Genomic DNA, 144179 nt, shown 5'->3' with positions numbered 1-144179 from the left:
AGACTCGAGGGTAGTGAGGAACAGCGCGATGTGAGTAGCTGGTAATGCTGCCGAAAGCCACCGTAGATCCTGGCCCACGTTACCACCACAGAGGGTCATGTCCAGGCCATGGTTCTGCAGTATCAGGGGTCTGTTACCACCAAAGGCCAGGTGGAGCAGCAGGTGTTCTGGACAGCCACCTGGGGCCATGGTAATGTCTGAGGGCTTTGCAGAATTTGCCCCACCCATTGCCCCACCCATCATGGGAAAGATGGCCCTGCCTCTCACCCAGGAATCACAGTAGCAGGCCCTGGTTTGTGTGGGTTGCGGGTAAGCAGCCTTAGGGTGTGAGTGCTGGAGAGCTGTCCCTGCCACTTGTGTGCTGTGCAGTGGCATGGGCAAGGAAAGATACCCCATCGAGACCCTTGCCACAAGCAGCAAACAAGAGAGCTGGCCCTGAACAAAGACCCGAGCGTAGGAGAGCTGGCCCTGCTACCTGCTGGCTGCAGTATTTGGGGATTGGGAGAGCAGGTCCTGCACCTCACCTGGGCTGCAAGGCAGAGCTGACCCTGCTAGTGTGGGTGCCAATGAGCAAGCCCCAAGAGTGGGAGAGTGGGAGAGCTGGCCCAGTCCCTGGCCAACTGCTGGTTGTGGGTGAGCTAGCTAGAACAGTGCTGGAGAGCTTCCCTGGTGGTGTGGGCTTGGGCGAGCTGGTGGGCTGACCAGCTCAGATACTACCAGGTCGAGATCTAGGCATCTGCCCCAGGTTTGAACTGCTGGAGCACATGAAGGGGCTGGACCTATAGATCTGACACCGCAGGATCTCCATGACACAGGGAGACAACAGGATGTCCCAGAGGACCCAGCATTCACAGTGTAGCAGAAGCCAGAAGCCTCAATCCAGACCAATGGCCGGTTGCACAAAATATTTGCAAGCAAAGCTGTTTGGATAAAAGAGTACACAATGTGACACACTGTGACACACTACAGCTTCCATACAAAAATTTTATTTTTAATTTTTGTGGGAAGTTGCAAGGGTGGAAGGTGGATATGAAAGGGTGGGGAGATAAGTGGGATTGGGGTGCATGATGTGAAATTCACTAAGAATCAATAAAGAGTTAAAAAAAAAAAGTCTATGATCTCACCCCCAAAGAAGATTTCTCAAACAGATGGGTATAACATGAGATTTGTTTTTGTTTCTAGTTCAAAAAAAAAATTTCAATGCTTTCCCATGCCTGGGGAGATTATAGGCCTAGAAGAAACCTGCCGTTGTTGGATTAAATGGCCGTGCGATCAAACTACCTTCTATATATTCATGTTTATGCTCATAGATTTGTGTTGCTTGCAACTCTTGTCAGAGAAGCTTCTTTTTACAGTGCGCACCGGTTTGTTCAGAAACTCATATCTAGTCAAAGTGCCAATTCAAAGCAACTGCTAGGTGCTCAGCTATGGATAAACCATCTACTTAACCTTCCCTATCCAAGGCTCAGAGAACATCCAATTCAAAGTGGAAAGGATGTAGTTGTTAGAAAGGAGGGGTGCTACGAACTGTTGACTTCTGGACATCACTTAGCTGTTACACAGATTGACTCACAGAACCTATGGCAACCCTACACAAGACCAAACCAGTCAGCAGTCATCATTCACGAGACAGGGACCCTCAAGACCCCATCCTTGGCAAAGGAGCTGTTGACAGTTAATAGCTGCCAAGAGAAGAAAATTTTCCTTTGAGAACATGATCTCTGGTAGGTTTCTCATGCCACAATGATGGTCTCATACCTATATGTATATGGGAGGTACTAATTGTACCCAGGGGGTTATTAATAATCTAAATATGAGGACAGGAAGTTGGGAAAGAGACAGGATAAAGGGGCATTTGGAGCAGTAGGAGGGATTAATGGTGGATATATATTTAATTGTATAATATGATAATATAATTGTATAAATATATGCAATTTTCTTTTCTATTAGTTATTTTGTTTATTTACATTTCAAATGTTAGCCCTCTTCCCAGTTCCCCTCAAAAAAACCTCCCATTCCACTCCCAATCTCCCTGCCTCCACGAAGGTGCTCCCCCATGCACCCACCCACTCCCACCCCACCACCCTATCATTCCCCTATGCTGCTGCATCAAGTCTTCACAGAACCCAGGCCTTCCCCTCCTGATTTTCAAAGAAATGCTATTTTCAAAGAACAATTAAAGCTATTATTAAAAATTATTGAAGACGTGAAAATAATGTTTTATTTATTTGTTTGTTTTAGTTCTTTATATATTCTAACGTTCATGAACAAAAGATGGCTTTTAAATACTCCTGGGTTGGTAGCATATGTAGATACCAAGCAGATTCAAAAGCAAATAGTTTGTAAAACAGCCTCTAAATCAACTGTCAAATAATTCCCATAATAAAATACCTCAGAATAAAGTTTTGAGTATAATGGACGGCATAAAGTACAGAGTGCCTCAGGTGCAGGTCCACTGGAATTAGTTCTGAGACTGAGATTAAACCCCGCAACACTCATGGAGGATGATAAACCCAGTCTGGCAACACCTAGCACCAACTTTGCATTCTCTGTCTCTCCGCTTCTCTGGCATCAGTCAGGAGATGTTTCAGAAATCAAGTAAGTGCTCATCACACGTTGTCCAGGAGGCAACATCCGAAGGACAGCGTTGAGGGATGTCCAGGGCTCCATCCCTGTTTGTTTGCTTGGATCACATCAGGCAGCAAACTATTCACCTGGGAATTTAAATTAAAGACAAGGACTGGTTGTGATGGCACACACCTTCAATCCTAGTGCTCAGGAGACAAAAGCAAGCAGATATCTGTGACTTGGGGACTAACCTGGTCTACACAGTGAGTTCCCAGTCAGCCATAGAGAAACTCTGTCTCAAATATACGTACAATCAAATAGAAAGAAGCATCAGTTAGGATGTAGACTTCAACAAGTTTTCCCTAATGGACAATGCCATGGTTTGAAAGTGTTTACTCAGTTTCTTGAGTTGGAAACAATTCCAAAATTCACTGACGTCAACAATATCTGAAGGTAGAGTCTTGGGTTGTTAAAGTCAGACAACAATGATGGATGCCACAGTATCTCGGGGAAAGGTGGAGGTATCCATGCTAACTCACTCTACTGAAGCCCATGATGGCCGCCATGTTGTGACATGGAAGGAAAGCCCTCATTAGAGGCTGGGGCATTGCCAGAACATGTTCCTGGACTTCCAGCCTCAGAGTTATGCAGCCTCAGGTCTCTTATGTAGCAAGAGAAAACATGCAAAGAAAAACATGAAGAGAACATTTTGCTCAAAGAATAAATATGCATTTGAATATGAAATGATAATTTACTAGAATTAAACATTTGAGGCTATAAAACAAGATTAAGCTACTTTTAAATGATTACCTTCTTATAAGTTCTTTCTATCTTTTATAGATAATTAGTGTAATTTATAGTTATAAATAGTGCAATTTATAGAATAAAAATATGGGCATTTATAGAATTTATAGAACATGGCCAGTAAATTATAAAAAAAAAAAGTGCTGCTCATTTTTTCAGTTCTGGAAATAATAGAAATTAAAACTTCAGAGATAATATTTCTTAGTTAGGGTGTCAATACTGTGAAGGGACACCATGACTAAGACAACTCTTATGGGGGACAGTGTTAACTGGGGCTGGCTTACAATTTCAGAGGTTCAGTCCATTACCATCATGGTGGGAAGCACAGCAGCGTCCAGGAAGACACTGTGCTAAAGAATGAGCTGAGAGTTCTACATCTTGATCCAAAGGCAGCAAGAAGAAATTGTGTGTCACTCTGCACATAGCTTGAGCTACAGGAGACCTCTAAGCCCACACCCAGATGATATACTTCCCTTTAACAAGGCCACACCCAGTCCAGCAAGGCCACACCCAGCCCAGCAAGGCCACACCTAATAGCAACACTCCCTATGGGCCAAGCACTCAAACACATAAGTCTATGGGGCCAGACCTGTTCAAACCACCACATACCATTTTATACAATTCATAGTTGGACTTTTTAAATCCAGCAATCTTAAATGTTAGTTAAAAATCTATAATACTGTATTTCTTTGCATATTGCTCGGAAGAATATTGATTAATATCACCACTTTGAAAATCAATCAGGACGTAAAGGTGAACCTAAACACTTTCTCTATGACCAGTGGTTTCACGCCGAAAGGTCCAGCTCATATGCAAATGGACAATCTCCACAGCAATGTTGTTTTAACAACAGAAGCAGAAGTGATCTAAATAAAACACAATATACCTTTCTGTGCACGTGTGTAATTTCTCTGGAAAATTCAGTGGGTGCCATACTGTGTATATATCATATGCCATATATGTCATGCATGCTATACTGTATATATCATAATACAGATAAAATTTCATTTTTTTCCTAGCATCCTTTCTAGATCAGCCACACCAGTAAATGCTCAAAAGGAAGCAGATGACAAGCATTCTCACTGCAGTTTAGAATATTTGTTATTCTAATGTAGGATCTAATTTTTATTTTAAATTTGACTTTGTTAATTTACGTGTTACAATATATTCCTTTAGCCAGTTATGACTCTCCTTTTTCATAGTTCCTAACTATATCCTGTATCCATTGGCGATTGGGCTTTCAGTTTTTCTCTTGTTGATATACAGGATTTGTTTTCAATTATATATATATATATATATATATATATATATATATATATATATATATACACATATATACATATATATATTAATTATATATGTTAATTATATATATATTAATTATATATGTATATATATAATTAATAACATTTCACACATAACAAATGGCATATCATGCAGACAAAACTCACATATGTGTAAAAACATAAGAACAAAGGGATAAGGGCTGATTATATAAAAGTGGGGAGCAACTAGAGCTCATGTATATTAGTCAGTGTTCGGTCGCTATGACAAAACACCTGAGGGTGTTGAGAGAGTAGATGTAGTTCTACAGGCAGGTAATCCCAGCAAGGCGGAGACCCACAGTGAACTCTGCTGTGCTCTGTCTAAATGAAGGTTTCCAAGCCCTGGGATGTCACAGGACCCTCTCAGCTACAGTTTCACTTGGGAAGACCCAGGTGTTGTGAAAGCAATCAGGCCTCTTGGGAGCTTTCGCTTTTCGAGCTGGCTAAGACTGATTTCTTCAAGCTGTAAAAACCATATTCTCCCCACTGAACTTTTTCTCCAAATCTCACACTAGGCGGACTTTGATTTTCTGGAACAATTTCGGCTGAAGAGCAGGAACGAAAATTCTGATAGGTTTCCGACCATCACTAGCATCATTTTCCAAGTTGGTCAGATTTCAAGCCCTTACTGGAGCTGCATAAGGCCCTGACCTGCAGAGCACCTTCTTACTGGTCTAGGAAGAGCAAATTATACCTTTAAAAGGTAAAGTCTACCTAGATAAATTACAGCCCGGAAACAAAACCATAAAACTTTCTCAGCTCAGTTCACAGGAGAAAAAAAATCAACCAAGTCTGGACATGAACAGACCCAATTACTAGGGGCTTCTATTTTAAGGAATGGAATACAGACAGCTGTCTTGATCTCTTCAAAGTCTCCATTGCTCCTTTACTTCTATGTGTCCCCTTTTTAATTCTAAAATGTGTTTGCTTCAAGATTAATCATCTCTAATTTTATGCAGCAGTATGTGACAGTTCATTAAGGGCTAGTCAAAGTGGCAGTTCTTGAAGTGTCATGATCCTACAGAGAGAGTGCCCCCGTTGTTAGCACTCGTTTCTTGACATACAGTGTCATCTGCTAGTCTGGCATTTGAAAAGCAGCCTAATGTGACAGTTTAGTGAGGATTCCTCAGCCAGACTTTTTGGATTTATATTTTAGCTCTGCCCTTGATGTGCAATTCTAATGAACCTAATCAATATGTGTCTCTGTTTCTCATCTATAACACTAGTATTTAAAAATTTTCAGGCATGTAAATCCATACAACTATGGACACCAGAAATACACACTAGAAAAAAAAAATACACAAATTCAACAAATGGTGCTGGTCAGACCTGATACCTGCATGTAGAAGAAAGCAAATAAATCCATTACGTATCACCCTGCATAGAGTCCTTAAGTATGGAAGAGAGACAGGAGAAGTAATAGATGTGAGAATCAACTGGCATTACCATTGGCTTTCAGAGTCTAAGGGACCATGACCCAAAGAATGCAAGTAGCCTACAGAAGCTGGAAAGGTGGAAAGGGCTCCACTCCAGAAAGGCCCACAGCCTTGTTGACTCCTTGATTAGAGTTCAGTTCTATCTCTTACATGTGTGAACTTCATAGCTCAGGACGTTAAGAATGTGTGTTGTTTCAACTACTAAATTCATGGTGATCTGTTACTGCATCAGTAAGAAATTAACATAACATGTAATCCTCATCTTGCAACCACATACAAACTGGCGTAGAGAAATTAGCGTTATTGGATGTAGACTGTTCTGCTCCTTGGCAGGTTGCTTCAGTACTTGTTTGGTAGACAGTGATGCTGGTTGTAGGATTTTGGTGGCGCCTAGCAGGAGGATGTAGATTGCTGAAATTCAGGGCTTGGAGTATGTATGTCTGCTTCCTGTCCTGTCTCTACCTCCTTGCCCTGGCCTGCGGGGTCTTCAACGTGGACCTGAGGAGAGAACCGACGAATGGGGGACAAGAGACACAAAGAATGAGAGAAAGACAGGTGGTCTGATCAAGCTCCATAAAACTTTATTTCTAGCTGGTCATATAAGCAGTGGGCAAAGAGGAAGTTCTCACAAGATTGAGTGTGGGGAGGTTGCCAAGCAGGATGCTTTATCTGGGCGACTATGTATCATCAGTCAGCTGCCTAACCACGAAGAGGTCACCTGAGTTCTAAGAAGAGGCTCTATCTGTAAGAAACCTAGCCTTAGGACTATCTCAATATGGAGTCAGTTATGTCCGATGGCCTCATATACATGGCTCATGGCACCTCCTGATCTGCCCAGATGTAAGCATGAGCCTTGAGCAGGACTCATGCTCATGTCTGCTGAGTCTTGAGCCTCTCCCTCAGGCATGATTGACCGCGATCTCTCAAACCGTCTGCCCTAAAATTGTTTTTTATTGGGTGTAACATTGCTTTACATGAACATGAAATTTCTGAAGCTCACACAGCTCATGAACCTGCCACCTGACCAGTGCAAAGGCTTGGGAGTCTCTGTTGGGAAAACCGTCTTTGCAACAAAGGCCCGAGCACCGAGAATGCACTCCAGTCTCTGAATGGAGCTGCAGTCCCAAACCGGGAAGTCTGACCAAGTGTGCACGCTCCGTTCTGTTCCAAGCCTAATCTAGTAACCCAAGGACATGGGCAAAGTGCTTTAGGTGCCCCTGCCAATGCATCCTCAAGAAGGATTTAAAGGGAAAACTTCAAAAACACGTTCTTTCTAGTTGGTCTTAGTCCCTGATCAGTCAGTCCACTTTTGGAAACGCTATGAAGAGAGGCTGGGCTCACAAGAACACAAATGGCCCCTGACAGAGCTGTGCTGTACAGCACAGCAGCAAGTGTTCAAGCTCTCCAAGCGGCTACTGTGAACAGTGAGTCCTCCCTAGTGAGTCCTCCCTAGTGAGTCCTCCCTGGTGCCCAAGTCATCTCCTTCCCTTCGCCTGCACAGTTGTTCTGGGAAGCGAAACAGAGGAAGCCACAATGCCTTCTCAGTTCTTAGTCTTACTTATATCATCACAGTATGTGATTAAAAGCTAAATACTTTCATTGCAGGTTTTTTTTTCTGCCATTGTATTCTATAACTCTTGATAGCTCAGCTTTCTTCCTCAATTCTGCTGTGATCCTGACCACAGCTAACTGTAAAAACTGGAACTGAAGTTGAGACTGACTATTTCCTACAGATCTGAACTATTAGCATGATAACGTGCTACTTTTTGTGTGTGTTCAATTGTAATTCAATTGATGGTTCATGAACTGATTAATGCCAACAACTGTTGGTAAAATGTTATACAAGGGTGTTCTAATGACTATTCCTGGTTGTCACCTTGACTACATCTGGAATGATCTACAATCCAGAATTGGAAGGTTCACCTGTGGTCCAGATCTTCAGGCTGGGAGACATAAGTTTCTGACCTGGATCTTGGCATGGAGGTCTTGAGGCATAGTGGCTATGAATCCCAAGAGACTAAGGCAAGGCGATCTCTGAGTTGAAGGTCATTCTGGGGCAAAACAAGTTCCAGATCCAGGCCTGGTGGTACACACCTTTAATCTGGGCCACACCCTCTGCTGGAGGTCTACATGAGGACATTGGAAAAGGAAGATTCCCTCATCTTTGCCGGCTGGTATTTACTTGCCAGCACATCTATTGGAATCGACTAGCCTTGTGGGACTGAGCAACTACTCTATCCTTGGACATCCCATTCACAGCTGACCATTGTTGGGGAATTGGACAACAGACAGTAAGTCATCATAATTCCCTTACTGTGCCCTGGCCCAAGCCTTTGAGCAGGAAATTCAGACCTCATTGTTTGCCACAGTCTCCTAGCCCACCTGGGGCAGGAGTCTTCAGGTGAAGGCCTATTGTTCTCTGAAGATCTGCAGCTTCCTGAGATGAGCCAGCCTCCCACTGAGCAGTCTAATGGTTTTGTGGACAAGATCCCAGCTTATTGGGGGAGGTTTCCCCCTTTAAATTCTCACCTAATCATTAAACATTGGGCCATGATTAGAAACTTCTGTCTTGATCTCATTCCTTTCTCACCGTCCTTTCCATCCACCCCCAGCTCTCCTTCCAGGTACCTGGTTCTCCGTGGCCGCTGGCGGCTACACCTTACAATATAGGGACTATGCATGAGTTCTGTGACTCTAGAGAACCCTAGCTAATACAGGGGTCTATTGGCTTCTCTGGGTAAAGAATTGGTTTAGTGCTAGAGAGATACCTTAGTGGTTAAGAGCATGCAATGCTCTTCCAGAGGTTGGGATTTGAGTCCTAGCCCCCATATGGTAGCCTATACCTGTTTAACTCCATTACCAAGGGGATCTGACGCTCTCTTCTGGACACCATGGGCACTGCATGCATGTAGTACATAGACATAACATGCAGTCAAGATACCGATACACATAAAATAAACGCACAGTCTTTTAAATCAATCAATAACAAGAATTTTCTTGAGCCATATGTTAAACATACAAATACCAACAAATGTTGATGGGAAAAAACAAACACATAAATAAAGGTCTGCGTATAATTTGCCAACACTGATAAGAAAAAATGCTTACATAATTCTAATTAGGTAGTGCCTTGTTTGGAGAGTCTCTTAAAACTGTGGATGAGATCCCAAGTTTGTAATCACTAATCAATAATAAAGAAAGTGAACATATCTAAGTAATAGAAACCTCACTGATCATTTTTATTACTATGACTCAAGAAATTATTTATAGTAATATAGTATATATATTATAATTATTAAAAAATAAAATTGGGTTGTTTTATTGTTATATATAATACGATTCTAAAAGAAAATAGGATTACAGGCTATGAAGAAATCAAGTTGGTGCTGATCAGGATGCTTCCTCCCTGGTGGGAAGCTTTTATTGTACTGGAAGGTGCTAAGTAGGCCCCTAGGGGCTGGGGAGGAGTCATCAGTAGTCCTCCCCAGCTTGTGAGCTACAATAATGTAAAATCTGTGGTTTCCTCCCCCACTCCCCCAACCTCCTGAAATAGTAACTCTATGATTCAAAATATATGTACAAAGCTTGGTCATAAGCTTTGGCTGTTCTCCAACAAACCCAATTTGAATTACTCTCCCATTTATTCTGATCCAAGTTCTTCCACATGGCTACTTACCTGGTCCTCAGCTGTGTGAGATCATCCTCCTCTCTGTGGGATCTGACTCCTCCTCTACCTGTCTCTTTCTTGGAATCCCTACTCCTATCAGATGCCCCACCTTCTATCTCTTGACTCAGCTACAGGCCAATCAGCTTTAATCAGGTGTTGCATCCAAGAGATTATCTCTACAATCATGAGCAATGTGGCAAGTTGGGACCCTGGAGACAACGGTGGCACATACATCAGGGGTTAACCAACCATCTTCTGATTGGATTTAATGCCCACTCCAAAGGAGGAAACACAGGCCTAGTATTGCAAATCTGGCCAAGAACCCACCGTTGGGGAACACATAGGCTCCATGAATGAACCTACTACTACTACTATTTTGCTAGATGGACATAATATCAAATTACCCTCTAATTTCATACCATTCCCTACACATAGGTTAGTGAGGTATTCATACCTCACCAGGAAAAAACCCTTGTTCAGTGGCTGGAGGTTAACACAATAACTCACAACTGGCCAAAGTACAGTGCAGAACCCTTATAGCTCACCCCCTCACTCCACAGTTCGTGAGCCATCACAGAAAGAGGGAGGTGGAAAGATTGTGAGAGCCAGAGGTCAAGGAGAACTGATGGAGACTGACTCTGATGCTTTGATTCAATTGGGAATCTGTGTGCCCAAACGCTAAAGGTCCTTGTCCCCAGTTGGTTTTTGATTGATCAATAAAGATGCCAACGACCACTGACTGGGCACAGGGCAGAACCCTTAGAGTTGCACGGACAAGGATGCAGAAAGGAACGGGACAGATTTGCCAAGACTCAGGGAAGAAGGATGGGATGTGATAGCACCAGGAGACAAAGCCAACCATCCACTGGCCACTTCCCCACTGGGCCTGGGATAGCAAGGGAAGGTTTAGGAGTGCCCAGCCTTTGAGGTAGCCAAGCCATTTAAAGAGAAGCTAATGTATGTATGTATGTATGTATGTATGTATGTATGTATGTATGTCTTTCATTCATGGATCCATAGACAGTTCTTGGGCAGGTGTGTGGGTGCAATCACTGGGAGCCAAAGCAGTGTAGCAAAACTCACTGCTACAGAGGACTGCAGCAAAGCTGTGTCTTCTGGACCTGGAAGGACCACTGCACTCATGATCTCACAACTGCTGTGGCCGCCTGTACAAGATCAAGTGGGCCAGCATTCCAACGTGGATGGGAGAGAAGGTTTTGACGCCTGACTTTTAACAGCTGGTAGTTCTGGGAGGAAGAGTTAATTTTCTTTAAGTGTATGAACCTTGGTAGATGGGTCATGCTCTGGTAGATGGTCCCACACACAGCAGTAGATGGTAGCATAAATGATTATAATATGCTCCAGTGTAGGGCATGTGAGGGTGGGGAGGTGGGAGTGGGTGGGTGGGGAGGTGGGAGTGGGTGGGTGGGGGAACACCCTCATAGAAGCAAGGGGGGAAGAAGGGATAAGAGTTTTCTGGGGGGGGGGGACCGAGAAAGCAGATAACATTTGAAATGTAAAAAAAAAAAAGGAAAATATTCAATAGAAAAAAGAATAAATAAATAAATAAATAAATAAATAAATAAAGTTACGCAAAGGAGTGTTGGGACATGTTAGAGGGGGGCAAGGCTAAGGGTAGATACAATCAAAATATAGTGTATGAAATTCTCAACTAGTTAATAAAAATATTTTTTCAAGGAAAAGAAGATAAAACTGGTGGGGTACTTTCATATTTAAGAAACTAATGCTGTTTTAATTTTTATTGTATTTATCTATGTATTTTATTTATATGGTAGGGCACGTGTATTACCTATGTGTGTATTAGTGTGTGTGTGTCTATGTGTGAGTGTGTGTGTGTGAGTGTGTGTGTGTGTATGTGTGTGTGTGAAGATCAGAGGAATCAGTCTCTTCTTGCCATGTGTGTCTATGTGTGTGTGTGTGTGTGTGTGTGAGAGAGAGAGAGAGAGAGAGAGAGAGAGAGAGAGAGAGAGAGTGTCTATGCAGGAGTCAGTCTCTTCTTACCATGTGAGTGTCTATGTGTGAGTGTGTGTATGTATGTGTGTATGTGTGAGTGTGTGTGTGTGTGTGTGTGTGTGTGTGTGAAGATCAGAGGATAACTTGCAGGAGTCAGTCTCTCCTTACCATGTGAGTCAGATCAAACACAGACTGTTGGGTTTGGTTGCAAGAACCTGTAGTTTGATAGGAGTAGCTGCAATTCTCAACGAGTTCTCAGGTGGCCATTGGATAATTGGTTCTAATTTTACTCTTTACATGTGAATGTCTGTGAGGTTTGTATGCACAGGTGCATGCATGTTTACCTCAAAAACCTAAAAGAGAATTGTATTGCCTAGTAGCTGTGAAAGCACATAATTAAGAACATGTTTCACATTTAAAAAACCTTCATTATTAAAACAAGATAATGTGCCATAAATGCTGAAGCTATTTCATACGCTGAAAATATCCAAAAACTTAATATTGGCAAAACAGATGCTGATAAAGACAATTATATATACACTCTCCAACTGGCACAATATTGCACTTCAAAGGCTTAGACATTCATTTCTGGAAACACCATAAATGGAGGTGGAGCTTCAGGTTTAGCTCCCAAGGAAACAAATGGCCCTTAATACAAAAAAATGCTAAAACTCTTGAGTCCTACAAACAGGCCGTGTCATATAGAAGGTAAGTTTTCAATTTGAAACTTTCTAAGTTAGTATACAAGGTAATGGGCTTATTACGGTGTTTTTATACATATACTTTAATATACTTTGTTCTTCTTCAACCCACTCCCCCAACTCACTCTATGCCCTGCTTGCTGGCTCCTTTCTGCCCATCAAATGGTCCACACCCTAATCTGTCTCCATGCCACAGTCATTCCACAACCTTCTCTTTTAACCTCTTCCCTTAAAATGACTCCCTCCCATCTCATGATCTCCTTTCTGTTTTGTGATCCACATGCACTTGTATATGCACATGTGCACATACATTTAAAACTACATTCTTCATATGAGAAAAGACATGCAGGATTTTTTTTTTTCTAAATCTGGCTTATTTGTTTAACTCAAATTATCTCAAGTTTCATCCATTTTTTAAAAAAATTATTGTTATTGAATATTTAATAATTCTAATAGTTCTTATTGTGACCCAGCCAACCTCCCCACCAATAGTTGAGACATAGTCTTATCAATTTATTTAATTAGCTTTAGCACAATTTCTGGGAGATTACCCCAGACTAGTTTACTGTGCTAGACTGGCTGTTTCCCAGCTGTGCTCCCCATGTTATTTGCTATTTGAGTCTCTCCTTGGCTGTTAGTCTGTCCTCAGGGTGCCTTCTCCCAACCATGTGCTCCTGGTTCATCCCACTTAACAGAGACCCCCTGTTCCCTCCATCTTCTTTCTCCTTTTCTCTTTCTCTCTCAAGCCTCCCAGTCAGGGAAGCAAAACCCCACCTACCTCTATTCTTGCCAGTAACTGGCTACTAGCCACTTTTATCTAAGCAGTCAGAGAATAGAAAATGAGCAAAGTTTATACAAGATCATTTGGTGTATGGGAGAAAGTGCCCATCTGGACTACAACCAGATTTATTTAGCATTTGAATACACAGCAGTTCCAGAATAACTCCCAACAAGAAAAAAATGTTTTTACTTTACTTTCTTTTCTGAGTGTTATACTTTATTCTGCATAGAGAAATTAAGAACTTTTCTCTCATTTGTCTAGTGACCGGAAGACTGGTCCTAAGTAAAGCAAGCCATGCCCTGTTTGCTATTTTTTAAAAAAAAATTACTCAACACAATTTTTTTTTAATTTTTTTATTCGATATAATTTATTTACATTTCAAATGATTTCCCTTTTCTAGCCCCCCCACTCCCCGAAAGTCCCGTAAGCCCCCTTCTCTTCCCCTGTCCTCCCACCCACCCCTTCCCACTTCCCCGTTCTGGTTTTGCCGAATACTGTTTCACTGAGTCTTTCCAGAACCAGGGGCCACTCCTCCTTTCTTCTTGTACCTCATTTGATGTGTGGATTATGTTTTGGGTAATCCAGTTTTCTAGGTTAATATCCACTTATTAGTGAGTGCATACCATGATTCACCTTTTGAGTCTGGGTTACCTCACTTAGTATGATATTCTCTAGCTCCATCCATTTGCCTAAGAATTTCATGAATTCATTGTTTCTAATGGCTGAATAGTACTCCATTGTGTAGATATACCACATTTTTTGCATCCACTCTTCTGTTGAGGGATACCTGGGTTCTTTCCAGCATCTGGCAATTATAAATAGGGCTGCTATGAACATAGTAGAGCATGTATCCTTATTACATGGTGGGGAGTCTTCTGGGTATATGCCCAGGAGTGGTATAGCAGGATCTTCTGGAAGTGAGGTGCCCAGTTTTTGGAGGAACCCCCAGACTGCTTTCCAGAGTGGTTGTACCAATTTGCAACACCACCAGCAGTGGAGGAGTGTTCCTCTTTCTCCACACCCTCTCCAACACCTGCTGTCTCCTGAATTTTTAATCTTAGCCATTCTGACTGGTGTAAGATGAAATCTTAGGGTTGTTTTGATTTGCATTTCCCTAATGACTAATGAAGTGGAGCATTTTTTAAGATGCTTCTCCGCCATCCGAAGTTCTTCAGGTGAGAATTCTTTGTTTAACTCTGTACCCCATTTTTTAATAGGGTTGTTCAGTTTTCTGGAGTCTAACTTCTTGAGTTCTTTATATATATTGGATATTAGCCCTCTATCTGATGTAGGATTGGTGAAGATCTTTTCCCAATTTGTTGGACTCAACACAATTTTTAAAATAGAAACATATTTTGATCATATTCTTCCTCTCCCTCAAGTTCTTTAAGATCCTCCCCACTCCAGAACCACTCAATTTTAAGTTCTTTCTCAAAAGCAAACAAAAACCCAATGCTTTAACAAGCCTCCATGCACAAACTAAGAAAATAGAATAAAAGACCTGAAAAGAAAAAATGAAACACCAAACTGTACACACACAATAAACAACTGAGGAGTCCATGATCTATTGGTCCACTACTCCTGAACATGAGGAGGCCTGCCCTGGATTGGTTGATATACCCAGTGACACTCCAGTGAGGGAAACTGATTTTCCCCTCTCCCAGCAGGAATAACTGACAGTTCATTTGTTAACCTTTATTCTAGTGTCTAGGTTTTCATCCATTCATTTATTTCTTTAAGTATAACAAAATATAATAGATAAAACAAAAGCCATTATATTGACATTGGGCAAAGTAAATCAACAGAAAGTAAAGAGCCCCAAGAGCAGGCACAAACATCAGAGAACCACTCATTCACAAACTCAGGAGTCCCATAAAAAGACTAAACTGAAAGCTACAGCATGTATGCAGAGGACCTGGGGCAGACCTGGCAGGCCTTGCGCTTGCTCTGTCAGCCTCTGAGTTTATAGTGATTTGAATATGTTTGGCCCAGAGAGTGGCACCATTTGGAGGTGTGGCCTTGGAGTAAGTGTGTCACTGTGAGTATGGGTTTTAAGACCTTCTTCCTAGCTGCCTGGAAGCTAGTCTTCTCCTGTTTGACTTCAGAACAGGAGGTGGCAGCTCCTGCACGGTGGCTGCCTGGACACTGCCATGCTCCCACCTTGATGATAATGGACTGAGCCTTTGAACCTGTAAGCCAGCCCCAATTAAATGTTGTCTATATAAGAGTTGCCTTGGTCATGGTGTCTGTTCACAGCAGTAAAACCCTAACTAAGACAGAAGTTGGTACCAGGAGTAGGGTATTGCTGTGATAGGCCTGATCATGTTTTTGTTCGGAAGAATGTGGATTTGGGATGTTGGATTTTGGGAGAGGTGGAATGCTTTAAGTGGGGCTTAATGGGCTATAATAGGAGGAATATGGAAGACTTTATTGCTGAATGGTTTGAACTGTGCAGACTTGACCCAAGAATTTTCAGTGGAGAAGAATTTCAGTACGTAGCATAGAGCCGTTTTTGTAGTATTTTAGTAAAGAAAGTGGCTGCTTTTTGGCCTTGTCTGAAGAGTCTGTCTGAGCCTAAGGTAAAGAGATTTACATCAATTGCTTTGAAAAAGGAAGTCTCAAAACAGCCTGGTATAAATTTGGTTGCATGGTTACTAAAGTTCATTTTTTTATGATGAGCATTTTAGTGAAAGGAAGCAAGATGAGAAAGGAAAAATATAAAATACATGATTCAGGTATTAAAGGGGCACCAGGAAGTAGAATGTAGCTGAATCCTATGTTCTAGGAGATAACAGATTAGGAGAGGATATTTAGGGCAAGATCCCACGCAGCTAAGTTTAGGTCTAGACATGGTGGTATACACCATTAATCCAGCATTCAGGAGACAGAGCCATGCAGACCTCTAAGCTCAAGGTCAGCCAAGCTTAGGCATCGAAGGAGTTGGAAAACAGAAAGTGGTCCATGTTCCAGCCCCAATAAGCAGCAGAACTTAGCAGTTTTGGCCATGTGGCTTTGGCTTTAAAGTCCAGAATAGAAGGGGCTAGTGGGACAACTGATGTTGGTTAGCTGGAGCTAAGAAATTAGTGACGATTAAGAAGAGACCAGCATCACTGAGGTGAAATCTGGAAAGTTGTTTCCTGAGAGCACAAAGAAGCCATGTTCCAGAGATAGCCGAGGTTGTACCTTATACTGCAGATGGACTTGGTAATATATAAGAATGACCCAGGTGCTATAGATTTTAAATGTATGAAGGGATTGTGGAGACTGGCTGAGGCCTGGTACTCTGGAAGGCCAGGGAAGGCCATTTGGTAAAGGTGCTGTCTTAGTTGCAGTTGATGGCCCAGGACTGAAGGGGTCATACAAAGAAGTTGAGGCTTGGCACCATGAAGAAAGCCTATAAGAGACTATTAGTGAAGCCAATTTCCAGCAGAAGACTCCAATGAATTGGAGATGCCAGTTCCATGGGATGATTACAAAGAATAGTAGCAACAATGGAGTCAACCAGAGCCTAAAGCACTATAGAGGGGACCCTTTGTCTAACAACTCAATTAGATGTAACCCAGTCCCAGTACTGGAAGCCTCATTTAGTGATGAAAGATGGCAAGCTGGGATTCTATTTGGTGATTTTTATTTACATCTGGGATACCACACTAAGGATGTTTTCTTCCTACTTCCATCCATTTGCCTGGATGGAAGTCATTTTTCATGATGTCATTTTGTTTTTGTTTTTTTGTTTTTTGGTTTTTTTTTTTTTTTTAAGCTTTGAGTAACACTCTGTGGGGCAAGTGGAACCGAGTCACCAGACAGAAAAACTGGAAAGGCTGAACAGATTAAGAAACCCCAGCAGTTCTCGTAATTGCGAGTGGTGGGTGTGTGAATGCTCCTGACCTAGTTCTTGTCCTGGAGCACATGATCACAACATCCCTCCAAGACCATGGCAACTGATCATATAGCATAGAGCCCTAGATGGACCCTGAGGGTTTGGCCAATAAGCTTCCTTTCCCAGACATACCTTCCTGCAAAAGGTATTTAATCTCTGGTCCACCGCGAGTAACTTGCATGCATCCATGTTCCCATCATGAATAAACAGTTTGGACAAGCAAGGACTGTCTTTCTCATGAAAATTCTTTCTCAAGAACTGTCATGGGAAGAGGCCTTCATTACCAAGCCCTGCCACCAAGTCTCCTACAGAAGGCCCCTCTGAGCACCTGACACTCACCCTGAGCTAAGCTGGATTCCCTCTCCACCCCCACTCCCACCCACAACCCACTACCAGGGGCTCATGTCAAGCCCACAGCCCATTCCCAACTACTTGTGGATGTCCAGGAGTTTGGGAACCACAGCCTCGGCCACAGCCTGCACCATTTCTCATCCAGGCTGGAGCCCCCATCTTAGGCTAAATTCCAACACCCCTGAGTGGGTGTTGGCATTCCAAGAGCTGGCAACGTGATAGCAGTGAGGATAGAATGTGGAAAAGCACCTCTGTGTTTCAACTCTCAGGGGTTTCACACACCAGTGGTGAGGCAGCATGGACACAACACCCCATTTTCTTTATCCATTCTTCTCTTGAAGGACATCTAGGTTATTTCCAATTTCTGGCTATTATGAATACAGCAACAATGAGTAAGATTGGTGTCCCTGTGGTAAGATGAAGCATCCTTTGGGGATGTGCCCAAAAATGGTATCGCTGGATCTTGAGGTAAATTGATTATCATGAGGAACCACCATACTGATTTCCACAGTGGCTGTACAAGTTTCCACTCCCACCAGCAGTATGCTTCTTTTACCTCACATCCATGCCCGCATGAGCTGTTACATGTTTTGTTGATCTTAGTGGAAGGTGCAAAATGAAATCTCAAAGTAGTTTTGATTTGCATTTCCCTCATGGCTAAGGATGTTGGACTTTTTAGTATTTCTCATCTGTTTGCATTTTCTCTATTGAGAATTCTTCCTTTAAATACGTACCCAATTGTTTAATTGGGTTATTTTCTTGATATCTACTTTCTTGTGATTTGTTTTTGTTTTGTATTTTGGATGAACTCTGTGGTGGTTTGAATAAAAATGTCCTCATTGGCTCATATATTTGAGTGTTTGGCCCCCAGTTAGTTAACTATTTATGAAGAATTAGAATGTGAGGCTTTATGGCATTATTGGAATGGGTGTGGCCTTGTTTGAGGTGTGTCACTGGGGGTGGACTTTGAGATTTATATCTCTATCATGAAGTGTCTGTATTTTTCTATGATAGTTTCAGAGTACCAACTTTAAAAAAAGGCCTTTTATGTATTTTGAATTGTTTGTTGTTGTTGTTGTTGTTGTTGTTGTTGTTAGGATGAGAGAAGTAGATTTAATTTCTCTCATCTACTTCTGTATATCCCATTTTCCTGAGACATATGAACTGAAGAGGCTACTAAGATCAGGCATTGTAACACTTCTAGAATTGTCCGTTCTGCTTAAGGATTGCTTAAGATAGTTAGGGTCTCCTGTGCTTCCATATGAATTTTAGGATTATTTATAACATAGTTTTGTGGAAATACCATTGGACTTTTATTGTAAATGCATTGAGTCTGTAGAGCACTTTGAATGACAACCAAGTTTTACAGCATTAATTCTGCCAACCCAGGGGCATAAAAGTTCTTCCTGTCTTCTGGCATTTCCTTCCATTTCTTTGTTTGGGATTTAAAATTTTTACATTGTAGAGGTCTTTCCCTTCCTTGGTTAAGTTTATTCTGAAGTTATTTGCTTACTTATTTGACTTTATTGTGAATAAAGGGTTTTTTGTTTTTGTTTTTTGTTTTTTTTGTTTTTTTTGTTTTTTGTCCTGACTTCTCTCTTGCCAAGTCCATTATTGCTATAAAGACAGGCTATTGACATTTTGTTTATTTTGTATCCTGCTACTTTGCTGAAAGGATTAGATTCCAGAATTTTCTGTTGGAATTGTTAGGATCCTTTCAGGATTCTATCACCTACAAATAGGGATTGCTGTGATAAAAGACCATGATCAAGACAACCTATAAAAGATGGCCTTTAATTTGGGCTAGGGTTTCTAACTTGTCATTAGAGTCCGCAGATGGCAAAATGAAGGAACAGCTAAGAAGTCACATCTTGATTTACAACCTCAAGTCAGAGCAAGACTGGGAATGGCTGAAGTCTTTTGAAACCTCAGAATCTGTTCCCAGTGGCACACCTCCTGCAACAAACCACACCTTCCAATCCTTCCCAAACAACTCTACCAACTGGGGACTAAGGAGTCACATATATGCTCCTGTGGGGGCCATCCTCATTCAAATCACCAGATGCTTGATTATCTCTCTTCCTAAACATAATTCTTACTTTACTCTTTCCTAATACTCTAGCTAAGACTTTGAATACTACAAAGAGCATTGAGAGTACACACCTTTCTCTCATTCTTGATATTAGGGGAAATGCTTTCAACTTTTCTCCATTTAGTATATGATGTTAGCTGAAGGATTGCTATATATAGGTTGTATCATGTTGTTTGTATCATGTTTGTTCTCTGAAGTGGAAACTTAAAGGTTCTTTGGTAAGTTACTTGTGTTGTGTGGCATTTTGCTGGGGCAAACACATAAAGGGACATTTGGTTGAAGCAAACATAGAAGAAAGGATGTTCTGCTAATGCAAGCATGTGAAATGACACACAATGAAGGATTCTTTGGTAATGATACACATGTACTGGTCCATCTTACACTGTGTAGTTGAGCTGCATTTGTCAGGATTCCATAGAAAGAAACACATCAAAAAACTAGTGGTGTGCCTCAGCTTCCTGCCACTTCAGCAGACTCAGGAGACCCGTGGGGGACACATGTTATAAGGACTCAAGCGACAGTGACAGAAGCAGAGCTAGGTTTGCTTATAGAGCTAGTTGTGCAACCCTTCGACTCACGTCTTCACTGATCTTCACTTTGCTGAGAGAGGCACAGCTGAGAACGTTTCCTGGCATTCCAGCTGGCCCTGACTCCTCCTGCTTACTTGGCTGAGGTTGGGGCCTGGCTGCCTCTGCTAGAGAGTGCCACCACTGCTGATCGTGTTTGCTATCCGGACTCTACTGAACCGGACTGCTAGTATACTTGTGAAGTGCTTGCAAGAGGATAGAGCTGCCACTGCTGACCTATGAACTGAACTGCTGATTTCCAGACAACACAGATGAGAGTTGCTCCAAAGAACCATTTTTAAACAGGTCCACTTCCCCCCATATCCTTTCTCTTCTACTACCTGGTGGGTGATGGGCTAGAAAGGAGATTAAAGCATCTAAGAACCATCATTAAAAGTAGACTTTGAAAAAATTAAAGTTACAGATTTTTCTATTCCTAACTTCTTTAGGACTTCTTATCATAAATAGATAACTGAATTTCATCAAAGGCCATTTTTGCTACTTGTTTTGCTTTACTTAGAATATTGTGTCTGTATCCATCAGGGAAACTGATCTGTAATTTTCTGTGTTACTATGGTTGCTGTTGGTATCCTTATCTGGCTTATGTATTAAGATAACACTAGCTTAGCAAAATGGATTTGGTAGTGTTCCTTTTATTTTATGGACCAGTTTGAGGAACATCGGTGTTAGACATTTCAAGCTGTCCAGTCCTAGGCTCAACTCTGCACATCAGAGCTTGCATTGCACCTCATTTACCTAATCTCTCTTTTTGCTTTCGAGAATAATCAGGCCTTCCGCTAGCTCTGGTAGCCAAGCTACCTTGGAACATCTGATCTGGCAGGGCTGAGTGTGTTCTAAAGAAAATACTGTGTTACTAGCTTATGAAAAAATAGACGCCAAGAAATACTAATCTTCCTTGGAATCTTCTATTGGAAGAAGGGGCTGAAGGCCTAGAGACATCCAGAGAAGTAATTTGTCTGCCAGAAAAAAAGAATGTGTCTCCTAGAGAAAAATTTACAATTTGTTAGGTGACTTAATAAGAAGGAGACTTACTGCTGACAGTGGTGCCAAGGGACCACGTTCTGGCCAGATTACTTGTTTATATTTACTTTCTATTTAAAGCCTGCTCTTATGGCAGGACCTCAGAGAGGAACTTGGGTTTCAGTGCATCTCTTTGATCACCTTTTCACTATACTTTAGTTCTTTTAATTGGCTTGACAGCAGGTGGCTGACACTGGGTTCTTGGGGTGCACGCATGACCCCATGTTCAATAACAATTTGATTACTGAAACAGTTAAGCGACTGATGAGTGGGTACCATATACAGCCCAGATACACCGGATAAAAGAATGGCTCACCTCCAGGAGACAGAGCGGAATGGTACAAGACTGAATCACGCAATGTGGACAGCCAATTTAAAATGTAGGAATTATTTAATTCTGGAGCAAATTCCATTTAATAATTTTGGACTAGAGTTAACCAGAGTAGCTAAAGCAACGGAAAATGATAGTTCTGAGGTTAGGAGCACTTGCTGAACCTCTGAGCACCTCTTCCAGAGGACCTGGGTTCAATTCTTTCCACCCACATGGTGTCTCACAACCATCTGTAACTCCAGTCCCATGGGAATCTGATATCTCTTCTGGTCTGTGAGGACACAGAGTGTATGTAGTGCATGGATGGATATGCAAACAGGTAAAACACTCATATACATAAAATATTTTAAGGCAAAAATATACTTGGGTCCACTGACAAATATATCCTGCTGCACGTGGAAAAAAATGGCCAGGGTAGCTTAGACTTGCTTATGTTGCATGAGGCAATTGGCTTGATTCTCTTACCACCAAACAACTAGTACAACAGAATTAGCCTAAGACAGAATAGGAGTCTCCACACTATGGAAAAAAATCTTATCCTATTTGTTCCTAGAAATTAGCAAACACATATTCATAAAATGCTAACATGTCGTATAGATAACTAAAAAGTCACCTCCAAAGGAGATGGAGACATAGCTCAATGGTTAAGAGTATTTGTGGCTCTTCTAGAGGACTTTGGCTCAATTACCAGAACCAACATGGCAGCTCACAACCATCTGTAACCAGTCCCAAGGGATCCAAGGCTGTGTTTTAGATATTGCAGGGACCAGGCACACGTGGTGCACAGGAATACATGCAGGTAAAACACCCACACATTGAATGACTTTTTTCAAAATTATGCCCTAAGTTTTCACTATAAATTAAGATTTGCAAGGATTAAATTCTATTTAATATTTGGGAATTAACCTATAGACAATGAAAGTAATACATTTTTTAAATCTATGGTTTTATGAGATAATATGCACATATAGAGTCATCAAAGAACTAACTTAATCTCAAAAAATATTTAATTCACAAGGCCACCCCACCTTGAGGTATGGGTGTCACAGAAACCCAGGCTACTCCACCAAGCCGCACAGGCAGCAGGCACCACCAGGATGAATAAGTATGTAATGGAGAAATGAAAAAGATATAAAAAATGGAGTGGCACAGGCACTGTGGAAAGAGGTGGGTCTGGGGATGAGACAGCAGCTAGGACCTGGCTAATTTGAGTGCTCCGCACTGCCACCTGAGACACCATATCTGAGTCCCTACTGCCACAGAGGGCCATGCCTGAGACCACGGTCCTACAGCAGCCAGGGTCTGTGTCCACCGCAGCCACTGTCCACGGGCCGTGTTGCAGCTGGGTGCCACGTTCTTGGCCTGTGCTGTCTTGGTCACTGGGAACCATGTGGCAGCCCATGACCCACGCTCCCACGGCCTGTCAAGGGCAAGCCACTTGCACGGTGAGAGCCACGACTTCAGATGCACAGCTGAGAAAGCGGGACAACCCGACCCTGTCCCAACCCCTATCCCTTGCCCACACCAAAACAAAGTAGCAGGCTAAACAGCAAACCATTGAAGAAAACTCTTTGTGATATCAAGTTGCTGAAATTCGCTTTCCACAAGGGCTGGCTTCCAGCAGGAATGCCTGAGGAGAACAACTAAGATCGATTTAAGGGGCAAGCCGCAGAGAGCTTGACCATGTTCCACAGATGCACGAATTAGACTCGCTTGTTATTTTTTTTTGTTTTTTTAATTCTAATTTGGGCAGGGGAAGGCAGACCTGGAAGAGCTGGGAAATGAGTGTGTAGAGTGCATGATGTGAAATTCCCAAAAAATCAATACAAATACTATGTTGGAAAGAAAGATGAGCAATGTGAATGAGCCTTGTAAAACCAATCCAAGGCAGATTACCACAGATTTAACAAACAGTCTCATGCACCTGAACTGACTGGCATTTTCCGGGCATCCTTGAGAATGAGAGCAGCTGCCTGACCATTCCTGACTCCCTCAAGTGCCCATCTGTAACAGAGCTCCTCACTCAAGACTCACGGAAGGGACACAATGGTCCAAAATGCTTAAAACAGAACACACACACAAAAACAACAACAGCAAAATGGTGTGGTAACTTCTAAGAAATTGCTAAAATGATTTATGCCCAATGCTTGGTCTGTCAAATGTATAATCCTGGGCAGACAAGAGTTAAGTAAATTTCTATCTGGTGGGTTGTTTTACCTTTAGTGCATATTTTCTCATTAGCCAACACCTTTCTTGTGAACAAAGTTCCATGCTGTAACTTTGTAACGATTCACCAAAAAAGATGCCTGATGCCTAGGAGTGGACTCCAACGGTATGTAAACACAGTGTTCTATTTTGTGGAAGTCCGCCATGCTGTGACTTCCTGCTGAGAGACAACCAAGGGAGCTTGCAGGCCTGATTTAAAGTTCATTAGGGATTGCAGGGCAGGTGCCCTTTATCTTGCTCCATCTCTAGAGACATTCCATTACTGGGGGGGGGAGGGGTGGGGGGGCTGGAAACTGAGATCTGGAAACAGGAAGTCTGGAATCTGCGGCTGACCCACTGTCCTTGCCTCAGGCCAGACGGAGGGCAGCTTCTGAGGCCTGGGCTTGCCTGGGCTTGCCTGGTCCTGACCTACCAATTTGAAGTCTTTCATGGAGTCAGCCTGGCCTTCTCAATGCTACAACAGCAGCCGAAGGTTTACTTAGCTATCAGAACCATGGTAGCGGCCATCACTTCACTAGTTATTAAACAGCTAATTATTACAAATATAATTATCTCTGGGCAAAGATCACTCACCTGGACTGCCTGAATCAGCCACTAAAGATAAAATCAGAAAGTTTAAAAGAGAGAGAGAAAAAAAAGAAGTTTAAAAAAAGGAATTACTGCAGAAAACAAGCAGAGCTCCTCCACAGCAGGAGAGTTGCAGAGCAGCCAGAGGAGCTGCCACAGTGTTGTCTCTGCAGAAACTGGACAGACAACTTTACCGAGAGGCTGATTAAATCCTGGGCACACTATGGCCAAGGCAATGGGGATCCACATGGTACTGACGTGTCCCCTTACAGGGTTGCTTATGGCATCTCGGGAATGTGCCTTCGCCAAGAACCTTGGCTGTTGTCAGCGGCTAGCCTCGCAGTGTTGCTGGACTTCAACCATGTCAGGTCTGCTAGCTGTTCATCAGACTAGAGGCCAACTTGCATGGACCATCCAGCCTGTGTGCACTGTTCCTGCCATTGCTACCAGGGTGGAGCTGCAGTTTTTCCCGGCTACTTTGTATATAGCTCCGTCTGTAGGGCAGTCTAAGGTGCTCTCCTTCCTGAGATGGACAAAGACTGTTTAGAAGCCATTTTTCCTCACAATTGAGAGTATGTGAACGGCACTGTCTTCCGTGTTTCTCAAGAGGGGTGCTGTGGCGGACAGCTGGGACCTACCAAGAAGGGTGGTTTGTGCCGACAGCCCTGTGCTTCCTCTCACCGATTCAGCCAGGCGCTCTCACATCCAGCTACACGGACTCCCATTTACCTCCACAGCAGTCCAGACTCAACACTACGGTCCCAATATTCCAAAGATCTGTTTTTACCGTAACACCAGCACACCCTATACACAGTGGATGGACTCAAATTCTATTAAACTGACTATTGTTGGGGTATGCTATATGAAATTGTGTCTCTGTCCTTCCTCACTTACCTAAGGCAATCTCTGATGGGCTTTAATAAAAAAAAATCTGATGGCCAATTAGCTGGGCAGGAAGTGTAAGCTGAGATTTCCTGGGAGAAAGGAGCCCGAGGAGGAGGAGGAAGAAAAAGAAAAGGAGGGGAGGAAGAAGGGGAGGAGGGAGGTCTGAAATGGACACGAGTGCAGGCCTAGAAGGCCCCTTGGCTGGATGGGGTTAGGTGGTTGGGTTATACTAGTTTGAGTCTACCAGCTAAGACCTTAGCTTTGAAATATTAAAAGGTCTCTGTTTGCTCATTTGGGAAAAAGATAGTTAAGGAATTGCCATTGTATTTGTTTCCAGCATTACCTCATATACACACAAAAATCGTAATTTTAATCTACAGTCTATGTTGTCTAGAGCCCAGTTTGATTTTGAATGGTTCACTTACAGAGACTCTTGATAAGTAAGCCTCGGTCTTTCAGGGTTATTCTCCATACTAGTCCCCTAAAGTATACAGCCTCACAAACAACACAACCCGAGCTTCGGAGCCCACTCCTGCAGCAGAACTAAGACCTGGCCGGCACGGGCAGAGGCTGCCACAGGCTTACACTGCCTGACATGACACACGCTGGGCTGTAAGGACTGCCACTCGTGCCTCATTTCTGCTTCTAGCCTGAGTACCGTGCAGAGACCACACCATGTTATTGGAATCTGTCCCGGTGCTGACAACTGTCAGAGTCTAGAATCACAGATAAAAGCCAGTTAGAAAGTCAAAGCCTAAGTTTGCTGTAACGTTGTTTTAATAAGGTGGTAACCTTAATCTTAATGTTAGAGCTAGTTAAAAGCGATTTCTTTTTTAATATAATCTGTTTTCTTATATTAAACAATAAGCAATAAAACAAGACCCCCAAAAGATGCACTGTTTACTTTGGGTTCTAATTTGCTGCTTTCAATATATCTCTCTGATATCGCTACACAAATAGCCACTGCTTGCATGAGACATGCCACAGGTGCCATTCTACCAGATCTTTTATTTGCTCCCAGTGGCAAAGTTCTAAATGTCAGAAAACGCCTCCCAGCACAGCTGTGTGTGCTTTCCCACTTCCCCTAAAGCCAGGCTAGAGCTACTCACACTGTGACTAGTCCAGGGTGTCTTTTACGAGGTGCTCATCCAGTGCGTTCTATCAGGCACGTACCACTTAAAGCATAGCATTTTAATCATATAAGCAAACAAGAGAATATTACATATTTAAGTTTTAATCTGCAGGCTATATTACTTCTTCAAGTCTGTCATCAAGCTTAGATTAAATAAATAAATGTAAGATAAATATATTTTAATTTTATTTTCATTATAAATTAAGGCATATGAAAAACTGAGACCACACAGTATATATACACACATGAAACTGAGCACAGAAAGATGCAAATAATTCATGTATTATAAGCTTTAATATATAAATTAGATGTCACTTTATCCGTTGTTCTGCATACCAGTCTAAACTTTATACCATGTATCAAAATACTAAAAAGCTAAACAACAACAAAAAAATAAAACCCATTGCAATATAACATGGGAAAATACATATTTATGGCTTTACACAATCTAAATTAATCCATTCTATACATTTTCCAAAATATAAATGGTACTTTACATGCAACAGAACATACCAGCTGGATGTCCTCATATAATTTACAGAAGATACCCTTTCAGCTAGACAGGGCACAGCAGAGGTGGAATGCAGAAAGAGTTTGCCTAACATAGTTTTAGACAAGATTAAAGAAACTTAAAAAAAAAAAAAAAAAGACAGTGTCTACTTCCAATTAGCATTTTTAAAAATGAAGTCTACTATGATTTTATATTTTCTAATTGTATCACAAACATAGAAAGACAAAACATGGAAAAGAAACGTAAAATAGGAAACCTGATTCTTTATGAATTTTAAGCAGGAGCTCTCTGCCTGTGGGTCGTAGCAAGACTGCCTTTCTGTCAGCTGCCTAAATTACTTCTGTCACTCTGGATTGTGCATCAGCAGTCAGGCGTTTCCAGGCTTCATTATGCCATTGTATAACCATAGCTGCCACAATGCAGTGCTACGAGCAGTCTGTCCTTGAGTATTTCTTTACTTGGGTATTCAGGTAACTTGAGCATGTTGATGCTTTAAAAAAAAAATAGACCACCATTAAACAGAGAATCTCTGAAATTCCTTGTTTTATCTAGCAGTAAAAACACTGCTTATAATTAACATAAAACCATTCTCTCAAATTTGCATTGAAATTGGAAAACCCTCAAGTGATGTTTAAGAAGAACTGCGGCTCCTCCCGGAATGCAAATGAGCAGATGAAAATAAATTTCTGGATTAAAAACAAGTAACAGGGTAATACACATGCAAGTGTCGATGCAACTGAGAGACACCACCATGGCGAGAACCAATTAAGTTTTAAGTTGTTTGTGCCTGTTCCCAAGTTTTCCCTACTAGATGATGACCCAAACTTGTAAGCACTAATTCATTTGTAGTTCCAAAATTCTGAGGAGAGATTATGGGTGAAGCTCTCCTTTCACTACAGAAACACAGCAGACCACAACTGTCAGGCAGGCAGGGTTCCAGCCATTCTGGACCACTGCCAGCACCAGGCCCCCTCTTATCCCATCTCCATCTCCTTCCTTTCTTTGGGTATCCCTTCAACCCTAGACCTTTTTCCTACCAGGAACCACAGCCAACAATGTGGCACAGACCTAGGTAAGTGTGCAGTACACCTCAACCCTCATCAAAGAAGCTGCTTTACACCGGAAGCCACTAGTCACAATGCAGAAGACAACTGACTGTGGGATGCCCTGTCTCCAGTGATGCATCAACAAGAAAGATGGAAAGATTCTCTGAGACAGTCTCTGCTGTGAGACTGTGACATCTAGCTTTAACAGGGAAGCAGCCTGTCATAAAAATCCCAACACTATGACTCCCTAAACAAGACCTGAACAAGAGTTGGCTTCCCGAAGAAGATGCAGGGATCTCTCAGAGCCTTAGCGCTAGATGAAGAGCTAAAGCAACAACAGCCGGGGAAGGGAGCTTGGTCCTCCCCTGGCAGGAGCTCCCTGACTGGTTCCCAATACCAACAGTCACCCTACTAACATACATAAAGTCTATACTGAAAAGACCCTGTAGGTGGTTGTAGTCTTACAAGAATTCACAGATATGTGTAATAACACTAAAGAAGGCTCTGTGGTTTTGGAAGGGAAGGAAGAATATATGGGAGGAAGAGGAGGTAGAGGAAGAGAGAAATTATGTATTTCATATTTTAATGAAGGTATTTAACAAAAAAGTTATCTTCTTAAAGATAATAACACCATAACAGAGCAATGGAATGCAACTACTGAAGGCTTTGGTTATTTCTTTTCCCTATTACAGTAAAATATACATAAATTTGACATTTTAACTATTAAAAAGGAAATAAAGCAATAACTTCTGATAATTTAAAATTAATGAAAATATTCCATAATTCATTTGAATTAAGTTAGTTTGGCTTACCATGTGCTGGAAGTTGGTAAAAGATTTGGAGTGTACGGCACAGCAGCAATTGTGAAGTTCTGCAAACCACTTCCACCCATAATATTGGCAAAGCCACCATGCGGGACCCTGGAACTAAGAGTTTATATCATCAGCTGGGTCAGGGAAGAAAATCTCAGTTTTACGGACACATTTTAAGTTCTAAGTTAGGATAAAATATACTCAACTCTAAAACAAGGCATTTCTGAGTCTGCACCTCCCAACTCATTCTTGTTTGTCTTTCATGGTCAGTTAGCAAGCCTCCCAGGAGAGACCTCTCTGTGCTTCTCAGATAAACAAACTGCTTTAACTGGCCACATGACTTGTTTACAATGTGCTGGCTGATTTTGTGTCAACTTGACTCAGCTGGTCTTTCTGGAAGGAAGAATCTTGAGACAAGGTTCCCACCATACTGGCCTGTAGGCCTGCAGAGCACTGTCCTGACTGATGAGTAATGTGGGGGTGGGGGCGGGGGGCAGCCCACCCCACCGCGGGCAGTGGCTGGAGGTACTGGGTGCTATATGAAAGCAGGCCAAGCAAGCAGTGTTCCTCTGTGGCCTCTGCAGTAGCTCTTGTCTCCAGGTTCCTGGCCTGACTTCTTTGCTGTGAAAGTGTAATTAAAGTAAACCTTTCCCCTCCGAGTTACATAAGGTCATGATGATCTGTCACAGCAGTAAGAACCCTACGACAATTGTGTGCCTCCCTATTAAACTAGGACTCTAGAACACGTCCTGTTTTACATGTGTATCACTGGGAATTCTATCCTTGGGATTAACAAAACTGCCTGACAACTAAAGCTGTTAAATGCTTGCTGAATAAGTAGACTGGTTGTTTCAAGGGGGGATGTTCTCCATAAACTCCTTGTTTGCATACTTGCTCCCTGGTTTGGAGGGTTGTAGAACCTTTAGGACAGTGGTTCTCACCTGTGGATCACTGTCTTTTGGGGGTCAAAAGACCCTTTCACAGGGGTCACCTAAGACCACTGGAAAAAACAGGTATTTACATTATGACTCATAATAGTAGCAAAGTTACAGTTTTGAAGTAGCAGCAATGAAAATAATTTTATATTAGGGTCACCACCACATGAGAGACTGTATTAAAGTGTGCAGCATTGGGAAAGGTTGGAATCACTGTTAGGAGGTAGAGCCTTGCTGAGCCAAGTGTGTCAGTGAGGGTCAGTCTTGTTATAACCTGGCCTGACTTCCTGCTGCTGTCCAAGTAATGCCGTTTGCTGCCATGAACGTCTTCCCCTCCATGATGGACCACGGCTGCCCTGGAACTGTGAGACACAATATAGCCTTTCTCCTTGCATGTTGTAATCCAATCATTTTCTTCTTTGTGAAAAATCCTGGGCACAAAGCACATTTCCTCTACTTTGCTCTTCAGTGAGAAAACAACAGTGACAAGTATTTACATTTATCTTTCCAGATATGGAGACATATGCTGTCTGAGGTTTACATGTGTGTGCTCACCTTGCACATGTGTAGACGTGACTTCAGGTAACTCCTCTATTGTTCGCTACCTTGTTTTTTTGAGACAGTGTCTCTCACTGAATCTGAAGTCCCTCACTTCCTCTACAATGGCTGCCTCTGTCCCCTGGTACTAGGATTATATGCGCACACTAGCATACCCAGCTTTTACATAATTTCTGGGGATCCCAACTCAGGTGCTCACACTTGCATAGCCAATAGTTATTACAAGCTATCTTCCTCTCCCTCAAATATAATTTTTAACTGTTGTGTAAAAAAATTAAGACCACAAGAAGGTTAAAATTCAATGCATAATGCATTAACTGAACATTTTAACCCCAGGTACACAGCTATAGAAAATATAATTACAACTTTTCAAGTTCCATACATTTTAAATTAATATTTCAAATTATTTTGAGTATGTGTCATGATTAAACAAATCCTGGGGGGAGTAAACTGCTGTGAGCAGGGGATGTTGCCCAATGGAAATGTACTTGCTTAGTAGGCAAGAATTTGAGCCCACCACAAAAAATAACAGGAAAAAAAAAAAGACTAAATCACAATGACATGCTATGGTGTCTCTAGGATAAGTTAGAATATTGACAAGTGTAATGCCCACATACTAAATGTGTACTTTACAGCATCTTTTCATTGCTATCCTGCAGAGCAGCTGGGCTTCATCCCAGCGTTCCCAGCACATTCACTCTGCTTGGTTCGTACCCACTTCCCACAGGTCCTCCCCTGTGCACCTCTCCTCCTTGCAGAGAGCCCTTGTTTCCAACAGGCCTCCTCCTTTTCATGTTACGTATAAATCCGGTTGCCTACTCTTGCTTCCATGTCCCCTCCCGTGCACTCTGCTTACTCTCGTGGCCGACAAGCACGCATGTTTATACATAAGTTTTAATCTAGATTCTACATGAGAGGAGTCATGTTATATTTTCACTCTGACTCTGATTATTTTCATTCTTTGCAGTTGAGCAAAATTTCATTTTAGACACATATACATTCATAATTTTCAAATTAATTTTTAATGGAAAATTGGGATGGGTCAAATGGGCCCAGAATTAAAAGGGTTTCCGCTGCATAAATCACAGCACGCAGGCATCTGTGAGTGCTGCTGAGCTTCCTAGCCAGGAGCACAAGGCATAGGAAACTGAAGTTCAGGATCAGTCTGGACCACAGGTACCAATGTAATTAACACACTTTAAAAACAAATGTTGATTGCAATACCCGACACAATCCTGGGAAGGATGTGAAGACGCACTGTTTGATTTCACATTTATTATAGAAATATAGTCATATAAAACACCCAGAAATACTTCCCTCCAAACATCAACTAGTTATTTTTGGAAAAGTGCAAAGAACATGCAAACAGGATGCTGAAGAGAGTGCTCACAGGCAGCCTAGCATCTAGTAGATAGTGCTCACCGGCAGCCTAGCATCTAGTAGATAGTGCTCACCGGCAGCCTAGCATGTAGTAGATAGTGCTCACCGGCAGCCTAGCATGTAGTAGATAGTGCTCACCGGCAGCCTAGCATGTAGTAGATAGTGCTCACCGGCAGCCTAGCATGTAGTAGATAGTGCTCACCGGCAGCCTAGCATGTAGTAGATAGTGCTCACCGGCAGCCTAGCATGTAGTAGATAGTGCTCACCGGCAGCCTAGCATGTAGTAGATAGTGCTCACAGGCAGCCTAGCATGTAGTAGATAGTGCTCACAGGCAGCCTAGCATGTAGTAGATAGTGCTCACAGGCAGCCTAGCATGTAGTAGATAGTGCTCACCGGCAGCCTAGCATGTAGTAGATAGTGCTCACAGGCAGCCTAGCATGTAGTAGATAGTGCTCACAGGCAGCCTAGCATCTAGTAGATAGTGCTCACCGGCAGCCTAGCATGTAGTAGATAGTCCTCACCGGCAGCCTAGCATAAGGCCCTGCTTGAGCCTCAGTACGGTATAGAACCAGGCACGGTAAACCATGCCTGAGATCCCAAGGCACCCTGAGCTCCACAGTGAGGTCCAAGGCGACCTGGTCTTCATGAGAACTTGTCTCATTACCCCACACTCCATTCCCATCTCAAAAAAGTTCAATGTGTTGGGACAGCTGGATTACTTGCTATAAAATTTCTAAATGAAGTTGGACCATTACCTAATACCATACAGAAAGATGAACTAAAAACAGATCAGAAGACTTCATTATAATTAGAACTATTAAAGATGTGGAGAAAATATAGAGAAACACCTCCTGGGATTAAGCACAGCTAAGGACAGATATCGAAAATACCTAAAGAACTTCTGCCAACACACACGACCTCACAGAGACTGTTGCTACATGCACAAGGTCTGCACAGGTCTGCCCCAGATGGGGTCCCCGTGCTGAGGGAGGGAGCAGACATGACGCCACATCCCCAACCCAGACGTTCCCTCCACAGCACTGCCACTCGCACAGGAAGCCGGAGTCTTCTCTAACGAGTCTCGCTGGCCATACAAGCCACACTCAGGTACATCCCGAACCCAGCCCAATGGAATCTGTAGGTTCTTCCTCTTATGCTGTCAGGGCTTTCATTGCTAACCATTCAGGACCTTCTGAGTATAACAGTTTCCAGTTTTGTTTTATGGATTTTCTGTGAGTGGGAATATGACTATCTTTGTTTTGTGTGTTTCTTGTGCCTTTTCTTTGGCACTTTTTTCTTTCTGTTTACTAGTTTTGTCCGATTTCAGTTATTATTACTTTTTTAATCTTATGTTCGTTCTTTCTTTTTTAGATGTCCTTATCTTTTCTAGTGAGAGAAATAAAGGGTGTGGATTTGGGCAGATATGTAGGATCTAGGAAGAACTGGGGGAAGGGAAACTATAATTAGAATACATTATTTAAAAAAAAAAACTATTTCCAAAAAAAAAAAAAAAAAAAAGATACAGTAAAAGGATGTGGCTCAGTGGTAATGATGCGCTTGGCCTAGCACACGTGAGGCCGGCCCTAGGTTCTATCTCCAGTCATTCAGGAAACAAGAATTCTGAATCTTTTTAACAAATCACAAATGCATGAGGATAACAAAACAAACAAACAAACACAAAACAAAAATCCACCACCTAAAACAAAGGCCAGCAATATATCTATTTGTAAAATTTATTAGTCTAATTATTTACACTTTTATCTATAAAATTAACAGTGACTAGGAATAAAGCTATTATTATCCGAATTATTCACTGAGGCGAAATTCTGACTGTGACTTTATTAAGACAAGATGAGACTTTATAGGTGCTGTCACCAATCCTTCCACAAGCTTGTGCCACGATGTTTCAGTATCTGAATAAACAATCTAGTTAGTGTCCTTCATATAACTGAGAGACAAGTTAAACAAACAAACAAACAAGCTGAGGAAACAACTCAGTATCGGCCTCTCTGCCTCGCACACAGGGGTCCTGAATTTAATACTCGTAAATGAATAAATAAGCATCCAAAGATCTCCCATTGCTAACATCTGAGCTGAAATTTGTCTTTAGGTGTTCCTGCATGAGGCAGCCCTGAAGCCCTATTTTTCTGTGCACCACGTACAACTGTAGTTAGGGCTTATACTTACTCAGTTTATTCTGTGCACTAGAAAACACCAAATTTCCACACCTCCACCTGCAATTGGCAATCTGTACACTGATCCTGCCCCACAGATCCACACACCTACCAGGAAGCATACTTCAACCAGAACAGACTGGTGAGATGCCCAGGCCCCAAACCCCCTAACTGCTGGGACACTACAAAAAGACCAAACCTAAGAATAATAGGAACAGAAGAGGGAGAAGATTCTCAGTTCAAAGGGCCAAAAAACATCTTCAACAAAATCATAGAAGAAAACGTCCCTAACCTAGAAAGAGAGATGGTCACAAACCTATAAAAAGCCTACAGACAGCAAGTAGATTGAACCAGAAAAGAAATCCTCCTGCCAGATAATAATCAAAACACTAAATTTATTGAACAAAGAATATTAAAAGATGCAAGGGGAAAAGACAGCGTAACAAATAAAGGCAGGCCTATCAGAATTACACCTCACTTCTCAAAAGAGACTCTAAAAGCCAAAAAGATTCTGAATAAATGTTTTGCAGACCCTGAAAGACAAACAGATGCCAGCCCAGACTATTATACCCAGCAAAGCTGGGCAGTGGTGGCGCACGCCTTTAATCCCAGCACTCTGGGAAGCAGAGGTAGGCGGATTTCTGAGTTTGACACCAGTCTAATCTACAGAGTGAGTTCCAGGACAGCCAGGGCTATACAGAGAAACCCAGTCTCGGAAAAAAAAAAAAAATCCAAAAAAACCAAATAAATAAATAAATAAATACACAAATAAACAAAAACAAAAACAAAAAACTAAAATATAGCCAGCAAACTCCCAATCACCATAGATAGAGAAACCAGGATATTCCATGACAAAACCAAATTTAAACAATATCTTTCTACTAATCCAGCCTTACAGAGGAAACTAGAAGGAAAATTCCAACACAAGGAGGATAACTACACCCGAAAAAACACAAGAAATTAATCATCTCACAGAAACCCAAATGAAGACACACACACACACACACACACAGAGAGCACCACCTACAACATCAAAATAACAGGAATTAGAAATCATTGGTCACTGATACATATCTCAAAATCAATGGACTCAATTTACCAATAAAAAGAAACGAGCTAATAAAGTGTATGTATAAACAGGATTCATCATTCTGCTGAAGACAAGAAACACACCTCAGCAACAAAGATATTTACTACCTCACAGTAAAGGGATACAAAAAGGTTTTCCAAGAAAAAAGACCCAAGAAACAGGTGGTAAGCCATTCTAATATTTAATAAAATAGACTATTAATCAACATTAATCAAAAGAGGTATGGAAGAACTTTATACTCATCAGAGCAAAAATCCACCAAGACAATGTCTCAATTTTAAAGAAAAAAAAAAAAACATCAAATTTCATGTTATACAGGGTAATAACAGCAAGCCATTTAAGATAGTCACATATAACTAAAGAAACAGTGTCATGCTTGGTGGCACATTCCTTTAATCCCATTCCATAGGAGACCACCCCATAAATGGGTCTCTAGGAGTTTGAGGCCAGCCTGGTCTACATATGAGAATGTTTCCCAAGATCTCACTTTTTATACTAGCTTATCTTACAGTTAAAACATATCTGATTTTATTTTCAATAAGGCTGTAGAAAATTTTACTATGAACTTGGGGAAAGATATTTCAGTATGATCAGAATTTTCTGTAAAGTCCAATGAGAAACAATATACACTTTTAGTTTAAAATGAAAAATACTACACATATAGTAAGGATTACGGGTCTGGAGCACAAGGCAAGCTAAGAAGGAGATCAGCTTTAAGACTTACTTGGCTGGGCTTTTCAGCAAAGAACCTGACTTAGAGTAAGTGCTACAAAGATCCCTTAGGAGAAGCAGCAAAAAAGCTCAGCCCGGGCTTGCTCTCCACTCCCCTGGCTTCTCTTCTTCAGTCACACCCGTCACCTCAGATCAAATGGAATTCTCCTCATTTTAAATCAATCAAATTCCACAGTCAAGTGGAATGGACACTGAACACTACTAAGCTTCAAACAAACAACGTAAGGGGCAACTATACAGTATTAGAGAAACTGAGTGATTTTGTTTTCCCTAACCTAAGGATCTATCACAGCCATACCACAAAGAAAATATAATTAATCATCCAGTGGTATTGAGGAATGAGCCACTTGCAGAATAATTCTAATTATGTTCTAATTTATAAATTCTGAATGTGGAAATTAAAAAACTAACAAAAATGTAGATGCGCTGGGGAGGTGGGTTAGTCGGCAAGATGCTCACTGCATAAACATGAAGACTGAAGCCCAGACACCCAGCACCTCGCAAAAGCAGGGCACAGCAGCAGTGCTGTGACCCTGACACTGTGGCAGGTCCCGACAGGCAGGCCCGAGCTCACTGCCAGCCTGTGACCTCTGGGCTCACTGAGAAAGCATGCGCAAAACCTACAGTGAAGAGCACTAGCAGAGAGCAGGCACCTCATACTGACTTCTGATTTCCACAAAGTGTACCTGACAAGTAAGTGCACACAAAACTCACAGGCAGACACTATACAGACATGTACACACACACATTTTTAAAATACATTCTTGAGAATATAAGATCTATATAAAATACTGATTAATTGCTAACAGTAATTTAACATTTTCACTTTATAAATTTAAATTATTTAAAACTCCATATGTCTAAGTCAAAAGAAAAATGATTAACAAAAATATGTAGAATTAATACCAACATATTAAAGAGTGCATAACACTCTTTTTTTTTAAATGATTAGAATAAGGAGCAAAAATTTAAATTACACAAAAAAGTGCACACAATAACAAAGTTCAAATGACCAAGCATTGTGCTGATTAATTAAAAACGTCTGAACATGGCAGCTGAGTGACATGAAACTTTAACCCCAGCATTCAGAACGCAGAGGCAGACAGAGCTCTGAGTTGGAGGCCAGCCTGGTCTACAGATCAAGTTCCTTTTTTTTGTTTGTTTGTTTTTCGAGACAGGGTTTCTCTGTGTAGCCCTGGCTGTCCTGGAACTCACTCTGTAGACCAGGCTGGCCTCAAACTCAGAAATCTGCCTGTCTCTGCCTCCCAAGTGCTGGGATTAAAGATATGCGCCACCACCGCCTGGTTATAGATCAAGTTCTTAAAATCAAACAAACGAAAAGGAGAAAAAGGAGAAGGGAAAAGGAGGAGGGAAAAGAAGGAGGAGAAGGAGGAGGAGGAGGAGGAGGAGGAGGAGGAGGAGGAGGAGGAGGAGGAGGAGGAGGAGGAGGAGGAGGAGGAGGAGGGAAACAAAACCAAAATAGTTCAATCTCCTGCATGGTCAACAGAAAAAAAACGGACTATGTTCTCACTCCTCATCAATATCAATACTGATACCTTTCTGAACTCCTAGAAATTCCAAGGTATAAAAATGAATATACTCCTTTTGTTTTCTGTAGGTGTAATGCTGGGGAGTTTCTACACACTCACTGGACAAGTCCCTGCTACCATTCAGATACATCCCCAGTCCACATAGTCTTTCCACAGGGATGCTACCCTGTATAAATACACTGCTCCAGAAGAATACATGCATTAAAATTCCTCAATTTTTATATTATATGCAAACAGGAAAACTTTACTAATAAGGGTTGAGATCTAAGAACAGGTAAGCTATTAAAACTGAATAGATCTATAAAAGGAATGCTGCTAAATTCAAAATGTTATAAAAGAACCATGGTTTGAAAATTAAAATTTACATAGAGAGTAATAATACAACTGTTAACTGGCTATCGTAAGAGACTGAGACAGAAGTGATTAGGCTGTTTATTTTGTCTGTTTTTGGCTTATCTATATAAATGATCTAGCCTTAGAAAATAAAATGCTGCTTGATTATTTTAATTAAATTATTCAAATCTCTGAACATTTCTTAGCACTCAAGCAAAAACAAATTTATCAAAGCTTTCTTCCTTATCTTCAATCTAAAATCTGATAATAGTCATGTTTTACTAATTCATGAAAACCAGATCAGAGAATGGCTTCACCTGGCTTCCTACTTTATATGGCTTTATATACCCTCCCCTGGAGGGGGCAGGGAATGAGCACATCAGTGTGGTCACCTCAGGTACTGGAGATTACCTAATGGGATCTTCACTTTCTTTCATGGTCTTCATTTTTCAAATTGCCTAAAAGTGTTGTATACTACTTGTAAAGTAGGAAAATAATGGTCTCTTTCAGAATATATGGCATATATTCACACTGTGCTGGTGGGTATTTTATTAATCTGATGCTACACGGTTGGGTCATCTGGAAAGAGGGAACTTCAATTGAGAAAATGCCTCCATCAAATTGGCCTGTAGGCAACAAGTCTGTGGGACATATTCTTGATTAGTGATTGGCATGGGCATGCACAGCCCACTGTGAGGGTTCAGGGTAGTCCTGGTTATACAGGCCAAGCAAGTCATGGAGAGCAACCCAGTAAGCAGCGTTCCTCCATGGTCTCATGGGAACCCTTGATGATAGACTGTAACCAGTAAGCCAAATCAGTCTTTTCACCCACAATCTGCTTGTTGTTAGTAGAATAATATCCTGTTTCCTTTTGAAAAAAAACCCATTACATTCATAATGAAAATAATTTAACTACATTTTCATAAACAGAAAGAAATAAATGAAATTATCTTATAAAATTTTTTGAGATATATTACATAAATATAAAAAGGCTTAAGTCAACTGTTTGCTATCATCTATTATTTTTGATGTCATATAATTGGAATTCTTAAATATATAAAAACTATGTCACACAAATACATTTTAAAAATAAGAACTAGAGAAAAATGCTATGTGCAAACAATGTGCACATGAGTATGAGTGTGTGTGTGTGTGTGTGTGTGTGTGTGTGTGTGTGTGTGTTGCTGGGTGGTTTTATGTCACTTTGACACAAGCTAAAGTCATCTGAGAACAAGGAATTTCAATTAAGAAAATGCCTTTGTTAGTTTGGGCTGTGTAGGGTACTTTCTTAGTGATTGATGTGCATCCTACCTATCCTTATAGGTGGTGCTATCCCTGTGCTGGTGGTCCTGGGTTCTATAAGAAAAGAAAATGAGCAAGCCATGGGGAGCAAGCCAATAAGCACCATCCTGTCATGGCCTCTGCATCAGCTCCTGCCTCCAGGCTCCTGCCCTGCATGAGCTCCTCCCTGACTTCCTTCAGTGATGGACCACCATGTGGACATGTAAGTCAAACAGACCCTTTCCTCCCATACTTGCTTTCTGATAATTGTAAACAGAAACCCAAACTGATAAAGATTGTGAGTGTGTGTGTGTGTGTGTCTTTACTGTTAAACCAAATAAAAAGATGAAAATATTAAAAATGCAGCTTTCTGAAATATATTAAAGATTTAGCACTACTATAAATATTTTGTCTTTAACATCTAATCACTTGTTTAATACCTAAAATATAAACAGAGTAATGACTGTTCATTTTGGTTGTTTTTCTCTGGGATTACTGTCTTGGTCATTAGAAATGAAATACAATACATTCTTTCAATTTTATCATAAAAGCACTTCTTACCTGCCAGTAACAAACTGCAAAAGAAGAACTCTCTCTTCCTGAGTAATGTCTTCCACAACTTCCCAGAACCACTACCAAGAATAACAACAATTTAGCTCACATTTCAGAGCAAATCATAGACTCATAAGAACCAGAGACCATGCAATATTCATAGAGCACATTTTATTCTCTGAAACTCATTTATCAAAGATGATTTCACAAAGGCTTTCATATGCAATATCCCCAAAGAAGAATTTATGCAAAATCTTTACTTTGTTAATGGATGTAGACTTCCATCCAATAGAGCTGAAAAGCTTACAAAATTAAATAGCAAACTTAACTTCATTCTAAGCTCCAGAGAGATTTTACCTGAATAACTGGATCTTCTCTTTCATAGCCACTTGTGTATTCTGTATTTTTTATCCAATCATTCACATCAATTTCCGGCATGCCAGAAAGCAGGAGCTCCTTTGGGGAAGAAGAAAAATATTTCATTAATCTTCCTTGGGAAAAAAAAAGCCATTACATTTAAATAGTAAACTTGCCTTAATTAGAGACTAATCCCATATAAACCTGGCTTATGTCTGTGACAGTTTCTACATGTCACCAATAATAAGGAAGAACCTGCCACAGTGACATTTCAAATATGACATGAGGGGACAAATCCACTTTGATACAATCTAAAACATAAAAAGGATGGTACCCTCTATATTTATAGTAAATCTCTGGTGCATATGCAACAAAGATTTCTATGTACACAATTTTGTAAATATTCCCTCTGGTTCAGTTTATTTTTATTTTAATATTCTTTATAAATGTGTTAAATCCCACCAGGTCATATTCTCAACATGAAAATGTCTTAACAACCTAAATATTATGCAAATGGAAAACTCATTAAGAAATAATTATTTTTTTCTTTATTTTAAAAATATGAATTCTATTTTGGAGTAATTCAGATCTTTTGAAGTCAATCTTCTCCAAGGCAATAATAATAATAATAACAACAACAACAACAACACTGTTTTCTAGTGGCTCTGTCTGCAGTGCAGGGCGTGGAACCCATGGGCCTTGCATATACCTAGGCAAGCACACAACCAGTGAGTAATACCGTTAGTCCTCCTAAATACATGTTGGTTCTTTGTCCAAGCTTATCAAACACACAAATCTATAACATATATCTAAGTTACATCAGGAAAAGCAAACTGCTCATCATCAGGTGTTCCAAGGGAAAAGGGAAAGAAAGCATGTCTGCATCTGTGAGTCAGCCCCCGTCTCACAGGTGGAAGCCCCAGTGAGGTGAGGGAATGAATGACACATTCCTTTCAACAGGGACTGAGAACACACTTCAAAGCCATGACTTACAACTGTTATTAATCTGTACCTAACTAGGGCAGCATTCTAGCAAAAGCAATACTAGGCGATGTCTGAGAACTTTGAGGAGTTTTGAAATCTATTCAGTAGGTCAGTACGAGTCTCCCTTTACCATATTTTCCATATGAAATTGGATTTTCTTTACATACTTCAGTCAAATAATGAAGTACACCTGATCATACACGGAAGCAGATATGAGAATCCAATGGTTTATTTAACCAGCCATCCCAAATCAGCAAAAACAGTGTCATCTTTCTCATTATTTTTGTTCTGTTCTTGGATTAGCTTTTATTTCTAAATGTGATTAACACAATTAACAAAGCACATTTCCATTCTAATTTAATTTCAAATAGAACAAATATCCATTGGTATAATAACCCATATAAGCAAAGGCTCTTTTGCAGGAGAGCATCCTAAGGCTAACCATGTAATTAAGAATTGTTGGTGTGCACGCCCCAGCCCTGGCCAGTCTCGGGAATGGCTGTCTCCTGGCTCTTAGCACCCCTTGGCACACCCTGCAGACTGGCTTTCTTGCTTACTAACTGGAGATAAGATTGGAGCTGCTGATTGGGCCCACAGGTAAGGGGACTTACTTCTCTGCTCCCTTCAGGTTTCTACACTGTTGTTCTGTAGTGACTAGTCCACAGAGAGTCTCCTTGACTTCTCTCTCACACAGGGCCCTTCACTACAACTCTTGTGTCTCTTTTAATAGTAGCCACAACAAAGGCTTCCTACTTCAGCCAGATTCCCTTATTTTTTGTAAACATGGCTACAATAATCCCTTTAGCCAGATCTTCTTCATTCCCTATAGACACTGCTTTAATAGTCCCCCTTTTTAAGGCTTCCTTACTTGAAACACCTGAGAAAACTCTGTTCCCTTGTAAGACCCAGACACAGATACACCAAAGAGCACCTGGATGAATTTTACATGTTTCTCACAATTCACAAGTTTAATCCTCTGCCCAGACTAAAGATAAGCTTTTAATATTAAAGTGAAGATAAGCTTTTGATAATATTATTCCACAATTAATAATTAGGAATAATAATATTACAACTGCACTCTCAAAACTTGTAACTATTTTATAACTGTCACTAATTTAATGACAAGGGGAAAATTTGTTTTGTTTTTTTGAAACAGAGTCTCACTGTGTGGACTACAGGCCTAGAACTCACAGAAGTATGATTACCTCTGGCTTCACACAAAAACTAAGGGTACCATGTGTCCACAAACCTGTCTGTGGGGTTGTTTTTTATTTTGCATACTTAATAAACATTGGTTACTATTTTATTGTCAGAGCATTACCCAGAACGGAGCTGAGTAAGGAGACTTCTGAACGCTTGTGAGAAAAACCCAAGAAACCAAGGCAAGAGTCTTGTGACCTCAGTTTCCTGTAAAACATAGAATTGTTCTGTGATTTTAAAATTGTTTACATGGAATGCTCCGCCCAGGTGTAGTGGAAAAGAGTTGAGTTTACTTCAGATTATTCATTACAACTGGACACTGTCATTTGTTCCTGTGCTTCTGTGTGCCGTGTGACCGCCCTTCTGTTGGAAGCTTTAATCACGCCCTAGCCCTCAGAGGACAACCGGTCCAACACAACATGTCCAATACCCATGGAGCTTCAGGCCGCCTCACTCTCCCAGGCACCACCACCACTACGGCAGGGACAGTTAATGACTGTTTAATTCCTATAATAACTAATGAAAAGTTACTAAGATGACAAATAACAAAAGTGAAATTCAAAATAAAATGTACATATAGCAAAAATATTATTAAATTCCAATAATTTATTTCTTGACATTTTGGGGGGGGGGGGGAATAAGACAGGGCCTAACTGTGTCACCCTAACTGGCCTTGAACTCAGAGATGTGCCTGCCTCTGCTTCCTGAGGTGTGCACTACCACACCTAGACGTCTAGTAATTAATCCTTAATACTAAAAAGAACTAAACTTTTTAAGCTACAACAAAGTATCAGGCACAGTGCCCATACCTGTAATCTCAGCTCTTGGGAGGTGACAGAAGGATGACCCAGGAGTTCAAAGTCATCCTCAGCTACACAGCAAGTCTAAGGCCAAGTTGGGCCGTGTGCAACTCTACCTCTAAATACAAATGTGAAACGACAAATGAGTGCACACACAGATGCACACATACTCTAAACACAGAGGCCACGCTCGTGGAACCAGAGTCACAGAACTGGAATGCCTAGAATCCAGAGGACCTGGTGTCTGGCTATCCCGGCATCACAGATGCAGCACTATGGGAGGACAGCCATTCGGGCACTGGCACGAGCCTTCAACGTGCCACTGTTTACATGTCTGAGGGTCACCTTTGCCACTGCTTGGGCTCTCTCTCCACAGTGACTGATGACAGGATCTTGGAGCTACTATATGCTTTCTCCGCACATAAACAAAATTGTAAAAAGTTTTCATTCTTGATGGAGCATGTCCCTGTTCTATAACTCCATGTACATAAAACATATGCACATATTTTCATGAAGAAAAACTACAGGGCAACTAGTTCAATAGCCTTGAACTATAAAGACCCCTGTCAATGTTCAAGAGTGTAAAAGACGAAAGGAAAGAGACACAATAAAATATTATCCAGTGAATTGTAACTGGTTGTGTATGCAACAATTTGTATATTAATCTTGTGTGCAACAATATGTATGATAATCACAAAAAACCTTTTTTCATTTATTTATTTCATTCATTTCATTATTACATTTATTTTCAAAATAGATAAACCTGCCAAATCCGACAAAGCAGGAAACATTCATGTATACTTGGCCAAAATCTCAAGAAAATAAGCTGGGGAAAGCCGGGGTATAGGAGAGGTATCTGAGAAGCAAGGGTCATTCTAAACAGCTAGGGGAAAAAAGCCACACTCAGGGCAGCAGCCAACAGTAGAAAAGCAAGTAAAACTCTTCCCGTGACCTGGCCGCGTGGCACTGGCAATCAACAGAACAAAAGCATAAGAATTATATGACGTCCTAGATCAAGTAGACTATTCCCAAACACTGAAGCTTACACGTTGTCAGCAGTCCACATGACTTATATTAGGACATAAAGCAAGGCTCAACAAATACACACACACACACACACAAAACTGAAATAACTTTTTGGATTCTATCTGACCACAACAGAATAAAGCTGCAAAGAAACTACAGAAAATACACAAACTCATGGACATTAAACAATGCACTACTAAATAATGAATGGATCACTAAAGTAATCAAGAAAGAAAAAAACTTCCTGAAGTTCAAAGAAAATGAACACACAGCATTTTAAAACTTACAGGATACAATAAAAGCAGTCCTGAGAGAGCTCACAGCTATAAACACCTGCACTGAGAGAAACCGTGGAGAGGTAGCTGAGGCGGCAAAGGCACCGCGTGCCAGAACACCTTAGACTCCCAGTGGATCCCAGAGCCCACATGGTAAAAGGCGAGAACTCTCACAAAGTGCTCTGCTCTCTATATGCACACACGTGCACACCATAGCGAGCAGACAGACACATAGGGATGTACATACACAAACACACACATAATTCTTAAAGTTAAAAATAAAAAAATAAAGTCCCTAATCATGGCAGAAATTATTCAAATACAAGTTTTAAAAAGAATCAATTAAGCAGGGCGGTAGTGGCACACGCCTGTAATCTCAGCACTCTGGGAGGCAGAGGCAGGCGGATTTCTGAGTTCGAGGCCAGCCTGGTCTACAGAGTTAGTTCCAGGATAGCCAGGGCTATACAGAGAAACCCTGTCTTGAAAAAAACCAAATCCAAAAAACCAAAAAAAAAAAAAAAAAAAAAAAAGAATCAATTAAACAAAGAGTTAATTCTTTGAAAATATAAACAAAATAAAGAAATCTTTAGCAAAAACTAAGGCAAGATTCAAACTGTAAAATCAAAGATGAAAATGAAGGAATTATAGCAGTTAGCAATAAAATCCAGAAAATTGTAGATGTACCTTGCAAATGTATTACACTAAATTGAATAATCTAGAAGAAATGGAGAAATTTCTAGACACTTATGACATACCAAAGTTAAAAAGTAAGATGAGATAAAAAATATAACAGATCCATAGGAAGGAACAAGATGAAAGCAATAACTAAAAATCTTTCAAGTAAAAAATGTCTACACCTAGATGGGTTCTCTACAGAATACCACCACCCTTTAAAGACCTAACACCAACCCTTCTCCAGTTACTCCATAAAGTAGGAAAGGGGGAGGCACTATTGTACTGGCTGATTTGGTGTGTCAACATGACACAGGCTGGCGTTATCACAGAGAAAGGAGCTTCAGTTGGGGAAGTGCCTCCATGAGATCCAGCTGTGGGGCATTTTCTCAATTAGTGATCAGGTGGGGAGGGTCCCTTGTGGGTAATGCCATCCCTGGGCTGGTAGTCTTGGGTTCTATAAGAGAGCAGGCTGAGCAAGCCAGGGGAAGCAAGCCAGTAAGAAACATCCCTCCATGGCCTCTGCATCAGCTCCTGCATCCTGACCTGCTTGAGTTCCAGTCCTGATGTCCTTTAGTGATGAACAGCAGTGTGGAAGTGTAAGCTCAATAAACCCTTTCCTCCCCAACTTGCTTCTTGGTCATGATGTTTGTACAATAGAAACCCCGACTAAGACATACTATCAAACTTATTTTGCAAAGCTGTATTATCCTGATATCAACAACACATAGACACAACAAAGTAAGGAAATGACAGGGGCTAGAGAGATGTCTCAGCAGATCACAGTACCTGCTGTCAGGCCTGATACCCGGAGTTCAAACACAGGAGGGGAGAAAACCAATTCTAACAATTTGTCTTCTGGCCTCTGACAGTGTGGCAAAAACCTCCTAAGAGGAACAAGGGCCCCACAGTAACATCTAATCAATTTGTGACTGGGTTTGCAGTCCATGCCTCAAGAAGGCACATTTGGTAGTAGAAACCACTCCCCAACCTGTAGCTAGGAGACAAATGACTGTGTCTGTTTTACTAAATGGATGGGAAACGCCCACCACACTTAGTGCTACTGCCAACTTCAGTCACAGAAGCTTCCTTCCACCTTCATCAACAGCTGCAGAGATCCTCGAATGAATATTACATGTCTAGCCATAAGAGGAACATCTTTGTCACCCTTCCAAAACCCAGGGAAACAAGACAAAGGGGCAGAAGGTGTGTGTATGAGCCAGAGAACAGAGTAAGCAGTGCTGTGGACTGCTTGGTTCTGGGTATGACCGAACTCTCAAACTCACGAAGAGGAATTACTGTCTGCACAAGACCTGCATATGGTTGGGCCATTCCAAACCCTCTCCTGGAGTGTGGAGGAACTCCTGGAACCAACCCCACTTCTTCCTTGGAATGTGTATGCACTTAGCAGCAGGGTGTAGCTACTGATAAAAGTGCCCAGACACCTGCAAACAGTCTTAAGAAAACTCAATGGGTCACCAAAAAAAAAAAAAAAAGTAAAAGGACCAGTTGGAAAGAGAAGGGGAAAACGGGAGTGTGAGAGGGTAAGAAAGGACGGGATACGATCAAAATGTAAAATGTACATTATGAAAATGAGAGGAAACCTACTACTATGCTATTAAGTGTTTTCTTTAACAAATAGTTAAAGCTATGATGCTATGATTCTAGAACTCAGACAGTACTTATTCTCCATGGGGACAGTGACTAGAAGAAAACAAAAGAACAGCTAGAGTGGTAGGGTTTTTATTACTTACTCTGGCTGCTGGTTTGACAGGTTTGTTAATTCACTAACATATATATATATATAAGCTTTCAAAGCCTATGAATATCAGCAAATCACCAAGCAACATTTTGTCAATTTCTGCCATTGCAATTTATTCTGTTCATATACATAGACACAAAAACTAACATTCTGTCTTGAATGTCACAAAGCTAATTTAATTGAAGTATAATACATCAAAACTCAGGTTCCAGTTATGTCCACAAACAATTCTTAACTACTTCTGGTTTGGTTTTGTTTCTGAGACACAGTTTCTCTGTGTAGCCTTTGCTGTCCTGAGGCTCTCTCTGTAAACCAGGCTGTCCTCAAACTCACAAAGATCCACCTACCCTCTGCCTCTCAACTATTTCTGTTTTTAAATGCTAATGATGACATAAAACTAAACAAAGAAAAAAAACTATGCCTAATGAAAACAATACTCTTACAACTAAAATAAGACCAAAAACACCCTTCAAAACTTAACATTCGATAAAACAGGCACAATGGACTTCAAAATTGTATTAATTAGAAAATGTTACTTCTATACTATGTTACATTTTTCCATTATCTAGAGTTGTTTTTAATTATTATTTTTTTAACAAGAAAGCAATTTGGTTTGACTTTAAAATGCCCTCCATAGACTCTGTGTTTATACATTTGGTCCCCAGACCTTTAAAACGGTCATGTTCAGCTAGAGAAAGTGTGCAGCTGGGAGCAAGCTTCAGCATTACAATAAAGCCACTACTTTCAACCCAACTTGTCACTAACTGTCTTCCTTCCTGGTCTGCCAAGAAGAGAGCAAGCATCCTTAATCTCCCTGCTCCCACAGTGAGGAGCAGCCTGAGTCTCCGTGCTCCCACAGTGAGGAGCAGCCTGAGTCTCCGAGCTCCCACAGTAAGGAGCAGCCTGAGTCTCCCTGCTTCCACAGTGAGGAGCAGCCTGAGTCTCCGTGCTCCCACAGTGAGGAGCAGCCTGAGTCTCCATGCTCCCACAGTGAGGAGCAGCCTGAGTCTCCGTGCTCCCACAGTGAGGAGCAGCCTGAGTCTCCCTGCTCCCACAGTGAGGAGCAGCCTGAGTCTCCCTGCTCCCACAGTGAGGAGCAGCCTGAGTCTCCATGCTCCCACAGTGAGGAGCAGCCTGAGTCTCCATGCTCCCACAGTGAGGAGCAGCCTGAGTCTCCGTGCTCCCACAGTGAGGAGCAGCCTGAGTCTCCGTGCTCCCACAGTGAGGAGCAGCCTGAGTCTCCCTGCTCCCACAGTGAGGAGCAGCCTGAGTCTCCCTGCTCCCACAGTGAGGAGCAGCCTGAGTCTCCCTGCTCCCACAGTGAGGAGCAGCCTGAGTCTCCCTGCTTCCACAGTAAGGAGCAGCCTGAGTCTCCATGCTCCCACAGTGAGGAGCAGCCTGAGTCTCCGTGCTCCCACAGTGAGGAGCAGCCTGAGTCTCCCTGCTCCCACAGTAAGGAGCAGCCTGAGTCTCCATGCTCCCACAGTGAGGAGCAGCCTGAGTCTCCCTGCTCCCACAGTGAGGAGCAGCCTGAGTCTCCCTGCTCCCACAGTGAGGAGCAGTCTGAGTCTCCCTGCTTCCACAGTGAGGAGCAGCCCAAGTCTCCGTGCTTCCACAGTGAGGAGCAGCCCAAGTCTCCGTGCTCCCACAGTGAGGAGCAGCCCAAGTCTCCGTGCTCCCACAGTGAGGAGCAGCCCAAGTCTCCGTGCTCCCGCAGTGAGAAGCAGCCTGAGTCTCCGTGCTCCCGCAGTGAGGAGCAGCCTGAGTCTCCATGCTCCCACAGTGAAGAGCAGCCTGAGTCTCCATGCTTCTACAGGAGGTGCAGCCCGAGTCTCCATGCTCCCACAGTGAGGAGCAGCCTGAGTCTCCCTGCTCCCACAGTGAGGAGCAGCCTGAGTCTCCATGCTCCTACAGTGAGGAGCAGCCTGAGTCTTCATGCTCCTACAGTGAGGAGCAGCCCGAGTCTCCGTGCTCCCGCAGTGAAGAGCAGCCCGAGTCTCCCTGCTCCCGCAGTGAGGAGCAGCCTGAGTCTCCCTGCTCCCGCAGTGAGGAGCAGCCCCTCTTCTATACTACGTCCCCACCAAAAGGCCCTAACTATCTACACCTTCAAACCACGATCCAATTATATACACCTTCCCTTCCTTAAGCTCCCATGTGTCAGGTATTTGTCACAGAAATAAGAAAAGTAAAATACTGTGTCGTATTAAGGTTTTAGACAGATCAAAAAGTTTGAAAATCACTTATTAATGATAAGAAAAAGGAAAAAGCTAAAAGTAGACATTAACATAAAGGTATAAATTCTGTTAGGTCACCGCAGAAGGCAGGGAAATTGAAGGGCAAAACAAAACTGGGCACTTCAACAAAGAAAGTAGACAACACAAAGCATGCATATAGAGAATTATAGAAACTATACACAACAGACACACACACACACACACACACACACACACACACACACACTAAAACAAAACCTGGAGAAGATACAGAAATACAGCAGTTCTTTAAGTACAGGCATCTTTTCCCCCATGTAAATGTAGAATACATTGGTTCTGGAAAGACATCCTCCATGTCAACGCCAATAAAACCTCTATTTCATTTTTCTCCAACCTACCCGAACATCTCACTAAGGGAACTGTTAATAAGGTTACTCAGTTTACGAGAAGTCAAACTACATATCTGCTTATAAATTTCTATGCATAATTCTAAACAATAATGCCTCATGAAAAATATCCCATTGAGTACTCCAGAATTACTAACGCGTTCATGTTTCACAGCTCTAGGGATGAACCCTGGCCTCCTGTGTGCCAAGCGTGGGCAGGCGTCCCACTACTCAGCACCCTGACCGGCACCCCCAGCACACGGACCTGTGCTCCTGCGACAACAAACACCCTCCTCCTTACCAGTTCATACTCGTCAAACAGCTGTATGAGGGAAGGCGGGATGAACATGTGGAAACCCTGTAAAAACGCATTGATCTGCGGCTGGATGGCTCTTGTCATCCGAAGTTCAGTAACGAGCTGGACATACTCCGCCTACAGAAAAGAATCATTCTGATGATTACATTTGAAATCTTGTATAGCTAAGCCAGAACGGACGCATCTGTTTCTCAAGTAAAAGACAAAGGTTTAGACATAACGTGGCACCCATGACTTCCTGCACGCCATGCATGCGGCAGGATGCGCGCTCTCCGCCTGGCTCTGCCACAGCCTCTCGGCTCTCACACACCGCCAGGATTATGGCACATGTACTCCCTATTCCCAGCTGCACCTCTGAGCTGCTGTCTCCACAGCACAGCCACGGGGGGCTTGAGGTATTCCGGCAGACATTAAAGTCATACCACTCTTCTTCCCGACTTCCTGATATCCTTCAACTTCTAGTCCTTAAGGCCTAAATGACCTGGCCTCTGGCTCCACCATTTTGCTAACAGTACCCTCCCCTTCCATTTTAACTTCCTTGGCCTCGTGGCTGATCTCCAAATGCAAACCTGCTTAGGCCTCAACGTCTTTAAACTTCCAGTTCTTTTTGACCAAAATACTTCATTAGAGTGTAGTATCTCTGAAGGCAAAAGCTTTCTTTAATAGCATATATTCCCACATGCAAAAAAAAAAAAAATAGAGCTGCTACTTTACAGTCAATAAATGTTAGGAAGCAAATGCAAACACCCACCAAAATACTCTGAATGTGGTTAATTTTATTACAGCTAAGTCAATTCTGAGTTAAAACAGCTTAAACCGGCACATTCCTTTAATCCCAGCACCTGGAGGCAGAGGCAGGGGCAGAGGGGCAGAGGGGCAGAGGGGCAGAGGGGCAGAGGGGTAGGGGGGGTAGGGGGGCGGGGGGCAGGGGGCAGGGGGCAGAGGGGCAGAGGAGCAGAGGGGCAGGGGGGCAGGGGGCAGGGGGGCAGGGGGCAGGGGGGCAGAGGCAGGGGGCAGAGGGGCAGAGGGGCAGAGGGCAGAGGGGCAGAGGGGCAGAGGGGCAGAGGGGCAGGGGGGCAGGGGGCAGGGGGGCAGGGGGGCAGGGGGGCAGGGGGCAGGGGGGCAGGGGGGCAGGGGGCAGGGGGGCAGAGGGGCAGAGGCAGGGGGCAGAGGGGCAGAGGGCAGAGGGCAGAGGGGCAGAGGCAGGTGCAGAGAGGCAGAGGCAGAGGCAGGTAGAAATCTGAGTTCTAGGCCACACTGGCCTACATAGCAGTTTCCAGGGCTACACAGTGAAGCCCTGTTCCAAAAGCCAAAATCAAAACAAAACAAACAAAAAAGCTTATTTTATTCTTTTTAATTTTTTTCTTTTTCTTTTGAAATAGGTTTCACTAAGTACCCCAGGACTTTCTTAAATCTACAATCTTCCTGCCTCAATTTTCTAAACATTAGAATTATAATGCATTTTATTTTAAACCACATTTTTCCTCATAGGAAGCAGAATCACTTAAAATTCAGCAAGTAATAAAAATGTGTTTGGTACAAAATTATATGTGCACACAAACTATCAGATGTTAGGTCATTTATGTGTTTTTTAAAAAATGCTTTTAAGTCAGATTTTTTTGCATTTAAAAATTATGATGCAAATACTATATATACTTCTCATCAACCAGAAATGATTATTCTACACACAAGATAAAGAAAGCCTGCTCTAATAATGGTTAGGTTTCTGTCAGCTTGACACAAGCCAGTCACCTTTGAAGAGGGAACCTGACTGAGAAAACATCAACATCTTCAAAGTATTATTTGATAACTATTGTTTGAGACCATATCAAATTACAAAGCATTCACGCTATAGAAGTAGTGGCTCAGTGGCCAACAGGGCTTGCTATGCAAATATGAGGACCTGATCCCAGCACACTGGTGAAAAGCTGGGCCTGTGACCAAGAAGGATCACTAGGGCCTACTCCTGTCCAGTAAGAGATGCAGTCTTAGGACGAAGGCTCCCATGCACACATACCCCACACATATGCATGGACACAGACAATACCCATGCACACATATACATGCACACAATAGGAATCTTAATGAGACGTGAAAACAGTGTGCACTGCTCCACTGAACTCTGCCTACTTCAGCTAGATTCCTCGTGTATCTAAATAGCACCGTCCCCATGCAGTCAGTGTTTAAAGTGGCTCTTGTAATTATATTATTCTTTCCTCACATTCTCTTTTCCTTCTTTTTTTGTTTTTTGTTTTTTTGTTTGTTTGTTTGTTTGTTAGGATTTGGTTTTTTGGAGACAGGGTTTCTCTGTATAGCCCTGGCTGTCCTGGAACTCATTCTGTAGACCAGGCTGGCTTCGAACTAAGAAATCCACCTGCCTCTGCCTCCCAAGTGCTGGGATTAAAGGCGTGCGGCACCACTGCCCAGCTTCTTTTTCTTCTAATATGATTTCCCACATTAATTTCTGTATCCAGACCATAATTACCAGATGATAATTTGTAAGTATCAGCTCCTTCATATGCCAATTTTTACACTAACGTCAAAAGTATTTGACTATCAATTATTTTTCAGTAGAATAATAAAATTCTAGCACTATAAACTTTGAACTGCTCTGACAGAAACTGCACCAATAAACTCCAACTGTTCTTAAATGTTTCCTTATCTCTTTATAAGGAGTACATCTCCAAACAGACTAAATAACAAAAATCAACATTTCTTGTTATTACTTCAAACACCCACTACTGCTGCAAACTAACATTCCAGCTGGGATTTATGAGCCTCTTAGTGCCTTGTGAATGCTAGTATCAATTTTAAGGCAAATGACTATTTTAAGAAGTGTTATATCTTAAAGATTTTACATATTAGCCAGGTGTGACATCACATACCTATAATGCTAACACAGAAAAGAGTTAAGGCAGGACTATCACGGTTAGTTGCAGACTAGCCTGTAGCAGTTTTAGCCTGCTAAAACTATTTAGGAAGAATTAAGAGGCATGGCCTCGTTGGAGGGAGTATGTTTCCAAGGACAGAGAATTAGTAGGCGCCACACACATACATACAAATAAAAAACTCTTGAATAGTTAACTTTTAAAATATATAATACTGATTACTGTACATATTATCATCACTTAGTTTACATTTCCAGTCAACCTTTTCAAAATGCAAATGCTTTACTTATATAATCAGCTAAACAGTAGCTAAATTACGCTAATAACCAACCCATCACAGCACTAGACTGAAACAATTCTAACTCAAGCCTTAAACGTGCTAGTTTGCTTAACGTAAGGATTTTCATCTCCTTGCAGATGACAAAGTAAGTTTTTCTAGCAAATGCTGGAATAATTTAGAGAAATTGGTATCAGGGCGATTATGAAGAATGATTAAGGCGAAAATCTGGACACTTACTTTGTTATTTTGTGTCACAAGAATACTTCCACCCCCAGGCTTTAAAGGCACCTCTTCCATAGCACCAAACACATCAGTCTCAACAGAAAAAGTCAGTTCTAGGCCCAGGTCACTAATATCATTATCTAAAATCCATTGCAAATTTTTGGCATATTCTGGATCAATAGATGCTACATCTTGGTAATTTACGGGAATACCTAAAAAGAAAATTGCAAAACCAGCAGTTACAATACAGGCACTTCTGACTTCCCTCTACCTATTCAATGGTGAAATGCTGCCCTCTGCAGATACTCTGAAAAACCACAAAATATAATCAAATTTTCACCATGTTTTAAACCGATGCTAATTTCTAAATTTAGAAGTCCATTAAATTAAGCTGCTGTTCCTTCTTCATCTTTACAATGCTGTCTTTCTTTGAAACAGCTATTTAGGAAGCTGTTATAAACTTCAGAATTGCCAATTACTTTAGGTATATGCATACAAAAATGGATGTTTTGTATAAACACACACTAAAATGGAAGTGCAAAAAACCTAAAGGTGATGTTTAAAAAATGGTTGAGCATTTTCCTCTCCCTCTAGCCCCCAGATACCTTAGGAGCACAGATGGCCTCTACTCAGAGCAGTAATTATTTCAACAAAAATGGTAAAATTGGCACTTATCCAATCCGTTCTAAAAGCTGCAAGAAAAGCAATGTAAATGTCTTCAGAAGTGAGAGCAAGCTCGTACCAAGAATGTGCTTGTAGAATGAGCGTGTGAAGTAAATATTGACCAGCTGCCTGTGATTCAAAGCTAATCCCAAGATCTGTCCAGCAAACCGGAAATAGTTCAAGTGATCAGGATTGACATAGGAGTTGCTGTTAGGCTGAAAAGTTGTTCCTATCGAAATAAATGCATAACAGTAAGATCCATATGCAGAAGAGAGAACATTCCAGCACAGGTAAATTTATTCACAGGTAACTCAGCATGGCTACGGTTACATTATGCAGACTATATCATGCAGTTCTTTGTATAATCTACAAAAATACAGGAGAATTGGAAGTATAAAAGATAATCATCAGTTCACACTTGAGAGGAAGTTATAAAATACTTCTGATTGACACCAAAGAGACCCTAGTAAATACAATAACAGACCACACACATATGCAAACATTTTTCTAGGAACTGTGGCAGCGACTGTTCAGCTATAAACCTGGCAGACACTGCCTCATTCATCAGCACATGCCCAGTACTCACCGCATGTTGCATATTGAGATATACAAACTATGAAAATAACCATTCTTAAATAATCTAATTACTGAATGTGATGCCTATTGATACCAATTAATGATTGGAAAATCTTCCCAATGGAAGCCCCTCCTATTCTTTCAAAAGGCAAATAATGAAGTTTAAACAACTACTAATGATGTGAAAGTAAAGACAGCAACCACATGATCACTCAAAACTATGTAATAGTGTGATTCCATCTTTATGAACTAAATGAAATAGACAAATTTAGAACAAAGTCAGAGTAAATAGTGATGGAGGGATCTGAATCAAAGGCACAGAGTTTCTACTCAGGCTGATGGGACAGGTCCAAAATTAGACCTGGTGACAACTGCATAGCACAGCAAAAGTACTTAATGCTAACAAACAAGGAGGAGGAGGAGGAGGAGGAGGAGGAGGAGGAGGAAGAGGAGGAGGAGGGGGGGAGAAGAAAGAAACACAATGTAACTTTCTTTACAGTCCCTGGCTCTGAGTCAGTCTGGTTTCACATGTGGAGCCCTTTGGTGTGCTTCCTAAGGGGGGTGGGGAAGTGACAGCTGTTTGTGGACTCACACAGACGTTAGTTTGTTATTTGTCTAGTTCATATGAGTCAATGACTTCCCAAAAAAACCTAGCAAAATAGTGAAATCTAAAGCCACACCTTGACTTTAACTCCCCTTCAATATTTTTCCTGGCCATTAATGTGAATTACAAATTCATTTGGAGTTCATGCTTTATATTATTCTAGAAACAAGACTTAAAGACAAACTGATAAAAATTAATGAAATAGCACCAAGAAAACTGGGCAAGAGTTAGAAAATGTGTATCTAGTTACCTCGAATACTTGCAGTTTCATACACCCTTGATTTGCTAGTACAACATTGGATTAAACTGCTGTTTACTTAGGTACAAAGTAACACATTTGGAAACTTGTTTGTGAATGAATGATTTAAATAGACCTGTGAAACACCAGTCACTCTGAATTGCCTCTCATAATGATTTCCTATCACAAGGCAAAATGATACATTCATAACCAAAAAAGACTTCAAAGACAAACATAACCATAATTCCAAAAGTTAGTCTGAGAATAACCATACTTTTACCTATTTATGTGGTAATACTTTGGTTATAGATGAACCAGCAAAGATTCTGGTGACTCTTTCTTCTCCCAGTTCTGCATATTCCTTTACTATCTACTAAGTTTCTGAGAAGCTGTTTCTTAAAAAGAACAGATTTAAAAAAAAAAAAAAAAAAAAAAACAACAACAACAACAACCAACTAAAAATAGTATCTAGGCAAAAACCTTCAGCAAAGTAACTTGAAAACTACTTAAAATACTAAAAGTCTATGTTAACCAGCCAGCTTAACGGTCAGCATTAGACCGTGGTCAGTGGCTGGTGCATGCTCTGCAGCCAGGTGCACTTCCTGCGTTGCCAGCTGACCAGAGTTCAGTGTCCAGCACTCCTGCCAGGCAGCTCACTGTTACCTGCCTGTAACTCCAGCTCCCCGGGAACTCAGTGCCTCTCCACTGGCATGAGCATACACACATATACACACACAATATACACAAAAAAAAATTTTTTTAAATGCAAATTATTTTTCAAGTAAAAAAGGTTTATTAAAATGTTTTCAAGATACAGTAAACATTATTTCAGGAGGAAAATCCTACTACATAAGAAGATATTTCGAAAATAAAATAAGAACATCTGAAATTTACTTCGCATTTCCATGTGTCAGGGAGCTGTGTTCAAGTATCAACTAACTAAATTCTTATTCTAAATCACAGATTATCATTATTGCTAACTGAGAACTCTGAAGCTAAGAAAGGTTAAAGTTTCTGGCCCAATATTCATAGAAAGAAAAGTCCAGAGCCTAGATTCCCACCTACCATCACTGCAAAAGCCAAACTTTTAACCACTAAACTATACTGTGTATTGATTTTGATCTGACAAGAAAATAATTTTACAATACTATAACCATTGGGTTTATCTAACATTCCCCACATCATGAATTCTTAAATCCTAAATTTAATCCCTTCATGACAATCAAACCTATAACAAGGAATATTTCACTGAGTTTTAAGTCACGAATACTATGAACTCCCCTGCCCTGCCACCGCTAAGAAAAGACTCACATGAACTACAGAAACAACAAACCAACACCTCAGTCTGTGTGAGTCCACAAACAGCTGTCACTCCCCGTTAGGAAGCACACCGAAGGGCTCCACATGTGAAACCAAGCTGACTCAGAGCCAGGGACTGAAAAGGAAAGAGGACTATAATACACTGGATCTAGCTTTAAGGAAACAGGTCTATGTGATTAAGCTTGGTGTTTTATTAAGACTGTCATAAAAATCACAAACCAAATTCGCCGCACAGCAAACGAGCAAAGGTTACAGGGTTGAAGCGGGCAACCCCACATCCATGAAACTACCTACTGCCGGAGTGCCCGAGACACTGCCGCACAGCTGCACACCCGCAGTCCGTGCCCTGCCCCCCCCCCGCCCCCCCAGGCCTCCCTCCCTTTCCTCCTTACACAGGCATGTGCAGCTCTTTGGTTATAAGTTATAAGTAGAAAGATAAGCTCTTCTTTCAAACACTGGGGAAATAGTATTTTCAACCCCATTTTCAAATATGTGTTATTAAGTTAAATATTTCTCAAATACACCTCCCAAAATGAGTTGTAGCCACTAGTATTTAGTTTACAATAGCAAATCATATCTTTATATAGTTTGCAAGAACCATTTACACAAGGGTTCATCATATCATATGGTGGAGTATAGGCTTCTCAGTTCCCCAATTTTGATCTTTTAAAGGGACTAAAAATAATGCCAGTAAGCTGGAACATCACAATTGATAGGCTTTGATTTTCATGATTTTACGACAGAAATGCAAATGGGGTTAGCAAAATTCTGTTTCCAAATAAAGATGTATTTAAAGTCCATCCACTACCATTTTATAAAACTAAATGTTAAGCAAAAATAACAACACAGTAGGGCAGTCAAAGACAGAAACACACAATCCTTAAAGTGAATAGATTTGAAGGTTCTCAAGAGAACTTTTCAGGCCCTGAGACAAGCATCTGAAAACTGACTGGTTAGAGGGAAGCCATGTGAGTGAGCCCAGAGTCTGACTTCAGTTTTCTCTTCTGTGACATGGGAACACCAACCTAGACATCAGGGCTACTAAAGGAAACAAAGATCAAATTCTCTGCTACAGTTTGAGGAAGATGGCAGCCACAGATGTGCTCCAGATGACACACTTACCATCCGCTGACTGGGTGAACAGTGCATAGTCAGGATTGACTATTTCATTAGACAGAATATCAAACCACTCACGCACAACACCTTGACCCTGAAGTCAGGAAAAAAAAAATTAGCAACAGAAATATACTGTATTTAGTCTTTTTACCTTAAATAATAACATTTAAATGATACTCAATTCCTTCATTCATCAGGTAATATTCAACTGTTAAAAGTCTATACCCACCATGCCTTCTTCTCCATGAAACCGCACAGCAATCCCCTGTTTTAGCTTTGCACAGTTTGCTTTTGACACAATTTCACAGCTACTCCTAAAAATAGAATCTAAATATGTAGTACTGGTTAATTTTAGTATATTAAAACTTACAATTACAATACTTCGTGGCTTATCCATCTATCAGTGTCTTTGCTACACATACCTCTGTGAACCAGGAGAATGTCGTTTTCATTCACAGGTCTGTGCACCATGTCTGAGTCTGGCTGTCCCGAGTGCAAATGTTCATAGAACCATTCACAGCGATCTTTAAATGGCTATTGCCCCCCCCCCAAAAAGCAACAGTAAAAATGATATCAGTATTTAAGCCACAATCATTAATATTCTAACTTTCGCAAAAAAGTGATCTTAGTGAAAATATTTTAACTAATGTATTTATAATTCCTGTTTTCAACAAAAACTGACAATATCAAAAAACAATATCAGATATATAACAAAATATTCTAAATTTCTTTTAAATCTTAATGTTTATATGAATACACTTTCATACCCAGAAAAATTATCCTGATTATATCATTTAATTTTTCAAAAGGTAAGACTGAGCTTGAGAAATAGCTCAGTAGTTAAGAACACAGTTCTTGCTGAGGAGCGACTAGGTCCCAGCACCCCTGCTGGGCGGCTCACAAACACCTGCTGCTCTAGCTCCAGGGGGTGCAATGCCCTCTTCTGGCTTCACAGGCACCTGGACCCACGTGCACATAACAACACACATACACTCAAGTACACACATTACTAAATATAAAACATTTTTAAACTAATCTTTTATGCATAGTTCATTCTTATTTCTTTTCTTAGGAATTTAGAAAATAGACAAAATGTGGTCCTTCAGCTTCCCTTCCTTTACTTCAAAAATAGAAAATTAACAACTCTAGAAAAGTGGAGCAAAGGCTCTACATTTTATTCATCTGCAAGGGAAAGCAAACTCAAACCATCTCAAATTTTTATGATTGTTTAGAAATTAATATTGAAGATACAGTATATGCAAATACTTCAGGTTACAGTATATAAGAATAGTAGAAATCTTAGTTTCAGATGAAAATTGCTTCACGTAGTTAAAAAGTTGAGGTAATACAGAATAATGCAATATGTATACAATGCCAAATTCTCAACAGTGACAATCAAACTCACTACAGATGAAGAAACTATGCAAAGGACAGGTCAAAGGCTTTGCAGGACCACAGTTTGAACTATGACTTTAAGTTTCCTGCTCAGGAGGCAAGAATGCCAGCAAATCAATTTAAGGGAGACAAAGAGACACAGAAAGTGAAACTGGGTCCCTTTGGAAGATGCTGCGAAGATACCGGCATAGCTGGAGCTGTATCCCTAACACGCTGAAGGAGAAATGACTGGGAACGTCCCTGAGCAGGAACTGAGATAATCAGGTATAGGTGATACTCCAGTCTAAGACTTACGTTGTTCTACCCGTGTACATATACCCTTCTAAAACCGCAGACAGTATACACACACCTCTCTCAAAACACTCTACCAAGAAACGTCAGAACCACCTCAAAGTGCCCACCAGTATTGAGCTATATGCACTTCTATCTCTGAACATCAATGTAGACTCTTGGATTCAGGTGAACTCCTAATATATCCTGTACAAAGAATATGAGGACAGATCTAGCCAGAATTGGTTTTAAGTTCATGAGCAGTAACTGTTTCCTTAAGTCAAGTTTTCAGGAGAATCAACTAATTTACTATTTTATGCCTATGTATAATCAGATATGCATATGATTCAAGTCAGATACATTATGGGAAGGGAAATGTGAAATGAAAAATTATTACATGTTCTAAAGTATTAATCAAACAGGAAACTGCCCATGCTTCCTAAGCAACCAAACCCCATAAAAGAAAGACTGTAACAACAACTGTGACCTAAACACTCCCAGCTCATTGGTCAGTCTGGACAGAGGAACCATCTATACTCACACTATCACTTCCTTCGAATAAAGGCAACTTGTCACTTCTGTAAATTTGTACAAATCCGTATTTTCAATTATTTGGTTAAGAGGCCAAGACCCTGGAATGTTCCAGATCCTCACTATTATGGTTACTTGGCCAAAGGAACCACAGTAAACATGGTAATCAAAGAGTGCAGTACACAAGATCATCAAATAGGAAGCGGTGATGGGTCTAGTTGCAAGGGGAGGGAGGGGTAACAAAGCAAATGTGGCCGGAGTGTTTTATCACAGCAGCAGGGACCCAACAAAGACACTTCCTTTCTTAAGTTGCTTCCTGTCAGGGTATTTCTTGCAGCAATAGGAAAGTAACAATAATATGCTAAATCCCTGAACTAAGGAGCTGCCAACTTCTTCCACTTTTGTGGTTTTCTGGTGACAAGTGGTTTAAGAGGCGAATGATTGTTTCTGTACAAATAATATTTGGAAGAGCTTCTGAAATCAGTCTTTTTAGCAAGCATGGGCTATACCTAGCCCCCCCACACCCAACCACGCAGATCCGTGGCAGATGTGACATTTGGTCCTCATGTAGGCCCTGAACAACTGAATCAGAAGCTGTCCCTGAACCTATTGCCTGCCTGTGGCCTGTTCCCCTAACAGGGCCACCTTGTCTTGCTTCTCTGGGAGAAGACATAGCTGGTACCAAAGTGATGTGATGTGCCAGGGTGGGGGGATACCCAGGGGGCTCCCTCTTCTCAGAACAGAAGGGGTGGAAGATATGGGGCAGAGCTATGTGAGGTGGGGCACTGGGAGGGGTTGCAGCTGTGATCGGGATATAAAGTGAATGAATAAATAAATAAATAAATGAAAAACAGAACTTTTGTCAATTACATGTGGAAGTACGGTCACTCAGAAAGTTAAGACAGAGAGGCACACCCCTTTAGTTGTACTGGTACAAGTATCTCTGTATGATCTTACAGATACCTTTGCTTGCTATTCTTTCTTTCTTTTCAAAATGTTTGCAGAATTATATCGTTTTCCTGAAGCAAAGTCACTCCTTAACTCCCTAGCAAAAAAATAAGACTTTTCGATATGTCAATCAAACTCAATAGCATATGATCCAAATCTATCTTTTAGAACTGATCTTCTCACATACACACAATTTGTGCTGCCGTCACCAATGTCACACACTTTCCTATTTCCATGCTCTCAGACTCACAATGTCTACAATGCTCACCTTCACTTTACTCAAATTAAAAATTCACACGTTTTTCAAGCCTTTAAGAGTCACTTAAAAATCTACTTCCTTTTTGAAATCTCTCTTCACTATAACACCCAAAGAAATCTCTTCTCTTAAAAAACCTAGTAATATGATAGTAACTAAACTATAGACAGATTATCTTCCCTGTTGAGTTTACTTGTCATCTCTTCAAGAGTCTGAAGAAATAGCTCAGTGATTAAGATGACTGGGTGTTCTAGTCCCAGTCCCCATGTGGCGGCTAACAATTGTCTGTAACTCATGTTCCACTCTTTTGTCCTCTATGTGCACTGTATTCATGTGGTATACACACATACATGCAGGTAAAAATACTCATAAAAATATTTTTTTAAAAGATTCTCTTCAAGTCCAAAGTATTTCTATCTCCAAAACTACCACCACATACTGAGAATACACTGCGGTCTTTAGACTTTCCTATTCCTAGATGGTCTCCGTCTTTTAGGTGACAAAATGGAGGTCCCATGGGAATGTGGCTCCATGGCAGAGTGCTTGTTTTACCCTGCGTGACAGCTTGATTTAATCCCCTCACCATGTGAGTGGGTGTGGTGGAGTGTGCCTATAAACTGAACACTCAGGAGGAGAGACAGCCCAGAAGTGAGTGTGCGGTGAAGCCGGCCCGCCTGAGAACCCGCCTCGCACAGTTTTAACTTATAAAAAAAAACCAGCAATCTTCAAAGATGTTAAAACCATGGCCCCATCACAGAGCAAAACAAGCTTCCCCTCTCACAGATCATGAAACACAGACAAGGCCTAGCATAAAAAAGGGTGTCAAATCAAGTACATTTGGACAACTATCATGTGAAATCACTACTTTTACAAGAGGATTTAACAGTCCTTTACCATACTACTGAAACAACATAGGTGTTATTTCCTAAATGTATTGGGGTAGAAAATCCTTTCCTCAAAGATCTTACAAAACTAATTAACCTAATTTTAAAATGTGATAATGTATTCAGTTATTTCTGTTCATGTCTTTGTATATAGTAGGCTCTCAATACACATTCCTAGAAGAAGAAGAAAATATTCATTTCTCATAGTAAACTACTGTGGAGTTCCATCTTTCAAGCAGTAACTTTAAAGTAAAATTACCAAACAAAATTCAAACTCTAAAACTTAACATTGGAGGTTTGGAGAAATGGTTCAGAGATTGAGAGGAGCAGGGGTTCCCAGCACTCACATGACAGCCTACACTCTAGTTTGGGGCTCTGACACCCTCTTCTGGCCTACACAGACACGGGCCACACACGTGGTACACAGGCATACAGGCAACAAAATACCCATACGCACAAACAGAGTAAAATAATATTTTATAAATGACAAAACTTGAAAAATTTAAAAATTACAAATAATTAAATAATTTAAAAAATATTTCATTTCCCTGCATTAACAGTAAAGATGAATAAAGTCTGTACCTGTGCTTTTATGATATGCATGAATCTTGACATCAACTCAGGACATTCAAGAAGAAAGTGAAAATGGTCAAATATAATTTTGGGATTTCTAAAAGAAAAAGAAAAACAAATAATAATTATCACTGAGTGAAATGAAAATTCATACACAATGCTGAATGATTAAGAACAAATTAATCTGTACCTGCTATACTTTTGTTAATGACAAATTATTACTGTTATGAATACTAACAGAATTAATTGACTCCGTATCAATGAAAAGGCATAGAGAGAAGGCCACCATACCGCCCAAGCCTTCCCGCACCCCTTGCATCACCCACACAGCCTTACCTATTCACAAAGCATTTTAACACTTCATCATGCTTGCAGACAAACTCAATGAAACGAGGTGAAGTCATTCTGAGGGGGACAGGGAAAAGCATCAGAATATACAAAGTTGGTGACACAGTATGCAAATCCAGTCAATTAAGCAGAACTGCCTTCTAGGCAGAAAAGAACTCAGATATACATCCTCCTTACCAACTTAGAGGAGTCTATACAATGAAATAATACATGTAACTTTCTATTAACAATGATATATAAACAAGTGACTACAAAAATTATAAAATTTAATGCAGGCTTTTATGAAGTAGTATTCACCAATTTACATAAAAATAAAGATATATACTTTTACAAAATGTCAATATTTTTACCAGATTTGTATTAGTACAATGAGTATCTTATGACAAATGTGAACAGACCCTTTAAGAACTTTTAAAAAATCCTATTTTTCTTTTCTGAAATTACAAAAATATTGCAGCCTTTCTTCCTTCAGCAAAGACAAGCCCTACTCAGTGGAGCCTGCTTACCCTGGAGGCATCTGGCAGGAGCAGCACAGGTAAAAGGCTTGGATGACGGCGCTCAGCCGGTTGGCCGTCACAGAGATGACGTCCTGACAGTCCGCGCCGGCATCCTGCTCCCCGGCAAGCACGCCTGCGGTGGCGTCCCCTGGGCCAGTGGACAGGCTTTCACAGCCCCCAGGCCCGGGCGGCTCGAATGCTGAAATACAAGTGGCCTCTTGATCCTGGCCTTTTTGCTTCAGTAAAATAGAAGTAATATCTGTTGAGTCTTCTTTGTTTTTCATTAATTCTGTGGCTATTAAAACTAACCATTCGTCCAATGAGTGCCAAAGCAATTCCAAAGGCTAAAAGGAAAAGAAATGGGCTTTGAACATTTTTAAAATACATTATTTTTTAAAGAAAAAAAGACAGAACTAAAACCTCACTTACAGATGTACAGTATAAAAAAATTGATCCTAAACATTTTTATCTTCCCAAGTCATAGTAAAGTGTAAAGGTAATGAAAGCATACTATTGTTAAAAATAATGTGCTCTTTATAAAAAAACATATATTATTCCTATAATTTACAAAGAGAATAAAATCTAACAAAAAATTATACAATCGTTCATTTTCAAACAAACCTTTTAAACAAACTTTTAAACCACTTAATGCCTTTATAATCCCTTAACATTTATTATCATGATGTCAACAATTTTCAACCAAAAGTAATTTTTATTTACAAGCTTGAAAATTGCTAAAAATCTGAGCAAACTGATTAGTGCACAATGCTTCTTAAAAAGTATTCTTACCTTTTTTTATACCTTATAATATGAAATTATAAAGTGGGGCATAATGTAGATATGTATATATTAAAATATACCTGCATATACAATTCATCTCTAATAATTAATAATTTTTAGAATTATCTTATTACTTTCCTGTGTGGGTGTTTTATCTACATCCACAGCTGTGTCATGTATATGCAGTGCCCAGTGAAGCCAACAGAGGTCAACAGTGTCATGTGCCTCCCCATCCCCTGGGCATGGAGCCACCACCATGTGCGTGCTAAGAATTGAACCTGAATCTTTCAAAAGTGCAAGTGCTTTTAACTGATGCGTTATCTCTCTAGCACCAATAACCAGTAATTTTTAAGACAAGAAATAAAATGATAAATTATCTACTACAGACTTGGCAGGACAGTGAGATGGCTCTGCAAATTAAGGCGTTTGCTGCAAACCCTACAACACACATTCTTTCTGCACAGGACACATGTGAGGGAGAAAATGGACTCCCAAGGTTGGCTTCAGATTTCTACACACAGACGTTGACATTCAGGCATAGAAACATGCAGACAAACACACAATAAAAAGAAAAAAGCAATAAAATAAGTGTTCAACTTAAAAAAAAAAAAGGGACTGGAATGCTGTGGGTTCCCTGCCCCAGTGCCAGACTAAAGCCAGGACCTCAAGCATGGTACGGACACACTCCACCACTCTGCACCTCTGTCTAGTGCTTAGCACATGACGCTTACTGCTGCTGTGCTAGCCTAAGACTGCTTCAAGCTACATGCAAAGACAGCGTGAGACAGATCCTCCTGCATCCACTTATCAAGGGCTTAGATAACAGGTAAACAGGGAGCTAGAAATAACTGAACCCTACTTCTTAATACTGAATATCCCTGCTGAGAAGAGTGAAATGTCTTCTCTGAGGTAATTATGCATTACATTTTATTGTTTAAACCAAACCATCACAGACCAAGTATCAGTGTTAAAATATAAATAACCTATATTACTTTACAAAGAGCACAAACAGTCTCCAACTACACCTGGAGCGAAGGCTGTCTTACAGCACTTGACACCGAAATCCCACCCTCTGAGAGAGCTGGTCTCTCAGATCTGCTCAAAGCCTAAGCTCCAGTAACTATCCAGAGAAGGACATGCCAGGAGCACTCAGGATACAAGAACTGAGGAGCAGCCTGGGGCAGGACCCTTCCAGTCTCCATCTGCACCCCGGAGCTAAGGGTATACCACATCCCAGTAGAGAACTGGTCTCCCCAGGAGTGCTAACACACCTAAGATCACAGGCTCACAGGCCCACAGGACAGGCAAGCTCCAGTCAGAGACAGCAAGAACAGCTAACACCAGAGATAACCAGATGGAGAGAGGCAAGGGCAAGAACCCTACCAACAGACACCAAGGTTACTTGGTATCATCAGAACCCAGTTCTCCCACCACAGCAAGGCCTGGATACCCCAACACACCAGAAAAGAAAGACTGATTTAAAATCACATCTCAAGATGATGATAAAGGACTTTAAGAAGGACATAAATAACTTCCTTAAAAAAATACAGAAGAACTCAGGTAAACACATAGAAGCACTTAAGGAGGAAACACAAAAATCCTCTAAACAATTACAGGGAAACACAACAAAAAAGGTGAAGGAATTGAACAAAACCATCCAGGATCTGAAAGCAGAAATAGAAACAATAAAGAAATCACAAGGTGAGGCAACCTTGGAGATAGAAAACATAGGAAAGAGGTCAGGAGTCATAGATGCAAGTACCACCAACAGACTACAAGAGATAGAAGAGAAAATCTCCAGTGTAGAAGATACCATAAAAAATGTTAACAAAAGTCAAAGAAAATGCAAAATGAAAAAAGCTCCTAACCCAAATAACCAAAAATGTGGATGAAATGGACAATTTTCTACATAGATACCAAGTACCAAAGTTAAATCAGGATCAGATAAACCATCTAAACAGTCCCTAAGGAAGTAGAAGTAGTCCTCAAAGGTCTCCAAAGAATTCTACCAGACCTTCAAAGAAGACCTAATACCAATACTCTTCAAACTATTCCACAAAATAGAAACAGAAGGAACACTACCCAATTTGTTCTAGGAAGTCACAATTATACTCATATCGAAACCACAAAATAACCCAACAAAGAAAGAAAAGTTCAGACTAAATTCCCTTATGAATATCGATGCACAAAACACTCAATAAAATTCTCATAAACCGAATCCAAGAACACATCAAAAGTAGGCTTCATCCCAGGAATGCAGGGATGGTTCATTATATGGAAATCCATCAATGTAATCCACTATATAAACAAACTAAAAGGGAAAAAAACCAAATGATCATTTCAATAAATGATGAGAAAACCTTTGACAAAATTCAACACCCCTTCATGATAAAAGCCTTGGAAAGATCAGGAATTCAAGGCCCATACCTAAGCCTAGTAAAAGCAATATATAGCAAATAAGAAGTCAACATCAAACTAAATGGAAAGAAACTTGAAGCAATCCCACTAAAACCAAGGACTGAACAAGGCTGCCCACTCTCTTTCTACCTACTCAATATAGTACTTGAAGTCCTAGCCAGAGAAATTAGACAAAAGAAGGTCAAAGGAATACAAATGGGAAAGGAAGAAGTCAAAATATCACTATCACTATTTGCAGATGATATGATAGTATATTGAAGTGACCCCCAAAATTCCACCAAAGAACTCCTAAAGCTGATAAACAACTTTGGATATAAAATTAACTCAAACAAATCAGTAACCTTCTTATACTCAAAGGATAAACAGGCTGAGAAAGAAATTAGGGAAATGATACCCTTCACAATAGTTACAAATAATATTACATACCTTGGTGTGGCTCTAACCAAGCAAGTGAAAGATCTGTAAGACAAGAACTTCAAGCCTCTGAAGAAAGAAATTGAAGAAGATCCCAGAAGATGGAAAGATCCCCCATGTTCATGGATTGGTAGATTTAACATAGTCAAAAATGGCCATTTTACCAAAAGCAATCTACAGATTCAATGCAATCCCCATCAAAATTCCAACTCAATTTGAGAATTAGAAGGAGCAATTCTCAAATTCATCTGGAATAACAAAAAACCCAGGATAGTGAAAACTATTCTCAATAATAAAAGAACTTCTGGGGGAATCACCATCCCTGACCTCAAGCAGTATTAAAGAGCAACTGTGATAAAAAACTGCATGGTATTGGTACAATGACAGGCAAGTGGATCAATGGAATTTCTGAAGACCCAGAAATGAACCCACACACCTTTGGTCACTTGATCTTTGACAAAGGAGCTAAAAATCATCCAGTGGGAAAAAAGACAGAATTTTCACCCACTGGTGCTGGTTCACCTGGTAGTCAGCATGAAGAAGAATGCAAATTGATCCATTCTTATCTCCTTGTACTAAGCTCAAGTCCAAGTAGATCAAAGACCTCCACATAAAGCCAAATACACTGAAACTAATAGAAAAGAAACTGGGAAAGACCCTTGAACACATGGGCACAGAGGAAATTTTCCTGAACAGAACACAAATGGCTTATGCTCTAAGATCAAAAATCTACAAATGGGACCTCATAAAATTGCAAAGCTTCTGCAAGGCGAAGGACACTGTCAATAGGACAAAACGGCAACCAAAAAACTGGGAAAAGATCTTCACCAACCCTACATCCAACAGAGGGCTAATATCCAATATATATAAAGAACTCAAAAAGTTATACTCCAAAGAATCAAATAACCCTATTTAAAAATGGGGTACAGAGCTAAGAAAAGAATTTTCAACTGAGGAATATCCAACAGCTGAGAAGCACATAAAGAAATGTTCAACATCCTTAGTCATGGAAAATGCAAATCAAAACAATCCTGAGATTTCACCTCACACCAGTCAGAATGGCTAAATTCAAAAACTCAAGTGACAGCAGATGCTGACCAGAAAGTGGAGAAAGAGGACACTCCTCCACTGCTGGTGGGACTGCAAGCTGGTACAACCACTCTAGAAATCAGTCTGGCAGCTCCTCAGAAAATTGGATATAGTATTACCTGAGGACTCAGCTATACTATTCCTGAGCATATACCCAAGAGATGCTCCAACATATAACAAAGACACATACTCTACTATGTTCATAGCAGCCTTATTTATAATAGCCAGCAGCTGGGAAGAACCCAGATGTCCTTCAAGATTACAGAAAATGTGGTTTCCATAAAACCAGGAATAAGACAAGGTTGTCCACTCTCTACATATCTATTCAAAACAGTACTTGAAGTCTCAGCTAGCACAGTAAGACAACTGAAGGAAATCAAAGGGATACAAATTGGAAAGAAAAAAAATCAAAGTACATTAATTCAAAGATATAATAGTAAATTCAAATGACCCAAAAAATTTCACCAGAAAACTCCTACAGCTGATAAATACTTTCAGCAAAATAGCTGAATACAAAATTAACTCACAAAAATCAGTAGCCTTCCTATATACAAATGGCAAAGAATATGAGAAAGAAATCAGGGAACCAACACTTTTCACAAAAGCTTCAAATAACTGAAAAAGTCTTGGGATATCTGTAATCACAAGTCCAAGACTAATCTAAATAAAAACATCAAGTCACTGAAGTAAGAAACAAAAAATATAATAAGTTGGGAAGATCACCCCTGCTCATGGATCAGTAGGATTAACATAGTAAAATGGCCATCCTACTAAAAGCAAATTTACAGACTCAATATGATCACGACCAAAACTTCAACACAATTCTTGAAGGAGCTTCAAAAGGACAATTTTCAGCTTAATATGGAGAAACAAAACAAAACAAAACACTCAGGATAGCTTAAACAATAAAAGAACTATCACCATCCCTAATCTGTAAATTGTACTACAGAGCTACAGTAATAAAAACAGCATGGTACTGACACAAAAACATAACTTTCATCACAGGAACTGAACTGACAACCCAGACAAAAAATCCAAGCATGTAAGAACACCTGATTCTTTGAGTGGAAAAAAGGAAAACACACACACACACACACACCACATATATACACACACACACACCACATACACACACACACACATACACCAGAAATACACACTGGAAAAAAAAATAGTATCTTCAACAAATGGTGCTGGTCAAACTGGCTCGCTACATTTAGAAGAATGCAAATAGGCCCATATCTATCACCCTACAAAGTTCAACTCAAATGGATCAAAAACCTCAACATAAAGCAAAATGCCCTGAGCCTGATATCAGAGACAGTGGGAATAGCCTTGAACTCCGTGGACAGGAAGACTGTCTGCCAACACTGTAAACACAGGCAGTAAGATCAACAGCAAATGGAACCTCACAAAATGGAAAACCTGCTGCACAGAGAAGGACATGGCCATGTGAACAAAGCAGCAGCTTACAGAATGGGGGAAGGTCTTTTACCAAATACACATGCAACAGAGAACTAACATCTAAAGTAAATAGAGAACCCAAAAAACCAGACATCAAGAAAACAACTCAATTTTAAAAATAGGGTACAGAACTAAACAAAGAATTCTCAAAGGAGGAAACTCAAATGGATGAAAACATTTAAAGAAATGTTCAATATCCTCAGTCATTTGGAAAATGCAAATCAAAATTACTTTCGATATTTCAAATTACAGTGGCCAGAATGGCTTAGATCAATAAACCAATTGACAGTTGGTGCTGGTGAGGATTTAGAACAAGGAGAATACTCATCCATTGCCAGTGGGAGTGCACACTTGTACAGCCAGTGTGGAAATCAATGGAAACTGATCTACCTCAACACCCAGCTATAGCACTCTTGGGCATAGATCCAAAGAATGCTTCATCCTAACGGAGAGATACTCGTTCAACCATTTCATTGCCGTTCTAGTCACAGCCAGAAACTGTAAACATCAGATGAATGGACAAAGAAAATATGACATGCTTATATAATGGCACAATTTACATTCAGTCATTTATTTTTTATTTTTTATTCTTAAACAGAGTGTTTGTTTCCTGTTTTTTTATATATTTTTTAAGATTTTATTTATTTTATGTATATGAGTACACTGTAGCTGTCTTCAGACACACCAGAAGAGGGCATCGGATCCCATTACAAATGGTTGTGAGCCACCATGGGATTGCTGGGATTTGAACTCAGGACCTCTGGAAGAGTAGTCAGGGCTCTTAACTGCTGAGCCATCATCTCTCCCATTCAGTCATTTCTTAAAAAGTCATAAATTTTACAGGTAAATAGGTGAAACTAAAACCTATTATCCTAATTGAAGTAACCCAGACCAACTGTAGGTGCTGGCTGTTAAGTCAATAATAACCAAGCTACGATCCATACAGCCACAGAGGGTAGGCCTACAGTAAGGGACTCCAGGGCTGGGAACAGACATATCTCCCTAGGAAAGGGAAGTTAGAACAGATAGAATAGATAGATAATGGTATAGGAGGACAGAATACAAAAGGGAAGGAACCAGGGGGTGAGGGAGGGAATAGGAGACAGCTAAAATTAAGTGACATTTGAGGAGTATTACAGAAACCTAACACAGAATCATCCTAAAATATATGCATATATGATGGAGATCTAAATAAAACTGCCAAATAATGGGGGAGTCAAAGCTCCAACTAGCCATTTCTTGTCATCAAATGAAAATTCCAATATTGAGAATGAAATACATCTAACTGAGTTAGTAGCCAAAGAAGTCCCATAGGACCCCACCCCCACCCCTCAAACAAACCAGGCTGGTGCCAAACTATAGGTCACTTTCCCCATACTGACAGCAAGGCCTCATCGATGAAGGAAACACCTACACAACTCACTGAACATGAAAAGTTGAGCTGTTACCTACACTGAAAAGGCACCCATCACACCTAGGTGGTACAGTTAAGTGTTCTTCATGCAATATTAACATCAACTGAGACAAGAGTCTTTTGATCTATTATAGATGACCTGCCTACAAGCTATGCTATGGCAATGGTGGCACAAAGCTTGTGAAGCAATCAATCAGGAACTGATCTGACTTAAGGCCCACTCCACAATCTGTAACCCATACCCAACACTGCTTGGCTTAGGTGACCAAGAACCTGAGACTAGATAGCCCAGGGACCTAGGGGAAAACCAAATAATACTGGCCTTAAAAAAGAAAACTAAACTAAGAAAAGGAAAATAGAGCCATAAATGAGTCCTGAAGAAATTCTCCTATACTCATAGATCAATGCCTTGCTCAACCATCATCAGAGTTTCCTCCTGCAGCATTTGGAAAAGACAGAGAAACCCACAGGAAGCTATTATGCAAAGAATGAGAGATCTTGGATCACTCAGCCCTTAAACAGGATGTATCCACCAGATCCTTCCCCTTGGGGATCAGGAGAAAGAATGTAGAGCTGGAGGGGATGGAAGACAGGAAGAACACAGACCCTCTAAGTCGACGTGAGCAAAGTCATGTGAACGCAGAGACTGAGCCCAGGGTCTGCAGGCATCAGCACCAGGTCCTCTGCGGAGACATTAGGGCATTCGGTTCAGTGTCTATATGGAGACTGTTGAATGCAAACTAGGGAGCTGTGTCTTGTACCTTCCTTGGGCTCCTTTCCTTCTGTTTCTTTGTTTTGTCCCATTCTGATGTTAGTTTCATTTTATCCTATTTTATTTCATTACTGTCCCACAGAAATCTGCTTGTCTTCTAGTAAGAGACAAAAGGGGGTGGATATGAATGGAAGGGAGGTTGGGAGGAGCTACAAGCAGAGGAAGCTGAAACCACAATCCACAATATTGTATAAGGAAAATATCTATTTCTAATAAAAGGAAAAACTAACCAAGTAAAGGTAATATCCATAGATTCAGTGCTGTGCTCAACCCTCATCAGAGAAACTTCTTGTAACATGGAAATTAGCCCAGAGATGCACAGAGCAGGAGACTTCGGAGCCCTTGGTCTTGACTGGATGCTGTAGTGGTTTGGAATATGGTTGGCCCATGGGAAATGGCACTGTTAGGTGTGGCCTTGTTGAGATCCTATGTTCAGTGTTCCTTGATAGATGCTTATAGATGCCAGGCTTCTCCTGACTGCCTTCAGATCAAGATGTAGAACTCTCAGTTCCTTCTCTAGCACTGTGCCTGCCTGGATGCTGCCATGATTACCACTATGATGATGATAATGGACTAAACTCTGAACCTGTAAGGCAGCCCTAATTAAATGTCATCCCTGATAAGAGTTGTCTTGGTCATGGTGTCTATTCAAAGCAATGGAAACCCTAATTAAGACAGATGTTTTCCTCAAACCCCTCCCTCAAGGTTCAAGGGGTTTGAGGAAACTATCCAAAAGAGGAAGCAGAAATACTTTAAGAGCCAATGGTGATAGATGACCTAAGGAAACAGTGTTTTCCAGACACAACAGGACTGATACTCACATGAATTTACATACTGTGGAAACACACACAAGCCCTACACAGGGAGAAGCCAGCCAGGGCCCTATCACTGAGATGGGGTCGCACACCTAACCAAGAAATGATTTACAACTGACACTTGCTGTGAAATGGAAAGTCAGTTTTCTACAATGGAATAACACTGTGTGGATCAGCCACACTACTGGACAGGCCCTGTGCCCAGGAGTAGTTGACCAACACAAAACAATTTTTGTTTTGTTTCTGGTTTTTTTTTGGGGGGGGTGGCTTTTGTTTGTTTTGTTTTTATGTTTTTCGTATTGACTTGTTGATTTTCATTTGATTGAGAAAGAGAAAGGAAGAGAAGAAGGGAGGGGAACGACAAAGCATAATGAACATAAAGTGTGATGGGCAGGGTGGGGAGGGATCTTGAAGGTGTAGGGGGAGAACATGATCAAAACATAGTATGAATACTCATTAATTAAAAGCTCTTAAATGGTCAGAATGTCGCTAATACCAGAGCACCTGCTAATATATACGAGGTCCTGGTTCATTTCCTACTACAACAAAAAATAAAAGGAAAGAAACTATATAACAAAACACAAAGTTGGATTTCATTAAACAAAGAAAAAACATGTCACTTAGCATATGTGAGGACTTATGTTTAAGTCCCAACACTGAAAAAACACAGCAGGAGAGCACAGAAAACAGTATCTCTGCATACTTTTCTACAGTTAAGCCTGTACAGATAAAATAGAAAACTAGAATTGAGTCAACTGTTAGGCAGAACCCATTAGCAAGACAGATTCAGATTTCAAAAATATGGAAGCAATAACCACTGCCTATACCTACTACAATTTCCTACTTATTATGACAGCTGAGTCGAAAGTAAAATTCTGGGAGTCTGTCTTAACCTAGCAGACCATGCCAGCGCACAAGAACAACAACATCACGTATCACGTGAGGAGTGAGCCTCACTGCGGAAAGCACTGACACAAGAGCAGATTGGCCGCTTGGATACAATCGCTACAACAGTAGTAAACTGCCAATCCTAACTAAAGAAAACAGGCCATGCTGGGCGGTGGTGGCGCACGCCTGTAATCCTAGCACTCTGGGAGGCAGAGGCAGGTGGATTTCTTGATTTTGAGGCCAGCCTGGTCTACAGAATGAGTTCCAGGACAGCCAGGACTACACAGAGAATCCCTGTCTCGAAAAAACCAAATCCAAAAAAAAAAAACAGGACATGGAAACCAAAAAATGCTTGGTTTACTTCTTCCAGAAGGTGACACAAGAGGTGAAAAAAAAAAAGTAAAAAGAAGCAAATATGTATAGTTGAAAATTATCTTTCCTGTACTGATTCCAAGAATGAAAGTCGGATGAACAGGTACCTTTCTTTTTTTTAATATTTTATTTTCTATATTCTTTGTTTACATTCCAAATGATTTCCCCTTTCCCGGATCCCCCCTCCCCATATGTCCCATAAACCTTCTTCTCTCCATCCCTTCTCCAATCACCTCCCTCCTTTTTCTCTGTCTTTATATTCCCTTCCACTGCTAGATCAATCCTTTCCAGGATCAGGACCCTCTCCATACTTCTTCATGGGAGTCATTTGTTATGCAATTTGTGCCTTGGGTATTCAGGGCTTCTGGGCTAATAATATCCACTTATCAGAGACTGCATTCCATATCACACCTATTCTTAGATTCAAGAGTGCAGTGTGTCAGCACAGTGGCTCAGCAGGTAAAGTGCTGCTACATGAGCCCAATGCCCAGACCTACAGAAAGGCAGAGAGGAGACGACCACCTCCACAAGCCTCACTCCAGTGCACCCCTCACTCACAATAATAATACACATGTCATTTTTAATATAGTATCAAAATGCCCGCAAGCCATTTATCTGTTAAGTATGTCAAAAGGTTCATGTAAGATAGAATTATTTAGATATAATAACCAGATTTATTTTGCATATAACATAACTTAAGATTCAAGTTTTATAAACAATAAATCTTTTCCAGTAAGTGATACTATATAAAAAAATATTTATCTTACTTGGAGAAATAACCTAAAGATTGTTGCAAGAAATACTGTATTTGTGAAGTTCAAAGGTAAATTTTATAACACAGAAACCTCCTCTCACCCTGAAAGATACAACGTAAAGTGCTTGAAATGTGACCCACGAGTACAACATCAGCTGTGCACAGATGTGCTTCTTTCTTATTACTGCTTAAGTTTTGCTGTGTTAAAGATCGAAACCATGATCTTACATTAAAGATATAGCAAAAAAGCTTTAATATCAACAGAGGCATCACTAGTTCATAAACATATAATTCGACATGGGTAGAACAATGATATGTGTTAGGAAAGACAGGCAAGGAAATGTCAACTATTTTTAAAGTCCCAAATACTCTTCTTTAAAATAATCCCAGGAACTGTTAATAGAACTATTAAGTAAGAGTAGCCTTTCTTCTAAAATATATAACACACACACAAACAGACAGCACACAAGTTTAACTTCTAGTAAAACATTTTTAAGATGATAGCTTACATTTTGCATTAAAAATTCATTATTGGAGCTTGACCTGGTGGTGAAGATTTGCAATGAGAGCTACTTAGGAGGGACAGGATGCTGGCAAATTCAGGGCCTGCCTCAGCCACTGAACAAGGAACAGGTCAGCTTGACCAACTTAATGAGACCCTGTCTCAAAGTAAAAAGTAAGCTAGGGTGAACTCACGTCAAATGCTTGCACTGCACATAGATGGCCTTAGCTTCAACATCTAATACTGCATAAAATAAACAAACCTGTAATTCAGTATAATTACTTTAATACTAAATATCTCTATCCTAAAAACACAAATGGGATTGATTTATGTGTAAGAAAAACTTGAAAAGTTTACCAAATAAATCTTGTTCATTAGACAGAACTGAAAGGGAAACTACGTAACCAAGTTATGAACCAAGCTCCCATCCTGCTCATGATTTTAATGAATGTATGCCGTGTAGAGTCATCTCTTTTACGTCTACCTCCTAATAACAATGTTTCTGACCTTGAACACCTGGCTTCTTGGAGTTTTATTCCCATTGTAGCCCATATCGATTCCATTACTGGGAGACGAGGGACCGATCCGAAAGACATGACAAAAGATCCTCACAATCCTCAAAAGGCTCTTCATCTGAGCATCATAATTGCTAGATAAACTGAAAATGACAACATTAAGATGTGAACAGATTAGGTGGAACCAAATGAATTCATCTTCAAATACTTATTTTAATCCACTAACCAACTATCTCATGAATTATCTATGGTAAAATAATTTCTTACCATTCTAGGAGAAAGAACAGTTTGTTGAGCAGAAAATATATTATTAATATATAATATGCACCATTAAATATATATTAATATATTCTATTAAATTCATTATTTGTTATGAATCAAAAGACCTCTAATTTATAAGCACCCAAAATATAACCAATGAATATACCACCAATACAGCACAAACAATGAAGACAATTATCTTGAGATACAAACTTTAAGGAAATTTATTCACTTCCAAAAGTATACTTATGAATCACCGACTCTACACCCTACCTCAGTTTACCCTGGATATCAAAGCTAGTGTGTGACAAGTTAGTAAACAATGTCTGAACTTACAACTGAATGTGAATGACTCCAAAGCCAATAGCCCATGGGGTGTTTTGTTGTTGTTTATTGTTTTTATAACATATGATTTTAAAGTCACAAATTATACTTCATTGTATTACAAAGGAGCTGAATGGAAATAACTATGCATATGCTTTTAATTCAGCAGTTCATATATGCATATAATGCGTTTTGATCAAATACAGCCCCCATTCGTCCCCCTCCATTTCTTTCCTCCTATGATTTATTTAGCCTATCTAAGTCTTACGTTTCATCAAATACACGAATTACTGGGAATAACTAAACAAAAGTGAACAGAGTATATTATGGAAGCCTCGGCTCCGAGGAGTCATAAAGACAGAAGAATCTAAAACTGCTTCCAAAGAGAACATCAAAAGCAAATTAGGAAATGCAAACACAAAAGTGACACTGGTCAGAATTAGCAGAAGACCTTTCAAGTAAAGAGCACAGGAGCGCAGAAAGTAGACGAGAATAAGTAGCTCACACGTGTCCCTACTTCAGAGCAAGAAACACGAAGATAACAAGTTCAAAGCCAGCCGGAGCTCCTTAAGGAAAGTAGCAAGGCAAGTGTTGGGGCAGAATGACTTTCATGGGAATAGCAATCAGTCTGACAGTGTAGCTTTCTCTTCATATTCTTTATAGACTCTGCATGTAGAAAGAGAGAGTTTTCACACACTGCCACTATAGGCATAGTTAATGAGCGCCGTACAAAGAAGAATGCCTTCAAATCCCTAAGAAACGGTAACAGTTAAGTACTTGGTAATAGCTGCCCACTCTCCTAGTAGGAGTGACTAATCATAGACAAAGATGCACAGCAAATACAGAAGCTATACATAAAGTATGTAATAGAAAGCTTAGTTCCTTAGACCTAGCAATGACTTATTAAAACTATATAATCGAAAAAGAATTAAAAATGGAAAGAGGGAGAAAAGCGGTACAGGGAAAAAAAAAACTATAATCAATCCTGAATACTGAACATTTAAACAGTGGGGGGTTTACCCAATTTTATAAGTCAGAGATTCAGATTCCTGAACTATTTTCTCATGTAGCCCAGGCTGGCCACAAACTTCCTATGTAGCTGAGGATGACCTTGAACTCCTGGTTCTCCTACTTTTGGTCCCAACTGCCTGGACTGAAAGGAAGTATGACCACACCCAAGATAATAGCATCATCTTTACTCACGTTTGCTTATAGGACTAATCTTAAGTAATCATTTTACAAAATTCCATACACATATGCCAAAATTGACATTAATATGCTCCAGCTTTCTTTATAAAGCCTCTTGAATAAGTGGATCAGCCAAGGCTTTTTAAACAAAATGACAAATGTGGTAGTTTGAATGAGATGGCCTACAGTCTGGGCATTTGCATGCTTGGTCTGAAGTTGGAGGCACTCTGGAGAAACTCAGGAGGTATGACCACACTAAAGTATGTTACTGAACTGGACAAGGGCTTTGAGAGTTTAAAGATGCACCACTTGGAGCCTGCTCTCTGCTTCCTGTTCGAGCCAAGGTGTGACTCCTCAGCTTCTGCTCCAGCTGCCCCGCCTGCTGCCTGCTGCCTGCTGCTTGCTGCCTGCTGCCAGGCTTCCCCGCCATCATGGATTCTTATCCCTACAACCTCAAGTCAAAGCAACCCTTCTCTAAGTCGCCAAAGAATTGGTGCTTTATCACAGTCTAGAAAAGAAACTGATAGGATAAATGAGCAAAATTTTTAAACAGCTCATCAATGACAAAAAGATAGCTAATTACTGAGGAGATCAATCAAGCAGACAGACTCAGCCTACCTAAGCAGCTTATGGCCATTTGTTGTAGCGACTTCAGCAAGGCCTGTCAGGATCTTTAGGTACTGGCTTTCACTCTGCTGGGACAAATGCTGCAGAACTTGCCGTAACTGGTTTTATATAAATTAAAAACAAAAGTAATTACATAGTAAGTAACCCATTAAATTCTATCAATATATACACATATATTTAATAAATGCTTTGAAGCCAGTTAACTAAAATCAAGAACTTTACAATTATTATACTTTATATAAACTTAAGAGCCAATATAAGAAAAATATGAAAAACAATCTTTCTTCAAAATTATCCAGTTAAAAACTACACACAGGAAATCAAGTATGCATATAAAAATTTAATTCTAAACTTCTGAAGTTTATGAAGGTTTCCAACTCTGCAATTTTTCCAAGACTATCGCTGTCACAAATACTGAGCCTGGGGCTGGAGACGGAGTTCAGCAGGCCTGAGGCGCCAGGTTTACACCCTAGCAGCACACAACCATAGGAAAGGAGCTCAGTGATCCAGCAGTCACCAGTCACTACACTGCAGTCCTCCTTCCTATTCCTGTCCTCTGTCCATGAGGAAGTCATCGCAGAGACCAAAGAGCCACTCAGATGATTCAGAGGGTCAGTATCAGATGAGACATGCTATTAAGGATAATTACATTACGATATTCCTGCTAACTCCAACTTGCCCCCAAGTACCCAAAACCTCTAGATGTTCAAATTTTTATAAGATATAGCAACTGAATACATTCAATCCATATCTTTTTATGAACTTAAAATCATCTTCACATAATTTGTCATGCCTAATAAAGTATAAGTGGTATGTAAATAGTTGCTATACTGTATTTTTTAGGGAATAATGACAAAAAGTCTGATCATGTATAATTGTAGTATTTTTGATCAACAATTTGTTTTTTGGGTGCAGAATCTCCATATATCAAGAGCTAACTGTAAATCATAGTTATATAATGCACAACCAACCCAAGTTACTAAAATAAACATAACAGAATTTTAATTATTACTCATTTACAACCTATTAGCAAGCTTATGCTACCATGTTTTCCCGAAGGTCTTCATTCTGCGTCATTTGAACAATAGTCTGGAAAAGCCTCGGGTGATACTGAATTAACACTTCGCAAGTCTGTCCATATCCACCCTAAAAACAAAATTTACAATTATTCAGGTTTAAAAACAAAGAGACTTTTAAAGATCCTACTTTTCACAGACTAAATATTTTTGCACTCTCATTTATAAATACATGATTTTATTACTTATAATTTCTATCATAAATGGGCTTGGAATAATATATTAAAAGCATACCTGTACACATAGATCTAGAGGGGTTACTCCATTTTTATCTGGTAAATATTTGGCTCCTCGTAATAGAAGAATCTGTGCAGTATCTCTCTGACCATGGCTATACAGAAATAGAACCAAATTAAAAACTAATCTTTTAATTTAACTTATCTCTATAAATTAGAACACAGCACTACAGAGACACGTCACTTGACAGCAATACAAACTATGCAGATTTCCCAAAAATGTAAACAAATTAAAAACAAGCTCACTGTATTTCAACCAAATGGCACTGCATAAAACACTATTTATAGTCAATTTGAATTAAACATTCATAGAGCCCTGCTATGAATTTAGTGAACAATTATAATACGTTTCATCATTCTGTTGATAATTTATGACAACAGTAATTACTGTCCTTGATACAAATACCAACTGACCAGAACTAACTTAAAAATAATAATCTAGGGGGCTGGAGAAATGGCTCAGCAGTTAAGAGAACCTCTGCTGTTCCAGGGGACCAGGGTTCAGGCCCCAGGACCTACATGGAGACTCATGACTGAGTGTAACTCCAGTTTCAAGTTCCAAGAGATTCAATACCCTCTTCTGTCCTCTGCAGGCAACAAGCACACAAGTGGTGTACAAACATATACATTCAGGCAAAATACACACACGATAGATAGATAGATAGATAGATAGATAGATAGATAGATAGATAGATAGATAGATAGAGATAGACAGTATTAATAGTAGCCAAATTTTGCCAGCAAAAAAACAAACCAGTCGATCAATCCTCTGAAAACAACAGTAATTAGCATTATTATTAATATTCAATAGGAAATCTCACTCTGTAGTCCAGGCTAACCCTAGACTCAGGACAATTCTGCCTAAGTCATGTAGCTGCTGATACAGATACAGAGCAGAAGGCTTGCAAGTCTTCATCAGGCATCAGTGTTATTATTATGTTATTATCAGTGTTATTAGCCAAAGTATGACACAGCTATTAGAGCAGTGGTTAATTCATACTATCCGATGCTAGGCTGCTCCCTATTATGCCCAAAACTAAAATCAAAAAGTCACCAAGACAAATTTAATTTATGTCAGAACACAGTGACACCTCTGCTAGAAGTCAATAATCTGGAATTTTTATTAAAAACTATCCAATTTTAATAACACACTTACAGTTGCTTAATGTCCATATTTTCAGTTTTTCCACTGAAATTTTCAACTTTTGAATTTTTCACACTTATTTATTTTATGTGTATGTTTTCCCTATGTGTGCACCATGTATTTATTTGCCTGGTGCACTCGGAGGTTGGAAGGAGTCAGATCCTTTAGAACTGAGTTAAGGATGGTTGTCAGTCCCCATTTAAACTAAACACTGGTCCTCTGCAGTGACAATGCTCCTAACACTTGTGCCATCTCTCCAGTCCCTAAACTGCCAATATCTAAAGAGGAGACTTCTACAGCACGAAGCATGGTCGTGGGCACACAGCACAGACACATCACATTTTATACATTAGGCTCTAAGCTTTAACGTATTCATACACTTGATAACTAGCATTACAGAATGGATAGAGAAAGAAAGGAAATAACAAGCAGAAGCCTAACACAATGTCCTAGAGTCTAAGAGGTGACAAGCGTTATCTGAGTCCTTTCATCATCAGGGGTATAATTGTGACAGTTGTGTTACATGAGCTGTTAAATAAATAGGAAACCATTAGCCTAAAAGATGTCCCTGTGCTTCACCTCCTAAATAACAGTAAATAAGCAAATAAGAGCATGCTGTTCATAACAAATATTCAGATGTGACAGAGGGCGCGCGTGTGTACACGTGTGCGTGTGTGTGTGTGTGTGTGTGTGTGTGTGTGTGTGTGTGTATTCCCCCATACTTCCTAGCTCTTACTTAATTCCTTGTTATATCTTAAGTAACTAGAGAAGTAGGCTGAATGTATTTGGCCCTCTGGCTTTGGAACAATCAAGTAAAAGACAATTGTTGTTAGACTGTTAGGACCAGACCTCTCAGGTACTAACCTGTCCCTCATCAAGCAGCTCCTTGTTTCCAAGGCAAATGACCTTAAGTGAGCCATAGAAAGTAAAACTACACTATTCTGACATTTTTCGCATCTACCTTGTCTAAGGATCCATCACAGGATCCGCAGTTCAGACAGTGCCCTACGTCACACCTAAAAGAAAGAAGTGCTGTCCAAAGACTATAAAGACTCTGAACAGAAACACCTGCTGGGTTTGCAACTCTGTCCTAACAGATGATGTCACACCTCTTTTGGTCTAATAACATTTCTGCATAGTTGTACACGTTTCAATCACACCAGTGCAACAAAGCTTCCATTAGAAAAAAAAAAAATCAGGACTGGAGAACTCCTGGTTGGCGGAGAAGACAGCCTTGTAGGAAGGCGACTACGAAGCCATCCACCTGCTCAGAGGGCAGTGCATCTCAACGCACTATCTACAAGACACAGAGCTACACCTGAGAGTCTTCTAGACCTTGTTCTATGGGTGTCTGTGTGTCGTGCATATTTATGTCCCTTAAAATATCTGTCATAATCTAATAAACACAAGCACAGTTTCTCTGAGATCTAAGAGCCACTCAGGCAAATTGTTCCAACCCAAAGAGGGAGTCCTAGAAAGCCCAGCTGGCAGCCAGGTCAGAAACCACAGAGCATGAGACCTGCTCCAAGTACCTAGGATTCAGTGTAATCGTTAGGACTGAGCCCACAACCTTTGAGATCAGACACTATCAGCCAGTAGCTGGAGTAACAACTGACTCAGATGTTCAACTGCTGGCTCCCTGATGGGGAGGAACGGCCTCACACTTCAGAGTGACAGGGTGGTCTGTATGGTGATTGGACAAACTGAGTATTTTACCTTTATGTTCACAGACGAGGGTCAGCCAACCACAGAGCCAATCCATCAGATCCTGCCCGAAAAAGCCAAGCCCTGGCTGCAGTCTCCACACCGTCCACACTGCCTCAGCTCATGCTCAGACACTACCAGCACAGAGCCCTCTCAGTCCCTGCTGGCTCTGAGCACTATCTAGTTATGTGGTGTTCCTGGGCAAATCAACTGTACTTAATCTAATCTAAAGTTTCTTTTTAAATGGTCTATCCAATGTTTCAAGAGTAAATGCAGTTGCTCACAATCAACAAATACTACATAGGTGTTTTTTAAGCCTCCATATAAAAACTTCTGTCATACATATAGCAAAACAAAATATTACCATGAGCACTAGAGAAGCAGCTTAGTGTCTGAGTGTATCTGAGCTCAGTTCCCAGCACACCCATGTCAAGTGTGTGTACAAATGTCTGTACTACACAGGGGCATCCAATGTCACCTGTGGGCACTAGCACTTCAGTACATATCCCTATGCACAGACACATAAATATACATAAAACTAAAAGTAAAATAAATCTTGGGGCTGGAGAGATGGCTCAGCATGAAGAACACCTGCAGAAGATCAGGGCTCAGTGCCCAGTGCCCACACAGTAGCTCACGGCCATCTGTTACTCCAGTTTCAGAGGATCTAATGCCCACTTCTGAATGCAGTGGGCACCTGGCAGTCAAATGTTACAGTCATGCAAGCAGATAAAATACATAAACATTTTTAAATCGTATTATAAAAAAATTAAAAATAAATCTTTAAAAAGAATAATTCACATGAAGAAAAAGAAATGCCACTACATTTTGAGAAAGCTATATTTCAAAAACTACCTGAAAAATCACACTTAAAAGTGAAGTGAAATTTCATTTCAAAAATGTATTAAAAACAAGAAGCAACTGCTTGTAACATACAATATGTAAAGAGTACAATTAGTACTCCAAGTGCCCCATATATAAAGCTGTAACAGTTTACAACTATCCTGTAACAGACTATGAAGAGTTGAAGAAAAATTTATTTTATTTTATTTTATTTTTATTTTATTTTTGAGATATGCTCTCACTATGTAACCCTGGATGGCCTGGAACCTGCTTAGTAGACCAGAATAGCCTTGAACATTAAAGAGATCTGCCTGTCTCTATCACTTGCACCAATACTAAGAATAGTTGTACTCTGCCTGTGTGCTGATACTAAAAGCCAGCACTACCACACCTGGCTAAGGTTTTTTTTTTTTTTAATTGCCAACTGTCTTTAACAGCCAGTTTTATAACTAAATCCTCTCTCAGATCTATAATTAAATTCACCAAAATAAACAGAAACATACAGGATGATGCATAATGCCTTGTACCTCAGACACAACTGCAGTACAAATATATGCAATAGCAAACACTGTACATTTTGGGTTACCCATCATAGGCTGATGTTTTAAACAGTTGGCTGTATTTTAGCATTATTTAGCAATTAAAATAATCTTTGAACTAAATAACTGTAGAAGTTTCTCCTTAGAAAGACTAATTTTTTTACTGATTGAGATAATACTCTTTCCAGGGCCATAATGTAGTTTATGAAAATGGACTGTTTCTCCAACTCAGCTTTCTAACTTTGGGCTCTTTCAGTCTTAAATGTCTAAGAACTCCCACTAGTACATATAATAATGGGAACTAAAGTTGTAACAATTTTAACTGATTATGAACAGAAACTATAGTCACCTATTTTACGAGTTTGTGTAATTAAATTGAAAGGTTATTCTATATACTATTTTGTTTTGAGTGTCTAGCTGAAGAGAACTGCTCAGCAGGAGTTCTCTATGCTCTGAAGCATACTCTGTAACACCACACAAACCTCTAAAGCTCCACCGACAACTTACCTATATATGTTCAATTCATCTTACTTTTCTTAATAAAAGTTATCTGCAAATAGAGAAAATACCTGAGAGCCTAGAAACCACGGTACAATTAAAGACGTGCCCCGAGGGACGCAGGGACAGCTCAGGGAGGTCAGCATGAGTACTGGGCAAGCAAGAAGAACTGAATTGAAATCCCTAGCACCTATATAGGTAGCCAGGCACGCACACCTGTAACCCCAGCACTGCTGGAGGAGCTGAGACAGGAGGACCACAGAGGCTTACTGAACACTTTATGTTCTCTGGCCTTTATGTACATACAGTAGCTCACACACATACATCCAGGTGCCACCACACAAATTAAGACAGTTTAAAAGTAAAATGAACATCTATCATTCTCCTACAATGAGAAATTAATTTTTGTTTCACTTCTTACTACCTTTCCTCATAAAGATTCGATGCTTGCTAAAGTAAAACTTAATAGCCAGTTCAGTGGCCACGCCCACAGGGCTGAGTATTTAGCTGAGGAGAAAGGAAGGGCTGTCATGAGTTCTAGGCCAGCTTTGTCCACGTAACAAGACTAGACGAGAACACCACCATCTTTAAAATAAAAATTAAGAATAGCTTAGCATGGCACAATGTCCTGGTGTTTAATTCCTTGTACCACATGCACAGGCACACACTTGAGTTTTAAAGAAAAAAAATCTTTGGTATGAATATAGAACAAATAATAAATACTTTTAAAAACAATCTCTTAACTATATTCTTGTATTCAGACAAGCTATAGGAACAGTCAATTTCTGCATAAAATATATTGTATTAATTTTTTGGGGGGGGGGTTGAGACAGGGTTTCTCTGTGTAGTCCTGGCTGTCCTGGAACTCACTCTGTAGACCAGGCTGGCCTCAAACTCAGAATCCAACTGACTCTGCCTCCCAAGTGCTGGGATTAAACACGTGTGCTACCACCGCCCAGCTGGGTTTTTTTTTTTGGATTAAATATTTTAAATGTCATTGTTTTGTATGTAACTATAGTGATTCACTCACAAGCACTCATTAAATACCTAAGTAAAAAATACTGTACAGATGTTAGCTAGAAAGCAGTAAAAATAAGCATTCATTTTGCTTTCACTGACACTGAGACAGGTTACAAACTAGTAAACAAGTAGCAGAAATAAGTGGGTAGCAAATAAGGAGGTGCAATGTACACAGAGGCCACACTGTGAGGTGCAATGTACACAGAGACCACACTGTGAGGTACAATGTACACAGAGGCCACACTGTGAGGTGCAATGTACTACAGAGGCCACACTGTGAGGTACAATGTACACAGAGGCCACATTGTGAGGTGCAATGTACACAGAGGCCACACTGTGAGGTACAATGTACACAGAGACCACACTGTGAGGTGCAATGTACACAGAGGCCACACTATGAGGTACAATGTACACAGAGGCCACACTGTGAGGTGCAATGTACACAGAGGCCACACTGTGAGGTACAATGTACACAGAGGCCACACTGTGAGGTGCAATGTACACAGAGACCACACTGTGAGGTGCAATGTACTACAGAGGCCACACTGTGAGGTACAATGTACACAGAGACCACACTGTGAGGTGCAATGTACTACAGAGGTCACACTGTGAGGTACAATGTACACAGAGGCCACGCTGTGAGGTGCAATGTACACAGAGGCCACACTGTGAGGTACAATGTACTGCAGAGGCCACACTGTGAGGTGCAATGTACACAGAGGCCACACTGTGAGGTACAAGGTACACAGAGATCACACTGTGAGGTACAATGTACTACAGAGGCCATACTGTGAGGTGCAATGTACACAGAGGCCACACTGTGAGGTGCAATGTACACAGAGGCCACGCTGTGTGGTGCAATGTACACAGAGGCCACACTGAGGTACAATGTACTACAGAGGCCACGCTGTGAGGTGCAATATACACAGAGGCCACGCTGTGAGGTGCAATGTACACAGAGGCCACACTGTGAGGTGCAATGTACACAGAGGCCACGCTGTGTGGTGCAATGTACACAGAGGCCACACTGAGGTACAATGTACTACAGAGGCCACGCTGTGTGGTGCAATGTACACAGAGGCCACACTGTGAGGTACAATGTACACAGAGGCCACACTGTGAGGTACAATGTACACAGAGGCCACACTGTGAGGTACAATGTACACAGAGGCCACGCTGTGTGGTGCAATGTACACAGAGGCCACACTGAGGTACAATGTACTACAGAGGCCACGCTGTGGTGCAATGTACACAGAGGCCACGCTGTGAGGTGCAATGTACACAGAGGCCACGCTGTGAGGTGCAATGTACACAGAGGCCACACTGTGAGGTGCAATGTACACAGAGGCCACTCTGTGAGGTACAATGCACACAGAGGCCACACTGTGAGGTGCAATGTACACAGAGACCACACTGTGAGGTACAATGTACTACAGAGGCCAGACTGTGAGGTGCAATATACACAGAGGCCACACTGTGAGGTACAATGTACACAGAGGCCACACTGTGAGGTACAATGTACACAGAGGCCACACTGTGAGGTGCAATGTACAACAGAGGCCACACTGTGAGGTACAATGTACACAGAGGCCACATTGTGAGGTACAATGTACACAGAGGCCACACTGTGAGGTGCAATATACACAGAGGCCACGCTGTGTGGTGCAATGTACTACAGAGGCCACACTGTGAGGTACAATGTACTACAGAGGCCACACTGTGAGGTGCAATGTACACAGAGGCCATACTGTGAGGTGCAATGTACTACAGAGGCCACGTTGTGTGGTGCAATGTACTACAGAGGCCACGCTGTGAGGTGCAATGTACTACAGAGGCCACGCTGTGAGGTGCAATGTACTACAGAGGCCACACTGTGAGGTGCAATGTACACAGAGGCCATACTGTGAGGTACAATGTACTACAGAGGCCATACTGTGAGGTACAATGTACTACTGAGGCCACACTGTGAGGTGCAATGTACACAGAGGCCACACTGAGGTACAATGTACTACAGAGGCCACACTGAGGTACAATGTACTACAGAGGCCATACTGTGAGGTGCAATGTACACAGAGGCCACACTGAGGTACAATGTACTACAGAGGCCATACTGTGAGGTACAATGTACTACAGAGGCCATACTGTGAGGTGCAATGTACACAGAGGCCACACTGTGAGGTGCAATGTACACAGAGGCCATACTGTGAGGTGCAATGTACACAGAGGCCACGCTGTGAGGTGCAATGTACTACAGAGGCCACACTGAGGTACAATGTACTACAGAGGCCACACTGTGAGGTACAATGTACACAGAGGCCACACTGTGAGGTGCAATGTACACAGAGGCCACACTGTGAGGTGCAATGTACTACAGAGGCCACACTGTGAGGTGCAATGTACTACAGAGGCCACACTGTGAGGTGCAATGTACACAGAGGCCACACTGTGAGGTGCAAAGTACACAGAGGCCACGCTGTGAGGTGCAATGTACTACAGAGGCCATACTGTGAGGTGCAATGTACTACAGAGGCCATACTGTGAGGTACAATGTACACAGAGGCCACACTGTGAGGTGCAATGTACACAGAGGCCACACTGTGAGGTACAATGTACTACAGAGGCCATACTGTGAGGTACAATGTACTACAGAGGCCACACTGAGGTACAATGTACTACAGAGGCCACACTGTGAGGTGCAATGTACTACAGAGGCCACACTGAGGTGCAATGTACTACAGAGGCCACACTGTGAGGTGCAATGTACACAGAGGCCACACTGTGAGGTGCAATGTACACAGAGGCCACACTGTGAGGTGCAATGTACTACAGAGGCCACGCTGTGAGGTGCAATGTACTACAGAGGCCACACTGTGAGGTGCAATGTACACAGAGGCCACACTGTGAGGTGCAATGTACACAGAGGCCACACTGTGAGGTGCAATGTACACAGAGGCCACACTGTGAGGTGCAATGTACTACAGAGGCCACACTGAGGTACAATGTACTACAGAGGCCACACTGTGAGGTACAATGTACTACAGAGGCCACACTGTGAGGTACAATGTACACAGAGGCCACGCTGTGAGGTGCAATGTACACAGAGGCCACGCTGTGAGGTGCAATGTACACAGAGGCCACAGTGTGAGGTACAATGTACACAGAGGCCACACTGTGAGGTACAATGTACACAGAGGCCACACTGTGAGGTACAATGTACACAGAGGCCACACTGTGAGGTACAATGTACTACAGAGGCCACGCTGTGAGGTGCAATGTACACAGAGGCCACACTGTGAGGTGCAATGTACACAGAGGCCACACTGTGAGGTGCAATGTACACAGAGGCCACGCTGTGAGGTGCAATGTACTACAGAGGCTACACTGTGAGGTGCAATGTACACAGAGGCCACATTATGAGACTATAACAGACAATATAAGAGGACATTTTAAATTGGTCAGAACTGTGTTTCTAAAAAGCAAGTTAAAACCAGGTTTTTTTTTTAACTTGACATAGCTAGAGTTACCAGGGAAGAGGAGTCTCGGTTAAAAGGCTGACTCCATCACACAGCCCTAGGCAAGGCTATAGGGCCCTTTCTTACATTAATGACTGATGGGAAACACAAAGCTGGGAAGTTCACTGTGTCAGTGCAGCCCCCGGAGTGGTGATCATCCGTCTGCTCAGTCCCTGCCTCCAGTTCCCTGTCCTGAATTGCTGCCTTGGCTCTCTCTCCTCAATGCACTGTGAGAACAGACATTCCAAGCTGAAGAAACCCTTCCTTCCCACGCTGCTTTTGGTCAGTGTTTTGTCACAGGAACAAAAGCAAACTAAGACAGCAGGTAGGCACGTCTATAATCTAAGCCCAGGGAATGCAGAGGTAGGAGGGTCACAAGGTTGAGGCCAGCAAGGAGATAGGTGACTCCTATCTCCACCAAAAGTAGGTGGCAGGTGTCAAGGAAAGTTAAAGCCACACAAAATGCCTACAAAACACACAACAGGCAAAAACACCGGGGAGAAACCACAGTGGGCACTTGCACTGCGAGAATGCAAAGAGGACTAGCACGGCTAGAGCACAGTGAGGACTGAGTAGGTCTCAGAGGCGGAGAGCAGCTGGGCTTGTGGGAGAGGCTCCAAGGACACTCTCAAGTGGCAGGAACTTACTCTTTCTTTTTTTGGTTGTTGTTTTTCAAAGGGCCACTTGGCTGAGGAGGAGAGAATTTACCAGATGGAAGCAAGAGTGGAGTGAGGAGGAGTGGGCGGACTGCTGCGGGACTCTGGATATAACGACAGTCGAGCATCTTTAGAGAGTTTACAGATGCAGAAAATGTTCTAAAGGAAGCCTTTAAAGACCTTACTAATAATAATAGGTTCCAAATGCAGAGTCAAAAAGTAATAATGATCTAATCTCTGCATTAAACAAGTAGGAAGATAAGATGCACATGAAAGAAAGATATTAAGAGGAAAATAAGATGATGTATTCTGGACATGTTAAAATCTGAGATTTTCTATGATAATGCAACCAAACTGGAAGCCTCAAAGATATTTCTAATCTAAAAATAAACACCAAAGATACAATATAGAGAAAATTTTAAAGTAAATGGGCTAAAGAAATGATTCAGCAGTTAAAACCACTGGCTGATCTTCCAAAGTAACGAGATTCAATTCCCAGCACCATGGAGTCTTACAACAGTGTGTCACTCCACTTCCAGGGGATCTGAAACCTTCTTCTGACCTCCAAGGTCACTGCATACACATGTATACAGACATACATACAGGAAACCATCCTTCAACATAAAAATAACAAAGTTTTAAAAATATTTAATATGAAAGGTAGATTATTCTAGAAACTCAAGCTACTATTTTTCATAAATTCATGACATAATGGAAATTGGTTATCTGTGAATGTGAATGCCACTTTAATTCCTCAAATAAAGTGATAAGAGCCATACCCAAGCTTTTCAACTACATGGCGTGGGCTGAGCCCAGACAGCTAGATTCTATCTAACTATCCCTGGGCCTCGGCCTAGGCCTGGACGCTTCTAGCCCCCATACAATCTAATCTACAAGCCCAGACCAGCTTCAGCATCTGCTCCCATCTGCTAATCTAGGCCTAGAATGTTTCAGTCCTCAAGACTTACTGCTGAATAAACTCACAACTTTCTAGCTCTTTTTGAACTCTGGCTGGTTGGTTCAGCTCAACTGTTCTGACTCAAACTCCTCTCAAAGCTGACTAATTCAAACTGGCTTCTCTCAACCTCTCTGAATTGCGCTAATTGGAAGCAATGCCTCTGAACGCCATGAACTGAACTGAGCACAACTGAATTGAACTGGATTCTCTAGCCCTCACTACTCTTTAAGCAGCCTCTCTTTCCTGTCTGCCTCATGAGAGTTGGGCGTATCCTAGCTCTGACTCATCTGTCAAATCTTTCTCTGATTCATCACTTTGTCTTCCCTCAATTAGACATCATTGTTAGGGATCAACTGTGTATGCTAAGGATGCGTCTGTATTCCAGACACAGGAATTAAAGGTGTGTGGCATGTCTACATTCCAGCTGGATTGTAAATTTGGATGTGATCCCTGGCCAGAGCAACCATGTTGCTAGATTAAAATTCCTATACATTTAATAACCACTCACTTAAATCAAAAGAATAAGATAATACTGAACTCAGATATGAACTAGAATACTAACACTCAAAAGATTGTATGTAAAAGTCCCTTGAATATAACAGCTTAACTAAGTTTTATAACTCACATAATTTCAATTAAAAATATCTTATCAACATGGGTTATATTTACATACTTAGGAGAGAGAGAGTGTGTGTGTATAAAATTAAAGAAAAAGAGGCCATGAATTTTGAGAGAGGACAAGTGGTGTTGCATGGGAGGGGATGGAATGATGTGATTATAAATTTTAAAAATAAGTTTTGTATAGAGACAGACAGATAGACACATATACACACACAAACACACACACACATATACATGTGAGCACACACAATTATGGTGTTTTGTAAACTGACTCAAATAAAGGGTTTAAGAAGGCTGGAGAGAAAGCTCTGTAGTTAAGAGTATGCTCTCCTCTTGCAGAGAACCTGAGATCAGTTTCCACAATGGTAGGCCAGTGACAAACAGCTCTAACTCTAGCACCAGGGCATTTGACATCGACACCCTCTTCTGGACACTACAGGCACCTATAATTATGTGTGTATACCTCCAAAAGATACACATAATTATCATTGTAACTCTTTTATATTAATCAAGAGGCACCAGTAACAACCAAAACAAGAAAAAGGTTCATCTCTCTGCTGAAGATAAATCTCGAGATTGCTCAGTGCCTAAGAGTGCTTGCTCCTCTTATAAAGAGCATCCAGATGGCAGCTAACAACTCCCTGTGACTCCAGATCCAGAAAAACCAGACACACTCTTCTGGGCTCCACAAGTACCAGGTATGCATATGATGCACATACATACAACACATACACAGAAGATCAAAATAAGTCATTTTTAAATGATATAAAAGAACAGGATAAGTTTCTAGAATCTCTTAAAAATCTAAATGAATGACTACAACTGACATACAATCAGCCATCCACACTTAAAGGTTCCATATCGAATGAAAACAGAGTCAGGTGTACAACTGTTGTACCTATATCAAGTATGTACATACTTTTTCTCTTATCATTTCTGAAACAGTGTGGTACAACAACTATCTACACAACATTTGTATTAGATGCAAGCAATGGTTAAGCTATACATGAAGATGTTTAAAATCTGTGTATCAATACTTTGGCTTTTACATCAGGGACTTTATATTAGATGTGGATCTCCATTAGAGGTGAAGAGCTGTTTCAGAGCCAATGCCCAAGGGAACCAAGGGACAACTGTGGGACCGGAAAGCAAACAACAACAACAACAACAACAACAACACTAATTACAGCAGGACTTTGCACCATTCCTAACTGCAAACCCCCTCTGTATGACATATTACAAACACTTGCAGGTATATGTGTACAGGTACAAGTGTAAGCATAATTCCTACATTACACTTCAGGGGTTGTTTGTGTTGCTGATGCTGTGAGTGGCCTTTTCACTGCCCTGGTGCTGGGGATGAAAGAAAGACCGTTTGACATATACCTGGCAAGTCCGCTAGGACACCCCAGCCTAGTTTATCACTGCTTACTAATTCTTACATGCGTGTGTGATATGGTGAGTAAGTAAGCTAAGTATTTGCTGCTTGTATAGTTAGAAAACAAAAGAGCAAGACAAGAAAAATAACCAAGACAGCAGTGCAAAAGCAGAATACAGAACACAAACGTACAATGATTCAACACCTTTTAAAAAGTTATATAAATAAAGACTTGGCTCTGAACTAAGGCACACGGGACAGTTTACCTAGGTACTTAATAAACTATAGAACTCAGTGAATTACTGCTTTGTAATTGCTAAAACTGAAGTGGTCAAGTAAATAAAAACAGCTCCACTGATATATTAAAAAAAAAAAAAACTGGCAATTAAATGAAATGCTAAGTGTGACCGTTTATCTTAATATTGCAGCATTTAGAAGGCTGAAGGAGGAGGTCCCAAAGTCTGATGCCAGCCCTGAGCAACATTGTGCATTCTAAGCTATCCTGGGCTACAGAGTAAGATCTTATCTCAAATGACAACAATATTAATAGAAAATGCTTTCCTGCGATTAAGTAACAAAATGGTATTTATCATGCTATATAAAGGCAAAGCATTTGTGGGAAAACAGACCTTTAAAGAACATACACAAGTCTTTATGTGAGAATATAGTTCAAACATAACATTCTTAAGTGGAAGCAGATCTGAAAATGCGAAGTTCGGTACCTGCAAGCAAAGTACAGTGGCGTGGCTCCTGACACATTCGGCCTGTTAATATCAGCACCGCTGTCTAGCAAGCACTGCACTGTCTGGGGAAAGAGTTAAAACAGGGAAGCCAGAAAGGGTAAACAAAAGATACAGTTATTACAACACCAACCCACAGAAGAATTCTCCCCACAATTTAGAGTTAAAAAGAAAATGGGTTTGCAGGCTCTTGATGGTAATGACAGTGAACAAGCACCACTCCATAAACAGCTCTCTGACGGAGCACTCAGGCACACTGTGACCTCTGTGCGACTGTCACTGTAATACAAAGTGTCTGACGGAGCACTCAGGCACACTGTGACCTCTGTGCGACTGTCACTGTAATACAAAGTGTACTTGCCTGGGAGAGGCCTTAAACTTATAAAGTCATGACTACTCAGACACGAAACCAAGGCACCATTATTTAAAGTTGCATAGCTACAAAAGACTAGCAAACTGGACACTATTACTTTTAGATACCTAAATTTTAAAACTAAAACTTTTTTACCTCTTGAAATATAAAAAGCAGACCCAGAGCTATACTTCTCCCAAAGCCAGAGTATAAACGTTGAAGTTTAACATGTTGAAAGCTAAGAAGACCTTTTGCAATCAACAAAAGTTCATGCTGGCTCACATCTCTGAAACTCAACCATATATACTCTGTCCCCTGTAGTCATCTGATTCACATTGAAAGTGTGTTCACATAAAGTCTTAAAAATACACGTTTGAGATTCAGGAAACCTCAAAAATAATGTTTTCTAGTTTTATTCCTATGGTCCTCATTTGAGTTTCTCCTTTAAAAAAAAAAATGAAGAAAGTATATAAAGACATTAAAAAGAAGACAGGTTTGGAATTAAATTGTTTTAGTATTACTTCTGGATCAACCACACACACTGCTGTTGGACCTAAATCAGCCAAAAAGCTAAGCCTAATGGAAAGACAGGAGCCTGGGGACCTGCCTGGTTCACCTCTGTACTGGAGGGACTCAGCACAGCCTGCACAAGCGGGCCTTTGCCTAGCTACCACAGAAGTAGAGTAACCATTGGCCCTGTCAGCCACACCCTCCGTCACCCTTCCCACCTCCAATGTCATCCTGCCCCACCAAAAATCAATCACCTTCTCCCTCAAGAGGCTGATTTAATGAAACAGTTCCAGCTTAGACAAGACTCTGGGCCCAGTGCTGGTGTGTCTCTTTTGGGCCGTCGACACTAGCCATCCCACTCAGCCCCCAACAGACCCGGGTTCTCTCCTCTTGCCTGGACCTGCTGTCAAGGAGTCGATCTACTGGTACTCTATAGGTCCATATCAAGATCACCATGCACACCCACACAAAGACAAAGAAAGAGTCCAGGAGCACACTGACTGAGTCAGTTAGGTTCTCCACAGGAAACATTTGGTAATGCCAGGAGATATTTTGATTTTCATACTAGAAAAGAGAGGGTGCTATTGGTTAGCTAGTGAGCAAAGTTCAAGAATACAGAAATCCCGTCATGTTCAGGACAGCACTCCCACCTCCCTCCCCCCAAAAAATTGAGTTCAAAATACAGACAGAGTCACTAGAAACTTTGGTGTACTGCTAAGCCAGACAGTAATTCGTCCTACATACAGTGTTCGCAGTTGGTGCCCCTTACTACCTCATTACTAAATGAGTGAACAGACAATTTTTAAGATACAACTAAAGCAAACCTCTAACAGGGAGACGAAAATCAAATCAAAACAGAACTCAGAATAATATAGAAAATAAAGGAGCCATACAAAAAGATTAGAAAAGTGTCTGGGCAGGGTGGTACCTGCCCATAACCTCAATTCTCAAGGGTCTAACACAGTATTCCAAGAAAAGGACAGCCTGGGCTACAAAGCAAGTCGGAGGTCAGCCTGAACTACATAATAAAACCTTGTCTCAAAAAAGACAGGATGGAGGGAGGGAGAAGGGGAGACAAGGAAGAAGAGAGGAAGACACCCTTAAAGGGGAAAGGGATATATTACCCGTGGAGCAAGGGTAGAAACCTAGGGAGAAAAACACTTAGAAAATGAGAAAATTTAAAATTTTATAATAGAAACAATAACTCAACTAACATTTAGAAAGATAATATTTGGGACCTCACAAGACAGAAAAAGCAAATAAGCAGAAAATAAGATGAGAAGATCAGTGAATCAATACAGAGAGACGCACTGCAGAAACTGAACACAATGATCCAGAGTGAGGGGAAGAGAAACAACTGGCAGACTGTCTAACGGCTTGCCTCTGCAGACAGAACAGCGCAGTGCTATGGAGAGGACGAGGGGAACCACTGCTAATCCACACAAGCAAGCTGGGCTCACCAGGGGCTCAGCCAGGAGAAACCTGACTCCATACACGGCTCTTCCGGCTTGCACATCTACCTCGTGGTATACCCACACACCCATAACACATCATACAACACCACAAAAACACCAAAAATAAAACAAACAAAAGCAAAAACAAAAAAAAAAAAGACCACAGAGGAAGTCAATTACTAATATGAAGAATGTCCACTGCCCAATCCAATGAGACGCATCTCTCAAACCTCCCTCAGGGTTCAGAGGAAGCAGGTGGAAGGCTGAGTCCGGGGAGACAGAACATACACCACAGCACTGACGGACAGACTCGTGAGACTACGGCAGCACTCCAAGGCAGAGGGGTCCTAGCACCAGAAGCTACCTCAGAGCTATCCTCTCACTGAGGATACCGCAGAAGATGGCCAACACAGAATGAACACTGCTTGCTTTGGGCTTGCTCTTTTGTTTTTTGTTTGTTTGTTTTCCAGTCTTACTGGGCTTTTGCTTCTACCTGACAGTTTCTAATTTTGTGTTTTTAAGGAGTGTGTGTGTGTGTGTGTGTGTGTGTGTGTGTGTGTGTGTCGGTATGTAAAAAGTTCAGTTGTAGCTTTTTTTAAAGCAAGTAAACATAAATGAAGGGAACCTTAGAAACAATGCCTGATGATAGGAGAGAGGAATACCCCTTGGCTGGGGTTGGTTGCTTTGTAGCTTTAGGTGTGTGCTTGGTAGATACAAGGCCCTAGGCTCAATCCCCAGCAGCAGAAGCAAAAGATTATAGAATCCTATATGGTATCTCCTATCCAATTTCCTTATACTGAGGCAAGCAGGACCAGGAGATGGCTGAGTGGGTAAAAGTGCTTGCTGTGAAATCAAGGAGACATGAGTTCAAATCCCAGCATCCTCCTCTGGCCTCCACATGAGCATGGATAAGTACGCTAAGAATGAGCATTTGGATCCCTGATTTTCAAGAAAAGGCTTATATGTGCATTTTGATCCTGGTTTCACCTTTCAGATTTCTGCCCCCAAAAGTTAGCTGCATCTGGTCTCAAAGCAAGAGTGAGATGGACAGTAATTAGTGTCCACTGCTACTGCAGAATTTATAGACAGTAAATTTAATCTCCCAGAAGATCCAGGAGTGGTAAAAGCAAGCACATTCTCAGGGTCTAGAGACATGGCGCAGTGGTGGAACTCACTGGCTGCTTTCCCGGAGGACCCAGGTTCCATTCCCAGCACCTACATGGCAGCTCACAACTGTCTCTAAGTCCAGTCCCAGGGACAAGGATGTGCACCAGACATGCACACAGCACACACGTACATGCAGGCAAAATCCCATCCAGAAAGGAAACGTTCATATGTAGCTCAAGCCTAACAATATAAAAGCTAAAGTATTAAAATGTACTACTTACACACACACAGACACACACTATATACATATACATATACATATACATCATATACATATACACATACACATACATATACATATAATATACATACACATATATTATGTATTAGTTAAAACTACGAGATAGCATAATAACATGAATAACCTTAACATGTACCCAGAGACTGTGCTGATAAGGACATATCAATTCATTTAATTCCTCCACTTCTGTATGCAGGATACTGAATTCCAAAAAGGTCAAGTCATTTATACTCCAGCACACAACAGATATTAAAAACCTAAGCCCATGATCAAAATAAGTATCCTTTTCTCCATAAAGTAGAAATTCCATTTTCATGAATTCACATTACTCCACAGTTTTATCTGGCTGGCTGCCCTGGCTGGCTGGCAAGCTGCACTGGTCACTCTCTGCTCCTGCGGAGGAATACGGTGTGAGCAGACAGCTCCTGCTCCTGCTGCTGTGGCCTCCTGGAGGCAGTGAGTGTAGCCTGGACTTGCAAGCTGAATGACCCACTCGGTCCACTCGGGAGCTTTTTGTCAGAACGTCTATTAAAGTGAACATACTGATGCCCTGATCCTTACCAGGATATATAAAGCAGTCAACGAGTGCCTAAATAGAAGTTTGTTTGGTTTTTAAATAATGCCATTTTGAAAACCATTCCACTTTTTACAATGCTTCTATATTTTCAGGATAAAACCATAGACTAAATATTCCTTTACTATATTCAAGAAAGTGGTCAGACTAACTTCAAGGAAATCATAGCAAAAACAAGTATGACCTACAATATGAACTGTCGGTGTTCCTATCATATCCTCAAATATCTTGCGGACATTAAAAATCCTCTCCTATGTACTTGTCGTCTGCTGACAGGACCTAACAAACACTGATAAAAACCCCTGGACTAAGGTGGTGGCAACAGCCGATTCTAGCAGCATTTTCTTTTCCATCCAGGGAGGTACTTTTTCCTGTTTTAACAAATTTATTCCAATTAAAATCCCCAGTACAGACTGGAGACGGCTCAGTGGCTAAGAGCATTTGCTGCTCCTGCACGCTCACTTCACAGCGCCCACACTGGGCAGCTCACAACCGTGAGTCTATTTTATTTTTTAAGATCCTCAATCTATGCAACTATTAAGGTATTTTAAGGTTTCACTGGTAGGTAAATGTTGCCTGTAGAGGAACAGGGGGAAACTACTTGCTCTAATGGGAATGGAAACAATTTACAGCTAAGAATCTCAATGTAAAAATATTCCTTTTATAATTGTATTAAACTGCATTAAAGTGACTGAAAAGCACATACTTTTAATCCCAGCACTGGGAGGCAGAGACAGGTGGATTTCTGTGAGCTTAAGGCCAGCCTGGTCTTCAGAGCAAGTTCCAGAACGAACTTGGGCTACGAATCCCGTGGAGCCCGATGGGAAGCCAGCCTTCCTGAAGCCCTTGCCCTGCCTTCCACACAAGGCCAAGGCACTCCCAGATGATCCAAAGAACAATGAAGCCTCAAGCATCCGCAGAAAGCCTGCCTACAACAACAAACAGGTCTCCAGCATACCAAAAAAAAAAAAAAAAAAGACTCTCATGACCTAGAAGTGAAACATCACGGGAAATAAAACCTACATAACATTACACTGAAGTATCTGCTGCCCGCCCTTTCTAACACAAGTTTCAAGATGGTATGCAGTCTTAGAAATACTAAAAATTAACAAATGTTGTCAACAGTGTAAAGGTGCTGGTATGCACACAATGGATGAAACTCAAGCAGGAGAACACATTCTCGGAACATCTACATCAACTGTCTTGAAGCAATGCATCTTAAACACCTCAGTCATTCCAATAAGGCACAACATAATTAATAAGAATAATTTTCTGATTCAATTTTTTGAAGTCCTAAGTATTCTCAAGCCATAAGATTTTTAAGCACACAAATAAATCAGATATAATTATTTGTAGAAAGAGCTAACAATATACACACACTCCACTTAAAGATACAAAGGGGGAGAAATGACAAGTATTTACAAATGCAAGGGAAACAGTGGACAAATGCCATTCACTATGTTCCATATCGAACAACTGAACTCTTGTTTACAGCCTATTCGTTGAATTTAGGAAATTGTGAAAAATCTGGCAACAATGGAAGGTTTCTGAATGTGAAATGACTGAATACTAATTGAAAACCAATGGTGAGTGAACCGAGTTGCTCCTGGGAGCACAGCGCTTACGTCATACGCCTCGGCTGGCTTGGTTCTGAGCACACGCCCGTGCACTGCACAGGCCATCAACACACGCCATGCACTGCAAGGGCCATCAGTCCGCCTCACACAGCGACTCTGGCTCAGCCACCTGGGCTCAGATTCAGGACAATCCTGCTATCAACTACTGAAGTGTTTTTACTGAACATACAAATTTCTCTACTCTTTAGAAACAGTAGCTTCATTATGAAAAACAAAGATTTAATATTTTAATATTATTTTATAACCACTCCTTGGCATGTCAATATCAAGTTAGTGGTTGTCTAGATTACACTGGTTTTAAATTTTGGTTTTTGAGTTGCTGGCATGAATATATATACATATATGTATGTATATGTATGTATGTGTACACACACACACACACACACACACACGAATGAGCTGGAGAGATGGCTCTGTGACTGACACCACTAGCTGCTCTTCCAGAGGTCCCAAGTTTGATTCTCAGGACCCAAGTAGCAGTTTTATAACTGTCTATAAACAGGAAATCTGCCACTATTTTCTAACTTCTCAGGGACTAGGAACATATATGTACACAAACATGCATGCATGCAAAATACCACACATAAAAATTAAAATTAAAAAAAAGGAATGTCTTTTCAGAGGCTTAATTTTTAAAAGAAAAAGTTAATTAATTTTGACCTGGGAAACTTCTGAAGTAGCCCAAAACACACTTCTGTTAGGTGTACTATTTGTTTATGCAAGCAGGATTCTCAACATTGGTTAAACACAAGAAATTGATCAACTCTGAAAAACTGTTGAAAATGTTCTATGTCCTGCAGTATTGACTATCCAGACAACTATTAATAAAAGAAATTCATCTTAGTAATATAAAATTTTGTCTTTATCTTTAATAAATAGTCAAATTATATTTATATAAATGAATTGATTTTAAATTTTATTTATAATTTATTATCAACAAGTATTTTATTTCTATATTTTATGTAATGATATATCAGAGGTTATATAATACTTTCTCAGGTTTTTTTTAAAGCGGTTGTAAATAGAATTTAACAACCCTGCTAGGGACTAGAGAGATAGCTCAGAGGATAAAGTACTTGCTAAGCAAGTATAAGAGCTGGAGTTTTAATCCCCTAAAACCCCAATAAAAGTTCATAGCAGCTACCTGAATCCCAGCAATCAGCAGTTAGACAAGGAACTCCCGAGGCAAAGTGGCTAGCTGAACGAGCTAGACTGGCATCATCAGCAGGTCCAGATTCAACAAAAGACCCTGCCTCAGAAATAGATGCGGGACTGACTGGCCAAAAAAGATTACCTAACCCCAACTTTAAGCACAAGCATGTGCTCATACACATACACACACACACACACACACACACACACACACAAACACAGGTAGCTGCACTTTGCAATGATGATCACAATTTCTCATTTTCAAACTTCACAGCTTCTTGTTTACTTGTTTAAAAAAATAAGTTCAGAGCCAGGTGGTAGTGGCACATGCCTTTAGAGCCAGCACTTGGGAGGCAAAGGCATGGGATCTCAGAGTTCGAGGTTAGCTTGATCTACAGAGTAAGCTCCAGACAGTCAGGGCTACACAAAACCTGTCTCAAAATAATAATAACAATAATAAATAATAATAATAATAATAATTAATAATGAAGAAGTTCAGCAGCTCACAATAAAATATAAATATGAAAAATATATCAATATAGATATCTAATGATTACTTATACATTTTAAAATAAAATTTTTTAATTTATTCTTGGAGAATTTCATCCATGTATACAATGAATTTTGATCATAAAAATCCCCACTCCTTCCCTCCAACTCCTCCCAAACCTCCTTCCATAATCCCCTTCAACATCACATCTTCTTTTTCTTTTTAAAATATAACTACTGAGTCTAACTAGTTCTTGTTATACGTGCATGGGTATGGGGTACCCATATACTTTAAAGTTAATTTAAGAAGCATAACTTTAAAAACTGTACTAAACTGAAGTAATTTTTGTGTGACAAAATTACGACAACAAACTAAGCTCTTTAAAAAGCTGAGAGATGGACACCGCCTCGTTCTGACAGATGTGGTAGACCCAAGCCACTTCTGCCACGGGGAAGATCCTACTTCCTGATAATTTCTAGAGAACTGGCAGCAGCAGAACATTTAAGAACTAGCATTTGACCCTTGCCAAGTCTGCCACAAGAAAGACCCCACCTCCTGATACTTCCTGGAGAGCCAACTGTATGCAAGGCATTTGAGAGAAAGGGAATCCCAGGAGTACAGAAACAGGCCTGCAGGACAGAAAAGTCATGGTCAGAGACAGCAAGACCGACTAACACCAGAGATAACTAGATGGCCAAAGGCAAACACAAGATCATTACCAACAGAAACCAAGGCAACATGGCACCATCAGAACCCAGTTTTCCCACAACAGCAAATCCTGGATACTCCATCACATCAGAAAAGCAAGAGCTGGATTTTGAGTTTCAGGAAAAAATAAACAAACAAGTGAAGGAACTGAACAAAACTATCCAGGATCTAAAAAAAAAAGAAGTAGAAACAATAAAGAAATTGCAAAGTGAGACATCTCTGGAGATAGAAAACCTTGGAAAGAATTTAGGAGTCATAGATGCAAGCATTAACAACAGAATACAAGAGATAGAAGAAAGAATCTCTGATGCGGAAGATTCCATAAAAAACATTGATTCAACAGTCAAAAGAAAATGCAAAATGCAAAAAGCTTGTACCCAAAACATCCAGGAAATCCAGACACAATGAGAAGGACTATAGGTATAGAAGAAAGTGAGGATTTACATCTTAAAAGGCCCAGTAAATATCTTCAACAAAATTATAAAAGAAAACTTCCCTAACCTAAAGAAAGAGATGTCCATGAATATAAAAGAAGCCTACAGAACTCCAAATAGACTGGACCAGAGCAGAAATTCTTCCCATCACATAATAATCAAAACACCAAATGCACTAAACAAAGACTATTAAAAGCAGTAAGAGAAAAAGGTCAAGTAACAAATAAAGGCAGATCTATCAGAATTACACCAGACTTCTCAACAGAGACTATGAAAACCAGAAGATCCTGGGCAGATGTCATATGGACCCTAAGAGAACATACATGTCAGTCCAGTCTACTATACCCAGCAAAATTTCAATTACTATAGATGGAGGAAACAAGACATTTCATGACAAAAGCAAATTTACACAATATCTTTCCAGAAATCCAGCTCCACAAAGGATAATGGGTGGAAAATACCAATACAAGGCTGGAAACCACACCATAGAAAAAGCAATAAGGTAATCTTTCAATAAACCCAATAGAAGATAGCTACACAACCAGAATTTCACTTTTAACTAAGAAGATAACAGTATGCAACAATCACTTTTCCTTAATATCTCTTAATATCAGTGGTCTCAATTCCCCTATAAAAAGACATAGACTATCAGACTGGATACATAAACAGGACCCGTTTTGTTGCATACAAGAAACCCACCTCAGTAACAAAGACAGTCACTATTTCAGAGTCAAAGGTTGAAAAACAATTTCCAAGCAAATGGTCCCAAGAAACAAGCTGGAATGGCCATTCTTATATCAGATAAAATTGACTTTCAACAAAAGTTGTCAAAAGAGATAAGGGGGGACACTTCATACTGGTCAAAGGAAAAGTCTACCAAGATGAACTCTCAATTCTGAACATCTATGCTCCAAACACAAGGGCACCCACATTCATAAAAGAAACCTTACTAAAGCTCAAAGCACACATTGCACCCCACCCAGTAATAGTGGGAAACTTCAACATCCCACTCTCAACAATGGACAAATCATGAAAACAGAAACTAAACAGAGACACAGTGAAACTAACTGAAGTTATGGACCAAATGAATCTAACAGATATTTATAGAATATTCCACCCTAAAGCAAAAGAAATACCTTCTTCTCAACACCTCATGGTACCTTCTCCAAAATTGACCATATAATTGGTCACAAAACAGGCCTCAACAGAATCAGAAATACTGAAATTAGTCTATGTACCTTATCAGATCACTACAGCCTAAGGCTGGTCTTTAAGCTCAAACAAAAACAATGGAAAACACACATACACAAGGACTTTGAACAATGCTCTTCTCAACGATAGCTTGGTCAAGGAAGAAATAAAGAAAGAAATTAAAGACTTTTTAGCATTTAATGAAAATGAAGACACATCATACCAAAATTTATGGGACACAAGAGTGCTAAGAGGAAAACTCATAGCTCTGAGTGCCTCCAAAAAGAGAATGGAGAGAGCTTACACTAACAGTTTAACAGTGCACTTGAAAGCTCTAGAACAAAAAGAGAAGCAAATACACCCAAGAGTAGTAGATGGTAGGAAATAATCAAACTCAGGGCTGAAATCAAACAAACAGAAACAAAAAGAACTATACAAAGAATCAACAAAACAAGGAGTTGGTTCTTTGAGAAAATCAACAAGACAGATAAACTCTTAACCACAGGGCACAGAGACAGTATCCAAATTAATAAAATTAATTAAAAAACTGTGGAAAAAAAATCATCAGATCCTACTACAAGAGCTTATATTCAACAAAGTTTGAAAACCTGGATGAAATGGACAACATGTTTCTAGATACAACCCAGGTGCCAACATTAAAACAGGATCAGATAAACCATCTAAATAGTCCCATAAGTTCTGAGGAAATAGAAGTAGTCATTAATAGTCTCCCATCAGAAAAAAAAAAAGGCCAGGACCAGATGGGGTTTAGCAGGTAATTCTATCAGATCTTCAAAGAAGAGCTAATACTGATACTCTTCAAATTATTCCATGAAATAGAAACTCAAGTAACACTACCCAACTCATTCCATGAAGCCACAATAACATTTATATCTAAACCAAACAAAGACCAAACAAGGAAAGAGAACTTCAGACCCATCTCCCTCATGAACATCAATGCAAAAGTACTCAACAAAATCCTGGCCAACTGAATCCAAGAATGCATCAAAACTATGATTCACCACAATCAGGTCTGCTTCATCCCAGGGATGCAGGGATGGTTCAATATATGGAAATCTGTCAATGTAATCCACTACATAAACAAACTCAAGGAAAAAAAAAAACCACATGGTCATTTCATTAGATGCTGAAAAGGCTTTTGACAAAATCCAGCATCCCTTCATGATAAAAGTCTTGGAGAGATCAGGAATCCAAGGCCCATAACTAAACATAGTGAAAGCAATATACTGCAAACCGGTAGCCAACATCAAGTTAAACGGAGAGAAACTTGAAGCAATCCCACTAAAATCGTGGACTAGAAAAGGCTGCCCACTCTCTCGCTATTCAATATAGTACTTGAAGTCCTAGCCAGAGCAATTAGACAACATAAGGAGGTCAAAGGTATACAAATTGGAAAGGAAGAAGTCAAAATATCACTATTTGTAGATGATATGATAGTATACTTAAGCAACCCCAAGGCTTCCACCAGAGAACTCCTAAAGCTGATAAACAATGTCAGCAAAGTGGCTGGATATAAAATTAACTCAAGCAAATAAGTAGCCTTCCTCTACTCAAAGGATAAACAAGATGAGAAAGAAATTAGGGAAATGATACCCTTTCACAACAGTACCAAATAATATTTCAAATCTAGGTGTGACCCTAACGAAGCAAGTGAAAGATCTGTATGACAAGAACTTCAAGCCTCTGAAGAAAGAAATAGAAGAAGGTTCCATAAGATGGGAAGATCTCCCATGTTCATGGATTGGCAGGATCAATATAGTAAAAATGGGGGTCTTTGGGGAGGGGGGAAATCGGGAAAGGTTTTATCATTGGTAATGTAAATGAAGATGATATTTAATTTAAAAAAAGAAGCATTATTCTGGACTAATAAAACACTTAGCTTTCATATACATTCTACGTAAACAAATGATTTGGATATTCTGATCTGTATTTAGCATAAATACGAAAAACAAAACAGAGATAATTTAAAAAAAACAAAAAGCTGAGTGATTCAGGGACAAAAAGATGGCTCAGTGGATAAAGTCCTGGACATGCAGCCTAGAACTCAAGCTCCCATGCACACACACATACACACCAATATTGTTTTTTAAATTAAAAATTTTGTTGGGTGGATGGTGCATGCATGTATCCCAGAAATCAGAAGTTCAAGGCCAGCTCAGACCACATAGTGATTTCCAGGTCAGTGAGGCAGACAGGGTGAGACCCAGTTAAAAAAAAGAAAAGAAAAACCAATTCCACTAGAAGTCCTGAATTACTACAACTAGAGGTCCCTTCTCTTGTAGAATGAAAAGCTGCTCATGACAGACCTGGGAAGGAAAGCAGAGAAAGGATTTCCACATGATAAAAAATCCTTTAAAAAGAAGCAAACAAATAAACAAACACAAAGATACGAAACAAAAGGACACATTTTAAAAGGCTTCATAACCTTCCAAGACACCTGAGTAGGACACTAACGTGCAGTCTCATCACTTAATTGAAGGTGTAATGAAACCACACTCCGATTTACAGAAATCCCAAACAGCTCTGCTTTAGCACTGTCAACTGGAAAAACAGTAAAGTGATGTACAAACATCACAGCTGTGATATTATCATTTACAAAAACTGAACAAAACGACCTTAGAAACATCCTCCTAGCCGGGCAGTGGTGGCGCACGCCTTTAATCCCAGCACTTGGGAAGCAGAGGCAGGCGGATTTCTGAGTTCCAGGCCAGCCTGGTCTACAGAGTGAGTTCCAGGGCAGCCAGGGCTGCACAGAGAAACCCTGTCTCAGAAAAAAAACAAACAAAAAAACAACAATAACAACAAAAAAACCAAAAACCAAAAAGAAAAAAAAGAAAAAGAAAGAAAAAGAAAAAGAAGAAGCATCCTCCTTTTTTTTAATTTTCCAAGACAGGGTTTCTCTGTGTGGTCCTGGCGGTCCTGGCAGTCCTGGAACTCACTCAGTAGACCAGCCTGGCCTTGAACTCAAGAGATCTGACTGCCCTTAAGGCCTAGGTAAGTGTTGCATGTCTAGCCAGCCATCTTATGCTGTTACAACTGTTACTAGGAAACTTTCTCATGCCTGACTTGATTGCATATTCTGTTATGCTCTGTGCTTTGGTATTCTTGGAAACCAATCACAGGAGGTCAGTTAGAACTGCTTTGTATAGTTAACCACAATAGCTTGGACCCAAATCAACTGAACTTCCTGTACCTGAGTCTGAGCTTTTATGGTATTTGCTTTTATAAGCTGGTCCTGGGATAGCCCCCAACTTAAGAAAGATACCAATATAAGAAGTCATTTGGAATAAGATTTTCATTTTGAGTAGGGGGTCAAGTAAAGCTTATGTTCCCAAGACCTCCCTGGGAATTGACATTCTACTTGGCAAAAAGGTTATGGACCTGGATAACTGACATCCTGGTTGGCAAGTTAAAACATGAATGTTAGACAAGTCCTATCCTGGTTAACAAGACATGAATGTTAGGCAAGGCAAGTGCCTCACCACAGCTGAATACCCAAACCAGTGTGAACAGGTGAAATGTTCCTGTTACTAAGGAAGTCCCCTATCCCTAAATGCTGACTGGTAGAATAATTTGGCACAGATGGTTGTCCATTTCAGGCTTTAAAGCTCTGCAGGATTTTGGCTCATGGTCACAGTCAACCGAGTTTGGTCTGTGGCCATGAGCAGTCAGTCCTGGGGCAAATGCTAAATAAACTATCCCAGTCGGACTGAGATCAGTATACGTGTGGTTTTGTGGGGTTACCCCTAAACCCCAACAACTCCCTGTGCCTCCCAGGTGCTGGGATTAAAGGTGTGAGCCACCACCACCCAGCAGAAGCATCCCCTTTTATTCAATAGTTCTAATGACAAATTTCAGCAAAGAAAAGTAATTTATATGCAAAGAAAGATTGCCAGCCTCATGCCTAGTGAGGAGTCGAGGAGTCGCACAGCTTCCTTACAAGCATACCCCCTTCAACCACTGGATTCTTTGACTCACTGTGTGATATCTAACAAAAACCATTACTATTCAATGGTGTTAAGAAAACAGGGATCAGGGGGAAGTTTTATTATCTGTTCACACTTTCCAGAAGCACTGAAATAAATAAAGTCACTCCGAACATAAAAATATCTGCTAAAGCATCTGTCTGCTTACCTACATGGCTCAACACACAACTGGAATAATGTTTTACAGGTCTGCAGGGAACTCTAGAGGAAAAGCTTGAAGCTGGCTTAAGATCCCAAGAGAACAAACAACAGAAGTGGCCAGTACTCCTAGCAAGTCTGTAAGTGCATCCATACAGCAGCAGCATCACACGATGTTTTTGAGATTTAACATAAATCTCCCCAACCATGTGTACAACTTGAGCTTTATAATGCTTGGGAAGCTTCGCATATTAGAAGCATGAACTTAGGGAGTAAAGTGTACTTCTTCAAAAGTAGAGTGTATCTTGAAGTAAGTTATAGTGTGGCATCTAACCCTGTATGTAATCTAGCACATACATGTAGACTGGCAGCTCCCGGGCTCTCCCAGTTTGGAGTTGACCCTCTGTGTAATCTAACATGAACACGTGGACTGGCAGCTCCCGGGCTCTCCCAGTTTGGAGTTGACCTTCTGTGTAATCTAACATGAACACGTAGACTGGCAGCTCCCGGGCTCTCCCAGTTTGGAGTTGACCCTCTGTGTAATCTAACATGAACACGTGGACTGGCAGCTCCCGGGCTCTCCCAGTTTGGAGTTGACCCTCTGTGTAATCTAACATGAACACGTGGACTGGCAGCTCCCGGGCTCTCCCAGTTTGGAGTTGACCCTCTGTGTAATCTAACATGAACACGTGGACTGGCAGCTCCCGGGCTCTCCCAGTTTGGAGTTGACCCTCTGTGTAATCTAACATGAACATGTAGACTGGCAGCTCCCGGGCTCTCCCAGTTTGGAGTTGACACTCTGTGTAATCTAACATGAACATGTAGACTGGCAGCTCCCGGGCTCTCCCAGTTTGGAGTTGACCCTCTGTGTAATCTAACATGAACACGTGGACTGGCAGCTCCCGGGCTCTCCCAGTTTGGAGTTGACCCTCTGTGTAATCTAACATGAACACGTAGACTGGCAGCTCCCGGGCTCTCCCAGTTTGGAGTTGACCCTCTGTGTAATCTAACATGAACACGTAGACTGGCAGCTCCCGGGCTCTCCCAGTTTGGGGTTGACCCTCTGTGTAATCTAACATGAACACGTAGACTGGCAGCTCCCGGGCTCTCCCAGTTTGGAGTTGACCCTCTGTGTAATCTAACATGAACACGTAGACTGGCAGCTCCCGGGCCCTCCCAGTTTGGGGTTGACCCTCTGTGTAATCTAACATGAACACGTAGACTGGCAGCTCCCGGGCTCTCCCAGTTTGGAGTTGACCCTCTGTGTAATCTAACATGAACACGTAGACTGGCAGCTCCCGGGCTCTCCCAGTTTGGAGTTGACCCTCTGTGTAATCTAACATGAACACGTAGACTGGCAGCTCCCGGGCTTTCCGGATCCACAGTTACCCAGCCTATCACTTATGTCACTTCTCCACATGTATGAATCTTAAAGATTCATAACAAGAAAAAAGGTACCAAAAAGTAAGTTCAGTTCTTGGCCAACAACTCTCAGTGAACTGTGTGTGTGTGTGTGTGTGTGTGTGTGTGTGTGTGTGTGTGTGTGTGTGTGTACAATGGTCTTACTATCATTCCTAAGAATGAAATTAAAGAACAAACAACAAAACCCAACAAGCACATGCACTGCCTCCAGGTCCTCTCTTCTACTCTGACAAAGGCACTTCACCGCTGCCCCTAGGAAAGCGGCTGCGCAGGCAGCCACACCGAAGCACACCCCGGTTCTTTTTTTGCCCCTTGGAGCTAAGAATCAAATGCAAGGCTTTGTGCCTGCTCACTGAGCTAACCCCTCAACCCCAGCCCAAACTCTTAATCGTGAAAAGTAAGAATCCATTTGCCAATTCATTTATCTTTTAGAAAAGTAGTATGAATCTGAAAATGTATTTAACAAAAGGCAAGAATATATGTTTATTTGTAAACTCCACAAAGCTTTTGAGTTCTTGGGCATTTGTTCAAAATATTTTCATAAACACCTGAGATTTACTCTAAAATGAAGTTAGAGCAAATTTCAGTGGCTTTTTAAAAATTATTATTTTGGTGTCTTTAATTTGAAATAGCTGGTCAGATTTTTCAAAGATATTTTAATACAGTTTCCTTCCCCCTTAAAGTTTTATATTTTGTTCTATAAAATAAAAAACACAGCTGGATGTTGTGGTGCATGCCTGTAATCCTAGCATTTGGGAGGCAGAGGCAGGTGGATTTTTGAGTTCGAGGCCAGCCTGGTCTACAGAGTGAGTTCCAGGACACCTCTAATACCAGTGCAGGTGAGGCTGAGGCATGCAGACCTCTGTGTATTCAAGGCCAGGCTGGTCTACAAAGCAAGTCCAGGATAGCCATCAAGGTTTTCTTCTTAAACTTTGTTTTATACTAGGTTTACCTTTTTCCTATCCCTTGGGAGCTATCAATAACTCATTTTCTAATATGCAGTAGTCTCCTCTAAACCCTAGCTCACTGTGACTGGGTATACAGCTCAAGCAACGAGCATTACACAGATTTGAGCTCTGGTCCCACCAAGGAAGGGGGAAACTGAGCCACTCAAATCAACACACTTCATTCTATTCATATAGACTATTTTTAAAATCCAATAATATTGACGAGAGAAATGACAAAAGAAATGATAAACTAGTAAGAGAAATGTTTGGGCCAGGAGGTGGTGGTACACACCTTTAGCCACAACAGAGGCAGGAAAATCTCTGAGTTAGAGGCCAGCTTGGTCTATGGAGTCAACTTCAGGACAGCCAGAGCAGCATAGGGAAACCCGTCTTGAAAAAGCAAAAACAAAAAAAAACAAAAAACAAAAAAACAAAAAGAATGCCTAGATATCTTTCAGGTGATGAAAACAAACAAAAAGTCTTCAAAGAAATGGGTGTATTCAGGAGACAGTTCAAGAAAAAGATCTTGCATCCCTCTTTTCCCCCAGCCCTTACTAAACACAAATTAACTTCGGCCTCACCATCTTAAAGAAGGCCAGTACCCTGTGAAAAAACCTATAGGTATGGTGGCCCCTGCTATTGGGAAGCAGGGACAGGCAGGCTGGTCTCATCTACTCAGTGAACTCAAGGCCAATGAGAGAAATATGAAGAGGATGGTAGTTTAAGGAATAACACTCAAGGCTGTGTGAGCTTATGTGTACACATGCATACATGATTATGGCGCGTGTGCGCACACACACACAACCAGAAAGAGAAATAGATCTAAATCCCAATACTGTTTTCCATCAAAATAGATAAGCCGGAGAGTTACAAATAAATAAATAAATAAATAAATGTGTAATAAATGTGTAATAAATGTGTAATAAACTGTAATAAATAAACTGTAATAAATAAATGTGTAAATGCATGTGGTCACACCTTTAATTCCACCACTCAAGAGACAAAGAAAATTACTGCAAATTCAAGATCAGCTTCATCTACAAAGGAAGCTCATTATCAGCCAGAGCCACATAGTGAGTCCCTGTCTCAAAAAATAAAACAAAGTGAGCACCTCTATGCAGATGTACACAAACACTTTTGTGTTGCTGGTAATGACTTTTGTTTTCTGCTCATTTTGGTTCGTTATGGTTAACTGGCAAATAAAGAGATCAGATTCTATCATTCAGGTTAAATGTGAAAGAAAAACCAGTAAAAACAGAACAGGAAATACAGTAAATCAGAAAGGCAATCTAAAACCTTATGCTCCACATCTGTATACCAAGCAGGAGTCTCCTCATGGACAAGCTACCACCTGTGAACTGACTATATGACACCTCAGGACAAATGCACGATTCACTACAGACATTTAACAAAGAACTGACAACTTTGTATGGAATGCTGTATGAATATGATTTTGTTTTAATCTCAGGTATGGTACAGCAGGTGAATATCATTTGCCTCATGCGCTAGGTCACTAGCATGCTGATATTTTAGTCAGCTGCAGATAGGTCAATTCTGGGGACTCTGCAGAGAGTGTAAATGAGAGAGTCCTGAGAGGGCCTATGAAGGTTGATGGCCTCCCTGCAGCTCCTGGTTGCTGCTGTAGCAGTTTTACAGAAGAAGGAAACTGGAGATATCCTGAAGACAAAGACTGGACTTGCCCTAAGGAACCTAAGTTTTCTAAGCAGCAGGTAGTCTACTTTGTTGCTGACAGAGATCTATCACCCTGTTCCCTCTAACCTTCTTTCTCTCCTACCTGGTGTGGGGGTTGGGCTTAGGACAGAATAAGGGTAGAAGGGAGGTAGAGGAATTAAGAATCCAAATAAATAGCAAAAGAAATGTGCCAACAGGAAGTTACTTCCGTCAAGTGGAGAAAACAGAACTATGATAATCCAACTGAAAATATTAAAAAGCAGTATCAATATTCACCTTACAGACTAAATGCATAATTGATACTTAACAAAAAAAGTTTTGGTACTTGTTAAAACTGAGATTAAATATAATTGCTTAAAATACATGTAAAGAGACATAATTAAAAACTTTAGTAGTCATTTATTTAAAGTAGAATCAGAAATAACATCATATTTTAAACAAAGGCTAAAGCACTATTCGCTACTCCCTCTTCCCAGAAGAGAATGTTCATCAGAAGTCCATACAAAATGGAAAACAGTATTTTGCTATGATGCAGCATGTTCCCAGATATGCAAGATGAAAACCTTCTCAGGAACTCAAACGCTTTTAAAACAGTACATGCACTCCCTGTAGCAGCCTCCTTAAACAAAGCACGCACTCTCTTAACATCCTCAGGGGACTTTACCGTTTTGTGCCCGTTCTGGCAGGCTACGTGCAACGCTGTCTGCCCCATGGCATCCTCCACATCCACATCCGTGACGTGCTGCACAAGGTCATGGAGTAGCTCTGTCCTCCCGTTCACAGCCAGCCAGTGTATCTGTGAAGCCATTTTGTTATTAGCATTTGTGCAAGGAAGTTTCATTCAGAGTCACTATTTCCCTCCTGAGCACATATTCAAACTAAAGATACCGTAATAGCTTTTCCCTGCATTTACATGAGAAAAACACATGCATCAAGATGTTGGCTATATCACCAGATAGTATAAAATCAAGAATTGAAGGACTTGATGCAATAAGTACCCTTGGCCTAGACCACCAAGAGCCCTGCTCCTTAGAGGGCACTGGCCCCTAACAGCTTACTGCTAGAGAAAATAGGTTAGTATTCTTCCTTTCCCAGGAGCAAATGCATATATAAATAAAACAACACAGTTCTTGTCACTATAAATAGCAAATATATACTACACTAATAATAAAATATGTAACAATTTTTAAAAGAAATATAAAAACCTATACTACTCAGAGATATCAGAAATTTCCAACTAGGAGGAAACAAGGAAGCCTAGCATCTGGTATGTAGGAGCAGGCACATCAGGAATTCAAGACCAACCTGAGCTACACAGTACACGTGAGTCTAGCCTAAGTGACAAGAAGCCCAGTGGCAGAAGCAGAGGCCAGGCTGGTCTACAGAACAAGTTCCAGGACAACTAGGGCTATGTTATACAGAGAAAGCATGTCTCAAAATGCTTCTCTGTTGCTGTAATAAAACACCTACTAAAGCAACCTGAAATGGAAAGGGGTTATTGGATTGCGGTTCCACATCATAGTCCACCACTAAAGGAAGTCAGGACATGTACCCAGGCAGAAACCTGGAGGCAGGAACTCAAGCACAGACCATGAGAGAATGCTGCTTACTGACTGGCCTGCTTCCCCTGGCTTGCTCACCTGCTCTTAAACACAGCCCAGGCCTGCCATCTGCAGTGGGCTGCACCCTCCATATTGCCCACTAATCAAACATGCTGACCTCATTCAAACCCAAAGAAATAAAGGCAATGGAGCCAAGTGAGAAGCAGTAAAGGTAGTCCACCAACACAGGTAGTCCAATGCCAACCGGCCAGCCCTAAAAACATACATACAAGTAGCAGTAAAGGGACTCAACAGGTTTTGTGCATGAGTGCATATGTGTATGTGTTGTTCTTGCATGCATATATGTAAATGTGTGTGTGGGTTTGGTTTAATGCTGCTTATATTATGTTAATTTGGGTCCCCAAAACTGCAAGAGAATCCACAGGTCTAAAAGACACTGAGGGACCCTGCTCCTAGTTGGCTTTTGACTGGTAAATAAAGATGCCCCAGCCAATGGCTGAGCAGAGCAGACAGAGGCAGGACTTTTAGGATCCCCAGGCAAGGAACCAAGGAAGGACAGGGAGGAGAGCGGCCACGCTGGGAGAAGGTGGGGGAGAGGAGACAGCCTGCCTGAGAAGGTGTGAGTCAGGGGGCTTGGCCCACACGTAGGAGAAAGTTGCCTGACTGGGTCCTAGGCAGCAAAGATAAAAATTAGCAGCCCTATTTATAATAGTCAGAAGCTGGAAAGAACCCAGGTATCCCTCAATGGAAGAATGGATGCAAAAAATGTGGCATATCTACACAATGAAGTACTATTCAGCCATTAGAAACAATGAATTCATGAAATTCTTAGGCAAATGGATGGAGCTGGAGAACATCATAATACTAAGTGAGGTAACCCAGACTCAAAAGATCAATCATGATATGCACTCACTAATAAGTGGATATTAACCTAGAAAACTGGAATACCCAAAACATAATCCACACATCAAATGAGGTACAAGAAGAACGGAGGAGTGGCCCCTGGTTCTGGAAAGACTCAGTGTAGCAGTATAGGGCAAAACCAGAACAGGGAAGTGGGAAGGGGTGGGTGGGAGAACAGGGGGAGGGAAGGGGGCTTATGTGACTTTCAGGGAGTGGGGGGCCAGAAAAGGGGAAATCATTTGAAATGTAAATAAAAAATATATCAAATAAAAAAAGAATTTGAAAAAAATACAGATTTTAGTAAGTAATGACTTGGGAATACGGGGTGGGGGAGGTGGATTAGTCACATAGAGGTCAAAAAGTGGCCCTGAATATAAAAATATAAAAACTGTGTATATATCAGGGTAATTATCGGGGTACACGCTGCCGCCACCAGGATCATTTTGAGCATTTAAATGGATACTGCTCCATGTGTATGTGTATATACCTACAGATACATGCACATAACAACAACTCGTGAAAAAAAGAGGCCATGGATTTGAAGACTGCTAGGGAGGGGTAGGCAGGAGGCTTTGGAAGGAAGAAGGGAAGGGAGCTGGAGCACGGGTGCAGAGGTAAACAGGATCCTCAGCTGAGCCTCCGTCCTGGCAGGGACTCTGACTCCTGTCAAGTGCACAAAGACAAGTCCGCACAGAAACTACCACGAGGCACAGCAGTTCTCAGCCTCCCTAACAGTGAGCCTCTAACAGTTCCTCATGTTGTGCTGACTCACAACCATGCAATTACTCTGTTGCTTCCTCATGACTGTGATTTTGCCATGGCTATCAATCATAATGCAAGCATGACAGGCAAGCATGTATGATCCAATACACAACTCTCCAAGGAGCCATGAGCCACACAGGTGGAGAACCAGTTATGGCTCCAAGTTCTAGCTTCAGCCCTGCCCCTCACCTGGATAGCACAGCAGAGCTGGCCCTGGATGTGGGGGTTGCAAGTGACCTGCCCCAAGGGTGCATGTCTGCTGAGTGGTAGCACTGAGGAGGGAGAGAAGGTCCCAATAGGGTCATGAGAGCAGGAGAGCTGGCCCTGCCCCTCACCTGCTGCGGCACTTGGGAGAACAGACCCTGCTCCTCACCTGGGCAGCACAGTAGAGCAGATCCTGGTTCAGGAAAACTGGCTCTGAGCATGTGAGTGTGGGCAAGCTGGGCCTGCAACTCACCTGCTGTGTGACTCTGTGTGTGTGTGTGTGTGTGTGTGTGTGTGTGTGTGTGTGTGTGAGAGAGAGAGAGAGAGAGAGAGAGAGAGAGAGAGAGAGAGAGAGAGAGAGAACCTTCCTTCATCCTCACCCTTGCCTCCTACAACAGTAGAGCTGGCCCTGGTTGGGGGAGAGAGCTAGCCCTCAGGGCACGAGAGCAGGAGAGCTGGCAGGCCTACCAGCTCAGATACCTTTCAGGTGCAGGTCCAGGCTTTGAGTAGGCCGACCCCAACATCTGCCCCATCAATGACCTGCTGGAAGGCATGAGGGGTGGAGCCTACAGATCCAAGGCTCCAGGATCTCTGTGACACACAGTATCTGAGAGGAGGCCTGGTGAGGCTCCAGTACTGACAGAGTAACAGAAGCCAGTGGTCTCCCAGCAGATCAAGGAACCACTGCAATGAATATTTGCAAGCAAACAGTGTGAACAAAAGGGTATACTGTGGGGCACACTGTGACACACTACAGCTTCCACAATGAGATTTCCTTCTGTTGTGGAGGAGGTTGCAAGGGGGGAGGGCAGGTATGAGGGGAAGGACAAAGAACCAATAAAAAGTTTTTTTTTTAATGGGGTGAGAAACAATTCAGACTAAATATTATATGTATTTTTCACTTGATTTTTCCATTACAAATATTAAGATACAATTACTTATCTTACAAGTGCAGACTGATTACATTCATCTATCAGCCTAACTGCAATCCCTCTAAAATAACAGTAAAAGAGAAGTTTTTTAAAGAACCTGCCCATCAAGACATGGGAGAAATGGAAGTTTTAGAAGCTAGAAGGTAGGCATTACTTTTTATCTTGCCACAAAATATTTGTTGTCATGTCAGAACAAATGATGGCATACGCCTTTAATCCTAGCACTTGGGAGGCCGAGGCAGGCAGATTTCTGAGTTCGAGGACAGCCTGGTCTACAGAGTGAGTTCCAGGACAGCCAGGGCTACACAGAGAAACCCTGTCTTAAAAAACCAAAAACTCAGAATCCTAAGCAAGTAAGAGCACAGCTGAGTAAGTAGGCGCATTGAGCAGGCGAGAGAGGCAGCTCAGGGGCCGAGACCATACACTGTTCCTGCAGAGGCTCTAGATTCAGTCCAAGCAGTGACATGTGGCGCCAACCAACTCCAGTTCCAATGGATCCGATTCCATCTTCTGGCCTCCAATGGGACCAGGCATACAGACATGCAGGTAAAGCATCTAATAGGTATAGTTTAAAAACAAATCAATCTTTAAAAATAAATTTAAAAAAAAGAAGGCATTTATTTAAACCAGAGAACCCCTCAAAGGCCTCAGAATTAGTAATTAGTATGGGCCGTTTGCATTAAAAGATGGAACTAAAAACCCATCAATTGAAAATTTGTTTAATAAACCTAAGACTCTTGGATCCCTATCACTTACCAACTTTACAAAGACAGGGAAAAAACCCTCATTAATCTGGAAAAATATTAAAAGAGAGTTGAAAACTAAGAGATCTATAGATTACAGTTATTGAGCACATGAAGTCAATCAAGAGCACATAACACATTTTTAAAAGAAGATTGAATACAAGTTTACATCCTAAATACTGACATTCTTCTCTAGCCAGTGCTAACATCTTCCTGATAGTTTCTCTAAGGAATTGGACTGGCTCAAAAGTTAACAACCTACGAAAATCAACACCAAGGGAAGGTTTCACAGACAAATATCCAAACAGACCATCCTACTCAGAAGCCTCTATGAAATAAACATGAATGCAGACAGGACTTTTAAACTGCTTTTAATTTGAAAGACAGCATATAAAACAAGCAAAACCAAAACCTAAAAGTAAAAGAAAAATGTAACTATGAATATTGAAAAACTCATTTTAATACTCTCAAAGAGAAGACAAAATGAGTGTACCCTTTATAAAAAGAATGTTATACTAATTTTTGCAAAGGAAAGTGCAAAACAACTTTTCAGAAATCAATATTCTGACAGGGACATGAAAAATCAAAAGGAAACTCAAAAGAATATGTTGAAGAAGTCCCCCAAAAGCATGCAGAAAGAAATGGAGAAACAATAAAAAGAAAGTGGTATTTCACTAAAATTGACCCATCTGAGAGGCTTAATATCCAAACATAAGAGTTACAGAACGGGCTGAAGAAACCATCAAAGTTAAAATTAATGTAATTTTGTCCTGAGTTCCCATTCCATGGGTTTCTACGTTAATAGTGTCTGAGAATTATGAAGCAAATGGATAAAACATACAAACAAGACATATTGTGAAATTTTAGAGTGCTCAGGACAAAGCAGATTACATACACTTTTAGGAAAAAAACAAAACAACAAACAAACAAAACCAGTTTCATATAAAGAATTAAGAAACAAAATGGCACCCAACTTAAAAACAGAAAACCAAGCCAGGCAGTGGTGGCACGTGTTTTTAAGCCCAGCACTGGGGAGGCAGAAGTAGGTGAATCTTGAGTTCAAGGCCAACCTGGTCTATAGAGTGAGTTCCAAAGCAGCCAGGGCTACAGTGAGAAACTCTGTCTCAAAAAAAAAAAAAAAAAAAAAAAAAACAGAAAACCAGAACACAGCAAAGCAATACTCTAAGCATACTAAGGGAAAACTATTACGTCCAACCTAGAATTTTATTGTGAATTATCAGTCAAATAACAAATTCAGAGCCAAATTCAGATATACAAGATAACAAAAAAATTACCACTCAATGATTTCCTCAGTAAACTATCAAAAGATGCTTCCGAACGAGAGAGATGGCTTGGAGGTAGAGAGCGCTGCCTGTTCTTCAAACAAGCCGGTTCAATTCCGAGCAGTGACATGGTAGCTCCAGTTCCAGTCCCGGAGGACCTGACACCCTCACACAACATACATGCAGGAAAGGAAGATGGAAATCTCTCCAGTTACGAGGAGGAGAAGGAATAAGAAACACTCTGAATTCCAAGCAGTGCCCTAGAATCAAACCAACTCAGCATACAAAAGACAAATTTCTGTAAGACACTCCCTCAGGATTTTATTAAGAACATAAAAGATGCTGAATGCATTTTAGAAAGATGAATAAAAACAGGCCAGAGAGGACTAAGGAAGGGAATAGTGAGACTTTGGTTTTCTTTGAAAACATAGAAATGTTACGGGAATATGTGTTTGTTTTATCCGGGGGGTGTGCTTTACAGTGGGTGACTATTCTAAGTGTCCCTGCTCAGACGGAAGGGTGTCCTGGAACTTGGAGGACATGAGTCACACAGCTCTGAAGGGAGAAGGACTCCCATGAGAAGCATCCTGAGACTCAGGAGCTCAGGAGCCACACAGCTGTGAGGTGGGACAGTGTCCCGGTGGAAGGGCATCCTAAGACACGGGAGACCAGGAGCCACACAGCTAAGAGAAGCCGCCCCAGCAGAGGCCCTGCACTCCCAGGGAGGAGTCCCCAGCTGAGCTCAGGAGCTCAGGAGCCTCGCCAGCTGCTCCTTGTCTTCACTTCTCTTCTTCTCTTCCTTGCTTCTTGTCTTCTTCAGGTGAGTGTTACACCAGACAGCAAATCTCATAAGACACCTGGAGGGTCCATGGAGTGGAGGGACACACCCAGGAGTGGCTGCCCGATCCCGGGGACAGACAGTAAGGGCCTGAACAAGGGGCAGGGATTTCCAGATTGAGAATTGGTAGGAATTCAAGTTCTGAGCTTGGGGAGCTCAGGGACTGGTGAGTTCTCATGCGGAGGAATAGGTGAGGTTTTATAAGAAGCTCAGGGATTGGTGGGTTTCCATGCTTGCAGACTGGTGGCTGGTTTGTTTTGTTTTGTTTTGTTTTGTTTTTGCATCTTCGTTTCCCTGCATCAGAACATAGGTTAGGAAAGGAAGTCTTTTCTAGCCACAGGCAGCTCTGGCTAAGGGCATCATCTCTGTGGAACTACTCAGGGAAGGAGGAGAGGAGGTGCTGCCACCGTAGACTGCTCCTCATGACGGCAGCAGGATGGGAGGCAAGGGGGTTTTGACAGATGCTGCCATTTTGACAGCTCCTGTAGTGGCATCTTATGGCTGCAGGCTGGGGCAGGAAGGAGGGTCTGCTGCAGCTATGATGGCCCATGAACACACTGCTCAGGGACTCTATTAATTTGCCCAGTGCTCTAACAGAGCATGATTTTCCAGCTGCAGATAGTTTTTGGAGTATGTGACATTTGGGATCCTAAGGACTTTTCAGAGGATATATAAATGCTAGAACCCTGAGAGTTGGGGCTGGATGGCCAGTTGATGGTCGGATGCTGTTGGTTACTGTTGGTTGTAGTTTGTCAAGTAACCATGTGCAAAGAGACAAAAAGAAATTAGCTATCCTGATGGCAGAGATCAAACTTGTCCCAAGGAACTCGACGCCCCTAATTCACAGAAAGCAGTCTAATGATATTAGCCCCTTTCCTACCCTTGACTTTATCATGAGTGTCTTTCTCTCGCATGTCCCATATCTTTCTTTCTCTCCCCATTATGGGGTGGAAAAGACAGAGGTGGGAAAGATGGAAGAAAAAAAGAACATGCAAAGTAGTCAAAAGTCTGTCTGATAAACCCTCAGTGTTGGTTGCCTCTTGGATTACTGGGAACAGCATTTGTTTTTTAAAGCCAGCTGAGGTGAAGATAAGAACTGGGCTCGTCTAAAGAGAAGAGAAATCAGCTAGAGGTGAATTAGGCTAATAGGAGGAGAAGAGAAGTCACCTGGTGCAGAAGACATTGTTAGAAGACAGCTGAGCCAGGAGAAGCTAAGCTGAGCAGATAGAGGGTGAAACTGGGGGGGATACAGGGTAGAAAAAGAGGAACCTGCAAAGTAGCAAAGGCCAGCTGGTGATAACAAACAAGGTCAAAATGTTAATAGACGTCAAAAAAAAATAGAGTAAAATTTGAGATTTGAAAAAAAAATTATCTGTACTTACAGGTTATATTATCTATATAGAAAATGTCACTGAAGTCATAAGAAAAAAACTATTAAGAGTTCAGCAAGCTTGTAGGATATAACAACACACACACTCACACATACACACACACACACACACACACTATTTGCAGAAGTCAAGAGTTAAAGCCAAGAAATTAAAGAGTGAAAGCACTTGCTGTGATAGCTCAAGACCATGATTTTGATCCACAAAAAGACAGATGTAGGGTTGGAGAGATGGCTCAGTGGGTAAGAGCAGCGACTGCTCTTCCAAAGGTTATGAGTTCAAATCCCAGCACCCACATGGTGGCTCACAACCATCCTTAAAGAGATCTGATGCCCTCTTCTGGTGTGTCTGAAGACAGCTCCAGTGTACTTACATATAATAAATAAATCTAAAAAAAAAAAAAAAAAGACAGATGTAGCAGTACACACTTATAATCCTAGCACTCCTTGGGAAACATGGGAGGCAGAGACAACAAATCTGGAGGCTCACAAGCAAGCTACCTTGGTGCATGCTGCAAAGCAACAGAATCAAGAGAAGCACTGCCTCACACGGCAGAGGGCAGCAACCAATTCTCAAAATTCGCTCTCTGACAGCTACATGCACACCATGGTCCAAGAGTACGCCTGTACTCACACACACACAATTCAGATACATGTGTGTACACACACAAGAAAAATATTTTTTCTAGTTTTTGCATAAATCCAAAGAAAGAAAGAAAGAAAGAAAGAAAGAAAGAAAGAAAGAAAGAAAGAAAGAAAGAAAGAAAGACAGACAGACAGACAGACACTTAGAAGAAAGTGCCCTGAAGAAAATGGAAAGACAAGAAATGTTTACACTTAAGAGGGACACAAAGTCCCTGTACAGCAGTATGAAATGCTAATGAAAGAAATCAAAGACCGACATGAACGAGTGCACTGGCTGAGTGCAATGCCAGTCAATATCCCAGCAAGCACTTCTCCAGGCACAGACACAGAGCAGAATGACTAACGCAGTCTTCATGAAGAAAACCTAAGATGGGATACTCTTCTGATATCAGGTCGTACCACATCCCTACTGCAGTGACCAGGCCTGGGTGGTGCAGGCAAAGAAGCACGTGCTTCCACCAGCAGAAGGAGCACGAAGCCCAGGAGAGCATCAACAGAATCAACAGAAAGCCCAGGCAAGATCACACAAGCACGCCCGGCTCAATTCTAGAGGCCACACAAGCATATCCAACTCATTTTTTTGAGGAAAACACAAAACCAGTTTCATGAAGGAAAAAAAAAGACATAGATTATACTAACTTATTTCTACATGGAAAATGGTAAGAATAAAATGGATTTTGAAAACTACCAGTTTAAATACAATAAAACAGCCCTGAAAAAAAATGGATGTTAACAGTGGTTACCTGAGTAAAAAGAATAGTGAGTTCTCAATCCTTTGTTACCAGTGACCCTTTCCACAGAGACATACAATTTCCAGCTCTTGTTCTTTTCCTTGAATTAATTTTGTTTTCTATGTAGTTCTAGCACTTGAAATGCCCCTGACCCTGACCCTGACCCTGACCCCATATGGAAAACTCCCTTGAAAGTCACTGACAAAAACAAGAATAAGGCTTCAAAATAAATGAAAGTTATGACCCTAAAGAAGAGCTGAGATGAATGTGGACATCACTTCCCTTAATAAACTCGCTGTAGACCTCACAAGCACTTTACAGATGTAACTTGAAAAAACACTGGGATTACAATTTGCATCTGCAGCACATTCACCATTTTTTCTAGGGTATCTTTTTAATCTTGAATCAGACTGATAGCACGTACTGCTGTGAGGCCTTCATTGTTGCAGATGTTGACGTCCGCACTGTACTCCAGTAATTTACTCATGCATTTCTTCTGTCTGAAAAGAGAAAGGGCAGTAACAGGTGACTGTGACAGGAGTCCAAGGACAACCGTCTCACTGAGACACTAAACAGAACCAACATTAAACTACAAATACCAATGTTAGATGACAGACAGCGCTCTCTAAAATTTCAAACTAGCCCCAGTATAGAAATACATACTATTCTGAAATAAAATACAAACTGTTTTTATGACACAAATAACAGCTTAAAGAAATGACACAATCCATTTTGTTTTGTTTTGTTTTCATTTCATTGGGACAAATTTGTCCTTCAGATTGCTGAGTAATTTTTAACTTTACTAAGTAAACCAAATTACTAGAAATTTCTAGCTTTGGCTAACTAAATGGAATAGCAATCTTCATTTGAATTGAAAAACATAGACATCTAATGGACTAGCAATAGACAGAGCACATACCACAATGTTGTATCTACTTTTTCATTATAAAATGTTTAAAATACTAAGAAAAGTTGTAACAAACACAAGTTTGGGAGTATAACAGGGTGAAAAAGCGCTTGCTTAGCATGTTTGAAACCCTGGGTTCAATCTCCAGTAAGATTAAGACACACAATCAGAGAATTGTGTAGAATACTACATTATATATGTACCCCTCTCTATCCACATTTTTTAATTATATTATATGGTAGAATATACCTAACATAAAATTTATCATTTAAACCCTTTTTGGCTGGTTGGTTGATTCTCTGAGACAGGGTCTAATACACAGCCATAGCTGGCTAGCCTAGAATACACTACGTAGACCAGACTGGCCTCAAACTCATGGAGATCTCCTGCCTCTGCCTGTGAAGTACTGAGACTGAAGGCATGCTCACCTAAACCATTTTTAAGTGTACAGATCTATATGGTATTTTACTTATCATAAAGTCTTCAAGACTTATCTATGTTTTGGAACATCAGAAATTCTTTCGTCTTAGGATTTAAAACTATTCTGTTATTTGTATCAACAAAATTTTCCCCATGCATTCATTAGCTGATGGGTACCTGGCTACCGCCCCATCTTACACATATTATCAACATTATACACAATGTTGATATCTCTGTAACAAGAACATTTTGAACCTGGCTTTTGACTCTTGAGTATATCTAGGTGTGCAAAGGCTAAGTCGTGCTGCACGTCTACTCGTAAGTGTCTGAGGCACTACCGCACCGTTCTCACAGCAGCTTACCACTTCACATTGCCACCTGCCTGTGTCCCACTTCTCCACATCCTAGCCATGGCTTGTTTTGTGTTTGTGGTTTTTGATAGTCATTATTTTCTAGTAGAGCTGGGAGCTCGGTCCATTTTCTATCTCCTGATTCCTACTCAAATAAGTCTTCTGTGCATTTCGGAACTGCCTACACACTTCGTTCTGCTCACAAAACTCCCTTCCAACTTGCTCCATTCCTAGCTACTATCCGGTATTTATCTTAAATTCACCTTCATTAATAATACCTGTTCAAGATTCCTGAAAGTATGGAATACACACTTAATAAAGATTCATTTTCTACTAGTATTCCTCATATGGCAATCAAATTATAAGACAGATATATGTATTCAGTACTGAATTGAGAAACTGTGATGCAACCTCTGACATGCAGTTAGCAATAATCTTATTGACTAAAGCATAATAAATATGTATATGTATGACATACAGTATTGTCATACAGTAGCATACTTAACACAGTATATGGTATATATAACATATAGTCAACTAGCTCAATAACGTTTTTATGTCTTGAATTGTATAACTGTTTAATCAAGTGACAAACATAACCAGTTACACTGGAATTCTCAATAAAACTTTATCAACTGATTATTAATAAACATTCAAGTTGTGAGTAAATAACTACAACTGAAAAACAGCTGCTTTTCTCATTTTGATTTTTGCACTTGAAATAAGGTTAAATCTCATTCAAAAATCTTAATTACACTAGAAGAAATGGAGAATTAAAGCTGAGAATAAATGTTGAAGTTTCAATATTTACAAAGTTTATTGTAATAAAGATCTTAGAAATTAATAAACATAATCATAAGAAACACCCGTGACAGGTCTATTAGGTGACTAATGCCCACTCCAGCAGACACATACGCAGAACTCATATATCTCTGGGTTTGGGGAAAAACCATAAACCAGGGCAGAAAGACTGTATAAGCCTTAAGACCAGAACATTTGCTGTGTGACAATGTTTTCCACATATATCAAAGAAGATACATCTATGAGTCTCAACAATATGTTTGCCTTAAAAAAACAGCAAAGTGCCAACACTACTTGACATGACAATCAGACAGATTCCAGTCTCACCCTCAGATGAAGAGCTTCGGGTGGTCATGCCTGCTGAGAGAGAATCAGTCTGCTAAAGAGATGCACTCACACACAGATCACAAGTGGCCAGAACTGAACAAACACACAGCACAGCAAAATGAACTCGATAACCTGATTCTGCTCACAAACTCCCCTTCGGGCTGATCCAGTCCTAGATACTATTATACACATGTATACATGTATTATACATGCAGAGTACATATATGTAACAATAACTAAAAGCTCGTGAACTTTGGTGAAGGGACTGGGAAGAGCTGGATGGGAAGGGAAAGGTGGGAATGATGAAGGTACAGTGCTCAGATATGAAATTCTCAAAATAATAAAATTATTAAATTATTTTAAAATGTAATGTTCCAAATGTGGGCCTGTGACTGTGTCCATATAGATGGAATTTTAAGACTATTCAGAATCCAATGTAGATCATTGGCCTAGCTCCAAAGCAAGCACTCCAGTAGAAATGGGCCAGGAAAACAGATCCGAAAGCTTTAAGGTGGGCTGGTTGAAGACAAGTACCCATGCAATGCTCTCTCTCAAAAACAAACAGCAAAAGGTACAGAGCAAGACAGACAAGAAACCTATCCTACATTTCTTATTTAATACACACTACTAATACTTTCCCCAATATCAGCCAAACAACCAACAACTGAGCAGCAATTTTGCTGGGATTTACTGTTAAAATATTGAGGCTAGTTTTGATCTTTATGAACTCATAATTTACCATCCAAATATTTTTAAACTCCAGTTCCAAACTTGACCAGTCTGTAACCTACAGATAAATTATAATTTATAATTTATTTTTTGGGTTTACGCAACCTTATTAAAGAAAAATAAATCAATTACTAGAAGAGCTATTAGTTGATCACTCATCCATTGACAACTTGATCATTTATTCAGTGCTATATTAAAAAGCATTGGAAGATAGATTAATTGATAACTCCAAACCACCTAACAATTTAAATGAAAATTAGAAAATGCTTTGAGACCCTATTTTGGAATAAAAGGGTGTTTGACTTCCAATTTCCATTATCTGTAGCACATAACAGGTCATTCCATTATTGACATGCATAAAATACATCACATTTTCTGTTCTGCTGATATAATACCAATTCTCCAGAGCCATCAGTAATAAGCATAAAGTATATTACGTAACCTCAAATCTCTAATAGTGGAAGGTTTAAACAAGAATGAATGCAATGGACAGATCACGGAAACAGAAACTAAACAGAGACACAATGAAACTAAAAGAAGTTATGAACCAAATGGATTTAATAGGTATCTACAGAACACTTCACTCCAAAACAAAAGAACATACCTTCTTCTCAGCACCTCATAGAAGCTTCTCAAAAATTGACCACATACTCAACACAAAACAAACCTCAACATATATAAGAACATTGAATTAATCCCATGTATTCTATCAAACTGCCATGGACTAAGGCTGGTCTTCAATAGCAAGGAAAACAACAAAAAGCACATATACACATGAAACCTGAACAACTTGGACAGGAAAGAGAGAAAGAAAGAAATTAAAGATGTTTTTTAGAAGTCAATGAAAATGAAGGCACAACATACCCAAACTTATGGGACACAATGAAAGCAGTGCTAAGAGGAAAATTCATACCTCTGAGTGCCTCCAAAAAGAAACGGGAGAGAGCTTACACTAGCAGCTTAACACCTCATCTGAATGCTCTAGAAGAAAAAGCACCAAATACACCCAAGAGGAGTAGAAGGCAGTATCCAAATTAATCTTCTTCTATCTGCTGAGGACTGATTTGTGACCAATTATATGGTCAATTTTGGAGAAGGTACCATAAGGTGCTAAGAAGGAGGTATTCTTTTGCTTTAGAATGAAATGCTCTATAAATATGTTAGATCCATTTGGTTCATAACTTGTTAGTTTCACTGTGTCTCTGTTTAGTTTCTGTTTCCAGGATTATTTTTGTTGTTAGAAGTGGAATTATGTTTATGTGGCTAACTTTTTTGTTAAAAGATTGTTTTCTTGCTTTTTCTAGGGCATCCCTCCTTTGTTGAAGATTTCCATTTATTATCCTTTGTAGGTCTGGATTTGTAGAAAGATATTGTGTAATTTGTTTTTGTCATGGAATACCTTGGTTTTTCCATCTATGATAATTGATAGTTTTGCTGGGTGTTATGGCTAGTTTCGTGTGTCAACTTGACACAGGCTGGAGTTATCACAGAGAAAGGAGTTTCATTTGGGGAAGTGCCTCCATGAGATCCAGCTGTGGGGCATTTTCTCAATTAGTGATCAAGTGATGAGGGCTCCTTGTGGGTGGTTCCACCTTTGGGCTGGTGCCCTTGGGTTCTATAGGAGAGCAGGCTGAGCAAGCCAGGGGAAGCAAGCCAGTAAGAAACATCCCTCCATGGCCTCTGCATCAGCTCCTGCTTCCTGACCTGCTTGAGTTCCAGTCCTAACTTCCTTTAGTGATGAACTGCAACATGGAAGTGTAAGCTCAATAAACCCTTTCCTCCCCAACTTGCTTCTTGGTCATGTTTGTGCAGGAATAGAAACCCTGACTAAGACACTGGGTATAGTAGCCTGGGCTGGCATTTGTGTTCTCTTATGGTCTACATGATGTTTAGAGGTATTAAGGAAAAATGACTGTTATTTCCTGTTATTTGTGTTGTTAGCAGTGGAATTATATTTGTGTGGCTATACACTTATAGGTTTATTGAATGATTACCTCTTGCTTTTTCTAGGGCGTAGTTTCCCTCCTTGTGTTAGTGTTTTCCATATAATATCCTTTGTAGAGCTGGATTTGTGGAAAGATATTGTGAAATTTTGGTTTTGTCATGGAATATCTTGTTTTCTCCTTCTATGGTAATTTGACAGTTTTGCTAGGTATAGTAGCTTGGGCTGGCATTTGTGTTCTTTTAGGGTCTGTATGAGATCTGCCCAGGATCTTCTAGCTTTCATAGTCTCTGCTGAGAAGTCTGGTGTAATTCTGATAGGTCTTCCTTTATATGTTACTTGACCTTTTTCCTTTACTGCTTTTAATATTTTTTGTTTTGTGAATCTGATGTTTTGATTATTATGTGACAGGAAGAATTTCTTTTCTGGTCAAGTCTATTTGAAGTTCTATAGATTTCTTGTATGTTCATAGGCATATTTTTCTTTAGGTTAGGGAAGTTTTCATCTATACTTTTCTTGAAGATATTTTCTGGCCCTTTAAGTTGGGAATCTTCACTCTCTTCTCTATACCTATTATCCTTAAGTTTGGTCTTCTCATTGTGTCCTGGATTTCCTGGATGTTTTGGGTTAGGAGCTTTTTGCTTTTGTGTTTTCTTTGACTGTTGTGTCAATGGTATCTTCTTTGACTATGGTATCTTCTACACCTGAGATTCGCTCTTCTATCTCTTGTATTCTGTTGCTGATCTTGCATCTATGACTCCTGATCTCTTTCCAAAGTTTTCTAACTCCACGGTTGTCTCCCTTTGTGACTTCTTTATTTTGTTTTGATCTCCATTTTTAGATCTTGGATGGTTTTGTTCATTTCCTGAGCCTGTTTGATTATGTTTTCTTATAATTCTTTAAGTGATTTTTGTGTTTTCTCTTTAAGGGTTTCTAGCTGTTTACCTGTGTTATCCTGTATTTCTTTAAAGTTATTTATTTCCTTCTTAAAGTCCTCTATCATCATCATGAGAAGTGATTTTAGATCTGAATCTTGCTTTTCTGGTGTGATGGTATATCCAGGACTTGCTATGGTGGGAGAATTAGGTTCTGATGACGCTAAGTTACCTTGGTTTCTGTTGCTTACGTTCTTATGCTTGCCTCCCCGTCTGATTATCTCTAGTGCTACCTGCCCTCACTATACCTCACTGGAGTGTGTCCTTCCTGAGATCCTAGTTGGGTCAGAACTCCTCAGAGTCAAGCTCTCTCTGTGATCCTGTGATTCCTGGATCCTGTGATCCTGAGATCCTAGGAGTGTCAGAGCTCCTGGGAGTCTCTGCGGCCCTGAGATTCTGGTGTGACCAAGCTCCTGGGATCCTGGGTGTGATAGAACACCTATGATTGGATCTTCCTCTGGGTGTTATGGGAATCACTTTGGAGTTCATACCCAAGGTAAACCAGCCCCGTCCAGAAGGTATCCCTGCCACTGGTTAGTTGGGGGTCCCTGTATCCCTGAATCCTGCTAGTCCCAGTTATGCCAGGTGGTGTTCAGACAGATGTTATGTCCTCCTCACCTCTGATCCTATGAACCTGGGTGTGTTAGAGCACCTGGAAGTGGAACTTCCTCTGGGTGTTACAGGACTGGCCGCAGACTTCATGCCCAAGGTCTACCCAATTCTTTCTATGAAGCCACAGTTACACTGATACCTAAACCACACAAAGACTCAACAAAGAGAACTACAGACCAATTTCCCTTATGAATATCAATGCAAAAATACTCAATAAAGTTCTCGCAAGCCAAATCCAAGAACACATAAAAACAATCTACCATGATCAAGTATAGGCTTCATCCCAGGGATGTAGGGATGGTTCAATATACAGAGATCTATCAATGTAATCCAAAATATAAAGAAACTCAAAGAAACAAAACCACATGATCATCTAATTAGATGCAGGAAAAAAACCTTTGACAAAATACAACATCCATTCTTGTTAAAAAAGTATTGGAGAGATCAGGAATTCAAGGTTCATACCTAAATATAATAAAAGCAATATGCAGTAAACCAATAGCCAACATCAAACTAAATGGGCAGACTCTCAAAGCAATCCCATTAAAATAGTGACTAGACAAGGCTGCCTACTCTATTCCTACCTATTCAACATATTACTCAAAGCTCTAGCTAGAGCAATTAGACAAGAAAAGATCAAAGGGATACAAATTGGGAAGGAGGAAGTCGAGTGATCACTATTTACAGATGATATGATAGTATTCTTAAGAAACCCCAAAAACTCTACTAGAGAGCTTCTACAGTTGATAACTTCCGCAAAGTGGCCAGACATAAAATTAACAAATCAGTAGCCTTCCTATACTCAAAGGATAAACAAGCTGAGAAAGAAATAAGGGAAACAACACCCTTCACAATGGTCACAAACAATACATTGGTGTGACTCTAACCAAGCAAGTGAAAGATCTGTATGACAAGAACGTCAAGTCTCTAAAGAAAGAAATTGAAGAATATCTCAGAACTTGGAAAGATCTCCCATGCTCATGGATTGGCAGGATTAATATAGTAAAACTGTCTATCTTACGAAAAGCAATCTACAGATTCAATGCAATCCCCATCAAAATTCCAACTCAATTCTTCATAGACTTTTTAAAGAGCAATTCTCAAATTCATTTGGAATAACAAAAAACCTAGCATAACAAAAACTTTTCTCAATAAGAAAAATCTTCTGGCACTCTGGTTTCTATCTTGGGCTTGGGACCATCCTCTGGAACAGCACGCCACACCCAAGCAGCGCAGGGAGTGCTGAAAGGCCTGACTGCACAGGGAGAACCACCCCTGCTGCTCAGAAGAAACAGCCAGAAACCCTGAGGACACAAGAGCATAGGAACAGCCTGGGATAGGAGTCCTCTGATTTACGCCTGCACCCAGAGTTCATCAGGGCCACAAAGCTACATACCCAAATACAACCATAAGAGAGCAAGTCTCGCAGGAGTACCTACATACCTGTGTACACAGAGAGAACAGGAGCACAGATACAGAGGCCTGCATGACAGATAGGACCACACTCAGAGACACCAACACCGGCTAACACCAGAGATAACCAGATGGCAAAAGGCAAACACAAAAACATTACCAACAGAAACCAAGGCAACATGACACCATCTGAACCAAGTTCTCCCACAACAGCAAGTCCCCAATACCCCGACACACCAGAAAAGCAAGATCTGGATTTAAAATCACATCTCATGATGCTGATAGAGGATTTCAAGGACATAAATAACTTCCTTAAGGAAGCACAGGAGAACATGAATCAACAGGTAGAAGCCCTTAAAAAGGAAACACAAAAAATCCCTTAAAGAATTACAGGAAAACACAAACAAACAAGTGATGGAACTGAACAAAACCATCCAGGATCTAAAACCGGAAGTAGAAACAACTAAGAAATCACAAAGGGAGACAACTCAGAAGATATAAAACCTTGGAAAGAAATCAGGAGTCATAGATGCAAACTTCAACAACAGAATACAAGAGATAGAAAGAATCCCACCAGGGGATACATCATGTCTGCAGACACCAAACCCAACACTGTTACCGTGGTCAAGAGGTGCTTGCTGACAGGAACCAAATGTGGCAGTTCCTGGGGAGGTCTGGCCAGCAACTAACCAATGCAGAGGTGGATGGTTGGCGACAACCATCAGGCTAAACTTAGGGAAGGTGGGGGAGCTGGCAGAAGGTGGGGGACTAGAGGAATGGAGAGGGACTGCAACCCCATTGGAAGACGACATAAGCTGGCCTGACCACTCAGTTCTCCCAGAGACTAGAGCACCAGACAAAGATATCTTGGGCTCCAGATACATACGTAGCAGGGGATGGCCTTGCCCAACAGCAATGAGAGGGGAGGCCCTTGGTCCCAGGGAGGTTTGATGGTCTAGAGTAGGGGGATGCTGGAGCCATGGGGCGGGAGAGTGTGTATGGGTAGGGAAGCACCCTCATACAGGCAAAAGGAAGAGGGCAGGGTAGATATGAGATGGGAGAGTAGCAAAGGGGTAACAAGGAAGTGGGATTCATGGGATGGGGGTTTGTAGAGGGGTTATCTGGGAAGTGGGATATCATTTCCGATATAAACGAATGGAATGATTAATAATAAGAAAAGAAAAAATTAAAAAAAAAAAAGAATGGATGCTGCTGGAATTATGCCGCTTGCTTTGATATGACAGCTAAGCATCCATCACTCTCCCTTTCAGAAAACTCGAGAACTGCCGATTTCTAGACAACACAGATGGGATCTACTCCAAAGAACCTTTCCAGACAGGTCCATTCCCCCTTACCCCCCCACCCATCCTTTTTTTCCCACTACCTCTGCTGGGTGGTGGGCTAGAAGGGAGGTTAAAGTGTTTAAGAACCATCATTACGAATAAGATTTAAAATAATTAAGTTACAGCAGATGGTCCTGGGTTGTATAAGATATAAATGATACCAAAATAAACGTTTTGGTAGCATTCCATAATCCAGCAGGATTTCAATAAGCATCTATCATTTGCTTATCAAGAAAATAAAAAATCATTTCAAATAAAGTTTAAAATCAGTTTTTTATCTAGGATTTGAGGAATTTAGATTTATAAATCTTTTTCAAAGATTGTAAGTTTTCTCTGTCAGTCTGCTTTACTGGTGTGTCTTTTAATTAATCTTATAGTTTTATTTTCTGAACAAACATTGTATGTAATTGAAGTGGTTACATACATGAAATGGCTATGGAGATAAAATTATCTATTCCATTAGCTCGAGGCCAATGTTTTTGCATAGAAGTATATATATTGAACCAAAAAGATAATGAACCATAATTATATTTAGGTCGTGTAGGAGAAAGCTGTAGTATTTGAGCTAAAGTCTCTTAAGTCTAAAGTCCCACTTAATGAGTGAGCCATTTAACTATGCACTAATAGATAAATAACCAATTACCAAGTAAGCAACTATTTGAACATTAGGTATATTGTTGTGTGACACATCTGAAGACACAATTGTTAGTGACTTTTAAGATACATTGATTATTTTGATTATATTAGTAGGATAATGACAGATCTTTCTTGAATGGTTACATGTCTTACAATGCTTTTGAACAGCTACAGAGGAAAGACAGCTTGGTGCAGAGGAGAGATTAAAGAGTTCTTATAGACACAGTATTTGAAGGCCAAGGTGTCAGACTCAGAAAACAGAATGGTCTTGTTCTTCTAGAAAGATTGTTCAAGTACAGTGGTTCTGAAATAAAGGCCTTTTAAGTAGAACATGGGAAGTACTGTGGATCAGTATTGTCAACAGCAATTGAAAAGACATTAGCATTTTAAAGATACAGGCAGGTAACGCAGGGTTCACTTAGCAATCAGCAAGATGAAAAGGTGCAGACAATGTATTCTCTTCTTGGATGTCTCTTATGTCTACCAAGAATACTTGCAACATTCCCTACTTAAATATTTTATCTTTTATTGCTTATTGAATGATTGCCTTGTACAATATGGAGGTCCTTACTAAGGGTTTGCTAAATGACTCAAGTATTCAATATTTCTGGAGCTACTGGTATCTTCAAAATAGCATTCTATGGGGCCTGCAAGGTGGCTCTCCAGGTAACAGTGCCTATGATCAAGCCAGATAACCCAAGTTCAATCCTTGGTCCCCACCTGGTGAAAAGACAGAAAGGACTCCTACAAGAAGTCCTCTGACTTTCAGAGGCAGGCCATGGCAAACACAGACATGGCAAATAAAAATGTAATTTAAAAGAGAGAGAGAGAGAGAGAGAGAGAGAGACCGAGACCGAGACCTTGAAGGACATTAAGCTGATGTCATCAGTTTCTTCCAGCTCCCAGCACCCTGACTTTCACACCATGTTAAACTGAACCCCCAGCTGAAAATAAAATAGGCCCTTCCTCCCTTAAACTGCTTTTGTCAAAGCACTATTCAAGGGCAACAAGCAAAGCAACTAAGACAACAGTTAAACGAGAAACAAGTTGGGGGTTAGACATTTACATATTGTGTACAATCTCCAGCACTGCCAATAAATAATTAACTAAAATGAAGAATATCTTAGTATTAGGAGCTACTGTTCTCTAGAAAGATTAGTCATACAATTCACTCTCCAACAAATAGAAACTGTGAAATATGTTAATAATTTAACTCTACTAATAATATAAACTAGACAAGTAGCTTATATTATATAATTTATAACATAATATATGTTATTACATATTAAATACAATATATTAACTATTATATAATGTTATATATTGTATATAATTATATTAGTAATTTATAAGCCAAGGAACGGAAAGATTAACAGAGAAAGAAACAAGAAAAACATAAAATAGACTGTTATTATATCTAAAACTCCAATTACAAAAGGAAAACTATCAGAAAAATTCAATAAATTATTAAGTATGACCATCATTTGCAAATTTAATAAAATTATCTGAAACCAATTTTAAAGAGAAAAGTAGACAAATATCCTTAAAAGACTAAAATAGTTAACAAACATCTTTATAATTTTTCTTAAGATAAATGTTGGGAAGGAAAAAAAAAAATCAAGAATGAATTCCTTGAAAACTTCCAGGACTGTTAATGCATCCTTATGAAAACAAAGCTTACCCATTTCTAGCAGCGAGATGAAGGGGTGTACAGCCTGAAATATCCTGGTAGTTAGGGTTCGCTCCTTTCTTTAACAGAAGAACCAAGCATTCCACAGATCCACAGCTAAAACAATATAAAAGACAATCAGATACATTCAACGAACAGCCATAGTAAACAAAATTTAAAAACAAAATCTATCAAACACTATTTTTAAGGTTCCAATTTTCCTACCATTTAACTCAGGAAATTTTGAATTACCCTCTACCTTCAAAATGTTAAATTCTACTATGAACACAAGTTCAAATAAAGTAAAATGAACAATTAATTTCTGAAAGAAATGAAATAATACTCTTGACTTTCTAGCTTTCCGGGAGCTAGTTAGTCATGAACAATTAGTTGCAACACTGCCACCTAAATCCTGAAAGGAAGACTGGTATCAGTCCGTGTCGGACTGTGGATAAAAGATCCACACCTAGGTAAGCAGTGTAAAACTGCCAAGTCCATGTGCATCCACCATGCCCCGTTCATCCCTCACAGTGCTAAGGTAAAAGAAATGTTGGTGAATACGCGCACTCTACACATATCTAGACAACCCCTAAGCCTCACCTAAAGCAAGCTATGATACAAGCACATGAACATGGCACATGAATTCCATATCAAGGCTAGCAATTTGCGAAGAGCACAACACATCAAGGGCTAACTGGACACGGCTCCCTTAGCTGCCAGCTCGCATCTTTCCCCACAGCTGCTGTAAGGTGACTGATCCTCCAAAGCTCCCCGCCCCCAACTCTAGACCAGAGTTTAATGTCAAATATCTCAGGCTTACTTTGCTGCAATGTGAAGCAAGCTTCTCTTCACACGTCCAAATGCATAATTGACATCAAATTTTGAATTTGATAGTAGTTCAGAAACAGACCTATACAGCCCCCCCAAAAGTAAAAAGAACTGATGATATAAGTAACAAAAACATTTTTAAAATATAGTAAAGCAAGGCGAGAGTACTTTTACAACAGTTATTAATTCCAACAGTTCTCTATCTGAAGAATGACAGTCAATACAACACTGTTCAAAAGTCAGTAAAGAGAAGGTAGGAGAGACTTGGGAGGAAGAAAGGAGGGAAGGAGGGAAGGGGGCAGAATCAGGTGTGGGAGGGGATGGAGAAGATGTACAGAGGGTCAGGAAAATGAACAGAGGTGTGTAGCAATGGGGGATGAACTAGGGGTAGCAACCAGAAAGTCCCAGATGCCAGGAAAGCAAGAGCCTCCCAGGACCTTACGGGGATGACATTAGCTGAGATACCCAACAAAGGGGAGGGAGAACCTCTCGAGACCATACAGAGGTTAGACATGCCACGCCCCCACCCCCAGTTGAGGGATGGGGCCCCCTACCTATCTCTAAAACTTTAACCCAGAATTGCTCCTGTCTAAAGGAAATACAGGGACAAAGAGTAGAGCAGAGACTGAAGGAAAGGCCATCCACAGACTGCCCCACCTGGGGATCCATTCCACACGCAGACACCAAACCCGGACATTACTGCTGATGCCAAGAAGAAGTAGTGCTTGCTGACAGGAGCCTGATACAGCTGTCTCCTGAGAGGCTCTGACAGATCCTGACCAATGCAGATGCGGATGCTCACAGCCAACCATCAGGCTGAGCACGGGGACCTCAATGGAGGAGTTAGGGGAAGGCCTGGAGGAGCTGAAGAGGCCTTATCTGGCACCAATGGGAGGGGAGGCCCTGTGAGAGCTTCATGCCCCAGTGTAGAGAAATGCTAGGGTGGGGAGGCAGGAGTGGGTGAGTAGGTGAGTGGGCACCCTCATAGAAGCAGGGTAAGAGGGGATGGGGTAGGGGATTTGCAGAGGAGAAACCGGGAAAGGGAATAACATTTGAAATGTAAACAAATAAAATATCCAATTAGCTATTGGAGCAAAGCCAAGCCTGACAGCGCCTCCTCACCTGTGCTGATCGGCCATCACCATTGGCATCAATGTGTAAACAGCAGTTTCGTTATCTGAGTAAAGAAATGAACACAAAGAATTCAAGTATCTCCTGCTTTCACAGTAAGTCAAACAATTAAGTCTTTCCAGCTGTACACAGAGCTAGTCTCCCCTGTAACTTTAACAAGTGACATTTCACCTCCAAAAAGATGGAATTTTTTAGACATGCTTTTAGACATGTTTTATTGTTTAAGAATAACTAGAGAAATTCTTAAGAAATTAAGGAAATGTTAACACCCCAATTTTAATATTAGGGTATTAAAAGATATGTATGTGCTAAAATAACTCTAAAATCTTAACTATATGCCAGGCTTGGTGGCTCTACCCATAACCACAGTATTCCAGAGCAGAGGGCAAAAGCAATGTTGCACACTGTTCCAGGCCAGCCTGTGTAACAGCCTTTTCTCCTCCCCCCCACCGGCCCACCCCCCAAAAAGAGGAGGGAAAGGGTATTTTAAGAGACAGCAGTAGAGATGGTAAAGAAGAAATGATGTGAAAATGAGAAGCACGGGCTTAGCAGGGATAAGCGGAGGGGAGAGGGGGGACCGGAGCGGAGCGGGAAGCGGGAGGGGCAAGCAAAACCAAGCAGGTGTGAAAATGGAAAAAATAAAATAAATCCTGGACGAATGGAAAGGCGTCTTGGAGCTGAAGATCACGTGACACTCTAGGAAAGAACCAGTGTCTGGATCCCGGCACCCATGTCAGGCAGCACACAGCTACTCTGGCTTCAAGTGATATGACTTCTTCTTCTGACCCTCGTGGCCACTCAAACACATACACAATAACACACACTCACACAGATGCTGGCCGACACACCAACAGACCAACAGACAGACAATCGAATACCTTTACTAAGAAAGAAACCTTAACTATATACTTACTGCTTTACAGTCTTAAGCCTTATATTCATACGTTTCTAGATAAAAGTACAAACACTATGCCTCAAAAGTTAAAAATCAACATCTACGGGGCTGGGCAGATTTCTCTGTGGGTGAAAGCAGCTGCTGTACAAGCGTGAGGATCTGAGTCCTGAGCCCCGACCCGGGCCCCTCAGCACTATCAGCCAGACGGACAGACGGACGGATGGATGGCTGCTGAGGCTCGGCATGAGGATCTGAGTCCTCCCCAACCCAGGCCCCTCAGCACTATCAGCCAGACGGACGGACGGACGGACGGACGGACGGATGGCTGCTGAGGCAGGCTGGCTGCCCATCCATCCAGCCTCCAGGTCCAATAGGAGACTCTTATCTCACAGAAACAGGGGAAGACAGTGTGGCCTCTGTGCATATACACCACACACACACACACACACACGCACACGCACACGCACACGCACACAGTATCTTAGATGCCACATTGCATCTATGTTGTTTCAGCCAGTATTTTGAGCTTCTTCTTTTTTTACATTACTAAGGGTATCCTATTATTTTAGAGATTTTACTTGGCCTTCAAAATGTTGAGCCTTTAACTTAGCCTTTAAGATACTTTTAAAATACTATCTCCTAAAAATTATAAGGGAAAAAGAATTCATTCACAGTAAATACCCCAGCACCTAGCACTTTAAGGAACTGATAATAGGTAATATCATTAAAAATAACTCCTGCATTCCACAGAAAAGGCCATACTCCCCAAAATGTGTGACCTCACTCGGATCATCAGAAGACACCTGACAAAACCAAGCAATGCAGCAAAATGCATGAGCAGTCCTTCTTATAATGCTCAGAAGAAGCACGAGGAAAATGACGAGAGCAGGGGGACTGGCGAACCTCACTAAATGTGACGGGGTATCCTGGAGTGCAGGCTCCAGCAAAGCTAAAGCTCTAATCGACTCTGTAGTGCAGCCCCCGTGGTCAGGCACACAGGTTCACTCCTTAGATTTGATAACTGTACTATGGTAGTACGAGATGCTAAAAGGAAAGCTGAATCTTCTATAAGCCAAACAGCCAAAAATGACTTTTGTTTATGATACACATTTTTCTGTGATAAAACCAGACACATAACATTAGTCAGTTTTCAAGTAAACAGTTCATTACTGGTAATAATATTCACATGGTTATGCAAGAGTTCAAACTATTTCTAGAAGTTTTTGGAGATATTAAGTCTCTTTGTTTTTTGTTTTGTTTTGCTTTGTTGTTTGTTTGTTTGTCATAGGGTTTCTCTGTGTAACAGCCCTGGCTATCCTAACTCTCTATGTAGACCAGGCTGGCTGTGAACTCACAGCCTACCTCCCAAGTGCTGGGACTAAAGGCATGCAGCACCACACCATGCCTGAAACATTAAATCTTGAGAGATGAATCAGCTAAACAAAATGTGCTGACCATGAATACTAACTGTGACAGTCTGAGATGTGGCCATGGTAGACTGCTTACACAGCATGAGAAGCCTGTGACCCTGGCTTTGATCCTGGCCCTAACACACATTTTTGAAACAGAAAAATAAGCATGTGCTGGTTAAGAACAATTAAAAAAAAAAAAAAGACTGCTAACTGTATTGATCCTAATAATGGTATTGCGATTATGTTTAAAAAAAAATATGTATTAAGAAATATAGGACAGAGTTATATAGAGAGAATATAGAAACTTATTACCATTTCATTATTTTACTATTTGTGAGTATAAACATGAAAACCAATTATTATTCAACATTCCCAAACTCAGTACGCAGATATAAATCTTCAACTACAAAAATAATACTTTAGTAATCAAAACATACTATGTGTTGGAGGATGTAGGTGAGATTGGATCTCAACAGGCTGGCCTTGAATTCTATGTAACCAAGTAACCTCTGTCCCCCCAAAAGGCATCACTTTAAATACTATAAGAGATCTGTTATATCACAACTGCCTTATAAAATAGACACTATGATCCCTATTTTGTCCCTAAAAAGCCAGTGTCCTCTCTACACAATACCAAAAGGTCCATAATACAATTCTCTTCTTAATATCTGCACTATGCTCCAACGACTGCACGTCAGTAAACTGTTGTCTCGCCACCATGGTCATCATCAGGACTCAAGGTCCTGAACTAAGTTTCTGCTGATGTCCTGACATTCTTCCTCACATTGGAGCTGCTAAACCATGACAATCCCAACTAAGTAACCTCAGCGCCAACTGTCAGAAACAGGTAAGACCTGTGTTTGTGAACCTAAATGTTTTAATCATGACAGTACAAGCTGGCACAACGGCACACCTACAATCTCAGCATTTGGAAGGCTGAGTCAAGAGGATTTGCCTTGAGTTTGAAACCAACCTTTCAGTACCAGGCTGACACAGCTACACAATGACTGTCTCAAGAAAACAAAAGAAATTAAAGCACACAAGTGAGCATTAGTGAGCATCAAAAGGTTTGATTTAAATTATATTCATAAGGCTTTTATTTATATTAAAATTTAGGAATGGATCTTATATTCTTAAGTTACATCAACCTTATAAAGATACGGATCACAGCCAGGCATGGTACCTCACACCTTTCATCCTATCCAGCATTAAGGAGGCAGAAGCAGGTAGATATCTAAGTTCAAGGCCAGCCTGGTCTACATAGAGTCCCAGGACATCCGGGGCTACATTTGGTGATCCTACATCTCTCAAAACAAGATAGATATGAATAGACAGAAGGATGGATGGACAAACAGATGATAGATCACAAACATTAAATATAAGGATAATAAAAATAACAACTGTGATGTTAAAATTAGACTATCAAAGAGCTGCTCTTTCAGAGGATGGAGGGTGGATTCCTAGCACCCACATGGTGGGTCACACGCTCTCTAACTCCAGATCCAAGGGGTCTGACCCCCTGCCTTATTTCCTGAACAAATATCGTGACCAAGAAGCAAGTTGGGGAGGAAAGGGTTTATTGAGCTTACACTTCCATGTTGCAGTTCATCACTAAAGGAAGTCAGGACTGGAACTCAAGCAGGTCAGGAAGCAGGAGCTGATGCAGAGGCCCTGGAGGGATGTTTCTTACTGGCTTGCTTCGCCTGCTCTCTTATAGAACCCAAGAACACCAGCCCAAAGGTAGTACCACCCACAAGGGGCCCTCCCCACTTGATCACTAATTAAGAAAATGCCCCACAGCTGGATCTCATGGAGGCACTTCCCCAACTAAAGCTCCTTTCTCTGTGATAACTCCAGCCTATGTCAAATTGACACACAAAACTAGCCAGCACAATTGACCCCTTGTCAACTTGACACACAAACACATCACTATTAAGCCTCAACCCTTACTTTCTTATTCATCCCCAAGATCTAAATTACTTTAGAAGTCCCACAGTCTTTACATATTAAAAGTTCAATCACCTTAAAATGTCCAATATCTTTCAAATTCAAAGTCTTTTAAAAATTCAAAGTCTCTCAACTGTAGGCTCCACTAAAATACTTTCTTCCTTCAAGAGGGAAACATATCAGGGCACAATCACAACCAAAAGCAAAACTCAAACTCCAATGGTTCAATGTCTGGGATCCAACTCAATCTTCTGGGCTCCTCCAAGGGCTTGGGTCACTTCTTCAGCTCTGCCCTGTGTAGCACACAGCTTCTAGGCTCCAGCTGCCTGTACTCCACTGCTGCTGCTGTTCTTGGTGGTCATCGCATGGTACTGGCATCTCCAAAACGCTATCTTCCACTGTAATTAGGCTTCACCAATAGCCTCTCATAGGCTGTCTTGATGGTGACAAGCCTCTGCTCCTATGCATGACCCCTTTAAGTACTGGGCCATCAATTGCAACTGAGGCTGCACCTTCACCAATGGCCTTCCATGGCCTCTCACTGTGCCAAGAACATCAGCTGCTCTTCATGACCCCTTCATGCCTTCAAAACCAGTACCATCTAGGTGACTCTTACACAGTACCAAGTCCAGCCACAGTACAAAATACAACTGTGGCTATCTCTGGAACACACTCTCTGTGCTCTCAGAAAACACTTCCAAGAAGATTTCATCTCAGTGATGCTGGTCTCTTCTTAATCACCGCTAATTTCTTAGCTCCAGCTAACCAGCATCAATAGTCCCAGTAACACAAAGGTTTGCTTTAGTGGTTCTGGTATCTTGTTACTCACAGCTGATTCTTCAGCCCCAGCTAACCAAAACCACAGAATCTTCACAATCAAAACATGGCCACTGTAAGAGTCTTTAATCTTCCCTCTGAAATTTCACAAGCCAGGCCTCCATCTTTTGCACTGTTCTTAACATTGTCTTCCAAGCTCCTACAGAACTTTCCACCGAGCTCTTAATATTCTAATGGCTTTTCTAGCTCAAAGTTCCAAAGTCCTTCCACAGTCCTCCCCAAAACATGGTCAGGTTGTCACAGGAATACCCCACTACGCTGGTACCAATTTGCCTTAGTCAGGGTTTCTATTCCTGCACAAACATCATGACCAAGAAGCAAGTTGGGGAGGAAAGGGTTTATTGAGCTTACACTTCCATGTTGCAGTTCATCACTAAAGGAAGTCAAGACTGGAACTCAAGCAGGTCAGGAAGCAGGAGCTGATGCAGAGGCCCTGGAGGGATGTTTCTTACTGGCTTGCTTCCCCTGGCTTGCTCAGCCTGCTCTCTTATAGAACCCAAGAGCACCAGCCCAAAGGTGGTACCACCCACAAGGGGCCCTCCCCACTTGATCACTAATTGAGAAAATGCCTTACGCTGGATCTCATGGAAGCACTTCCCCAACTAAAGCTCCTTCCTCTGTGATAACTCCAGCCTATGTCAAGTTGACACACCAAACTAGCCAGTACACCCCCTCTTCTGTCCTCCCCCAGCACTAAAGTGTAGAATATACATACATTTAAGCAAAAATACCCACATGCACAAACTAATTTTTAACAGACCAAGAAATATGATACTAGGAATATTTGTTCTCAGATACTTTCTTCTTCACATTCAAAGATACCTTGAAACGTAGAATTAGAACACTTTCTAAGAGATGAGAAAATCAGATAGGTTGGCCACTTTTATTAATATGGTTTTAGAACTAAATTACTCAACAGAAGACTGTATTGACCAAAGTATTCCTATTCACTGTACATTTATTTCCTCTTCAAATTTACAGTATTTTTCTCTTTAGCAGTTTGAATGGAAGTTGTCTATCAGCATGCTCCTCTCTCATTCCTTCCTTGCATTTGTCCTTCTCCTTACTACCCGGCAGGATTTGGTTTGACGTTCCAGGATTTTCCTGCAGCATCTGTCCAGCCTGAACCTGGTGACTCCATCTTCCTCCACAGGTGAAACGGACCCTGAGATGCCTTTTACCGGTCTAACTTCAATTTGATTGCTGTTCCAGCAATGACCACAAAAAAGGAAAATTGTGTTGTTGTTGTTGTTACTGTTGTTGTTATTACTGTTTTTAAAGCTGGTAGTTATTCTGACCATGAACCAAATATATGTGCTAAAATGCACTTAAATTCTATCCTATTAAACAAACTACCTTTAATGTAAATCTAACAGTTTAGTTTTCTCCACAGAGTGCACAATACACATGAGCCTTCCAAAGCTCAGAGAGGCCAAATCTCCAACACAATTTCTTTGCCTTCCCCTCCTTTTCTTTCACACTTTGTTGTTCCTGCATGGGATGATTCAACCACATCACTCAATAGTAACGTAAGGGGATCTCTCAGTATCCCAGTCAGTACATCAACTATCTACATATTTGTGCTATATAGCAGTTAATTTTAGGGAAAAAAGCTGATTAGAAACACACTTTAACAATTTATTCTAATTATATTAGATATTTATTGACTACAAAATTCTAACAAAGCAAAAAAGGTTATTTCTAAGTTTTTCAAAGATCTTAGCGCTTCTGTTCAGTGTTTTTTATTATTATCAGTATGTTCCAAAGCATGCTCATGGAGGCCAGAGGACTACTCTGTGGAGTCAGTTCTCTCTGTGCCTCTACGTGAGGAGGAGGGATCAAAGTCAGGAAGCCAGGTCCGGGGTGGGGGCAAAAGCCCCTGGACACAATGACCCGTCTTATCAGCTTCTGTTCAGCCTTAAAATGCAACCACAATAATTTGTATTTTTAGAATTCTCTGAACATGATGATCTACCTGAAAGAGTCAAACTAAGAGAATTCAAAAATATTCATCAAAACAAAGATAAATTCAAAGAACAAAATGAACAAATTCACTGTAATCAAATGAGGGCTTGTCATGAAAGAGACGTAAGCAGCATGCCATTTTTTGCCTAGCAACAAGAGGAAACACTCGATTTTTAATTGTAATATTCAAGTCTCCAAGCACTCAGACTGCTGACCAGAACTCCCAAAAAACAGGTTAAGAAACTGATGATTAAAGTCTTTTAAATGTTGGTTGTCTAACTGAATCCTGCACATCTTCTAGAAACAAACCCTGAGGAGACAGAAGACGAAGTCTGAAGGACAGCTGTTCTTCATAAAGTCAGTAAAAAATAAAAAAAGAAAAAGAAAAAGAAAGAAAAATTTTAAAAGCAAGTGTTGTTTCATTCATCCTACCAAATCCTGCCAAATCATTAAATATATTTATGGATATGCATCCATGATGTTGTCTAAACACAAAACAAGACACTGTATGAAATGTTAGGTAAAAATGCAAACATTTTTTACTATTGGGAATAGAATGACAGACTTTTATTTTTATTATCAAATTTTTCTACAATTAAAATTGTAGAAAATATATAAACATACTTAAATGTAAAATATTTAAAACCAGGAAATATTACCAAAGCCTTTTATAGCATATTTATGCAAATTGCCGAATAAAAGTTGGCAATACAAATAGCAAGGTCAAGAACCTATGCACAAACTTCATCAGCTGTTATCAATAGACAGCATGACATCAGAAAATATGTGAAAGCAGCCCCTAGAGAAAAGATTCACAGATGGGAATAAAGACTGAGTTGAAGCTGACATTTAGTTCCTGAAACTAGGATTGCTCTAAATTAACTGTTTCATTCTAGAAAGGTAACAACAACAACAAAAAAAAAAAATATTGAGAAACAGTTGCCACAAATTTTCTCTAGTCAGAATCATTAAGAATAAAACTTTAAAAAAAAAAGAAAAGGTATCCCCAAATTCACCAACTCCACATCCAAATTCACCAACTCCACATTTCTTTTCATCACTCTCCTTAGCTAAGAGCTAAGTAAAACGAAGTTTGCAGTGAGGGGTGAGGAGTGGAATAAAGGTAGGCGAACGCCTAGAATCCAAATTCTTGGAAGGCTGAGGCAGAAGGCTCTCAAGTTTGCAGCCAGCCTGGGTTACAAACGCCACTGCCGTGTCTCACTGCCACTAAAATTAGGCTGACTTCACAAGGCACCAAACACCACCCCCCAGCCCCGCCCCATCTCCTTTATTTGGAGTTTGCCAAAGCAAAAGTTCGAAGCAGAGCTTTTATTCCGGGGTGAATTCAGCCCCAGTTCTCACGCAGCCCACTCAAGCCGAGTCTGCACGACTAGGTGCCGAGGGCAGGCAAGGGACGCGGGCCACGGCGACGGAGCTTCACGAATACCTGTCTGGTGGCTGACAACCCTGTCTACGGCCAAAACCGAGAGGCGCCCCGGGATTTAACAGAAATCCTAGCGCGCCCCCCTCACTCTGCAGCTTAAGCAAGCCCAGCACGTCCCCTGCCCGCGCCCGTGCCCGTGCCAGGCGCCACCGCACCCTTTCCCGGCGCGGGGCTGGACCCCGCGGGCGTTTCCGCCGTCCCCGCCCCCGCGCCTCCCCCGCCCGCCAGCCTCCGAGGAGCGCAGCGCGCGCCCTCCCGGAGCCTCACCCTCGGGCAACTCCACGGTGCGCGCGCGGCGCAGCGAGCGCGTCAGACGGTTGAGCTGCTCCATCGCTCTCTCCATCCTCGGCGCGGCCTCCGCGAAGCTCCCGCCGCGCCCGCGGCCTCCGCGACCCGCGCCCTACATCCCCGCACAGGCCGGGCCGGCGGGCGAAGGAGCGAGCTCGCGGCGGCCGGCGCTCGGGAACGCTAGAAAGCTAAGCCGAGTCAGTCCGCGACACCGACGGCCGCCAGCCAGACCGCGCCGCGGTGGGCACCAGCCGCCGCCGCCGCCGCCTCCGCTCGCTCGCGCCTTTCCTGCCGCGGCCCCTCTTCCCTCCTGGGCTCGCGAAGCCTTCTGGGAACTGTAGTTCCGAGCTGGCTGGGCCGCACTCCCCGACCGAGCCCCGCCTCTATGGCCTCTAGGCGGTGATCTGTATGTTAGGCTGAGCAGTTTGTGGAAATGCTTTCTGGGCTTTCACGCGCCTTCTGTTTCTTTCCTCCAAAGTTGAACAAGAGCATCCTCCCTCGGTTCTAACGCAGCCCAGTGAAGCAGATTGGAGAATTTCAGTTATTCATAAATTAGTGAACCAGGCTAAAATAGATGCATTTGTTATAAACAAATGCCTTAACTATCCTGCTTATATATGTAAAATTTAAAGAGTAATGAAACTCAAATTCGAAAGCAAAATGTGTAGATTTTTTTTTCCTTTATTGTGACTTAACAATGCCTTATTTGTCTCTCTTGATGAGTACGTTTCTAAGAACAGGCACACAGCTCTATCCTATGCCCTGTTATATATTCCTGTACTTTAGCACAGAACATGATGCCAACTCCAAACGTTGAGGAACATATGTGACAAAAAGG

At 40.9% G+C, this 144179-nt stretch overlaps 1 protein-coding gene and 1 long non-coding RNA gene across 5 annotated transcripts; one reads left to right on the top strand and one right to left on the bottom strand.

The window, feature by feature from the left end:
* Positions 1–26602: 26602 nt before the first annotated feature.
* Hace1 (HECT domain and ankyrin repeat containing E3 ubiquitin protein ligase 1) lies at positions 26603–143652 on the bottom strand. Of its 3 annotated transcripts, XM_052163469.1 has the most exons (25): positions 143321–143652; positions 134545–134599; positions 133415–133504; positions 132607–132711; positions 120935–121010; positions 111185–111316; positions 92387–92469; positions 89223–89321; positions 78790–78886; positions 78524–78625; positions 77471–77577; positions 75072–75222; positions 62892–63226; positions 62374–62442; positions 62047–62134; positions 57603–57714; positions 57410–57507; positions 57187–57274; positions 53406–53555; positions 52679–52875; positions 49259–49390; positions 39640–39738; positions 39292–39362; positions 28697–28810; positions 26603–27328 (listed from the first exon to the last, which is right to left on the bottom strand). In XM_052163469.1, exons 1-25 carry the CDS (start codon positions 143394–143396, stop codon positions 27226–27228), a joined length of 2829 nt encoding a protein of 942 aa, XP_052019429.1. In that variant the 5' UTR covers positions 143397–143652; the 3' UTR covers positions 26603–27225. The 3 variants fall into 3 exon arrangements, with proteins under 3 accessions (XP_052019429.1, XP_052019430.1, XP_052019431.1); XM_052163470.1 differs by lacking the exon at positions 89223–89321 and having other exon boundaries at positions 143321–143651; XM_052163471.1 differs by lacking the exons at positions 120935–121010; positions 132607–132711; positions 133415–133504; positions 134545–134599; positions 143321–143652 and adding an exon at positions 120884–120930.
* Positions 84846–87479, top strand: LOC127669476 (uncharacterized). 2 transcript variants are annotated; one of them, XR_007974370.1, is made up of 3 exons: positions 84846–85030; positions 86233–86263; positions 87384–87479. It is a non-coding gene; the product is annotated as an uncharacterized LOC127669476 (long non-coding RNA). The 2 variants fall into 2 exon arrangements; XR_007974371.1 differs by lacking the exon at positions 87384–87479 and adding an exon at positions 87262–87299.
* Positions 143653–144179: the final 527 nt, after the last annotated feature.

This window comes from Apodemus sylvaticus, chromosome 19, assembly GCF_947179515.1.
Source record: "Apodemus sylvaticus chromosome 19, mApoSyl1.1, whole genome shotgun sequence".
NCBI classification, from domain to species: Eukaryota; Metazoa; Chordata; class Mammalia; order Rodentia; family Muridae; genus Apodemus; species Apodemus sylvaticus.
The sequence above is the reverse complement of the archived record's forward strand: the minus strand, read 5'-3'. Positions and strand labels throughout refer to the sequence as shown.

Bases quoted from the DNA above. Each gene is read 5' to 3' on its own strand.
- Hace1 (XM_052163469.1), bottom strand. From the start codon at position 143,396: ATGGAGAGAGCGATGGAGCAGCTCAACCGTCTGACGCGCTCGCTGCGC. The intron at 63,227-75,071 runs GTCAGAAACATT...TTTTCCTTTTAG, and splicing joins CAAGAAGCCAGGTGTTCAAG to CCTTTGGAATTGCTTTGGCA. The intron at 62,443-62,891 runs GTAAGCAGGCTC...TGTCCCCCTCAG, and splicing joins TCCTGCCAGATGCCTCCAGG to AATGACTTCACCTCGTTTCA.